This window comes from Phyllostomus discolor, chromosome 1 (genome assembly GCF_004126475.2).
Source record: "Phyllostomus discolor isolate MPI-MPIP mPhyDis1 chromosome 1, mPhyDis1.pri.v3, whole genome shotgun sequence".
In the NCBI taxonomy this organism is placed as follows: Eukaryota; Metazoa; Chordata; class Mammalia; order Chiroptera; family Phyllostomidae; genus Phyllostomus; species Phyllostomus discolor.
In genome coordinates this window covers 85370343-85514521 of record NC_040903.2, presented here as the reverse complement: position 1 = coordinate 85514521, position 144179 = coordinate 85370343, and the positions used below count along the sequence as shown (strand labels likewise).

At 38.2% G+C, this 144179-nt stretch overlaps 1 protein-coding gene across 2 annotated transcripts; it reads right to left on the bottom strand.

Annotated features, from left to right (window-relative positions):
* Positions 1–42102: 42102 nt before the first annotated feature.
* PPA2 (inorganic pyrophosphatase 2) lies at positions 42103–125209 on the bottom strand. Of its 2 annotated transcripts, XM_036025740.1 has the most exons (12): positions 124837–125209; positions 110638–110702; positions 106295–106339; positions 100974–101027; positions 98714–98833; positions 91571–91657; positions 83376–83502; positions 66407–66534; positions 63381–63466; positions 60695–60764; positions 43588–43624; positions 42103–42312 (listed from the first exon to the last, which is right to left on the bottom strand). In XM_036025740.1, the coding sequence occupies exons 1-12, from the start codon at positions 125192–125194 to the stop codon at positions 42242–42244; spliced, it is 1248 nt and encodes a 415-aa protein (XP_035881633.1). In that variant the 5' UTR covers positions 125195–125209; the 3' UTR covers positions 42103–42241. The 2 variants fall into 2 exon arrangements, with proteins under 2 accessions (XP_035881633.1, XP_028362413.2); XM_028506612.2 differs by lacking the exon at positions 106295–106339.
* Between the last annotated feature and the right edge of the window lie 18970 nt (positions 125210–144179).

Genomic DNA, 144179 nt, shown 5'->3' with positions numbered 1-144179 from the left:
TGGTGGGAATGTAAAATGGTGTAATCACTGTGGAAAGCAGTATATGTGGTTCCTCAAAAAAAAACAAACCCTCAAACACAGAATTACCATATGATCTAGCAATTCCACTTCTGGATACATACTCAAAACAACTGAAAGCAGAGACTCAGATATATGTATATCAAAGCTCAGAGCACAATACATAAAAGCAATCCACATATCCACTGATAGATGAGTAGTATTCTACATAGGATATTTGCATTGCCTACCCAATTCATATGTTGGCCTCCAACTGGACCATGGGAGCTGATTTGGTCAGGATGGTAGAGCCCTCAGAAGTGAAATTAGTGTCCTTACCGGAAGAGACCCCAGAGCTTGCCCCCTCTCTCTGCACTCCACACAATGAGACCAAGGCCATTTGCTGACACTTTGATACTTGACTCCACAGACTCATGAATTATGAGAAAAATGTTTACTGTTTAGCCCCCTAGTCTGTGGTGATTTATTACAGCAGTGCCAACTGACTAAAAAAATGGATAGACAAAATGTGGAACATATACATGCAATAGAATATTATTCAGACACAAAAAGGAATGAAATGCTGATTCATGCCACAGCATAGATGAACCTGGAGGACACTGTGCTAAGTGAAATAAGCCAGACACAAAAGAACAAATACTATATGATTTTACTTATGTGAGGCACCCAGAGAAGTCTGATTCACAGAGAAAGAAAGGACAGCCGTTGCCATGGTTGGGAGTAGGGGCAACAGGGAGCTAGTCTGGAAGGGCACACAATTTTAATTTGGGAAGGTGAAAAAATTTCTGGAGATGGATGGTGGAGAAGGTTACATGACAGTGTGAATTTAATTAATGCCCCCGAACCATACACCTAAAAGTTGTTAAAATGGCAAATTTTAATGTTATGCAACCACAGACTTTAAGTCAGTCCCTTTGTGCTTTTCCCAAACACATCATCTCCCAAATTCTTCCAATGTTTTTCTTTTAATATACCTTTACTAGATATTTATTGACCATCAACCATGGGCCAGGCACTGTCCCAGACACTGGAAATACAATAGTTAAAAAAAATCCCTGCGTCTTTGGGACACTTACAGAAGAGTAGACAGGAGCTGTGGAGCCACCAGTGCCCAAAGCCAGCCTCCACTGCGCTGTGGAGCAATCGCCTCTGCATAGCCAGGCAGGAGGAGCATTTCCACAGTAAACATTCAACATCATGGCCCTCAACGGCAATTCAAATGAACATCTACCACATGCCAGGCTTTATGGAAGAACCACAAAAAGGTACGAAAATAGGATAAATATGACTCTGTTCCGGCCCCTACAGGTTTCCTTTTAAGTATTACTGCAAGTAGAGAGCACCATATTGAAGAGTATGCAGGTGCTTCTGGATCGGATGACTCGGCATCAGTCATAGCATTTGCATGTCAAGGTACAGAACCATCGAAAACCTATGTTTTCATCTCCTAGGTAGGCTGTGATATCACTTATACAGGGTCGGGCAAAATAAAGCCTGCTTGAATGTGGTTGGCAGGGTAACAATATGGGTATAATTATTTATAGTTTTAATTTTCACATTTCACCTAAAATGTCATGTGGTGTGCTTGAGTCTGATATTGTTATGTTACGGAATTACACGCTGATGATTTTGTCATAAAAGACTTTGTAATAAAAAGGGGGTGTTATTTGTGCTGAACCATGTATATCTGCAGCTAAGGAAGTTCTCAAGCTGGGGGCTTAGTAAGGATATTAATAATCATTAATATGTTTTTAAAATTTTACCATGGGCTAAGCACTGATGTAAGTACCTTACATGGATTAATCCTCAGTCCTCGTTGACCACCATTTAAGAGAAGTTCTGCTATTATCTCCGTTTTATCATTGAAAAAAAAACTGAGATTCAGAATTGAAATAATTTTCTCAGCATCACAGAACTGGTAAGTGCCTCTAGGTCCTGGCAGAGAATAAGGCAGATGTGAAGAATTATGTTTTATCTGGGCATCAGGATCTTTGGCTGACCAATCAGGACAGTCAGAAGCTCCGCAGCTCAGCCCTCTGCCCAGCTGTCCAGTTTTTAATCCAGCTCCCAGGGGACCGCATGTCTGTGAGCCGGCTCGAGCCTGTCAGCAGAGCCCTGTGGATTGTGTCTGGCCCCGTTAAGGAACTGGCTAAGATGCACTGCTTGTTATTTCTTTGCTCCCCGGCAAAGCGGTCTGTGTCAGTGAGAAAGGGCGAGTGAAAGGAAAAGAGAACAACGACCTCAGATTTAACAACGTGGCTCTGGATGGTGAGTATACAGCACGCACTCGTTGCACCCCCCTAGCTGGGCCGCACAGTTCTCCCTCTGAAGAGCGTCAGTGGAAAACATTACAGCACAGCTGATGTGACAATACCTGGGATCCTGCTCCACTCGGGGCTTCCGGCTCGGAATGACAGCAGCAAAACGGGCGTGGGTGTGGGTGGGCGTGTGTCTGGTTCCGCGCAAGCACAGGCCAGCAGCCGACGTCACAGAGCCTCGCCTACTCCTTGGCCGTTACACAGTGGTGACTCATTCACTGTCAGGGTCACCATTCATAACGAGAACTGAGGAGGGAAAACCCCCAGGGCTGCACAGGCTGACACTCTGCAACCCAAGGACAGAAAGGCACCCAGAAACCACTCGCTAAATCTAACCATGAGATGTTTCAGAGAAAAGAGGCTGTTCCGCTTCTGAGTCAATGTTAATGTGAGCCATCTGGAAACAGAAAGAATGACTCAAGAGAGCACTACCTGTCCTGGAAATGGAGTCAGAGAGTGGAGGGGGGCGAGTTGGGGGGGTGGTGAGGCTGAGGGAGGGCAGAAGAGACTCAGAAGCATTTCCTCAGGGTTGATGCTCTTCTCAAGTTTTTCATGATGACATCTCGGAAGGCGGAGACTCACAAGTGGCCCAGTCCCTCTGCTTCAGCTTCAGAGAGACCGAGTCCACATACAAAAGAACTTGACCTCACAGCCCAGTGTGCACAGCATCGATGCTGGAAATCGCAGAGACAGGAAAGTTAACTCGGCTCTGCAGGAAAAATTATCCCCCTACTTTCTCTTCTACCTTATATACATGGACTCAAACATGCCAATTATGGCAACGGACTTCGTCAGGGGCCTGAGGGGGCGAGAAGTGGGGGAGGAGAGAAGATTAATGGCTTTCTTTCCCCAGTAGAAAGACAAGACGTTAAAGACTTCCTAATGGGGAAAGGGAGCTATTCCCAATTCTTCTTCCTCTCTCTCATACTTTTAGCAATATCTCACACTTGCTACTCTGTTGGAAAATTTTTCAAAGTCTGCCTGGGCTTGTAAAAAGTTGCTGGGGAAACAATCTCTCTGGCACTGATGAGGGCCCCTGAAAATGTGTCACGTATGGTCTTCTTGAGACCCAGGGCAGAGACTAGTCTGCTGCCTGAGGACAAGAACCTAGTCTCAAAAGAAAGACATTAGCTTTTCCTTTTCCATCTGGGCTCAAACTCTGCTTCTGTATGTTGGGTCTTGAACAGATTACTCAACCTTTCTGGGGCTTATTGTCCTCAGTTGTAGAAACAGGGATAATGACGGCTGTCTTGCAGAGTTACCAGAATTAAACAAGATGATGATGTGAAATGTAACACATAGGTAAAGCAATTCTTGTTCGAGAAGTTTTTTTTCCAAGGCCAGATAAAGCCCCCTTTGGCTTCCTTCCCCTACCCTGCATTACACCCCACCAAAGACCAATCAGAACCAAATAAAAGGCTTAGTCTAGACTAAATACGTTCACATTTTGTGTATTTCTGGTTTGTCTCTATTTTTCCCCCACAAGGGAGAAACAAGTTGTAAAGGGGAAAAGAGACAGGGAGTGTGAACACACACTGTTCCAATACACAGGTTCAGTTCTTCTGGGGTGTTCTGCATGCAGCCTCAGGTTTTGCCAGAGCTGTCCTCTCAGTAAGTGGGCAGGACAGATGGCATAGGAAGGGACATTCCTTTTCAGTTTGGTGTTACCCCTTCCCACTTTAACTTGACTTTTCCCAAATGGCATCTTCATGCTCACTTCCAAGGTGGGGGAGATCATGTGCCTGCTTCTCTGAAAGAGGAGCATGGAGTCCAGGGCCTGGCATGCACAGAGCCAGAAACCCACCAACCTGTTTCCTCCTGATGAGCCGATTGCATCTAGGGCCAGCTGCATGGGCATGCAACCAGCACAGTCACACGGGCCCCAATGTTCAGAGGGCCCCATCCTTAGGGTTTAGTGCTGTTGCTGTCATTTTCTTGAAATTCTTAAAATACTTTGAATATTTTGGGTGTGTGTGTGTGTATGTAAATGAAGGCTCATGGGACCATGGAACACTTACTGGGAACCTGCAGGCTGCCTCACACCACCTGCCAAGGATGATTCTGGTGCACTAGCCCTGACCAGCCTCCTCCTTGCCCTGCCCTGAGACCACAGCTGGCCTCCATCTCCTGCAGGCTGTGGCAGAGGGCTGAGGTCAGGCAAGGGCCGGGCAGACTCTCTGGGAAGGACATGGCGGCAGCTGGTTCCACCCCAGGCTGGCAGCACCGTGGCGTGCCATGTGAACAGCTAGCTGGAGTGGGCATCTTAGCAAGGAAGTCCCTCACCCATTCATCCCTGATATGGAGCCTGTTCAGGTGCAGAGGCGTAAAGAACCTTGGGGGTCCTCATAGGTGTTGTCAGTCGGGGTGCAGGTCCTTAGGAAGCAGTTGTTCCTGGCTTCACTTCCCGGACCCAGCCCCCGTCACCCCACCGCACAGATGGTCTGGCTGTCAGAGGGAAGTGGAGCTGGCCTGCATGGCAGCGTGCGGCCCTCCGCGCTAGAGAGGACCCACAATTGTCCCCTCAAATATCCCCGTGCCCAGTGGGGATCCTCTCTTCCTTTGTCGTGCTTACACGTTCTAGACAGTTTTAGGCAGTCTGATAGGAGATGAGCCACAAGGTTCAAATCGTATAATTTCAGTGATTCTTCATATTGAATTAGATGCTGTGATATTTGCATTTTAAACTAACTTTTCGCAATGTAAATGTAAATGGTAAAATTCATACTAATAATTCAAGATTTTAATTTTTCTGAGCTGAGACCAGCATTAAACAGCAAACAACTGTCAATTCATGGAAGTTCCTCTGTACATATAAATGAGCAATTTTTCCTGCTTTTTGAACCAAAGACCCCAAACTTCCATGTTCCACTGGGCCCTACAAAATTATGTAGCCACCAGGATCAGATCATACAATCAGCAGAGATGTACTAAAGTCCTTTGAAGTGTATCATTCATGCTAATATCTCATTAGCATGAATGATACATTTGCCCATGCCTCTAAGTACCTCACTCAATCTTTGTATTTACTTATATATTTAAAATGTTACTTGTCCTTACTAGGTTGTAAGTTACATAAGGACAAGACTGGACCATATTCACCTTTTATTTAATTTTTCTAAAATCTAGTATAATGTTTCAACCATTGAAGTCACTCAATTAAAATTTGCTGTATGGCTGAAAAACAGAGATACAAGGAAATATTTGAAGTGCCCTCAAGAAGCTTATCATCTTGTTATGAAAATAAGAACATAGAAAACAAAGGTCTTTGCAAACCTTCCATTACTGGCCCAGGTTTCTGTTCTGAGCTTCAACCCCACAGCTCCACCCGCTCCCTGGGTCAACATCGCCATACCAATGCTCTGTGCACATCTCAAATTCAACCTGTCCCGCTTATCATCTTTATCCACCTTCACCTCAACACCTGCTCTTTCTCCTCCTAGGGTTTACACCATAGAAAGTGGCTCCGCCACCCACAGTGTAGCTCAAGTCAGAGATGTGAGCAGCATGCTTTACTCTCTCCTCTCCCTACCCCCGTATCAATCAGTCTGTAAGTCCACTGACTTTACCTACTAACTATCTCTGGATATTTACTTCTTAAATCTCTTTATTTCCTTCACATTATGACTACCCATGCTCAGGACAGCGTCATCTACTGCTTGGACTACAACAATTGCCATTCAGTCCCCCACTTTTACTTTTTGCCCCTCCCATATTGATATCTTGACTGACAAGTTGATTTCAATATATTGGTTAGCTGATAAAAGAGTTTCATTCAAGAATTCTTTTTGCTAAGTAACATCCCTCAAAACTGCCATGAGATCTTACTTCATACCTACTAGGATGGCTATCAAAATACAAAAACAAATTTAGAAAACAAAAATAGTAAGTGTGGGGGTTTGGAGGAACTGAAACCTTTATGCATTCCTGGTAGGAATGTAAAATGGCACAGCCACTGTGGAAAACAATTTGGCTGTTCCTGGAAAAACTAAACATGGAATGCCCTGTCTGGTGTGGCTCAGTGGATAGAGTGCTGGCTTGTGAACCAAAGCGTTGCTGGTTCGAGGTTCGATTCCCAGTCAGGGTACATGCCTGGGTTGCAGGCCAGGTCCCCAGTAGGGGGCACACGAGACAGAACTACACATGGATGTTTTTCTCCCTCTCTTTCTCCCTCCCTTCCCCTCTGTCAAAAATAAATAAATAAATAAAACCTTAAAAAAACCTCATGGAATTATCATATGCCTTAGCAATTTTACTCTTAGGTATGTACCTAGAAGAAATGAAAATAGAAGCTCAAATATTAAGGCACCAGTATTCATCATGACATTACAGTAGCCAAAAGTTGTCCATCAACAAGATGAATGAGCCCTGGCTGGTGTAGCTCAGTGGATAGAGCACAGGCTGGGAACCAAAGTGTCCCAGGTTCTATTCCCAGCCAGGGTACATGCCTGGGTTGCAGGCCATAACCCCCAGCAACCGCACACTGATGTGTGTGTGTGTGTGTGTGTGTGTGTGTGTATGTCTCTCTCTCTATCTCTATCTCTATCTTCCTCCCTTCCCTCTCTAAAAATAAAATAAATAAAATATTTTTAAAAAAACAAGATGAATGGATAAACAAATGTGGCATATACATACAATGGAATATTCTTCAGCCTTACATGATACAAGGTATTATATGAACCTCTAAAACACTGCGCCATGTGAAAGTAACCAGACACGAAAGGACAAATCTTGTAGGATTCCACTTACATAAAACTACAGAACAGAGAAAGTGATATGTACAGAAAGTAGATGAGAGGGGACCAGGGGCGGAGACCAGGGGCGGAGGGGCTCTCGCTCTGGGTGTACAGTTTCTCTTTCAGCTGTCAAAATATTCTGTGTAAAGATAGTGGCTACAGTTACATAACATTGTTAATGTAATGAATGCCACTGTATTAATTACACTGTATTTTGACAACAGTTAAAATGGCAAATTTTGTTATTTTTTTACCACATTAAATAAAACTATTTCTAAAAATAACATTTTTCTGTATATATTAAAACAAAAAATAATCTATGTGGATTATCTGAAACTGAAAATCTCATTAGTAGAATTATTCTGGATACATATTTAAGTGTTATATTTCCTTCTCAGTCATATTACTTTAGCATTATATATATTTTCCAAATAAGTATTTTTTCATAAAAATATCTGAAATATTTAAAGTTGCATACAATGAAGTTTTCACACCTTTGACTAACTCTTTCCTGGAGTTCTTGTTTTTCTTATTGAGAGCACTGTTTATGGTTCCTGATAAGCCTGGGCCAAAATCAAATTTTACATATTGAAATTGGAAGTATTTCAGCTCACATATTTTTCACAGATACTGTATTTTTGCTACTCTTCAGAGTGTCTTTCTTTGATACAGATTTTTACAAAATAAATTTATCTAGAAACTTGCCTATATTTATGATCTTTTTGAATGTATCACTAAATTTAGATATTATAAGCTTTCTCTATTTCCATCTATTCTGGCATATGGAATAGAAATTTACCCAGTTAAAAACAGGGAGAATCTTAAAATATTCCTCCCACAAATATATAACTAATTTCTGGGGAAAACCCAGAGATTCCTGGGAAGTTGCGGCATACCATCTTGGTCTCAAAAACGCCCCCAGTGTTAGCTCTGTAGTGACTGGGAAGGGAATTCAAATCCTTTCACTGATGGAGAATCCACCTCACTTCGGCAGTGTTATTCAGGCCAGTTTCTCAGATACGAATTTGAAAACCCTTGTTATATAGGTGAGCACAAGATGTTCTTATCTATTTGCTCCTTACTCTTAAGGCTAACTTCCTCTGTCACAAGTTTTGCCAGTCTGTCTCTGTCTCTATCTCTCTGTCTCTCTCTCTCTGTCATACATACACACCCCCACACACACACTCAGGAGTCAAACAGTGTGACTCAGAAGGGAATTACTGACTCAGCACAAACCTGTCACCAGCCATGTTATTAAATATAGTGCTCTAGTAATGACTGCCCCTATCCCCCTGCCTTTGCCCCACCTCCCGCTGACCTAACTGCCTTTTATTTTGAATTGAAGCACCACTCAAGGAATCTGGAATGGCTCTTTCTCCATGAACACATGCATAGCATTTTATCTTATGCTGTCTGGTTGGTTTCCCATATGTGTCTATCTTTCCCGTCATAACACAAAAACACATGTGGCACATCTGTCCTTGCTAAGTACCAATGCACATGACAATTTGAGTGGAGTTCACTCTGTCGATTCAAATGGCAAAGGGGATAAAAATGGTAAATTTCACAGTTCAGCAGTAAAATAATAGTAACCTGTTATTTAACTGACATGGCCAATGAATCTGTCTCGAAAATATGCATCTGACAATTTTCTCTCACTCCCAAGGACATTACCTTCTTGAGATGCAGTCAATAATTTTGCTCATCCAGAAACATAGCTGACAATTTTGTCTTCCACAGTTTAGATTGACAATTTGTTCCTGAAGATACAAAACTCACGGTATTGTACGCAGTCACCACCAAAACTCATCAGAGTTGAGTTAATGTAGCTTAAATATTTTCCTACTTTTAAGGTAGCAGTCTTTCCCCCAAACTGTATATTTTGCTATATTTCAACAAAAGAAAAATGAGATCAGAAAAGTTTGCTTTTGACAACAGAAACCAACAATTCCTCATAGCTTGCTTGTGCATACCACCTTGCACTCAGCAGCTGTTCCTTTTTCCCACTGTAAGGAACTTACATGGATGGTGGTTTATTTTAATGCAAATTCCACGTTGATTGATCACATTATATGAATGATTCCCATATTCTCTGACATAATCACCAGGAAAGCCTAAACTATTTCTTTCCAGTGGGATAAAAACAGTTGAGGCTTAGGTATTGAGGCTATTTCTTTTGCTGTGAAAACTCAAAATCTAGAAGATTAGTTACAACTGGAAAAAATGTAATAGAAATCCAGTCATGTACACTACAGGCATACCTCATTTATTGTGCTTCACTGTATTGTGCTTCATAGGGGCATTTTTTCAAAAACAGATTGAAGGCAAGACTCTCCATCAGCAAAAAGATTACGACTCGCTTTATTGCAATACTTGCTTAACTGCAATAGTCTGGAAGCAAACCCACAATCCCTCTGAGGTATGCCTATATTAGATTTTGCCTATCAAATCTCCAAAGTCACAGACCAGCCAGTCCTCTCTAGTTCCGGACATTGGAACTCTGAGCTGCCCATATCTGACTCTGCATCTACAATCATCCCCACCTGAGCCCAATTCACTCCCAGACTAAGGGAGAAGACTGAGGGAACAGGAGGAGAATTAAATCTTTTTTTAATAGAAAGAATAACATGGTTCCCTTTGATCATACAGTCATGCTCTTTCTACCTCATTCTCTAAACATGAAGCTCTACAATGACACCAGAAGAATATTAGCAGATCAAAATAAGTTAATATACAATGGTTAAGACCTGGCTGCTGTGGCTCAGTGGACTGGGCTTGGGCTGCGAACCAAAGCATTTCCAGTTCAATTCCCAATCAGGGCATATGCCTGGGTTGCAGGCCAGGTCTCCAGTAGAGGGCTCACGATAGGCAACCACACATTGATATTTCTCTCCCTCTCTCTCTCCTTCCCTTCCCCTCTCTCTAAAAATAAATAAATTAAATCTTTTAAAAATACAATTGTTAAGACACATTAGAATCTGGTCAGATATTGTTTTCTTTTTTGGCATATGGGTTAAATTCTCTATAATAGCCGTGATACTTATGCCCTGTGTTCACTTTAAGAAACCTATTCGGTCCAAAGCACTTTATCAACCATTTCAGTTCTAGCACAAGGGAGCCAGACACCCATAAGGACGTAGCCTTCGTAGGAGGGCTTCTGACAAAGCTCCTCCACTGCACCCCTCCACCTCTCTGGCTCCCCCCTTAACCCAGTATTTTCCTGCTCTCCTCCTTTCTAGGGGGAAGTTTAGTTTTCAATGAACAAGTCTGCTTGCTACAAACAAAGGAAATGGAGGATTTCTAGCCCCTGCTTCTCTTTCCTGGAGCACCTTCAAAAAATGACAGCTGCTCAGCATCTGTGGGAAAGAGTTTCATTAAAGGAGCGGGGAAGCGCTGACTCAATCCAGTGGGCAGGGAAGTCAAAAGTACAGAGAGCTCCATCAGTGCTCTCGCTGTCCCAGGAAAGGAAAAGAACTGAACCACAAGGCTTCGCACTCCGAGGCCACATGAAGGCAATGAGGGAAAATTACTTCCAAAATTACTCCCCTGAAGATCCTCTCAGCAGGGCTGTAATTGGGCACCCATGGTAGTCACTGTTAGCCACAGTGGTGAACAGCCACCCTGCCATTACACGTACAGAAGGCAACCTGGAGTAAAGGTCTGGGTGACTTTTGAATTGATTTCTCATAATGTAATCAATAAATGCATTATTATGACCCACTAAATCCTGCAGACATTACTAGGAGCTATGAATTGTGCTATGCATTAGGGTCTTAAGTCTCCACAAAAGGACAAATGGAATTGATTGATTGCACCACTTATCAAAATTTACAGACAAAAAAAAGAAAAAAGAAAAGAATGGAAAAAAAAACCCATCCCACTGCCCAATCAGCATATCCTCACATTACAGTCCAATATTGCTTAATCTCTCAGATTGGCTTTTATTTTTGGAGGCATGTTGTCCCACCATGTCAAATATATATTTCTTTAGAAACCTACTCTGATTTTCTTCTAAATTTAGGCCCTTTGAGAGAATCAGGAACGTAAAGAAAATTACAGCTACTGACATTCACAGTTAAGGAGACAAGCAAAAGCCCACATTCTCCTGCTTTTAACCTTTTCTCTCCTTCTCCAATGAGATACCAAATACTAATTCTGAATTTCTTAAGTGTTCGTGAAGAAAACCCAAACTCCAGACCAAGACACCACTGGGAAATGCTTAATGAGTTGGAAAGTGTGATTTATTTGTTCCTTAAAACTAGCTTGAAAAAATAATTTAGATCATAGAGCCAAGCATATGGACTTCCTCTGGAAACAGCCAACCATATTCCCCTGGTGGGGAACGGGGCTTTCATCACCCCATCCTTCCTCTCCAACCACAGCGCAGCCGATCGCCTCGACGACCGCCGGCAGACACCTCTCCAGAGGGAGCCACAACGCGAGCCGAGCACAGTGAGCCGGGTTTCCTTTCCAGAACCTGAGCTGAGACACAAGAACTGAATCAATAATACGATCACATGTGCACGAATTATGAGAAGGATCACGTAGAATATGCTGAAGCCACCGTACTGGGCTGTGTGCCAATGAAGTCATTTGAGTCTGGGAAGCAAGGTTCGGAATCTGAAATGAAAAGGACAAGCGGACCTCAATGGCAGGAAGCACCTTGCGTCTTTCCCAGTTCTGGTTTCTGGTTTCTCACATGGCTGGCTCTACTTTGTTTTCTATTCTGAAACATTCATGTTCTACACTAGCGCTGTATTTTTATTTCTTAAAAGCAATAAGCCTTAAAAAATATGGTTATAACTGGCCCAGGTTGCCAGTTCACATGTTAGATCAAATTGTGTACCGAATGAGCATGAAAATACTGTACACAGAGAGGTAAAGGAAAAGTATTCCTGAGCATAGTGATTGCTCCTATGTTGAATGTAGCAGGGAACCAACGTCTTCAGCGGTATTGCCACCCTCTCGCTGTCACCACTTTCAAGCAGTCGGGCGTTGTGTAGCCTGCGGACCATGGGCATCATATATTGCATCATTGATTATGGTCCTTTGGTTAACACTCATGCTAATTTTTACTATACAGATCTATTTTGTTTACTCCAACGGTTCCAAGAAATCCTTTGAGAGAAAGAAGAGTGTTTCTTTTCTTTCACAATATTCACTTCATTTTCTCAACCCTTGGGAATCCCAGAAAGATGGCCTGATTTCTCAAAAATTTACCAGCTCTTACTCTCATGGCCCATATTAAGAAAAGTGACATCAGAGGAAATTTTAGGGGCAGTCAGTTTGAAAACAACAAGATGAAATGTTATCAAGCTTCAGGAAGTACTGGTTTTACATTTTATTCTCCTTTTCCCACCCACCAGTGCACGCACCTATGTTCATTTGCTCCGTATCACACCTCCGTGTGCGGGGGAGCTAATCCTGCCTGGAGGAGCCCCTCCGCCTCGTGGCTGGGCATATCCTCTTTCACTTTCTCTCATCATGAGGCTCTGCTTGTTCCATCTCTTCCAAGCTCCTGGGCACCTCCTACATCTCACCCCTGGGTGTTCCTTCATCACAGCTCACACGTGTATTCCCGCCCAATCGACTTCCTCCGTATTCCAAGAGGTCCAGAAAAAAGAACCAGACAAAGAGATTGAAGACACAGTCACCAGTTCAAGTTCCGCCACTGTCATTTGAACAATCTTATCCTTTCAGTTTTTTCATCTGTTTGATTATGGAGTTCAAACAGATGATTTCCAAGAGCCTTTCTAGTTGTAAACTTCTGTAACTTTGTAAGTTTTCTTTAATGGAAAAGGCTCTAAAAACATTTCATTATTACATCTTTGTATCCTCAGTGCTTAGCACAATTTGAGGTAGTTGGCTGGAGCCTAGTAAATGTCTATTGCATGGGGCTATCACCCCTCCCACTGAGTTGTGGCATGAGTGTCGGTAATGTTCCATTCCCATGTGTCAGTGCAGTGAAATGGGAACATGCATATTCTCCTGGTGTCAGAGGTAGGCAAAATAACCTGAAGAGAACATTCGTCACAAAAGGAGTCAAACTGATACAAACTGATACAACTAGACTGCAATTTTCAGGTATCTGCAAATCATGAGTAGGGTCTTTCGTCAAAGGCACAAGCATTAGAATGAGACAAGCAGGCTGGTGGGGGACAGTGGAATGTGATTGCTCCTTTCAGCCCTTCGAGTCTTCAATAATGACATTAATCCACAGAATCATGACTGGATTTTTTTTCATAGAAAATAAAGTGAACTGGCTAAATCCTTCATATTGCATGGTGTAGGTTGGGTTATAATGTCAGGGATATGCTAGGATGGATGATGAGCAGGAGTGACCAGTAGAAAATGAGTGTGGGTAGTCACAAAAATTCTGTGAAGAATTCTGTATGTGTAAAAACTGGGATATTGAGGATTTGAACCAAAGTCACGTGAACCTTCAAGAAACAGAAGCTGCAACTGACATCTGGGTCACACATTTATTTCTTTATCAATAACAGACCACCAATGCATTGCTGGTCTACTATAAAATAAATGTAATGAATTACAAGGAGTTAATGTTTTAAAATCACATACAAATGTCAGGATGTTATAATTAGGGCAGCACCAATCATAAGGAAAATATTTCCTTTGAATACATAGAATTCCTAATGACACAGCTCATGAAAACGAGCTTCTTCTATATATTGACTAACAAATAACCTTCCTTAGCTTAAGTGAGCCTGCATTTGCTTTTATATGTACCCAAAAATATTAAGTAAAATTAAAAAGAAATTATCTCTGGTCTCTGGTCTCTGCCTTGTAAATATTTACCATACCAATAATATCTAAACCAAAACTGTCAGTAAGAGGAAACCACCAACAACAGGTCAGCATTATATTGAGGAATAGAGAGACTGTAATAAAAGATGATCACCTATCTAACTAATTACTGGGCAGTTTTCACCCTGCTCAAGCTCACATTCAGAGCAAGATCTAATACATTACAAGTGGTATTAGTGCTGTCTTCTAAGTCTCCAACCATTCTTTCATCAGGAGCCACTTACCGTAACACCTAAGATTATTCATCTCAGGATATACTTGACTCATGAGTGAAATCATTCTTTGAAAGTGAAAAATCATGCGACCCACAATCATATATGAGTCTGGGATGTGACAAGAAAGAAAATTAAATAAAATGGAGTTATGCCAAGGTGAGCTTCAAAATGGACTCCTCCCCAAAGTGCAAAATGTACTATTTTAATGTAAAAGATAATACATGTTTACTGCAGGAAGTTAAGCAATGTAGAATAGAATAAGTAGGAAATGCCACCCAACATCTACCAGAGATAACCAGTGTTAGCATAATTGACAAACATCTTTATAGGCATCTTTTTTAATGTAAAAACATAATTGTAAAATTATATATAAATAAGTTCATAATATATGCTAGCTGCTGGTCCCCAGTGTTGATCTGCTTAAGCTGCTATAACTAAATGTCACATTCTAATGATTTCATTTAACCATAACTACCCCCTTAAAGGTCCAATCTCCAAATACAGGCACATTGAGAGTTGGGGTTTCAACATACAAATTTTGGGAAGTCACAACTCAGCCCATAACAACCCTCATAAAAATTTTAGAATGTTTAAGTTCAAGTCAATATATATGATAATTTTAATGGTTTCCTAGTGTTCCCTTATATGGATACACTATCATTTAAATCATCACACACTTGTGTTGTTTCAAATTTTTCTGATACTCAAAAAATGCAGCAACGAAAATGCTTGTAGGTGTATGTGTGTGTATGTTTGCACCCTTTTTAAAAAATCACCTTAGAATAAATTCCAGGTAAAAGGTCACCTTGTAGAAAGTGAGGCTATTGGATAATGGCATCAAAGGTGCTGCTATGCTTTTTGAGCTTTTATTTATTTACTTATTTTTAGAGAGAGGGGAAGGGGGTAGAGAAAGAGAGGGAGAGAAGAAAGTAACAAAGGTATTATAAGACAGCCAGAAAACAATGAACAAAATGGCAATAACTACATTCCTACTAATAATTACTTTAAATGTAAATTGACTAGATTCTACAATCAAAACCTAGAATTGCTGAATGGATTAAAAAACAAGAGTCAACTACACACTGCCTATGAGAGACTCAACTCAGCTTTAAGGACACCCACAAACTGGAAGAGGAGATATGGAAAAGATACTCCATGCAAATGAAAAGTCAAAAGAAAGCAGCAACACCTATGCTTATATCAGCCAAATGGACTTTAAGACAAACTGTTACAAGAGACAAAGAAAGTCATTACGCATAGGGTCATTTTTCACATGTGTGCATTCCAGTCCAGGCTACATGGAAACCATTCTTGTTACATTAACAATGGCTGACCTGGCTGGCATAGCTCAGTGGATTGAGCGTGGGCTGGGAACCAAAGTCTCCCAGGTTCGATTCCCAGCCAGGGTACATTCCTGGGTTGCAAGCCATAACCCCCAGCAACCGCACATTGATGTCTCTCTCTCTCTCTCTCTCTCTCTCTCTCTATCCCCCTCCCTTCCCTCCCTAAAAATAAATAAATAAAATCTTTAAAAAAAAACACCTGGAGCTCCTTTAAAAAAAAAAAAGCAATGGCTGGACTTTTTCCAGACAGACCATTTTATTTACATATGTAACTAGATAGCTACATGTATGTGATATATGTATATATGTAGCAGCTATGTATATATGTGTGTGTGTATTTATATAGAGAGAGAGAGATCTGTATATATAAATACTATTCAGGCATAAAAAAAGGAATCCTGCCATTTGTGACAACTCGGATGGATTTTGAAGACATTATGCTAAGTGAAAAAAGTCAGACAAGGCAGACAAATATTGTGTGATTTCACTTATATGTGGAATCTAAAAAAACACCAAACTCACAGATACAGAATGAATTGGTAGCTGCCAGAGGCAGAGGCTGGGGGTTGGGAGATGGGTGAAGATAGTCAAAAGGTACAAACTTCCAATTATAAGATTAAAAGTACTAGGCATATAATATGCCACATGGTGACTATAGCTAATAATACTGTATTGCCTATTTGAAAGTTACCAAGAGAATAGATGGTAACAGTTCTCATCACAAGGAAAAAATGGTAACTGCGATAATAGATGTTTATTAAAGTTATTGTGGTAATCATATCATTTATATGTCAAATCATTATTTTGTACACCTAAAACTAATACACTGTCAAGTCAATTCTATCTCAATTTTAAAATAAGTTTAATAAGTATTATTGTCCCCTATATTTTCTAATTATGGTTAGCATATGCAAAAGCCATTGATTTTTATATATTTTATACCCAGCCTTTTAATTGATCTTTTATTAGTATTACTAGTTTTTCAGTTGATTACTTATAAGTAATAGTCATAAATCTTTAGTTTTTCTATTTAGCAGCATTTAGAATAGACAGATAAAATAAGGGGTCAAAAATTATGTGTTCAGTTAAACATATAACACAAGTATTTCCTACATAATATTTTAGATATATTAATACTAAAAATATTTTTGTTTTTATGAAATTCACAGTTATTCAAGTGGGTGTTCTATGTTTTTATTTGCTAAATCTGGAGTGTCTACTTGCATTGCTAGCATTACAAGGATCATGCCAAAAATGGTGATTAGAGTATTACTGCACTATTCCTGATTTCACTTGGAACGACTACAGTGTTTCTCTAAGCACTTTAAAGACTGCTGATTTGAATATTATAAATTTAACAGGGATAGGAACCACTCATGGATTTGTGAGCTCGATTCCAGCACAGTGCCTGGCATGCAGCATGTGTTCAATAGATTCCAGCTAAATAAATAATAGATATCCTTTATTATGTTAGCATCCTTTAGTAAAGACAAAATTTTATAGCTGAAGCTTTATTATTTTGTAAAACTATGTTGGGATGTTTCACTCAAGTGGCAAATAAGATGCGAACGCCGAATCAGACGTGGAATCACTCGAGCCACAGCAGTTAAGAGTTCGGTCCTCGAGTTGTGCTGCCCAGGTTCGCACCTCACCTCTGCTTTTTACCGACTTCTGACTCTGGGCACATTCACTCTGAGTCTCAGTTTACACGTGTATAAAATGGGAGCAATGATAGCAGCTAACCTGCACAGTTAACATAAGGATAAACCAGGCAAAAATCATGGTAAATGATTAGCACGGTGCCAGTCACTGAGCACTTTAATAAGTACTATCTACTAATAGAAGTTAGTTTCATAGCAAGGGCCTAAGCACTCTTCTAAACAGTGTACATACATTATTTTATTTTAAGTAATAAAAGTAGTAAGCTTCACCTTGGTATCTATTTTCTTAAGTAAGAAAAACAAAGATAAAGGAATTTTCCAAAAGTCTGTAAATCAGTAATAACAGAAGACTTACAAGAGATGAGCCAGTGATTCTCCAATTGTGTTTTGGGACCAGCAGCGTCAGTATGATCGTGTATTAATTTGCTATTGCTGCTATAACAAATCACCACAAAATTAATGATTAAAATGACACAAATGTGTCACCTCACAGTTTCTGGAGGTCAGCGGGCTGTGCACAGTGGGGTTCGAGTTGTTCTCAGCTTAGAGAGTCTCACAGGCCAGAATCAATGTACTGTCAGGGCTGAACTTCCTTCTAGAAGCTCTGGAAGTGAATCCACCATCAAGCTCATTCAGGTTGTCAGAATTCATTTCCTGGGAGATTGAGGGCCCTGTTTCTTTGAGTTACGTAGGACTGTTCTCAGTTTCCAGAGGCCAAACACAACCTTGGATTGTACTCCCTACCTCCAACTTCAAAGCGAGCAAGGGTGGAATGAATGTTTCTCCAAGTTCAACTCTCTCTGACCTCTCCTGCTTTGCAGGGCTCAAGTGACTGCACTGGGCCCACTGAAATAATCCAGGGTCGTCTCCTGTTTTACAAGTCAGCTGATTAGTAACCTGAATTCTTAGACTGGTGTTTGACTGAATAACCTGAGGATGGGAATCCTGCTGGCATACCTTTAGAATTCTGCCTATGACACCTGGGAACTTTTAGAAGTTAAAATTCTCAGGCCCCATCCCAGATTTATAAGACTGTCAGGGCAGGGGTGTCCAGCAATCTGTGGTTTAACAAGCCCTTCAACTGATTGCAATTCAAGCACAGTAAGGTTTGAGAACAATGAAATCAGTGGAAGGGTTAAAACATAAGGTTTGATTTCAAAACTTAAAGTTAAGCCAAGAACATCTGTTCCCAATTTTAAAGTGATTTTCTGGAAGAAACTTACTTAAACAAATTCTTTTTTAATAATACATGACTATGTTACTTACATTATATCAATCTTATTGATGCCAGTATTATTCAATGGTGACAGTTCTCCATTTAAGTTTTAATGGATAAAAATGGAATTTTTGTTTCCCTAACCAAAAGAGTTCTTTGTATATAACTTTTTGAAAAGAGTCATGTTTAAGGGGAAAAATCCTTAATCAGGGAGGATAATGTGTAAGGACATACAAGGTACTCCATGCAGGAGACTAGAAACCCCTTTATCTGTTGGTAGTTAGGGGAATTGAGACAAACTTCCCAGGTGCCCCCTTGATTTGCAAATTTTTTCCTCATTTTTTTCTGACTGCTTCTGAAGTCTCAATTACAACTTTCAAATGAAATTGGATTGACGCAGAAGAAATTGGGTACAAGGGGAAAGAGAAGGAGGCAAGCCAAAAGCTGGCTCTAGAAAATGAGTCTTCCAGTTGGTTTCCCAACTGGCCAGATTGTGTGTACATGAAGTTTGCAAATGTAGGCCAGAAGGGAATTAGTTCCTTACCAAAACGTGCTAAAGAAATCATTTTATCCTATGTAACTACATTCAATTCTCTAAAGACATTTTTAAATGAAAGAATAACGTGACATAAAACCTCTCTGCAAATGAAATGGCAAAAGATTGACATAGTTGCCCTAGCCTAAAATATAATAATGCACTTACCTAAATTGTGATGACCCATCTTCACTTAAATTTGCCTATTGTCTGTAAAATTTGAAGGTGTGCAATCATAGCTAGATTAATCTTGACACATGAGTAATTATAGAATGCTTCCTGGAATCTCAATTTATACACATTGAAACCTCTGCCAAAACCTCAGGGGACTTCAGGCATATAATTGATTTCTTTTGTCGTATCTTACACTGGAGGATCCAGGTTCTGAATCATTCTAAAAGTAATGTGATCATGACTAGAGACTAGGCCCACAGATATAGTTGAATTAATCTATCATAATTGCTAGAGATTGGAGGTTTGTGCCCCCCCCCCAAAAGAAAACTGTATTAATCCCTAATGGTCAATGTGATTGTAGCAGGGTGAATCTGGCCAGATCGCTGGGGAGAAACCCCAAGGCAGCTGGAGAGCCTGGCCTCCTGGAGAAGGGAGGGGCTGCCGCAGGGAGCCGCAAGGCTGCCTAAGGCAACTCTAAACAAAGCCAACTGTGCTGCAGGAGGCAGCCCTGTGCTAAAGACTCTGACCCCTTCCAGAGAGCGGCAGCCAGAAGAGAGGCAAAGGCACTTGGGGGCTGACAGACATAACAGACGTTAGCACACATTAATTGAAAAGCCAATGCTCTGTGCCACAGAGGTTTGTGGGCCAAGACTTTAAAACAATTGCATGAAGAAGGGCTTCCTTTCTTCTTTGCCTCTTGCCCCCGATTGGAATGGGGCACAGGAGCAATCACGGGACCCACAGACGTTCAGCCCACTTGGGGCTGTTTGCCTCACATGGGCAGGAGCCAGCACGTGGATGTGGAGTCCCCTCTGGGACAAGTCTTGCCGTGTGCCTCTTGAGAGTCAGCTACTCTGCACTGCATGATATGGGCCCAAGCTGGGCCTCTTCTCACCACAGGGGTCTGGAACTGTGCCCCTGCTCTTGTGCTAAGGGTGGCACACAGAGGCATGGGCAGGGAACACTCACTGGCCCTGGAGAGAGTAACCTTGGACCCCAGAGCTCCACAGATGGAACTTCCCCTGCACCACTGGCTGGAGCAACCTAGCAACACACTCCAGACCCCAAGAGAAAGAGGAAGCTGCTTGAATCAATGGTGATGCTGGAACCCACAAATGTGCACCCCAGAGAGAGACAGCCTGAAAGCTGGAGAGATGGAGAACCATTTGTGTAGCCACCTTGGACTCCAAAAGGACCAGTAAGCATGACAGGAAACTTCTGGGCATGAGTTTAGGTTTCTGTTTTTCTGGGAACAAGGGAATTTCTGTGTTTTGCTGAAAGGGTTGGCTTGGAGCAGGGTACCCTGCTCCCCCTCCCCCCACATTGGGTACCCTGTTAATAAAGACCTTTTCCCTCCTCCACCAGTCCTCATGTTATGCTTGTGCACAGTGGCAGGTGGCCAGACCCCAAGCTGCTCCCAGACGTGATGAAAGCAGGAGGAGGAGCCTTTACGAAGTGATTAGGTCATGAGTGTGAAGGCCTCATCAATGGGATTAGTGTCCTATAAAAAAGACCCCAAATGTGAGGGCATTTAGAAGATAGTCACCCATGAACCAGAAATAGGGCTCTCATTAGACACTGAATCTGCTGGTGCCTTGATCTCCACCTTCCCAGGCTACAGAACTCTAAAATAAATGTCTTGTTTATAAGCCACCCAGTCGGAGGTATTCTGTTGTAGCAGCCCGGATGGACTGAAGTGGTGCAGGCACACCTGGACTATGCTGCAGGTTTGGTTCCAGACCACTGCAATAAAGCTTGTAATCTTTTTGTTAGTAGTGGATCTTGCCTTTAATTTGTAAAAAAGCAGCATCTGTGTAGTGCAATAAAGCACAGCACCATAAAACAAGGTATGCCTGTAATGTTTTGTTTTGTTGTTTGTTTAAGTTTCTAAAATGTCCAAACAACTCTCCACCACCAGTGCAAAAAGCTCAAGGAAGTGTTTGTGTCAAACTGCCAGCAGAATCGGCTCTCAGGGTGCGCACAGTGAAGACTATGGAGATGAAGGGCCAGATATGTTAGGGAAATTGCCGAAAGACCTGATGGAGTGGGGTCCCTTCAATATGTTTTTTTTTTTAAAGAAAATACTCCACTAAAGCAAACTTGCAGCTAAACTTGTCACTTTATAGGGGAGATGAGCAAAAAATTACATAAAATTGTCTTTCCTGTTAATCTTTTCTTCTCCCTGTGTGTTTCTGAAGCAGAAACAGTTACAATTCTATTTCAGGCTTAAAAAAAAAAAGCCTCAACCTCATCCCCCTGGCATTAGACCTGGTTTATCATTTCCTCCCACAGGCATTTACACAGGAGTATTGCGTTAATGTGGCATGTCAATAAATTGAGAATCTCAGAGTTAAGGTTAATCAAAATAATGTAGGTGATAGCAGTTAATTCTCGGGAGGATTGGAGTCCTCATCAGAAGCTGGCTGCATATGAGAGGGGAAGAAAAAAAATGTTCAAGCCAGAGCTCTTTCAGTAGAAATCTCCAGGTCTCAGCTGGCACACAGGCTCAATTATCGGCTTTTAGCTTAGTGGAAAGTCAAGCCTCCCCGAGCGCACTGGTGCTCCAGGCATTTTATTGGCTCATTAAATATAGGATTTTGCTTTTCAGCTGCAGCCAAATGTGATGTGCTATCCAAATAGAAAGTATGATGAGAACTGAAATAGCTGACACATGCGCTTCCTTTTCCCCTTCTCTGAGCTTCTCTCTTTCCACCCAGCTCCTATCCGCTTTATTACCATCACAGGATGCACACAGAAATAAACAGCAAGAGGCCCCACTGCAGGTTCTGCACATAAAGACTCAAACCTCAATCACTTACTCACAAACTACGTTTTAAGTGTGTGCGTGATGAAGTCACTCAGATGCATTTCCTTCCCCACATGGCTCACGAAGCACATGACAATGAGGAAAATAGACCCCGAGGACTAAAATATTACTAAATAAATATCAGCTAAGCAACCTAAAAGGTCTTCAGGTCAGAAATCATCCATGAACACGAGAAAACATTGGCCAACTCCTTGATGAGATCTGGAAAAGTCAAGAAGAATTTTTGCCTCTTTTACTCATCTTAGTAAAGAATAACTTATTCTCTAAGTTAATCTCAAACCTTCAACTCCTTTTGGAATAGTGACCTGTTCTATGCATGTGTAGGGCTTGACTGTTAACAGTTAAAATAAGTCAACACAATGGAGGTGGAGTGGACAGGATACTGGACACCATCCCAGAGGACCCAGGGGTTCCTGTCTCTGCACTTCCCCACATTCTTCCTTCTTCTCTTCAAAGTAAGCAGCGTAGAAAAGCTGAAGAGGTGTATCTAAAACCATCTGCTACACACATAATCCTACTGGATTCATTAAAAAATAATAGTAAATATTAAACCAAGATGAGTAAAGTTGTAGTAAACTTGAATGCATTCATATGGCTTTCTACAGCAGTGAAACAGTTAATTGATGAAACCCTAAGAGCAACCTGGTAAAATATATATTAAGAACCAAACCTTTGCATATACCTTTTGAATGAGGAACCCCCCATCAAGTAATTTATCTGAAAATAAATAAATAAATAAATATAATAAGTCATATACTGAAAATTATATAAAAAAAAATTACTGAGCCCTGTCAGGACCCATGCTGAATGCTTACCCCACAAAGATGAATAAGAAATTGTCTTGGGGCACAATACTCAACCCCTTCTCTGTGAAGCTGGGGAAGACAGGGACATAAATAATTGCAATATGATTAAAAAAAAACACATCACCTGAAATATATGCTAGGTACAGTAGTGGCAGAGGAGACACAGAAGAAATAAAGGGGCATTCATTCCACACCTTTCGTAAGTGTGCTAGGCTCTGAGAGGTAAGCAAGGCACGGTTCCTGTGCTCACGCTGCCAGGCTGTGGGGAACATGCACTCTGGGGCCTCACCCTGTGCTTGTGCCATCGCTGAGGATTTGCAGAGGAATGACAGACTCAGATCTGCATTCTGCAAATGGGGATTTGTCACCACTGTAAAGTGGGCTGGGGCAGGATGAGCAGCGAGATTGGAGACAGTGAGACCAGGTGGGAGTCCACAGCACTAGTCCAGCTAAAAAATCACAAAAGCCTGAATGAGGTTAGCGGCAGAGAGAAGACCAATTCAAAAGGCCTGGTGCAGCAGGCCTCTGCCGTTCACAGGGGGTTTGTCCTTGTGGTCCCCGATCTGATGAGTATGGCCGTGCTGACAGAGGTGCCTAGCTTTCTCCCACCTAACTTTTCATTTCCATTTACAGATTCCTATCTTGTGTCTGTCTAAAAACCATGAGTTAAATAACTCTTATTTTTTCATTAAGGCTTTCTCTTCCATTGGAGCAGTTTTTGCACTCAAACTGGAATGCCCATCAAAATCCCCTTCACAACGATCTAACTGGTTTCAGCGCTGGTCTGAACCGCTGACACATGTGACACTGCGCTCTTCAGCCAAATGATTTCCTTAGGCTGTTTTCTTTTCTGTCATCTCTGCCATTACCAAAGAATAGTAAGTATTCAGTTCTTTACAGAATCATATTTCATTAGATATAAAGTTTTATCTTTGTCACTGCAAATGCTAGGCCAGGTAAGGAACCACCAGGCTGAGTGTGAAGGCAGGATGGGTTTGGGAGGGAGCTGGCGTGGTGATTCACTTCTGCATTTCACTGTACAACACCCCACCTTAAATTTTGCCTCAGGACGTGATGAAGTTATGTTTGTAAAGCAATTGGTACAGTATCTGGTATAGAGGAAGCATTCAGAAAATGTTAGCAACGCAATATAATTGGAAATCAGGTAACTATTTTTTTTCCAGTAAATGAATACGAACCTTCTACCTCAGGCCAAAAGGATTTTAAATACACTTAGAATAGATACAAATGCACAAAAAAGGGGGCTACACAGGTATCAAAAGCATATGTCAAAAACTATATACACTAGTATGTAAGGATGCCCAAGGTCATTGTTAAGTGGAAATAGAGCAAGTTGGCGACATGTAGGTAGCATGATCTTATTTGTGTACAAAACATTAAAATTTTTGTCTCAGGAATATATCAACCTTTACAACTCAAAGTATCTCATATTTTTGAAATAAAGTGACAAAAAATTTCACCACTGTTTTAGGGAAGATATCCGTGTGCTATTTCTAGGATAACATGGTGTATGGGGCCTGGCAACACGTTTGGTATCCTTTGCTGGCCACAGAAGTTTTCGTGCTGAGACTGGCTAAGGATCCTGCAAAGTCATTTCTCAGTGATTGTTGAAATGCTTTAAAGTTCAGACTCTTATAAATATGGGTACTCCTAGAGCATTTTGTTTTAATTTTTAATCTTTGAAGAGTTCCCATGTCTGTAAAGTATCATTCAGTCCCACTGGGATTCATGCAAATTGACACTTGTACCTCTGGTATAAAAATACACCTATTTTTTCTATTGTATATTATCACCTACAATGAAAAATGTGAACAGGTCATCTCCCTGAGGTGCTGCCTCACCAGAGGAAAAACATCAGAAAAATGCTGCCAGTAATTAAGTCCCAGTTATGAAACCCCACCCCACCCAGTAAGACAGAGAGAATTTGGGCACAAGAATTCCTTGAGATATAACTGTACGTAACTGAGAGATATAAGGCTAAGGTCTTGCTGCTTAAGGTGTGGTTTTCTAATCACCAGCAGCAGCAGCAGCTCCTGACAGCTTGCTAGAAATACAGTCTCAGGCCTCATCCCATACCGACTGAACCAGAGTCTGCATTTTAACAAGATCACCAGGTGATCTGTAAGCACATTAAAGTTTGAGGAGGACTGAGCTGTAAATCAGTGACTTCTTTGGGCACTGTCATTACACATTTTTTCAGGAAAAAACACTGTATATATTTATTTTTCTATAAACCATTTTTTACTATTCACGGTACTATAATATGGCTATTCTATTTTTTGCTACTTAAATATATACCTTAAATGCTGCTGTTTTCTTTTGGAAAATCCATTTCTTTGTATTTTTTAAATGCTCCATTTTTAGGAAACTAACCATCACTTAAACTGAAAGAGAAAAATACTCTAAGTGAAGCACTTTAAGAGTAGCCCAAGAATAGTGCAAACCACAAAGGCATAGATTTACTAAGAGGCAGAACTGACATGACTGAGTGAAACTGGATACAGAGACAAATGGAAGAAGAATTAAGAGTTGCTCTTGGATTTCTGGCTTAGACAAGCGGATGGAGGCTGGAACCCACTCACCAGAGCAAGATGTGTGCTTTTGGAAGAAAGAACCAAGAGTTTAACATTTGGCCATGCTGATGCTTGTGGATTTTCTAGCTGGATATACAGGTCAGGCTCAGAGGGAGAGTTTGAGTTGATAAGATGGTGCTGGTCACTTATGCAAAGCTCCTGCAGCATGGGGGTCAAGGGCCAGTACCTTCACTCTATGTCTGCCTAACTGGAGCCATTGAACAGCCAGGGCAGCTCTGATATCCTCCACAATGTCTATGTGTGATCTTCAACGTGTCAGCTAGGTGTGTGCATCCACCATCAAACCATATTATTTTTTTAAAAAGATTTTATTTATTTATTTTTAGAGATGGAAGGGAGGGAGATAGAGAGAGAGAGAGAAACATCAATGTGCAGCTACTGGGGGTCATGGCCTGCAACCCAGGCATGTGCCCCGGCTGGGAATAAACCATATTATTTTTATTCCCCAGCCATGGAGGGCCCTCGAGGTCCACCTATCAAGGCCATCTGAGGCCATTTCAGAAAGTCTGCCCCACAGTGGCTGGACCCAGGTAGCACAAATATACATTCCTGCTGTTAACCGAAGCTAGGTAGAAGACTGAACTTCTTCTCCCCCAAATTCTCCAGCCTAAAACCAGAAGTTGCCATAGCCAATCTGCTGACATCTACAAAATGCATGTTGCTCCTCATAACTTGTGTGTCATGATTGTCTGTGAAGCATCTCCTGCACTGGCCGCCCGCAATGCCAACTGTGCCAGTACTTTTGCCTCTAAAATAAATATCGACCTGAGGCGAGAGTAGAACTCAGCCCTGAAGGGTAAAGTCTGGAAAGCTGCCAGGAAGAAAAGAAGGAAACGTATTAGGTAATGTCTCCCATGAGTATGAAATCATTAAAAAATCTTTCAAAGAGAAGTTAATGTTCTGCCTTTATTTATATACTTTTTTTTTGTTTTAAAATCTGACAGTTCAGAAAGTAAAGGCATTTCATTAATTTGGTACAATAAAAAATTCAAATCATTGCAAAGAGAAACTGTACAGTGTGTTTGGGGCTTTGAATTTTCAAAAACTTACCTGGTATACAATATTAATTATACAGCTCGAGTTTGGATATTTTTTTTCCTTTCTGGACAACAGCAGCTCTAGACCCCACAAGTGCTACAGGTGCAGAAGAAAAAGTGCCCTCATACCCATTCCATAATGTTTCTTTCATTAAAGGAACATTATGTTTCTTTCAATGTTTCATTGAATCCTAAAAATAGACAACCTGATTTAAGCAGGAATGAAACATCAGGTTGGGAAGTAGCTTGTGTTTTGGCTGAGCTTGGCTATTTGGGAGAATGACTGCTTCTTTCTGCTTCAGGGGTGCTTTCTGATAGCCAGAGGAGAGGTACCTCAGAAAAGTAATTATTACTTCAATGTTTAAACAAGGAGCATTCATTAGGGCCCAATGTCTGGACTCTGATACTCTATCATATCATTAAAATCAATGCAGGATGAGAAAACAATTTATTATTTTTTAAATATTTTATTTATTTACTTTTAGACAGGGGAAGGGAGGGAGAAAGAAAGGGAGAGAAACATCAATGTGTGGTTGCTGGGGGCTGTGGCCTGCAACCCAGGCATGTGCCCTGGCTGGGAATCGAACCAGCAGTCCTTCGGTTCACAGGCCCATACTCGATACACTGAGCCACACCAGCCAGGGCTTTTATTTTTTTAGTAATTTAGGAAAAAAAATGGTCAATAGTCACATGTCTTTTACATAAACTCAAGGAAAATATCTGAATAATTCAGTCTTTCTGCTACATAGCTTCTCAATAGTCATCTACTTATGTACCTTGAGTCAGTAGACGCATATGGGATGCCCAAATGAGACTGACCACAAAGGTTGGAATTGTGGTGTGAGCATTCACCAGATTGGAGGAACATGGTCCCAGTAAACATCAGTCGTTGAGGTGGCTCTTTCTCATAGTGACCACTTTGGTGAAGAAAGAAATCTGTCATAGATATCACATGACTAATATTTTTGTGAGCTTCCTCCCCTGATGACAGGTGCAGCAAAATATGATTTCAAAGATTGAGCTAATGAGATGCCTATGACCCTTGCCTATTGGCTGTGTTGTTTCTTAGATTCCATTTATTGAGTACATGTCGGGCGCTATTCTAGATACTTCACAGCCATTGTCTAATTTGATCCTCATATTGTCCCTGGGAAGTCAAGTTTCAGTTAAAGAGATGGTTATCACGTGCTCTTTACTCCCACATCCTTATTACATTTCAGGAAAGGATGACATTCCTATCACAGGTGCCTGACCCACCAGGTCACTGTTGACTAAACCAGAGATGGACACCTGACACCAGGTAAACTGTTCTAATCAATCTTAAATTTATAGGAATTTGCAGTTGGATATAGAGAAACCAAGTTGATCTCTGATGAAGATTAGAATAAATGTTCTAATGGAGAAACCACGTTGGATCCATTTGCAGGTCTTCAGAAAGGGTAAAGAATGGTACGTAGACCATTCGGCCTTAAGAGAAGGTGGACTGAACCACAAGTCACATTGGTACCCAACTATATTTCAGTTCCTCGATTCACTTGCTTAAGAGGCATTCCACACTTCTTGTCCTCAGGGAGTTCATAAGGCATCCTGTCTCTTTCTAAATATTTCCCTTTTCTTCTTAAATTACTTTGAGTACATTTTACTCAGTACAACACACTGGCCTCTAAAAAAGTATTCTTATCCCCATTTTGTTGATGAGGAAACAGACTCACAGAAGTTAAGTGCATTGCTCAATATCATGCAGACAGTAAAAAGTAGAATTCAAGCCCAAGTTTGTGTGACTCCAAGGTCTGTGCTTTCATCACTAGATTAATTTAGATCAAAAAATTTCAACACATCGCAAACTGCTAAAGACATCTAAATCTACTAAGCTACAGCCTTTGTGATTTGTAGAAGTTATTGCTGTGTCTTTTTCAAGTTTAACATGCAAAACAAGTGCTCATTGAAAACAGACAGGCATAGTGTCCATATTTTCATCCACATCATTAAGTCAAGGGAAGTGAAACTTCCTGCTTTCTAGCTGAGTTGGCCTTCTTTCGAGGAGCCAAGTCTAATTGCTTTTGCAGAACACGTATATCTCCAGGAAGTTAGACCCATCTCCTCCCAAGGAAAAATTACATTTTCTTCTGGTCAGTTTTCTATGTACAATTTATCATCACTAGACCATCCTTATTGTTTATCTTCATGGATGATTTCCCAGAAGAAATTGACATATATTTTCTCTCTTTCTAACTAGTCATGAACCTGGAGTTACTCATATAACTTCTGAACAGTCCAGCTTTAGAGTTTAACTATTATCCCCCCTCTGCAGAGAAAGCAGCTCGCTTGAGTGATCCTGTTGCCCTTCCTGCACTCTCTTGGCGCTGGTCCTGGGGTGTGAGGCCTCACCACTCTGTCACCCCATAGAACCGCTTGGATCTCTAGACCCTGGACTCGGGCCACTCTTTGATTTGGTGATTATGTGCATGGTTTAGGTTAAGATGTTTTTATTGAAGTTCAACCAAAAAACCATCATTCACTATAAATACATCAATTTTGGTTACTTTAAATTTGTTACACTCATAACATTATAACAGCAACAAGAATTTTAAAAAATCACCTGGATGCCTATGGCTCTAATAAACCACCTTCTTTAGTTTTTCCATGGTCTTTTATATTTTATATACATACATGCACACTTTTTGCCTAGTTTTAATCATAACAGATGCTGCTTTGTATTTAGCTTTCCTTCACCTAACTTTTCAGGAAGCACTTTTTCTGTGCTGCTAATATTTTAAATTATCACTTGGGTGGCCACATCCACCCACAGCAGATGTTACACTTTTAACTCTTTCGGTTACTTCTTTAAATGGTTCTGGGTTCTAAATCTGGTCACTAACTAGTCTTTTAGGGGAAAAGTTCACCATCATCCCCCTTACCCAGAATGCTGACAAGTATTGGCCACATGTGAACAAAAATCAAACTGGTTTTATCGGTTTTTCATTAGCCTGGTGGGGAGTAACATTATTTACTACCCAGTAATCTAGGCAGGAGGTTTTGGAATATTTCTTCACACTTACTTTAAAAGCAGCAGGAAAAGAAGCTGGGGATCATGGAGATGATACCTTTTGTCCCGAGGGCAGTATGGGTCAGTAGTGACAGACAGCACCGATCAAAACTTGTGTTTTCTGCAAGCACTTAAAGCTGTGTGCTTCTGTCTTCTGCCCAGATAGGTCCCAGATGTGTCACAGAGAAGTCTGGAATGGTGTTTTCTTCCTTCTCACCGCAGCAGAGCCTCAGCGGGACTTGAGATGCCTCGGTAGGTAGTTAGTAGACGTCTTTGATTTTTTTTCGTCTAGTCCCTCCATCAGTGCTTCTAGGAGACTTGTGTGCCTCTTTTGGCTAGTGACAGAGTCACAGTGACTTAGGCCGACAGAAGTGTGAATCTGGTCTAGCTAAAACTGCCCGTTTACCCTAACACACACACATTTCAAAAGCAATTGGTGCATTCCTTGTGAAACACAAATACACGAACCACACAGTAACAAGGAAAACCAAAGGAGGACAAATAAGAGGTATGAGGTATCTTAAGTCAATTCTCAGTGTTTAAAGCGCTAACAATTTCCTAGTTTTTTACTCAGTTGCCAAAAGATACAGTGTACTCAATTCACCTGTACTGAATCATTCTTGATTCTCAGAGAGACCTGCCTCTGATCCGCTCTGTTCTCCTGCATCGTCGCACTTCATCCTGCCCTGTGGCTGTTCCCCTCAGAGCGTCCCTTGTTCTCATCGTCCTGAAGCAACCTGGCATGCCCCTCTTCTCCTGTCTCTTATACTGGACACAGTGCCACTCTCTGCTGTTTCTGAGCTGGTTCCTAAACTCAAGACTAGCAAACTCAGCTCAAATAAGTAAACTTGACATTAATCAATGTAGATTTCATGCAGCCTATTTAACTAACAATTGGAAATGAAAACAGACATACTCAACATGAGTGCTAAGAAGATATATAAAGGAGGGAATACTATTTGCCAGGCTTAAAAATTTTTAGTTAAGAAATTTTATTATAGGTAGTCTGTTGAGAGTGGTAACGTTACAAATGATAACTCCAAAAAATGAAATTTTAATGAAATACTCTAGTTAAAATGAAAAACTACATTCAGGGAACTTTCCTCCAACCTCATTCTCCTTGACCATGGTGTGGCATTTGACACAGCTGTCCATCTGTCCCTCCGTGTCACCCACATTACTGGGTTAGTTTTGCTCTCATTCCTTCTACTGTACATTCAGTGTTTCTTTGATGGTTTCTTCATTTGCTTAGAGGGTTCATTCACTCCTAACACCTGCAGTTATCACCTACACGTGGATTTTGGGTATTAGTTGGGAGTTGCAAGTAATAAAAACATTGCTTGAATCAGTGTGAGAGTTGAAAAGATATTTACTTTAAAGGTTCAAGGCAACAATGAAACTGATCTTTAGGGACACCTGGGATCAGGAATGTAAAATTAGGGCCTTTTAATCTATTTTGTTTTCTCTTTTTAATCTTAATTGTATTTTTTTCCATTATCATTTAGTCCCCTTATATCCCCACCCCCAGCAATCATCACACTGTTGTTCATGTCCATGAGTCCTTTTTCCATTTTGCTCAATCACTCCACCCTCTAAAGAACCTCCCCCCCCCCGCCAATAGCCGTCAGCCTGCTCTCCAGCTATGAATCTGTCCCCATTTCCCTTGTTAGTTCAGTTAGTTCATTAGATTCCACATATGAGTGAAATCATAAGGCATTTGTCTTTCTCTGACTGGCTTATTTCACTTAGCATAATGTTCTCCAGGTACCCATGCTGTTGCAAAGTGTAAGATGAGTGGATCTTTTGTTTTATTTTTCTGTGTGTCCATCTAACTTCTCTTTTGTTACTGAGAGCAGGAAGACTGGGCTGTAGAGACTTGGTCTCCATTCCAGATCTCCAAGGATTTTGGTTGCCTGGGTTTAGGTCTAGGTCTTGAATAAATCAATTTTAACTAGGAGGTCCAGTTGAGGAAAAGGGCCAGGTGCTCACTGGGGTTTGAACAACTATGGGTAAGTGGTCACAGGAACATGGTATCTCTAATCATCAACTCTGGACTTAAACTTCCACCTGAGCGTATAAAGAATTGCTGGATATGATCACATGCTGCCACCCCAAATGTAACAAGCCTGAAACTGACCTCATCATGTCCCACCTAAACAATACGACCCCTTGCCCACATTTACTCTTTGTGAATGAATGATACCAGCATTCTCCCAGAATCCTTGGCCAAAATCTTGAATCAGCCTATTTCATCTCTTTCTGCTGTGTTCGCAGTTTGTATAACAGTAATAGTTAACATTTAGTGGACATTTACTGTATGGCACTAAATGGTATATACATTACTGTACTTGATTCTCAAAACAGACCGTTGAAGTAGATACTACTGACAAGTCATTTTACAGATAAAGGAGAGAGAAGCTCGAAAATATTAACTAACTTGCCCAACACATGCAGCTACTAAGTAGTGGCAAGCCTGTTTGATTTCAGAACTTGAGTGTGTCGAAACTTACAAAAATAAATGGTACTATTTTGGTTTTTAATCTTAAAAAAGAAATAAATAAAAATAAAATGGTGCCCAATGATCCTTGCTTCCCTGCACCCACTCCTGTGTTTAATCCCTTCCCTTGAGTAGAGGCTGAACCTGGTGACTTGCTTCTAAGCAGTAGGATATGCCACGGTGATATGGTGTTATTCCACATGACTGCTGTCTTTCTAAAAGACTTATTTCCTTCTTGGCTTGTACACTTTGGCGAAGTAAGCTGCCATGTTGGAGAGGCCCCCGTGGTGGGAAGGGCGGAGGTGGCCTCTAGCCAACAGCCAGCAAGAAACTTAACCCTTCTAACAACCATGCACACTTGGAAGCAAGTCCCTCCCTAGTGAAGCCTCGAATGACCCTAAGGAGAGGGCCCTGTGAAGCCCAGTCTAGATTCTTGACCCACAGAAACTAATAAATGATGTGTTAATCTGCTTAATTTGTGATAGTCTGTTATGCAGAAATAGATTAATAAAATAACTAATATCTAAAAATCAAATTTTCTCCTATCATACTAATATAATCATGCATTTGCTTTTTTGGAAGAAATTTTCTTAATAACTGTTTAACTTTTATGTGAGGTACACAATAGGCTATTTTTGTTCATATTTAGAGTGTTTCTTGTCAATAGCTTCCAGTATACTATGCTAGGAACAGAGAAAGAAACAAATGCAAATCTGAGGCTGTTTTTCCTTTAACACACTAACATTCCATGTTATGGTGTATGGCAAGGGAGAGCACATACATTCCCAATGTAATTACAGGACACCTCGATTTAACGATCACTTCATGGTTATTTTCTCATGTGACTTTCAATGTAACTTCTTGCCAAGGTCACTCAGTTAATGTTCTTTCTACCACCAATTTCTTTACATAATATCCTTTACTAAAATACTTCACAATAATAATTTAAACTTCAAAATGTAAAAATAAAGCACATTAGAAGATAATGAGAATAGTAGGGAAAATCTCTTTATGATCTAAAATGACTCCGACATTAATGCCAAAGTGAATGCAAATCAGGCCAGTAGATGATTATCAGTTGTAGTGAAGAAATTAAAATTATCAACCTCTTCTTATGATGTTGTCACAACTTTGGCATTAATGACCATGTTCTCTGTGACAGGGAAGAGCAGAAGGGGCACCCACTACCTGATATTGTGTTTCCTTATATGTGAACTTTTACTGCTATTTTCACAGGTTATAGGAAGATGATTATTTTTTGAGTTACTGCCTTGGGAACAACATTTTTACACGGATCCTGTCATCAGTGGTTTACATGCTACTAAAGCAAGTGCCAAACTTCTGTTGGTGGAGAACATGAAGACTCATTCTTTTTCTCTTTTCTTTCCAAGAGGCACCCATCACCTCAAACCAATACATATGGGTGTACGTGTTAAAATAGTCAAGTATAATTGCTACTGAGATGATCCTTCTCAGGGGACAGAATCGGGGTAAGAAGCCAAGTGCCATCTGCTTGTAAAAATAGTACCTCCTCTCTCTAAGAAATAAGTACCAACCTCAGTTGAAATTGCATTTTGTATACTGTTTTAGTGCATGTAGGTACCAGCAAGTAGTTCTTTGTCACAGTCCCTCAAGTGTCCAACCCTGAGGCCAACTCTTAATATTTCTCACATATGTTCCTTATAATAAATTGCAGAAAGCTTTCGTGGAACAGACAATTGGTTAAAGAGGATGAACTGTGCCATTGAGTATTTGGCCAAGGTCAATTCCAGCTCCCATGCCACCTGTTTTCTCTGGAATTCTGTCTCTCTTAAATCTTTCATTCAATGCACATTGGAAAAGAGCATGAAGGAGGAGCAAACCTGATTTGTTGCAGTTTTTGTCTTATACCATGGGAAAACATCCCCAAACAGATGCTAGATGAAGACAGTATTTTTAATAGCACAGTTGGTTTATGTTCCTCTCATGTGCTTAGAGTACTACTTCATGGAAAACCTAAGATTGATCCACACTTTCCTTGTTGGTAAGTGTCAGGGAAGGCAGCCACAGATCATATGCGGTGCCTTCCTGGTCCCAGCAAGGACACTGGGAACTGCTGACTGGAAACATGCTGGACATAAGCGAAGGGCTTATTGTTGGAATCATACACAAAAATGGAATGTAGTGTTGCAAATAAATGTTGCTGTAAGTCAAGCACAAATACTATTTTATGATTTAAAGTGTTAAGCCATACATTGTACTCCTGCACTTACATGTGATTGTTAATTCATTGTCACATATACAAGAGATATTATGAGGTTGGGTGGTGGTAAAAGTTTTTAGAGCACAACAAGTTCTTATTTAAAAAAAAGAAATCTCTATATAGAGAATACTGTCTTGTTGTAAAACCACAGACATTTTAAATACCTGTTAGTTGGGGAAACTGTGCAGCAAAGAATGGCAAAATGATGCACATCTTCATTCCCACAGTCATGACAGCACAGTTATTTTTAAATGCATACCCCACAAAGGGGCAAATGAACACCTCTCTGCATTAAGGTGTCAAACTACAAGGAAAGGCATGATTTTTTTTAAAAGCAGAAACAAAACAGCAGACCTGGATTCAGAAGACCTGGTCTGAGGTCAGTCTCCCCTCGTCGTTAGCTGGTGGCGTCAGGCATTCACCTCTCTAGAGTGCACTTGCTCCATCTCTAGCGCAAGATCCTTCATGGTTCAAAATGTTCCACATTCTAAATCCTTCTTCAGAATTGGAAAAACAGCCTATAGTCTGTGCTACTGTGTCTTCAGGAGTTCCCAAATTACATAAAATCTATTTGTAAGTAGGTGAGCATATTCTGGAGATAGTAGTACTACTACTATAAATTACATTTATAGTGTTTGTTTTGAGGGGCAGGAGAATAGAAGCTGAGGTGGATATTGGTGAAAATCAAATTATGGTTTGAGAGAGCCTACTAAGAACATCTAAAACTTTCATGAATAATTTAGTTTTAAATTATTCTTAAAAACTAAAGAAGAGACATTTGATATTGTGGGAAGAAAAGGAAAAAACTAGTATTTTTGTGAAAAAAAAAAAAAAAAAGGTTCCCACAAGTACAGTAGTTTAGAGAGTTTTAGGTACGACGGATGACCTTTAAAGCTATTTTGCATGAGAGTTTATTATCTGAACTATTTACATTAGATTCACATGGATTAAATTTACCTCAGTATAAGCATATTATTCTTATTTGTTCTACCACTCTCTTAAGATTATTCAGGTCTATCACAGTGCTTCTCATGATATTTCTAATATGGAAATCATAACATGTTATTTTACTTTCAAATTTGGGAGGTCAAATTTCAAATGTGAAAATTATTATCAATAATTACATCAAAATCCATGTAAAAAACAACTCTGGACACACACACCCCCTTGGAATGAGTGAGGTCTTAAGAGCTATATAATTGAAGTTCTCATTGAGGTTTCATACTCATTGTATTAGCACTACGTATAGTATTAAGTCAAATAAGTTATTCTGGTAATAGAAGACAAACTAATAGCTTTCATAAGTTTTAACAGACACTCCTGATGCTCAAGATCATCAAGGAAATGCAAATTAAAACTATGAGCTATCACCTCACACCTGCCAGAATGCCTATCATTAATAATTCTCAACAAACAGCAAGGGTTGGTGAGGGTGTGGGGAAGAGAAAAACCCTTGTGCACTATATTGGTGGGTGTGTATATTGGTGCAGCCACTCAGACAAACAGTATGGATATCTCTCAAAAAAGTAAAAATAGAGCTGCTATCTGATCCAGCAATTCCACTTCTGGGTATTTATCTGAAAAAAAACAAAGACACTCAAAAAGATATACGCACCCCATGTTCACTGCAACATTATTTACAATAGCCAAAATATGAAAGCAACCTACATGTCCATCAATAGATGAATAAGATGTGGTATTATATTATTCAGCAATAAAAAAATAACATCTTGCCATTTGTGACAACATGGATGGATGGACCTAGAGGGTATTAAGTCAGACAAAGACAACTACCATATGATTTCCCTAATACGTGGAATCTGAAAAAACAAAGTAAATGATTAAGCAAAATCAAACAAAAACAGATCCACAGACACAGAGAATGAGCTGGTGGTTCCCAAAGAAGAGTGGGGTGGGTAGGAGGTGGGAGTACAATTTTAAAAAATTAGAAAGACATAAAAAAATCAATACTAAGCTAAAACTACATAATGTTGATGGGTATCACATGTGAAGCTTTGTACTCTAAGACTATTTCCTTCAGAGCTCAACAATGTAAGATTTCATTGGATCCTCTTCATTTTCTGAGTATGTGTAGAAGACTCATTGCAACATGAAATGTTTAAAAACTATAGAAACAGCTCAGGGTGACATGCATTTTTTCACACAGAAACCCATTATCTAAATACTGCAGCTGTCACCGTTTTCAAGGAATACATTTCCTAAATATAGGACAGTATTAATCACATGGCGGGCACTCATACTGCAAATGTGTGGAAAAAGAAAATTAGACCAACATACATTTTTAAAAAATAATTTTGAGTTTTGAGTCCTGAGCCTATTTTTATGTTTAAGTATTCCATACTCATGTTTGCCTCCTATTTCACCAAAGAGCAGCAGTAAACATGTGTTGATTGGTCTTAGTATTTTCATAATTAGGTATTGTTTTTCCACAAATAAAACTTTTCTCTTGGGGCATCAGAAGATTCCTGTGTAAGAACTCTCAATATGTCTCAAATACTAGTAATAAATAAGATCATTTCCAGAGAATCTTACTTTCTGAGTAGCATTTATTAGCTTGGGATTGGTTAATACTAATTGTTTCAGAAGGCAAGAAAAATTCTAGGTGTATGGATGCATAACAAATGAAGTATTTTTTTCACTAGGCAAATGTTTATTCATCTGGGAACTTCACAGCAAAGAAGACAATTTAGAAAGGATTTTAGGAAAAATCTCAATGATGAGTACAATTTTAGGAGGCAAGAATTTATTAAACTTAGAAAAAATTCTTATATTTATATGAGTTCTTTGAGAATACATTAAAACAAAATAAAATAAATTAAAAAGTATCCAGTTTAGATACTAAACCTCCTCCCTTTTGGAGATCCCTAAAAGGAATAGATTCTTGTATTTCAAAGACCTTACCTGGCCTTTTGGAAGACTCGAGTGATGTCCCTCAAAGTGCATTCATTTGACGGCAGTAATAGAACTTCATATGGAGAAGGTCTGTGATTTCTGGACTCTACTCAACCTCTTTAAACCTAATAGACTAAGTAAAATAGAATATCTGTCTTCCTCATAGGATATTGTGTCAATTTCATACAACAAATTGTTAATGTGTAAAACAATACCAAACTTTCATGACACAGTCACTGAGCTCAGTGAGTTTCTAATCCAGTAGTAGAGACACTGAGCAGGTCTAAAGGAATATAAGCCAGGATGGCCTAAATACTATAAGAGTGCTAAAAACGAATAGTGCTATTCTCTCACACAGGAAAATGCTTGATTTCAACATGAACGACTGGGGAAGGTTTCACAGAAAAGGCAGCACTCGAGATGAGCTTTGAGGATAAGAAAGAGCTCAAGAAGCAGCATGTGAAAAGGGCAACAGGTGATTTTGGAGTCACCAGCCTGAGTTCTGTTCCACTTCCGTGTGCACCACCCACAGGCAGTTTGCAGGGATCTTCTGCATGCAGAGGGCCTGGGCTTCTGTCCTTGCCTGCGTTGCTGCTTGTTCAGACAGGAAGGAACAGCCAAGTCTACTAGCCCATTGCACTGCACACTCAGCTCTTTTTGTCTGGATTCTGGTCTGAATCCTAGGATCCATGTTCTACTCCCCAAGCTCGGAGAAGCTTTGGTTTAGGACACTAATCTCCGGCCCTGCCCACTGCCAAATTCTCCTGGTTGAGGAGCACAGATGCACATCTGCCCACAGTTTCAGCTGCTCTAATTAGATAAAAGTTGTTGTTTGACATTTTTTCCATGATTTTTTGAAAACTGTACTGGTTTTAGCATTTTACCCATTTTACATTTAGAGTATTAGCATTAAAAATTTATCCTTTTCTAATTATTAACAGAGAACAGGAAGCAGTAACATATTACTGTAGCTAATCCTGTGTAAAGGAAAGTTTGTAGATTTCACCCCAAATTCCAAGTTATCTTACTATAAATATTTCCAAGGCCCAGGTCTAAATTTTTTATTTGAATATGGGCAAAGAATCCAAATTTTGCACCTAAAACTAAGGACATAATGCAAATTAATAAAAACATTAAAATGCAGTAGAAAAATAGGCAAATAAATAGAACACTCATAAAAGACAATAAGTAAATATGTTGGAAAAATTGAAACCTATTAATAACAATAACAGTGACAACAATAAAATATCCTATCCCAGGAAGGGTAGGAAAGAAGAAACTAGAAATCTTACCTATTGCTGGTGACAATGTAACTTGGAATAACCCTTATAAAAATGTATTTGGTCATAGAATGTTCTTACTCTTTGACTCCACCTTAGGGAATTTATGTTTAGAAAATTACCTCAAAGAACGAAAAACATCAAATGTATTGAATTATTGTAGAGACCTCATAAGTAATCTTCCTGTTTCCACACTTGACTTACAGCCCCCCATCCCCCACTCCAGTAGAATCTATTTTTATTTTTTAAATCTTCACCTGAGGATATGTTAATTGATTTTAGAGAGGAGGGGGGTGAGGGAGCAGCTGGAGGGGTGGAGGAGAGAAAATGAATGAGAATGTAAGAAACTTCAATCCTTGACCTCTTGTATGTGTCCTGACTGGGGATTGAACTCACAACCTTCTTGTGTATGGTAGGATGCTCCAACCAATGGAGCCACCCAGCCTAGGCAGCACGAACTATTTTCACTAAAACAGATGGAGTGACCCACTTTTCTGCTCAGGACACTCTGATGACTCACTTATCAGGGTAAAAGGACTTCAAGTCCTTACACTGGCCTACAAGGCCCTTATGTGATCTCCCTGTCACCTCTGGGACCCTGTCTGACGCTCCTCACCCCACTCCTTTCCCTCTAGCCAGGGGCCTCCCCTAAAAAGTGGGTCACACTTCATCTTAGGGCCTTTGCTCCTTGGAGCTGCACCTGCCTTAGTTCTTTCCAAGACCCACCCGGGCCCACTCCTGCTTTTCTTCAACCTTTACTCGCTGTCATCTTCCCAGCTAGGCCTGCCCTGACCCAGTCAATTTGACTTTAACTCACACTCCTACCCCTGAGCACAAGCTGGATTGTTGATTCCCCTTATCCTGTTTTCTCTTCTATGTACTGTATGTAAATTACTTGTTATGTTTATGATTTGTCTTCACCACACAAAAAGCAAGGTCCATAGAGGCAGGGATTTTTGTTTTGCAGTGATGTATCCTAAACACTTGGAATGACACCTGGTACATACAGCAGGTCCTCATTAATGTTTCGTTCAGTGTTGTTTTGTTGCAGCATTGAAGAGATGCTGCAGGAACTCTGGTTTATATCAATTATAAACCTATTCGCCTATAGTGAAACTGGTTTTATTATCTTGGGTTGGCCAAAACGATCATTTGTTTTTTTCCATAATATGGCTCTAGTAGCACTCAGCTATCTTTAACTTCACTCAAAACAATTTTGTTAGACTGTATTGTGACAGCTGTCATATCAGAGTGCATTTAAAAAAAACATCAAAACTGATTTTTTTTGTGTAGTAATTTTAACACTAAAGATGGACCAAGCAATAGTTTTAGCATATTATGCATTATTACTTCAAGAAATGTAAAAACACAACTAAAATGCAAAAAAACTATTTGTGCTATTTTTGGAGAAGGTGCTGTGACTGACTGAATGTGTCAAAAGTGGTTTGCAAAGTTTTGTGCTGAGATTTCTTGCTGGATGATGCTCCACAGTCAGGTAGACCAGTAGAAGTTGATAGCGATCAAATTGAGACATTAACTAAGAACAATCAATGTTCTACCAAGTGAGAGGTAGCTGACATATTCAAATGTCCAAATCAATAGTTATTGGTGAAAATGAAAACTGTGTTTTATTTTATGAAAAAAACTAAACAGACTTTTTGATCAACCCAATACAGCATTTCACTTGAAGTTGCAGAACCTATTGGTGATGTTAAGTGAGGGCTAGTGTATATATAGACAGTCAATAAGTAATTGTTGGATGGACGCATTTAAAAATAGCATTAATAAGAAAGCATGTCTACACAAAGAGTTGGCTAATTAAAGTCATTACAATGAGATGTATTATAGACTAATGTTATCAAATTCCCCTGATATTTCTGTTATTCAATCCTTTGCAATGAGGCACTTAAAAAGGGGCATAGCACCTAAATAGGCTATAGAGAGCCCGATGCAGGCCACAGCCCTATTGTGCATTCTGAATAGAGAATAGCCAGCTTTCCTCTCAAGGAACCCCAGAACACCTTTAAGTTGTGCATTTGGGATGTGACTGACAGAGGCAGTGTTGCACCAGATACTAAGATGCCCACCAGACGTGGCTTCCCCCTTCCAACTCTCAGGAGACTGATACGCCTCAGGCCACAACTTCCCTTATATATCCTTTGGTAATTCAGCTTGCTCATAACTATTAAAATAACAGTTGGTCTCCATTTTCTATATTTCTATAGGTTTTGTTTTCATAATTAAAAAGTCAATATATCAATAAAATTAAAACCAATAAATTCTGCCCTTACAGTCTTCCATGTCCCTCAGAGAGGTTCACACATTCCCAGACATCTCGAGTGGACCTTGCTATTTCACTTGGGCTGATCACACCGTGTGCGTGCCTGTCTCCTGTTCTGTAAAACAGGAATGCTCTGACCTGCATCTACATCAAAAGGAGCTACACAGGGGAGCAGCATGCACAAGGAAGTGGAAAGACCAATGGATTTAGAGCCATATAGTCATAAGTTCTAATTTTGGTGCTTAAACTTACTAGCTACGTGATCTTGGGTAAGTTAGAGAATTTCTCAGTGTCAATGTGAAGTGGGTAGTATCTATTGTACCTTATATGGTATGTGCACATAAGACATCTAAAACAGTGCCTAACATAGAATACTTAATAAATGGTAACTATTTTCCTAACGGTGCTTTGTAAACCACAAAGCATCTTCTGTAAACATCATGTGTTGATGATGATAATAGAACAAAAAAGAAAGAAAAAGATTTGGCAAGGGAAGAGCAGTACAATGCTAGGAACATGAAAGTACAAAGTGTGTGAGGAGAGGAGTGAGCAGCATGGCATGGCTAGAGGATTTCCTGAGGAAATCCGAGTTTTTTTTCTTTTTTATCTCCTCAAGAATATGGAAAGCCATTGAAGGCATTCTGAAAAAAATACAAGGCAAGACCTGTGCTTTAGGAAAACAACTATTTAGAAATGTGGAAGATGGGATGGTGGGAGAAAAGCCAGAGGCAGGACTTAGGAGGCAAGAGGGTATGAAATGGCGCCAGAACAACTGGAGATGAGGAGGAGGGGCAGGGTCAGAAAGGCACACAGGGAGGCTGTTATAACAGTGCCAGTGAAACAAGCGGGGAAAGCAGCAAAGAATGGGGGTGTACGAATGGAGATGACAAACACTTAGATGGTCTTCATTAGTAAAGATCATAGAAGACATGTTCAAATGATTTTAAGGGTTTGAGTGGGGGACTAGGAGAATGTTAATGCCATTGTTCTTGAACAAAAGAATTAACAAGAACAAAGGAATTAACACAAGGTCAGTTTTGGATGAGAGGGGTTGAAGGCATTAAAAGAGGTGTTCAGTAGGCAGACCTCAGGAGAAGGACATGGGCTTCTTAGGTAGATTTGGGAGTCATCACCATAGAGAATTGAAACTAAGGAAACTGGATGACACTCAAACAGAGTTTAGGACCTCTAAAACAATAAATTATAGGGAATTATGTTAAAATGTAAACATATTTACATAGGACAAATAAGTGGACAGAGGTTGGCTAAATGAAGTCTACACTGGTGATTTGAAAAGACTTGAAAAGAGATAATAAGGTATGCAAATAAAAACAATAATATCTACAGAAATATTGTTGTACTAACTTTGTTATTTTACATTAATGGATAAAAATAAATGTCAATAAAATCTTTGGGCTCCTTCAGGCATAGAAATGTGAACCAGTCAAAACTCAATGCTCTTAAATTCCTGCTGTAAAATTAGATCTTTTTCATATCAATAAATATCTGGAAGAGACTAATTCAAACATTCCAGTGTTTATTTACATAGTGCATATCTTAGAAAGTTTGGGGAAAAAAATGGAGTTCCAACAGAAAGTCATCAAATTCTCACAGATCAGCCTATCTCTAGCACTTGAGGGAGACGGAGTCTGGAAGTCCTCAGAAACCGAAGTCTTGATGGCAGAACTTCAAATGCTCCCATCCCTTGCCAAGGAAGTGCCACACTTGCTCTGCATTTAAAATGGCGGGGGCGGGGGGAGGAGAAAGGTGTTAGGGAAGGGATGACAAGGGCGGGAACAAGGAAGAATAAGACACATTTAATTTAGACATTCAGGAAGTGTTCACGCAGATAAAAACAATCAAGAAACTTAGTATAACATATTTCTCTGGTTAAAGCTACTTCCATTTAAACTCAAGTTCTCTCATTAGGAACAAGCCTTATATAAAACTACACTAAAAATTCTAGGGCCTTCCCACTTTCTTTCCTATTTCCTTCTGGGTCCTTTTAGTCTCTATTGCATACTGCAGACGTTAGTGCCCTAGCTATAGCACGAAGTCTAGAAAAACCTTAAACTGTAAGACTTGACTACCCATGGAACACCCCGCACAGAACAGTATTACAAAGAAACAATGGGTTAGTTTCCCATGTAAGGAATGGGAATGATTTCATGCTTCCCCATGAAATCATGTCTATGAGGTTGCTCCTTTCTATACATCCTAGAACTGGATTCACAGTAAATAGTTCTCATTTCCCCTCCAAATTAACAAGTTCAATATTCTCCTAATGTTTTTTTATTAAAGCAAAAGAGCAAAGGTCTTGCCAAAATTGAAAGACAAATGATATGTGCATGTGCTTGTATTCTGAAATTTTTACCACAGAACATTTTTACTCGTTTTTCAAAACAGCTTCAAATAATGGTAATAAATAATATGGTGTTTTTAATCCTACTACAATTTTGATTTGTAAGATCTTCAGTTAAAATGAATGATTAAAATAACAAAAGATAATAAAGACAGTCTCCCAAATCAGGTATTTAGAGTGTTCTTAAGTTTATCAAAACTAGCTAGAATCTCCTTACTGCACCAAAAAGTCACTACATAATCAAACTATTTTCTAGCCTAAAAGTAATAAATGTACTCTTTCTCATTTTCTGAGATTAGGAAATAAGGTATTTCATGTGAAAATTTTAATGACTTTTTAAAAGTATAACTTTCAAAAAAATGTTTACTTATTGATTTGAGAAAGAGAGAGAGAGAAACATTGATTTGTTGTTCCACCTACCCATGCATTCTCTGGTTGATTCCTGTGTGTGCCCCAACCTCGAATCAAACCCACGACCTTGGCCTAGCAGGACGACACTCCAACCAATAAGCAGTCTGGTCAGGGTGTTAGTTTATATAACTTTTAAATTAATATCTATTTATTTCTTTTTTTGTTTGTTTCTACTAACTGTAAATGTATTCATTTACACATCTAGCTCCTCAAAGACCAAAACATACCATACCTTCTTCATTACTTTCTTTATTTGTTGAAGATGGTACCTGAAAGATAAGAACAGAGTCTCTGTTACAATGAATCTTTTGATGTATAGAAAATGTATCCGAAAGTTTTCTCTGTGAATCTATAAATCAAGTTCACACATAATGATTCTCTAACCTGAAAAAAGTAAATGTTCCTTTTGCTTATTATCATTGCTCATTCTTTCAGATAAACAAACTACAGACTTAGAGTCAAATAAAAAAAAGCATGCTTGAAAATATCTTTTCTCATGGGAACTACTGAGAATGAAGAGAGAGGTTTTCTTTCAGCTGCTGCTTTGGCTGAAGTCCTGAGAACAAAAATCAAACACTCACATTCGTCAGTACGTGCACGCATGTGCGTGTACACACACAGACACACATACAAATGACATAATGTATTTAGCTGCTTTCTAGAAATTTTAAGATAACTTTTGTTTATGTCAATGACTAGGCCAAGATTTTTAGAGTGTATGTAATATAATCTGTGGTAGACAAGTTTGAAAGAAAGGTTTTCTTGAGATACAAAATTTTTTCTAAGAATACATTTTTAAAAGATTTTAAAAAACCATTTTATTGGAAGATCCATTTTCCAGAGGTAGAAACACATAAAGCCCAAGGGCACTTAGAATAAACTTCTATGTAATCACTACTGAACTTGAGAAATGGAACATGGCATGTTCTTCCCCAAGCATAACCTTGTCTCCCCAAGGGATAACCACTACTTGGTTTTACAACACACTGTTCAGGTTTCCAAGTTAATAATCAACTTCCAATTCTCTGAATTTGCTCACTCTCAATAGGGAAGATCTGCCTTTAACATTTGAGATCTGGGGCAAAGGCAGGAATAAAAGACCATCTATTACACATCTGAATATTTAAAAGTTATAAATCAAGCTAATAAAGTGATGACTAAAATATAAAGCATGTTTCACCCTACTATCTTCTAAACATTCCTGTGTAATTACTAAAGCTCTTACTTAGCATTCCGGATGCCTCAGAGACTACCTGAGGATGACAGATCAAGAAGAGGCATACGGCCCTCACCCTGCCCCTTGTCACCTCCTACTCCAGGATCCATTCTACATTGGGGGAACCACATGCACAAAGGTGGAAATTTCAGCCCACACATCTATGCAGCCTCTGACTGCAAATGGCCACAGAAGTGACCCCTGCAGAAGTAACAGCATGCACACAGCCACATAGTGAGTGAGTGTGAATCTGGGCAGATGCCCAGGTAAACACTGAAAATGGGCCTACAGCTGTTGAGGCAAAGAATTCCAGGGTGTTGAGTAGCAAGAAAGTGGTCTAGAGTAAAGGGCTTGGCCTCCTGTTGAAGACACAGCTTTGGCCCCTTGGTCTTGCCCTGTGGGAAGGGCCATCACCAGATAAAGGCCAAAGCAGATCCTCTAAAAAGTAGACTCAAAGTAGGACCCTCTAGGTGTAAGGGCACAACTGAATGAAAACAACTCAGCAGGAAAATAACATTTAAATTTCAGAAATATTAAAATATTCCCTATACTTAATGTGTCACATAGGAGTATGTTTTTGGCTGAGATTAGCAATTAAATTGGTGAACTCTGGGTAAAGCAGATTGCCCTCCACTGGATGGGTGGGCCTCATCTAATCAATGGAAGGTCTGAATAGAACAAAAACACAAGCCTCCCCAAGCAAGAGAGAATTCGCCAGCAAAATGCCTTTGGACTTCATCTGCACCACTGGCTCTTCCAGGTTTCCAGCCTGCTAGCCCAGTGTGCAGATTTTGGACTAGCCAGGCCTCTACACTGTCTCTCCCCACACCCCCACACCCATCCGCCCCCTCCTGTCTGTCTGGAGAAGCCTAACTAACACATCTTCCTGAATCATAAATGATTTGAAGTTGTTTTTCCTTCAACTCTTTAACAAATACTAATCAAGATGTGTGGTCAAGATGAAGGCATAAGTAAACACGCTTCCCCTCCTCATGTAACCACAGAAAGAGTTACAACTTGACCTCAAAACAAATAACACTCAGAACCATATGAAAGTCTGACAACCAAGAATTTAAAGAAGCCACATTCATCCAGAGGGTAGGAATGGTGGAGATGAGACAGGTGGAGAGGCACGGAGATGTGGTGTGGAACAGAGAGGCGGCAGCGGAATTGGGCAGTCCCACATTCACTTGTGACAGATAAAAATCGGGAGGGACACCTTGGGAGTGAGTGATCCTAGCCTCAGGGCAGACTGCACAGACCAGGGTTCCAGTGCTAGGAAGATAAATCCCCATAACTTCTGTCTGTAAAAACCGGTGGGGGTTGGGGCAATAGAAGAAACTGCTGGATTTTCAGCAGACTCTGCTTAAAGGGCTTACACGGACTTCATACATACCAGACCCATGTCCTGTGGGATTCAGCACCAGGCCAAGAGCTGGAGGGCCCCAAGCTGCACAGGACAGTGCCAGGCAAACCTCCAGAAGCTAGACAGTGTCACTGTCTCTTCTCCAAACCCTCCCTGCACACAGAACCACAAGGTGGTGAAATGGGTTGCCCTGCCCTAGTAAGTACCTAAAGCTGTGCCCCACACAATTTACAAGTGCCTTTTAAAGATTATTTATTTATTTATTTATTTTTTAGGGAGGGAAGGGAGGGAGAGAGAGAGAGAGAGAGAAAGAGAGAGAGAGAAACATCAATGTGCGGTTGCTGGGGGTTATGGCCTGCAACGCAAGAATGTACCCTGGCTGGGAATCGAACCTGGGACACTTTGGTTCCCAGCCCGTGCTCAATCCACTGAGCTACGCCAGCCAGGGCTACAAGTGCCTTTTAAACAACAGGCCACACTACTAAGAGAGGGAGTCAAAGCAGCTCTACCTAATACACAGAAACAAACACAGAGAAGCTGCCAAATTGAGGAGACAAAGAAATATGGCCCAAATGAAAGAAGAGAACAAAACCCCAGAAAAAGAACTAAATGAAACACAGATAACTAACCTATCAGATGGAGAGTTCAAAATACTGGTGATCAGGATGCTCAAAGAACTCACTGAGTACGGCAACAAAATAAAAAAGACCCAGAAGGAAATGAAGGTTACACCAAGTGAAATAAAGAAAAAACTACAGGGAAGCAACAGTGGTGGGGATGAAGCCAGGATTCAAATCAACAATTTAGAACATAAGGAAGAAATAAGCATTCAATCAGAACAGCAAGAAGCAAAAAGAATTTTAAAAAATGAGGACTGTATAATGTGCCTTTGGGACATTTCCAAATGTACCAACCTCTGAATCATAGGGATGCCAGATGGAGAAGAGGAAGTGCAAGAAATTGGAAACTTATTTGAAAAAATAATGAAGGAAAACTTCTCTAATTTGGTGAAGGAAATAGACATGCAAGTCCAGGAAACACAGAGAGTCTTTTTGGGACCCAAAGAGGCTCACATCAAGAAACATCATTAATTAGAATGCCAAAGATTAAAGATAAAGAGAGAATCTTAAAATCAACAAGAGAAAAGCAGAGTTACCTATAAAGGACTTCCCATAAGATGGTCAGCTGAGTTCTTAACAGAAATTTTGCAGACAAGAAGGAACTGGCAAGAAGTGATGAAAAGCAAGGACCTACATCTAAGATGACTCTATCCAGCAAGGCTATCATTCTGAATGGAAGAGCAGATAAAGTGCTTCCCAGACAAGGTGAAGCTAAAGGGGTTCATCATCACCAAGCCATTATTACATGAAATGTTAGAGGGACTTATTTAAGAAAAAGAATAAGATCAAAATTATGAACACTAAATGGAAATAAATTCACAAATATCAACTGAATCTAAAACAAACAAACAAACAAACAAAAGGCAAACAGAACAGGAACACAATCATAGCTATGGAGATGATTTGGAGGATTATCAGCTGGGAGGGAACAGGGGGAGAATGGGGGTAAGGTACAGGGATTAAGAAGCATGATTGGTAGGAACAAATAGGCAGGGGGAGGTTAAGAACAGTATGGGAAATGGAGAAGCCAAAGAACTTATATGCATGACCCATGGACATGAACTAAGAGGGGGGACTGCTGGAGGAAATGGGGGTACTGGGCAGAGAGGGTCAAAGGGGGAAAAATTGGAACTGTAATGGCATAATTCATAAATATTTTTTAAAAAGAAAATATGCTAATGAAATATGTTTTGTTTTGTTTGTCACAGAAAAGGATGATGCAACAATGTAAATAAAGACCTTCACACATTTTATGTGAAAGATCCTTGACATTTTCCAAGTACTTCAAAAAATAAGAAAAGTTTTATTCAGCTTCCTAGCACAGAGAAAATACTTAATTATAGTTTTGAGGATGGCAGAATTTACTCTTTGAAATTTTTAAGCTCTTTAAATTGTGCAGGACAGAGACTACAAAGTTTGTTGGAAAGTTAGCTGTTTAGGTTTCCCACTTAAAATCAGCAGTTGCTTCTTGCAACTGACAAACATTGGAGCTGACAAACATTTTGGAGAAAGAAAATGTATGGTATAAAACGGAATAACTGAGCAGCTTCTCATAAACCTAAAATGTATTACAGAAAAGTAATGAACAAACTACTCTAGCTGAAACATTTATCATTAAGCTTTATTTAAAAAATAATTTCCAGGTCCTGGTTGGGTAGCTCGGTTGGTTAGAGCATCACACCAATAGGCCAGGGTTGTGGGTCTGATTCCTGGTCAGGGCACATACAAGAAGAATTAATCAATGAGTGCACAAACAAGTAGAACAACAAATGGATGTCTGTCTGGCTGTTTCTCCCTTGCTCCCATCTTCTCTCTCTAAAATCAGTAATAAATTAGTCTTTTAATTTTTTCATTCTGCAAATGTTTATTTCTTGGTTGGCAGAATATATTCAGAATGTACAAAGCCTTATATAAAAGAAAAGCATCATTGGTAATTTAACACTCATAATAAACTATTAAATTTTGAGGTAACTTGTTTTTTAGACATTTTCCATACTATCATACACCAAAGAGAGCAGCAGTTCTATTTAGAAACAACAACATGGGTTCATGATGTGCATCAGCTATTCAACTGTAATGACTTCCTGACTTTTAAACCTAATAACAAACATAACACTCGCTCGGGGAAACGGGAAGAACAAAGAACTGTGCAGAGCAGCACTTAAAAGGGCCTGAACCCCAACTCCCAATCTCAGCCAACAAGAGTCACCACTGTTGTATTTTCCTAGTAAGAAACAAACAAACAAAAGAAGATTTTTAGTTACTTCTATTTCTCAGTAGGGAAAAATGTGGGCACTCTCTAATCATTGAAGATAAATTCTTCACAAAGTAATAGTATTTTATACCCCAATTCTAAAAATGCTATCTCCTCCCTTTATCCCACTCCAAAAATACTTCTCACAAATATTCGTATCTTAATTTCTTTCAGATAAATCTAGTGTTCTTGTTACCAAAGTATCCCTCTTTCTTTTTCAACCAAAGAAGGCTTATTCTGGCCTCAGTCCCTATCAAACACAAACTTTTAAAAAATTAACACAAAGTATTAATACAACTGCTCTGTACTTAGTATCTCCTTCAAATAACCCCACTAGCTTCCTACAAGCATTTTCTTAGTTATTCATAAACAAAATGTTAAAGAGTATTTTAAGGTCACGCAAGTTTAATCTACTTCTTCAAGAATGCATATAATTGGCTAGTAGCCAACCCAATGACTGATTTAATTTTCATTTCTTTTGCCCATCTTTGAGTGCTAATGCACAGTGAAGCTTTTAAGGGGCAAAAAGGGAAAGGAGGAGGAAGATAGAAGTTCACTAAAGTCAGATCCTGGTTCATCAAGACATTACTTTTTTATAATGAATATTTTATAATGAGTTGCCATAAAGATGTCCATGCTCAATCACACATAAAACACATCTGTATGGTATAAATGTCATAGTATGACATCATCAGAAAATTACATCCACAGAACGGCTCTGCCCTAAAGGGAAACAGCCAGCCCTCTTTGATGGAGATGTAGCTTTGACTGGAGTGAGTGCCCACAGAGGAAGAGTCTAGTGCCAAGCATTCCAAGGGGTCCAAGTAACCCTGGTGATAAAAGGGTGTTTCAGCCAGACTGACTTCAGAGCTCAGTTCTGAGTTGGCTTGACTTCAATTACCAGAAGCCAAGAATTGTCATCGCTTTCTGGGATATGCAAGAAACCCATTACTGTCATGTCACCAATAGCTTTCAGTAGAGATAAAGTATACGCTCACAGGAAAACCATTTGAGAAGCATGCTGTTAAAATTCCTATCCAACAACTATAATGAACTGTAACACTGTTCTTCTGGTCATCACTTTCTGAATTTGAAACTACTTTTTAACACTGATTAGTTGGTATTTTCCTACTAGAGCACAGGACCCCTAAGTGTGCACATCCAAGCTAGCTGCTTTATTGATTCATCTTTGTTGTGAGCCTCTCCAATGCCTCCAGTGGGGACCCAGTCCACAACCCAGGCATCTGCCCTGACTGGGAATTGAACCACCAGCCTTTCGGTTTGCAGGCTGGCTCTCCATTCACTGAGCCATACTGGCCAGGGTTTTGGTGTGAATTTTTAAAAGTGCTATTGTTCTTAAATGATAACAATGCCTCAGACTCATATGAGAAGCTTATGTTGATGAATTCACCTAAAGTCCCTCACACAGATTCATCTTTGAGACTCCATGTAAACACCAATGTGCATTTATAAGACTGCTGGTCCAGTTTAAGGATAAAATAGATGGCTACACTATATACTGATATTAACTGCCACTAACTGCGTACTCTATGCCCTGGCCTCCTGAATGCAATGCTCTTCAAACTTCAGCTCAAAAGTCCTGACATCAAATATAAAATGACCATCCAAATATCAGATTATACTACATATCTTATTACTGAAAAAATGCTGTCAGAATGAGACACCTGTAATTCAAGTCGTCATTTCCTTCTTCCTTACTGCGCATTTGTGCACCAGTGTCACTGTCATCTCCTGGCTCTGGCTACTCCAGTTTTGGCTGGGATGCTTTTAATAGAGATCTGGCCATGACAAGGCAAGAACAAAGCCAGACTGAGGCTGCTGAGAGCTCTCTGGAAGGCATTCTATCTTTCCAGTTGTAGGTGTCTCTACCTTTCTGGAACCTTCTCTGTGACTAACGTAAGCTAAAAGGTTTATGGTATCATGGGACCAAGTCCCTGCAACTGGGTCGGAGTGTGGTGACTTACTACTCTCCTTGGCCTGGCCCCAGATTCTAAGGTTTTTAAATCCCTGGGGCCACCAGGCTGTGCAGGGTCAGAAGCAGGTCTGGAAATTCCTTTAGCAACAAATGTGGTTCTCTTTCTCAGTCCTACATGCACTGAGTTTGTGTGCGGACCCTCAAAAAATTATATACATTATATTTATAAAAGACTATGGTCACTAAATATTAAAGAACCTTACAAATTTCCTAATTTAAACTTTTCCCAACTTCACATGCTACTTAGAGGTTTTCTAATTCCTCAGAAGGCAGCGTACAAGGAAAATGCTTAAACAGTATCATGTGGGAGAATTTTGAGGAAAAAATTCCCAGATGGGAAAAGTGGTTAAGAATTAAAATAAGTTACATTGTGGAAACTAATATATTCTCTCCCCCTTCCTTCTTCCTGTTTAGTTCTCTGAAAATAGGACTCATTCTCATAGAATAATTTAGATTAGGTTGACTTTTTCATTATCCAACAATGGAACGGGCCATCTCATGAAGGAGTGACAACCTCATCACTGAAGATTTCAAAAAGAGGCTGGAACTGATAGGGCTTCTCTCAGTGGTCAATGGAACTAACAACACGAAAAATAATAGTAACATAAACCCCAACTTTTATTGGACACCTTCTTGCTAGTCCACATTTTACCTGGAATATTTCATTCAATTCTCCACAACATCCTTGATGAGGAAGACATTTTTATTATTTTAGTTCCATTTTATAAATAAGAAAAATCAAAGCATAAATGAGTCAAATAATTTGTTTCAAATTAAGAATAAAAGAGCTGAGATTTGGACCTAAAGTTTGACTCCAGAACAAACCTTTCTTTTTTCTTTCAATAAAGGACTAACACTGACATGAAATAAACTGCACATAAGTTTTGCTATATATACACTTGTGAAACCATTATCAAGATATATCAAGACAATAAACATATTTGAATGTTTCCTAAGTCCCTGTAATAATGGTTGTAAATCCCTCTTTCCGGGCTCTCCCACAAACCCTCCGACCAACGATCTGTTTTATGTTGGTATACATAGACATTTGCATAGCCTAAAATTTTATATAGCACATGGTGTGATACAATATGTGTATCTTTTTCCACTCAACATAATTTTTAAAAAAAATCGGCCATGTGTAGCATGTACCAAATTCATTTCTTTCTGTCTTATATGATAGGTAGATGTTTAACTTTTCACAAAAATGCCAAATTGTTTTCCCAAGTGGTTGTAGCATTTTGCATTCCAGCCAGCAGGGTACAGGAGTACCAGCTCCTCCACATCCTTGCCAACAACTGGTATGGCCAATCTTTAAATTTTTAGCTATTTTAAAAAGTGTGCATAGTATGTCATTGTGGTTTTCAATCTGCATTTCTTAAATGACTAGTAAATTGAGCTTCATTTCATGTGTTTCCAGTATATCTTCTTTGGCAAAGCGACCATTCAAGTATTTTGCATTTTGGGGAGAGGGGAGATGATTTATTTTCTTATTCAATTGTGAGGGTTTTTTTAATTAATTCTGGATATAAATCACTTTATCAGGTATATGCCTTTCAAATATTTTCTTCTAGTATGTGGCTTCTTTCTAGTTTTTTAAAAGTGTACTGTACAGAACAGAAATTTTTAATTTTAATGATGTCCAATTTATCATCTTAAAAACTAGACTGTGCTTTTAATAATATATCTTAGAAATCCTGCTTAACTAACCCAAGGTCAAAATAGGCTTACAGTTTTATGTTTTAAACTTTGGTCTAAGATACTCTTTAGATAATTATCACATGTAGTGCAAGGTGTGAAATAAAGAGTTTTTCCCCACGTGGAATAACCAATTCTTCAAGCACTATTTGTTAAACAGATTATAATTTCAAATATCAGTTGTTAACATATATGTAGGTCTATTTATGGATTTTGTTTCATTGATCTCTTTGTTTAGTTTTATACCATTACTATACTCTCTTGATTATTGTAGCTTTATAAACTATGTTGAAATCAGGAATAGTTACTATTCCAATTTTGTTTTCTACAAAGTTGCTTAATACATTGCAGGACCTTAGCATTTACATGCATGAGTTTGTTAATTTCCAAAAAAAAAGTGCATTAAAATTTGATTGACACTGCAATGAATCAAACGTCAGCTTGAGGAGAACTGACATAACAAAACCGAGTCGTCCAGCCCATGAACACATTACATCTTCCAATGTATTTATTTCTCTGATTTCCATTGGCAATGTTTTATTGTTCTCAGGGTACAGGTTCTTTACTTATTTTTTTTCCAGATGTATCTCTAAGTGTTTCATACTTATAATGTCATTATAAATAATGTATTTATTTTTAGTTTCCAACTGTTTGCTGTTAGTATACAACAATACCCTTGTTGTATATTGATCTTGCATCCTGCAAGCTTGCTGACATCACTTACTCTAGTAACTTTTTGGTAGATTTCTTTCTTTTTTCTTAAATTATTTATATTTTATTTATGATGCTATTACAGTTTTCCCAATTTGTCCTCGTTTATTCCCCTCCACCCTGCACACCCCCAACCCTCCAGCATTCCCCATCCCTTAGTTCCTGTCCATGGGTTGTACATATACGTTCTTTGAATCCTCTGTTTCTTATATCATTTTTGACCTCTCCCCGTCTATGCAATGCCTACCAATTATGCTTCTTCTTCCCTGTGCCTTTTCCCCCATTTCTCCCCTCCCCCTTCCTACTGAAAACCCTCCATGTGATGTCCATTTCTCTGATTCTGTTCCTGTTCTAGATGTTTGCTTACTTTTTGTTTTCACTGTTTGTTTTTTTCTTTTAGGTTCATTTGCTGATAGTTATGAGTTTGTTGTCATTTTACTGTTCAGCGTTTTTTATTTTCTTCAATTTCTTAGGTAAGTCCCTTTAACATTTCATACAATGAGGGCCCGGTGATGAACTCCTTTAACTTGACCGTATCTGGGAAGCACTTATCTGCCCCTGCATTCTAAATTAAAGCTTTGCTGGATAGAGTAATCTTGGATGTAGGTCCCTGCCTTTCATAACTTCAACTACTTCTTTCCAGCCTCTTCTTGCCTGTAAGGTTTCTTTTGAGAAATCAGCTGATGGTCTTACGGGCACTGCTTTGTAGGTAATTGTCTCCTTTCCTCTTGCTTTTAAGATTCTCTCTGTATCTTTACAGAGAGAATTACACATCTTAATGATGTGTCTTGGTGTGTTCCTCTTTGGGTCCAACTTCTTTGGGACTCTCTGGGCTTCCTGGAAGTCTATTTCCTTCGCCAGATTGGGTAAGTTTTCCTTCATTTTTTGTTCAAATAAGTTTTTAATTTCTTGCTGTTGTTCTTTTCCTTCTGACACTCCTATAATTCGGATATTGGAATGTTTAAAGTTGTCCCAGAAGTTCCTAAGCTTCTCTTCAATTATTTGAATTCTCATTTCTTCATTCTGTTCCAATTGAATGTTTATTTCTTCCTTTTGTACCAAATCATTGACTTGCATCCTGGCTTCCTTCCTGTCACTATTTGCTGTTTGTCCCTGAATACTTTGCTTTATTTCACTTTGGGTATCTTCCATTTTTTCTTTCATTTTTTGATCACGTTCAATCAGTTCTGTGAGCATTTTGATTACCAGGACTTTAAATTCTCCATCAGGTAGGTTGGCTATCTCCTCATCACTTAGCTCCCTTTCTGGAGTTTTTCTCAGTTCTTTCCTTTAGGCTATTTCTTTGTCTTGGCACACCTGTTAAGTTGTAAGGGGGTGGGGCCTTAGATATTCACCAGGGCAGGGCAACCCTCCTGGCTATGCTGCACTGCTGCCAGTTTGGTTGATTGTTTAATTCCTTGGTTGTCGGAGTTCCATGCAGTTTGATTTTCTGGCACTTCTGGTTGCTTACTGATTTTAGCTTGGTGGTTATCCTCCTTTTGGTTGTGGGAGGAAGCGAAGGGTTTCTAGCTACTCCTCCATCTTGGCTGGAATTCACATTTATCAGTAGATTTCATTAGATATTCTACACAGACATTCATGCTGTTCTTTTTCACAATTTGGACGTCCTTTCCTTCATTTTAATGCTTTAGTGCCCTGGTTAGAACTTTCAGTAAAAACACTGAGTAAGAGTAGTAGGAGCCAACTAGGCTTAGAACTGTATTCATGGAAAGGTTTTGAAGTGCAAGTTTAACGTGTGTAAGCCTATTTCTTCTTCAGTGAGATTTGGCAGTTTATATCTTTCAAGGAATGTGTCCATTTTACCCAAGTTGTCAGATTTATTGGTATAAAGTTTTCCACAATATTTCTCAATTCTCCTACTATCTGTAGAATCAGCAGTGGTGTCATTTATTTTCATTCCTGACACTGAAGATTTGTCTTCTTTCTTTTCTTTCCTGCTCTTTCTGAATAAAGGTCTATCAATTTTATTGGTCTTCTCAAAGAACTAGGTTTGGCTTCATTAATTTTCTGTATTGATTTTCTGGGCATACAAGTTTTTAGAACTATGAGATACTTCAAACATACAGAAAATGCTGAGACTACTATAGTATATACCTACTCCCTAGATTTTTAAATGTTAATATTGTTATTTCAGAAACTTCACAACTGAAGTCTTTTTTTCTGGCTACTCATCAAGATTAAAATCTTATTTCCCTTTGCTGTCCGAGGTTACTTCCCCTGACTACTATGCTAACACCAGCGTTTATTGCTATTTGTTTCTGAATTGTGAACACCATAGCTCTTTGTGTTCATTAGAAATACATGGTACTACTGCTTTGGGAGTTTTAAAATTTAGCAACATGGAGAGTCATGCAGTTCTAATTCACATATTTCACCTATGTCATCATATTCTACTGCATAATATACTACAGTTTACTTATCCAGGTTGTTTTTAATTGATACATATTTATTTGGTTTTCAATTTTCCCATGTCTGATCATATAAACACATATTAAAAACTCTATAGAATCTGAAAAAGTAATTTCTTAGTGGGTTATAAGCATCTTCAACTTTATTGGAAATTACTTAATTGTTCTTCAAAGTGGTTGTACCAATTTATACTGGCATCAAATATATCCGCACATATGAGAGGGCTCCTTTTGCCACTCAGTATGTCTGACTTCTAAATGTCTGCCTATTGATAGCTATGAAATTGTGTCTTAGATTGATCTCATTGATTACTAATGACACAGAGCAAATGTTCACATGTTTACCGGCCATTTAAGTATTCTCTCGGGTGAGTTGTCTATTTATCTTGTTTTCCCATTTCTTCTCATACTGGGTTATCGTTTTCTTGCAGATTTGAATAAGTTTTTAATCATTTCTAAGTCTTGCTGTTTATATGCACATATCTTCTCCCAATCAATAGCTTATCTTTTAATTTAAGGTATCTTTAGTGTTTGACAGCTTTTTTAAAAGCTTTATATTTATCAATCCTTCCTAGGCTGTTCCTGGCCCTTTACTATTCTGAATAAACTTTAGGATCATCCTGTCAAGTTCAGTGAAAACTCCACTGGGATTCTGACTAAAAACAGGTTGACTTTGTGAATTCATATGGGGGAAATCGCCATCTTCATGAGTAGCTATCCTTTTAAAATGTTGTAAGTCTATTGTGTTTTCTATTTATTCTTGACTGAGATATAAATTGGTTCATTTATATCTCAAACAAAATTGTTAATTCATCTGTGTTTAGAAAGGTATTTTCCCCCAAAATCTCATCATATTTCCCTCTGATTGTGTCTGTAATTATGTTTTCATTTGAATTCTTGATATTTTTATTTGTGCCTTCTCTATTTCATTTCATCATCCTTCCTTTAATAGGTTTGTCTATTTCCTGTCTTAAAAAAGAAACCTAGCTTTTGCTTTAATTGATCCTTGCCATTATTTCTTTGCTTTCTATTTCATCAAATATTTGCTCTGCTCTTTGTAATTTTCTTTTGTATAATGTAAAGAGATAGGAAAAAATAACTGTTGAGTTTAATGTTTGGCCTCTATATTTTCTTTCTTCATTTCTGTTGTGTACATTTAATTTCTCTCAAAAACTATTTTTGCTGCACTGCACAAGTTTTGACATACAGTGAGTTAGTTGTCATTCAATTTAAATACTTTACAACTTGTTATAATTCTCTTTTTGATGCATGACTTAATTGAAGTTTGTTTAGTTCCTGAACACACAGATTTGGGGTTTTCTCTTTTAATCGCTCCATAACCCATCAGCAACTTGATCACGTTACTTATGTGGTCCCCACGATGACAACTCGGGCATTTTTTTGCAACTCTCTTTGTGGCCTAACATGTCCTCAATTTCTGGATGTGTCCAAGTGTACCAGAACACAACTATGTATTTGTTCTCTAATTATATCCATCTAATCTATTAGATTAGCTTATAAATTTTCTTCCAATTTCATCAACACACTTTAGAGTAACATTTACATACAGTAAAGAATCCTGAAAGTGGTATGTTAAACCCCACTAGTCAAATCAATTGTCATTTAAATATCAACTGATACTAGATCTGCAAGGCAAATCAAATACTGTGTATGTGCACATGCACACTCACATGTGCATATACATATACAAACACATACTCTGTTTTCTATAAACACTCTGAACCTTACTCCCTGAAATAAATCTCCAATTACCAGACACATAGTCCTGAAAAACTAAGAAAGAGTCCCATATTTTTGGCTATCAACTTAGGTAAAGGTTAAGAAAAGGACACAATATCCACAAAATGTAATCGGGTGGTCCTCTGATTGAACCATCAGAGACGAACTCCTGCTGACAGCGGCCACAGGCTGCAGCGCAGACGCCCGGAGTAACCAGGAGTGCAGTCCTCTGCCCCTTTAGGGATCCCTGGTGCGTTGAGATCTATGTAGCCAACTCTGTTTTTGTCACAGCCATGCCCTTCATAACTGTATATAAAGTCAAGTATCTATACTCATAAAATCTAAAACCCTTTTTAATCATTTCAATTCTCCTCATCTTCTTCAGATCTACAATCCTTCTTATGTTCTCTGCCCCAAGTATGACAAATTATTTCTGTAGATATTTTCTATTTTGTTTCCAAAATGCTTTCAAAGAATACTCAGCAGAATGTTGGCATTTATTTCTTTTTCTTTGTTAAAGTAACAATATCTTTCCTAATTGATCTGTACACATTGTTGAGTAACTACTTAAATTATTTTTGGTCTCAATGCCAAACTTAATTTTGTTCTGATCAAGATATGTTTAGCAATACATGCTTCCTGCAATATTGCTGTTAATCATTCAGAAGTTTAGTCCATTTCTTTTGTTTAAATGTATCTTTAAAGTATCTGTTCCCCAGAGCAGTTACTTTGTCTGAAAAACTCTCACCTAATCAACTCATCATGAGTATCCTGCCAATATACACCTAGAAAGTGAAAACTCCTATTACTTTCTGGCCTTGTTTTAACCATACTTCAGACTCACTTAACAATACAGCTGTCTCAAGATGATACTGCCTGTTGATTCACTTGTTAGAATGAATTTACTCCTTCTGAGCCTATGAATAAACCCTGGGGTTATAGCTGGTTTCTATACACGCTCAGGACTGATATGGTCTGAATATGATCAAGTTTGATGGATGACTTTAACATCTGAAGTTTATTCTGAGTGACCAAAGAACAAATTGACAGTGCTTTGGCACTAGTGCATTGCTCAGTATACAGAAAAACAGAGGGATCTGGGGACATATACTTAAATAATTCAGATTCAAACATTTCAATGTGGTTTAAAGAGATAAAATGTCAAGTCAAAAAAATGCTTTCATTATTAAGAATTTCATTATGACAAGCTGATACAGTCTTCAGGAGAAAATGTTAGCTAATCTGGCCTGAATCAGAAGGCTGCTGAAGTGCAATTGGTTGACTTACAAATTTTTAGTGGTGAAACCCCACCTATGTTAAGTTCCATCAGAACTGGTGAAGGAGGACTGCTTTTGCTACATTTTGTTTTCCTCCTGTAGTATTCCCAGTGAAAAATCAGTATAGTACTTTCTTCGTTATTATGGGAAGCACAACAAAGTTACCACACCACATAATTACACCTGGATGTTAATATTTCTGAATTCTAATCTTGTTCCCCAAATCTATCTACCTAGATCATATCCATGTGCTCCATTTTTTTTCCAAATAGGACTATTTCCCTAGTAATATGACAGGAAACAATTAAAAAAAAAAAAACAGAATGTAAGATAGAAACTTTAATCTTGAAGCTAATTTTAAGACAAATATCTATTATGCCTATTATTTATAAACCCAAAACTAAAATAAATGAAATAGTCTTAATCTGAGTTGGTGAGACCACTTGGGCAAAGATAAAAATTTTTGGTTTTTCTGTTTTTCCTTAAAGAACTAATAGTAGGTATTGATGAGAACTAAATTCAGAATGTAATCTGCACAGATACAAAATTGAAAACTTGAAGAAAATAAATGATATGGTGGTCTACCTTACTAAAATGCCTTCTCTGCATCTTCCCTGACCTCCCTATAGCCTCTTCTCAGCAACGCAGCTGGAGTGTCTTGTTAAAATCTAAGTCATATCATATCACTCACTTTGCTCAAAACCCTCCAATGGTTCCTGATCTCATTCAGAATGAGAAACAAAATGCTTAAAAGAGTCTTTACAGGCTATATTACAGGGTCTTTCATAACACTGTACTTTGCCTCCATGTCCAACCCCCAGAGCCAAACAATTCTGGTCGCACCTCCTCCTTCGTCCCTTAGACTTTCTCGACACTACCAGGCACTGTGGTTCCTCGAATGTTTCTAGAAAATCTCAGGCATCCTCTTGCCTCATGGCCTTTGGGACTGTGGCCTGGAATGCTCTTCCTTCCGATAGACACTTGGCTCACTCTCTCACCTTCTAAGAATCGTGACTCATGGCAGTCTTCTCCCCAGTGCGGCTGTCCCTGACTGCGTCTTCTCTATTTTTTTAATAACTACAAAGCCCTTCCCACTCCTGGCGCTTTATCCCCTCCTCCCTGCTCAATTTTCATCACAGCATTTATCACCTTCCAAGACACTGTGTATTTCACTGTGTATTTAATTATTATCCATCTCCCCAATTAGCTATACCAGGGCAGAGGATTTTATATCTTTTCTTTAACACTACATCCCCAGCACCTAGAGTCTGTCCACACATAGCAGGCACTAATTACATAGTTGATAAATCAGTGGGAAAAAATTCAAAGCAGCTATAGTGAGGAAACATGTTTGTTGTTCCTAAAATAAACATCTGAGTTTGTTAGTTCCCTACCCAATAATTAATTTTTTAAAAAAACTTAATTTACAAACAGTACTTCTTACCTAAGCTCATTCCTGAAAACACTTTATATAGAAATAATACTTGATTATCTGAATATGAATTTTCTTATTTAGTGGTATCAAATAAAGCACTATTTTACTAATAAATTCATTTGTTTCTAGGCAGCAAGTCAGTAGGACATGTAAAAATCCTAGAATATCTTCTTAGTCAGGAGACGGACCTTGAAGACAGCTGAACTAAATGGAAGAACAGGGAGTCTTGTTTGTTTGACTCCCCTTCAGCCAAACGCACCTATGCCAGCAGTCGGCTGCCCAGTAGCCACCGAATGGCGGGAACTCATGAGAACACAACAGCACGGAGGAGAATGAATGCATAAACAACACATCGGTCATGTGAGGAAAACCAGCATCATGTGGAGCTAATTAAGTGATTAATGTCCTTAGAAAATTAAATTTAAGTATTCGACTAAAAGCTTTTTGGTTTAAATTCCCTGGATTAAAAAAATAGATTTTAATGTTATTTCTTAACTGCTTCCCAAAAGACTTGATACATGTTGCTGCTAGATTTTTCAGAAATTCTGATAGATTTCCTTGTGATATTTATAACATTAAAAGATAGTTCCCCCTTACCGACTGAACTAATGCTCTCGCTTCCTCCGGAGTGCAATGGAAAGGACTATCGCACACCTGCACATTCGTGCTGCAAATGAACAGACAATGTTATTATTACACAGGATAAATACGGAGCAATTATCAGAAACAAAGTCAACTCCAAATGTTCCACACCGACAGTGTATGATTTCAGCTAGTGAAAAGGACCTGAATGAATATAAATTAGAAAAACTGAGATTTTTGTATTTTCTTTCAGGCAAGGTTATGAATATGTAAGTGTTTAATAGCACTGCACTCTCCAGAATTTAAAAAAAAATAGTAAGCGAATCTATAATATCCTGGTGTATATAAAAGACTAAACTAAAACTATACTTCACCTGCACTAAAGAAAAAAAAAAGATAAATTTGACCCACAGAATGACAACTCTAAGGAAAAATTTTCCTCTCAGTGAGATGATAAACATTGTTGGCTACTGAAAGACATTGTGGAATCTCTTTCTCAGACAGGTATGGAAGATAAAGCTAAGAGTGGTGAAAGAAAACCATGTGAATATGAAAACTCAGTTTCCTGACAAGTAAGAAAGTTCAGTAAGGCAGCAGACAGCAGCTCCTTCCACGATCAACAGAGGCTCTCTAAAGTCGAAAGCTCTCCGCCCAGTGGGGAACAGCCGCTATCTGCACAAGTTTGCTGCCTACCACCTGTTTCCTACTTCCTAGGTAGGAAAGGTACTGTTCCTCCAAATATAAATTTCATCAAAGAAAACAGTAGATTAAAATAGATACAGAAAGAGGTGGTAAGAAGAGGGTTAAAGTACAATTAACTTTTAAAATAGAAGGGAATAGCCCTAGGTGTTGTTGCTCAGTGGACTAAGTGATGGCCTGCTAACCACAGAGTTGCTGCTTGGATTCCCAGTCAGGGCACATGCCCAGGTTTCTTCTAGCCAGGTCCCCAGTAGGGAGCATGTGAGAGGTTACCACACACTGATGTTTCTCTCCCTCTCTTTCTCCCTCCTTTCCCCTCTGCCTAAAAATAAAATAAATAAAACCTTTAAAAAAAAGAAAATAGAAAGGAAAAGTGATTAGCAGATTCCTAAAGGAAATAAATGATAAATGAAACACACACAAACATAGACACGCTCACCCTCAAGTGGGTCTATGGGATATACATTAGCATATTAAGTTTTTCAATGGTTTGTGAAATATGTTGGGATATATATGATAAGAAGATCTGTTAATTATCTTTGTAACTACATCTGTCTATAATTAGACATTGGGTATTTAACAATTATAGTAACTGGTCAGTTTGCTTTCTACCCAGACTCAAAAGGTGGAACTGATTTCCGCTTTTGACATGAATAAAATTGATGAAAGTTGGCATCATCATTTTTAAGACTGAGGCATTTTTTATTCTCTTCTGTATATCCTATGTTGAACTAAAAATTGAAAAAAGTAAAGGCTTATAAATCAGATGTTTCCCTAAAGATGGTCAAAACAAAATTTAAAAAGAACAAGACAAAAAAGAAAGCTCAGTGTAGGGCAATATATATAGTATAATATACTATATACAGTATATACTATATACGACATAGTATAATATACTATATACAATGTTTTTAACATTAAAACCAAAACATATCCAGACGCTGGGGCTACGATGCTGAACCACAGAGCCCCCACAGAGCATACAATGTTTAGGGTTCATTTTAGCTGCATACTTGATCATGCCTACAAGAGAAGAAGCAGAACAATTTAAAGGAAAGATCACTAAACTCACAGTGTCTACTTCAAATGAGATTAAATATGACTAAGGAGAAGGTGCTGCTTTCCTTTTTGTAAGATACTAAATATTCTGTTGTAAATTTATAAACATTACATAGTCCATACACAATCTTGTGCACCAAAATAAGCAGACATGGCATTAAAGCAATACATGAACAACACCAAAAATGCTGTGCACAACTGTAATTGCATTTAAAAATAATAAAGCATATTAATAGAAACATAATAGCACAAAAATAATTGGTTAAATAAAAAGAAACAGAAATAGAAAATTAGTTGCACATAATAAACAGACACATAAAAGATGAAATTGATGGCCAGCAATACAGAACTTTAATAAAGATAAATTATTTTTTTCAAGATAATTTCAAATCAGACAAATGCTCAGGGTCATGAGAATTCCAAAGACAGGGTCCAGGATACAGATTGCCCAGGCTTTTTATTCTACGTCAAAGTAGTCAAGAAAAAAGGAGAGAGAGAGAGATAGGAGTGATAATAATTTTAGACTGTAACTCCCAGAGTTTGTAGAAGTGACACTGAAGAAAATCTTCACAAAGGTAAAAGAATTAGAGCTATCTATACACAATCAAATCTATCTTCTTCCAAAGTTTAAGACCTAAATAATTTGGAGAGATATATATGTATGTGTATGAATATATATATTTGTGTATGAATATATTTTATATACATAAATATATATATACTTTATATATAATATATAAATCCTCTGAGAAATGATACCATGTCAATTACTAGTTTCATGGTGCCCTGCACTTAGTAATGTCTTACAAACAGGTACTCTATATGTATTTTTAAATGAAAAAAATTGCAATTTCTCTTTTTAAAAAATCAGATCTACATATTATTATATTGCTGTTATGTTACAATTAATAAAAAATACTATGTAGAAAATACAAATTCTTACCAATTTATAGCTCCTCCATCACACTTCTTCATAAGCAATGCTTTCCAACATTCATGAGCCGATTTTACAACTTCAAGAGCAAAAGCCTAGTCCAAACAAACAAATGGGCAGACATACCAATCATTATACTAACACGGTATACAATAACATTATACTCACTATAAGAACATGAACTGTGGAGTCAAGCAAATCTGAGTATAAATCCTGGCTTCCTTGTTTAGCAGCTGTCTGACCTTAGGCAATTTACTTGCTCTCACTAAACCCTAACCTCTTCCTCTACAGACTGGAGGCAGTGGGGACGCTCGGAGTGGGGGGAAGGGGCTTGCAAACGAGGGCCTGTTGGCCCAATCGAGCCAGCCACCTGGTTTTGTAAATAAATTTTATTGAACACAATTTCATACTTATACTTAATAATGTTATTCAAAGTCCTTAAAACCTTAAAGATTCTTTTAATATGCCTTTTAAAAACTACTGGGTCCAGTAATACATTCTTGCATATCAAAATACTGACTGTAAATTTCAGTTTTCATTAATATGGCTTACTTCCAAATCATAGTTTACTTATTAGCACCCACTTAAATGTTGGTTTATAATGCATAATTCATATACTGGTAATAACTTTTAAAAACTACCCCATGTTTCATACTTTAACTCTTCGGCCTATTTTCTCCACTTATGTCATTTTAGGGACCCTTGAAGGCATTCTAATAGAAAATCCTATGCCAGCAAGGTAATTCAAGTGCTTTCTTAAATTAGCAGCTTAATTCAGTCATGGTAGATGAATACAATGGAGATAAGCTCCATTGTAAGTAACTGTCTCCTCTCCAGAATAGTAAATAGAAGGTTTCCTTTCATAGAGATTTTGACAAATTAGACTCATCATGAAAATCATTCATTTTCTGAAATGAAAGAGATGACAGATAAGTAGATGGGCACAGCACTGCTGGCCAAGATGGAGGCATAGGTAGATTCACTGTGCCTCCCTGCACAACCAAAAGAAGGATAACAACAAATTTAAAAACAAAAAACAACCAGAACAGAAAATTGAACTGTATGGAAGTCCAACAACCAAGAAGTTAAAGAAGAAACGTTCATCCAGACCAGTAGGAGGGGCGGAGATGGACACCCGGGGGCGGGGGGGGTCGGACTTGAGGCAAAGCGGTGGCTGGAGGACCCAGTGGTCTCACATCTGTGTGCAGATAAACTGGGAGGAAGAACTGGGGAACCAGAGACAGCACAACCTAGGGTTCTAGTGCAGGGAAATAAAGCCTCAAATCTCTGACTGAAAACACCTGTGGGGGTGAGGCAGCAGTGGGAGAAATTCCCAGACTCACAAGAGAGTTCATTGGAGAGACCCACAGGGTCCCAGAACGTACACAAACCCACTCACCCAGGAATTAGCACCAGAAGGGCCCAGTTTGCTTGTGGGTAGCGGAGGAAGTAACTGAAAACCAGCAGAGAGCAGAGCAAATTGCATTGTTCCCTCTCCGACCCCTCCCCCACATACAGTGTTACAACACAGCCTCTGGCTTGCCCTGCCCTGGTGAACACCTAAGGATCTTACTATGTAACAGGCACACTGAGACAAAAAAAAAAAAAAAAAAAAAAGACTCAAATAAAAGAACAGATCAAAGTTCCAGAAACAAATACAACTAAGTGACAATGAGATAGCCAACCTATCAGACACACAGTTCAAAGCACTGGTAATCAGGATGCTCAGAGAATTGGTTGAATATGGTCACAAATTAGATAATAAAATGAAGGTTATGCTAAGTGAAATAAAGGAAAAATACAGGGAACCAACAGTGATGGGAAGGAAACCAGGACTCAAATCAACGGTGTGGACCAGAAGGAAGAAAGAAACATTCAACCAGAACAGAAGAAACAAGAATTCAAAAAAATTAGAGGATAAGGAACCCCCAGGACATCTTTAAACATTCCAACATCTGAATCATAGGGGTACCAGAAGGAGAAGAGGAAGAGCAAGAAATTGAAAACTTATTTGAAAAAATAATGGAGAACTTCCCCAATCTGGCAAAGGAAATAGACTTCCAGGAAGTCCAGGAAGGCCAGAGAGTCCCAAAGAAGTTGGACCCAAGGAAGAACACACCAAGATACATCATAATTATATTACTCAAGACTAAAGAGAATCTTAAAAGCAGCAATAGAAAAGGAGACAGTTGCCTACAAAGAAGTTCCCATAAAACTGTTCACTGATTTCTCAAAAGAAACCTTGCAGGCAAGAGGGGCTGGAAAAAAGTATTCCAAGTCATGAAAGGCAAGGACCTACATCCAATATTACTCTAGCCAGCAAAGCTTTAATTTAGAATGCGGGGGCAGATAAAGTGCTTCCCAGATAAGGTCAAGTTAAAGGAGTTCTTCATCACCAAGCCCTCATTATATGAAATGTTAAAGGGACTTATCTAAGAAATTGAAGAAGATCAAAAGCTCTGAACAGTAAAATGACAACAAACTCAAAGTTATTAACAACCACACCTAAAACAAAAACAAACCAAGCAAACAACTAGAACAGGAGCAGAACCACAGAAATGAAGATTACAGGGAGGGTTATCAGTAGGGGAGTGGGAGGGGAAGGGAGGGGGAAAAGGTACAGGGAATAAGAAGCATAAATGGTAGGTACAAAATAGACAGGGGAAGGTTAAAAATAGTATAGGAAATGTAGAAGCCAAAGAACTTATATGTATGACCCATGGACATGAACTAAAGGGGGGAAATTGGGTGGGAGGGGGTGTGCAGGTGGAGGCGAATAAAGAGGAGAAATGGGACAGCTGTAATAACATAATCAATAAAATATATTATAAAAATAAAAAAATAGATGGATATATTGATCAGCCTAAAAATTTTTTAATAAAAATGATGAAATAATGGAGTCCATAAGTTTTAAAGTCAGAAAAATGTTTGTTTTCATGGTATATACAAATTACTCATATAAGAAACCCCAAAAGTGAAAAAGTATTGCACAGGTATCATGAGGTACATTGGAAAATAAAGATTACCATCTTCACCTTGTTTTTGAATTCTCCATTAAAAGCAAACTGGTTTTCTGGTTTTCCCTCTGGCACCTTATAAAATCTAAACCAATTAAAGGTAGCTTCCAAATAACCTGGTTTGTACTTCTTAACATCATCAATATCTGTAAGTGAAAAAACAAGAAGATTTTTTATTTAAAATCAAAATTCATTCCTATTTGTGGTAGAGTATTGGCCTGAGGGAGTCAGAAAACATGGGGTCTAGTCTCTGCTAACCAGCAGCATAATCCTCAACGCACATCCCATCTCTCCTGGACTTCAGTTTGTAATGTAAATATTATGATTTTGTTCTACAAACACTTCTTGAGCACGTTCAGACACTGTGTTAGGTACAGTAGATGAGAACAACAAAGTTCTCCTCCTCAAGGAGCTCAGGGTTCTAATTAAAGGAAACAAACAACAAAATTCAATGAAGTCAGAAGATTGAGATGTGCTTCAAGCGGACATCACCCTGTGGGCAAAGGAGGGCTTCAAGTAGGGAGAGTTACACCACCAGGATCAGGGTTTTAGAAATGTTAAGTTAAGGGGACACTGAAGATAGAAAGGAGAGGGTGGCACCCAGGGGGAAACATGCTCAAGTTGGGTGAGAAAGGTTTTAGAACATATATACTAAACATTTAGTAGGTTTCTCATTCATTGTGTCAGACACTGTTCTAAGCACTGAAAGAGAAGAGTAATGGAAATGAGTCCCTGCTCTCAGGGCTTACCCAGTAATGAGAGACAGATGACAAAGAAGGAAACAAATACCTAACACGTGTATGTGAGCGGCAAAAAGTCCAATGAAGGAAACTAACAGAGTTAAGAAAGAATGCAGACAGAGTGATTTTAAACAGGGTGGTATGTAGGCGGTTCATAGAGTTTTTCATTTCAAAATCTGTAATGATTTATAGGATTTATTTTTAAGTTTTCTTAGCATGTAAATAGCTTATAACCATTACATTTTGAGGACATTCGTTTTAAAATAATTGGATATTACTGTATTAGTAATAGAACCTCCCCATAAAAGGTTCCCAAAGAATGTATCCATTCCAATAAATATCAATTCAAAAAGTATGAGACATAACTAGGTAAAACTAGAAGTCTTTACTCTCCACCAGACTGTGGCTATGCTTAATTTAGCATAATCCTTTATGCATAATATATTATAACAAATGACAAACAACTTGGGAACACTGAAAAATTAGAAAGTTATAACTAAAATCAGGAACAGACAAATGCACAGGGATAATTAAAAGAGCACATGGTTTCTGGCTTGCTCATCTAAGCCTTGTGGGAATCCCTCTTGCACTAGGCATGTCAGGGAAAGGTAAGCATTTTGCAGGCATGGGTTAAACAAACAGAAATTATCTTTTTTGATTTTTATGCTTGCCTTTTGCTTGTTATGGAAAGGGTTAGCAAGAGTTACACATGCCTTCTAGAGGCCAGATGTTCCACATAAGTGAAATGGCAAGGTAGACACCTTACGAATGGCAGAGGCCATGGCAAACAGTGTGCTGTCTAAAGGCTCTGAAATTTAAAATTTTACAGTGTCAATGGGCCTGTTTTTATTTATGAATGAAACTTTTTGTTTTTTCATTTTACTTATTTATAGAGAGGAGAAGGAAGGGAGAGAACCATTGATGTGTGAGAGAAACATTGATTGGTTGCCTTTCATATACCCCCTGACCAGGGACCAAACCTACAGCTGAGGCATGTGCCCTGACCAGGAATTGAACCCACTGCCTTTTGGTTTGCAGGATGACACTCAACCAACAAAGCCACACCAGCCAGGGCACAAATGAAATACTTTTAATTAAGAGCAACTTCCTGGACAATTAACAAAGGCTTCTTTAAAATATTCTGAGTGATGGCCACAGTAGTCTGTATGCTGAGTCCGGGACACAACTCAAAAATAAAACGCACACTTTGCTCCCTCCAGGTAAGTTTCAGCTTTAGCGAGCATCAGTTGTGTTTACTCCCAAAACAGTTATGCCAACAATGTCTTAGCTATGTTATGATTTAATAAAATGTTAGATAAGGCAGTGACTTTTATCAGTACAAAATAGAGATTTTGATTCTACAAAGTAATTTGAATGTTTTGAAAGAATTCAACAAAACAGGGCGCTAAAAACAACTGCCATCAAATTAGGCCTGGGTAAGAAAATAGTTAAAGATGAGAAAAAGACACAGAAATCTATAATTATGCATACAGATGGCTTTGCAAGTGAGGTGGGAACATCTTAAATATGAGAGGTCAGGAATAGCCTCTGATAAAATGTATTGTAGCAAATTCCTGAATGAAATGTGGGAACAACTCATTCAAATATCTAGAAGAGTCGTCTTGGGAGGAAGGTGGTGAGCACCAGTATTCCGAGGTCTGAGTGTGCTAAAACCTTTGAGAAAGACAGTAAGAAGGCCCTATGTTTAGAGCCCAGTGAAGAAAAAGCAGGTTAGGGGATGAGATTCGAGAAGCAGCCATCAGCCAGTCACACAGGATTCTAAGGGCCACACAAACGACTTTGGTTTTTACTTTGAAATTGGAAACCAGAGGGTTCTGGGCTGAGGAGCAAACGTTTTTTGGAACATCTGTCAGCTGGGTAGGGGAAGACTGTGCAGGAAGAAGTGGAAGGAGGAAATCCAGTAAGAGTCTACTGAGAGTATCCATGCGCTTGTACGGAGCGGTGACAAATGGTCAATTTTGGGTTATCTATAAGAAGCACAGCTGAGAGGACCTACCAACAGCAAAAAAAGTGAAAACAACAAAAAACGGTAAAGATCAAATTCACATAGAACAAAGTATTAAAGAGCTAGTTTGTAAAATTAGTAAAACAGTCACCTAAATATGTATCACCCTAATTTTTTTAAAAAAGGCTTCATAAAAGGTATCATAACTTCTGACAAATAATGTGTAACTATGAGGTACTTTACTACAGGGCTTTTCATTTTTCAATTTGAAAATCTAATCACAAAAATTATGTGGAGTTCCCTTAAGAGAATATTTATATTAAAATTAAAGATATGGTTTATGAAAATAATCAGTTCTAAATAAATCCATTCAAGTTTTATACAGTTTTGTTAAATGCTAGATAAGAAAAGCAAAACAGAAAATAATGATGAAATAAAATAAAAAGTTTAATTTGGTTTTACAAAGTCCAGAGCTCTCCACCTTAATTTAGTTTTTATTAACTGTTTTGGATTTAGGAATTTATAAAAACAAAGAAATTGATCTAAACTATCTTAAGTCTAAACCTACAATTCCATCTCTGTATACATGAGAGGATCATAGATAGCACTTTCTCTTTTTTAAGAGCAATCTTTATGACTTATCTTTTTCCTTCACCAGGGATACTGAATTCCTTGTATGTAATGAAGTTTGTTTTCAATATAAACCAATTCACTCATTTCTAAAGCCCAACAGAATGTCACAAATTGCACTAAGAAAAAAAAAGGTGACTTGTGAATTAAAAATTTGTTTCTATTCTTTTTTTTTCCCATCAAAAATATACTCTCTCACACAGTGTGTGTGTGTGGGGGGGGTGGTTTCTAGTCGTATGTGTTTGCCAAAACTTCAATTTCACCCAAATTTCATAATTAAAAGTACTTTAAGACAATACTCTCTTTAAGCCAGATAAGCAAATCGTAATTATGTAAATAAGGTGAAAATCAAGTTGATAAGTTTTATTTTACACATATAGCCTATGAATAATATGAGAGAAATATCTAAATCATGAGCTCTTTTAAATCTAGAGCTATATTAAAGTACTAATGAACTTTAAAAATGCTTATGTACTAAAAACAAAGAAAACGCTAAGAAATTAGAAGCATGAGAAAATGATGACAACATACTTGGTTAGCATAATACAGTAAATGTAAAGATCAACAATGAAAATTTTAAATAACTCTCTTAATCACCAAAAAAAGGACCACACCGAGTTCCTGTAAGTACAGATATAACTTAAAATGTTTTTAACAAATAAAAAAGAAAAACTTACTCTGGCTTAATAAATCAACTTTGTGGCCCAAAAGAAAATAAAAACTCTAAGAATACTCTGGAAATGATGACAATAAGAACAGTCAAAAAGCTCATAAAGAAATAAGGTAAACTAGGAGAAACATCCTGTTTGGAATTAGACAACATAAGTTCAAATTCCAGTTCTGGCATTCGTATACTAGAGTCATCTTGGAAAAATAAGTTACTTTGTCTGATTCTTAAAATACAAAATGAAGAAAATGGAGGTTATTGTGAGAATTAAGTAAGGTAATACATGAACACCATCTAACAATAAGTAAGGGATAATTCTTAACAAATACTAATTATCAGTGCTCCCATCCATGGGATGCAGCCAAAGTTATACTCAGAGGAAAGCTTTACCTCTCAAAAATAAATCAACAAATGAATTAATGATTTAGTAAACATGAAGATAGTTTCATTAATATTGAGTTATTTTTAATGTGTATCACTACTAAAAAGTCAAAGTAGATAGATGCAGATATAAACAATGCAAACAAGCGATGAACATATAAAAGGCATCTGGCCATACACACACATGCACATACACATGTACACTTATTCATACCTTTTTCTATATATTTTTTCTTATGGTAAAGATAAAGCCTCAAATGAACTTGTTATTAGTTTCTCACTTTGTGACAGGTGCATTTTCCTTAATTTCTAAATTATTACAATTTAGTTCTTATAAAGTTTTTTTTTTTGTTTCTAAGGTGTTTAAGTTAAACTTATTCATTTATTTATTTTGGGGAGATTTTAAATTTTATTTTGATTTAATCAAGTTAAATTATAAAACATTTGGAATAGAGAGGAAATATATAAATAAAGTTACTTTTATTTCTGAAATAAAACTTTCACTCAGTTCAAGTATTTAACCAAATTACCAGTCATTAAAAACAATGCTCAATTTTCTTTTTTTTTATTTTAATCATTGTTCAAGTACAGTTTTCTCCCTTTTACTCCCATTCCAGCCCACCCACCCAACCCTCCCCACTTCCCTCCCATTACCACCCTCCCCCTAGTTTTTGTCCATGTGTCCTTTAAATTTGTTCCTGTAAACCCTTCCCATTCTCCCCTGAAATTCCCTCTTCTCTCTCCTCTGGTCACTGTCACAATGCTCAATTTTCCAAATCATTTTGCTTTACAGAAAACAGAAATCTCAGAGAAAGATGAGGCACTGAATTCATGTTTCAACAAACTCCCTCCAATTGACCCACTGGAAAACAAGTAAGTTAGGGGAAAAAAAAGACAAAGCCAAAAAATACCCAAAAAGATAAGTACCTGGCAGACTCAATATAGAACAGTAATACCTGTCAGGTAAAAAGCAGAATGATGAATTATACATATTGGAATATCTCTGAGACTCCTAATCAAAAGAAAAAGCAGCCAGCAAAAATCAATCCTGAGATGACCCATGCTAACAAGAATTTTAAAGTAGTTATGAATATGTTCATGGACTTTCAGGAAAATACAGTACAGTGTACTAACATGGAAATCTCAGTCAAGGAATAGAAACTAAAATACTATCAAAAAGAACCAAATGAGCTCTGGCTGGTGTAGCTCAGTGGACTGAGTGAGGGCTTGCAAACTAAAGCGTTGCTGGTTCAATTCCCGGTGAGGGAACATGCCTGGGTTGTGGGCCAGGTCCCCGTCAGGGGGTGGGGGCATGAGAGGCAATCACACATTGATGTTTCTCTCCTCCTCTTTCTTCTTACCTTCACCTCTCTAAAATACATAAATAAAATCTTTAAAGAAAAAGAACCAAATGAGGGAGTATCTGAAATAAAAAAATAAGATAGGTTAAATCAGAACTTGGATATAGCAGAAAAAAATCAAGGAAGTAGAAGACAGATCAACAGAAATTATGAAGTCTCCAGAACAGGAGGGAAGACTGAAAAAGACATAGAGTTCAGTGACCTCTGAACTCTTGTGAGACAATAACAAGTAATCTAAAATATTTGTATTATGAGTCTCAGAATGAAGGCAAGAGGAGAAGGTGGAAAAAATGTAAGAAAATAATGGCAAACAATTTATGTTGTAAAAACATGAACTTACAGATCCACAAAAAATCCAGTCAATGGGTTACTTGGGGTAAGTAGGATAAATATAAAGGAGAGGACACTTTAGCAATTCACACCAAAAAGTTGCTGAAATCCAAAGATAAATAGAAAATCTTTAAAAACAGTATGAGAAAAACAACATATTATATATTGGGTAACAATACATTGACCTTCGACTTGTCATCAGAAACAATGTAGGCCAAAAGTAAATAGAATGTCTTTACAAACTTCCCTCTAACTCATAATTCTATATCTGGTAAAACTATACTTCTAAAACAAAGGCAAGAAAAAACAATTTCAGACCAATCAAAATGGAGAAAATTCATCAACAGAACTGCACTACAAAAAATGCTTAAATCTTCAAGTTGAAGAGAAATGACATCAGGTGGAAACTATGGATCTTTGGAATGTAATAAAATGTATGGTATAGCCACTTTGGTAAATAGTTTGACAGTTTCTTATGATGTTAAACATAATTACCATGTGACCCAGTAACCCATTTTCTAGGTATTGCCCCAAGGGAAATGAAAACATGTTCACATTAAGACCTGTATTTGAATATTCATAGCAGTTCTATTCACATTAGCCCCAAATTGAAAATCCAAACTTCCATCCACAACTGGATTAATAAACTGTGGTATGTCTATACAATGGAACTCTACTCAGCAATAAAATGAAAAATACTACATGAACCACACATAATGATATGCAAGAACCTCTCTAAAGCATTATGCAAGAGAAAGAAGTCATATACCAAAGAGTGTCTTTGGCACTGCACAGCTGACTAATTAATTGCAACTGTGATAGTTAAAAATGCTAAAATTGAAAGTACATGTTTTCTCCCTTTAAAATAAGTGAAAATGCACCCATTTTGAAGATACTTTCACACTTTGCTCACAACATTCATGTTTTGCCTATCAATAATACATATACATATACATTCATGTATTGATCAATTTAAAAATATATTCAGTGCCTATAATATGCCAGGAACCGTACAAAGCTTTTGTAATGGAAAAATTCATATTAAGTACCTAGAAAGAAAGCTAACATAAAATGTAGTAAGACCTTCATTATTAAATCAATCACTTTACTAAAAAAATACAAGAAAGTGTGAAAGATGTAGAAATATATACCTATCATATTCATTGACATGAACATTTAATATTTTAGAGACCATAAATCTTTGACAACTGGATTAAAAATTTGCAGAGAAGAATACAGGCATAAAAAATAAAACAACTTTGAAAAAGAGCAGAAGAGGAAGTCAGTCTTGTATGTTTCACTATGAGGTCAGAGCAATGAAATGGCACCGCACCGGCACAGGAGCCGGGCACCGACAGCAAACAGAACCCAGACACAACTGCTTGCATAAGGCAGGGCGCAGCACAGGATAAAGGAGACATTTCCAAACAATGGGAAGAGAACAGATTTTCCCGTTAAGTGGTAATGGAAAAATTGTATATATGAAGAAAATAAAATAAATTTCACATGGATTAAAGACCCAATTATTAAACAAATAAAACATGTAAAAAAGGAAATAAAGAAAAACATCTTTCTGACCAGGGTGTAAAAAATCTTTAAATAAGAATCAAAATGCTACTATACAGACTAAATAATCTTTGGCTATGCAGAAAGAATGTTTTAATAGTTCTATTAAGTAGCATAATGAATGCTAAAATAATCAAAATGCTAAAGTCATGTACAGAAATGATGGATAAAATGGAAGATGTCAAAAATAAAAATATCTTGCCTTGACTGGCATGGCTCAGAGAGTTGGGCACTGTTCTGCAAAGCGAAAGCTGGCCCTGGCCATTTCAATTCCCAGTCAAAAGCGCATGCTGGTGTGCGGGCTAGGTCCCCAGGGGGGGCACACAAGGAGCAGCCAATCAATGTTTCTTTTGCACACAGATGCTTCTCTCCCTCCCTTCACCTCTCTCTAAACATAAATACATAAAATCTAAAAAAATAAAAATAGCTATAAACCAAAAGGCAACAGTTTTTCTGCAAATGAAGAGAAAATATTGCAATTTGGGTTAATACCCCTGTAATTACCATATATCAAAAGAATGTGTCAACTTAATAGGAAAATGGGAATGATACATCTAGGCAATTCACAGAAGGGAAAATACAAATAGACAATAGATATACCAAAAAGATACTCCATCTCAGCATTAAGCAGAAAAATGCAAAATTAAAACAAAATATCATTTTTCATCAGATTGGCAAATAAAAATGTTTTAAATGCTCAGTAACTATATGTCATTGAAGTTTAAGCCCTGTAAACTAGATATTATTTACTTCTTTTACGTAAATTAGGGAATTGGGGCTCCATCAGGTGTTTTCTCAAGGTATTAAAGGGAACAGAATAAACTCAATATGTTAACTTTAAATATGAGACAAGCAGGTGCATGTGGGGAGACATCATCAAATTTGATTAGGTGATTACATCTCATAACTGAATGTATATCAGAATTGTTCTCAATTATTCTTGATTTAAAATTAAAAATCCAACCAACAAAGAAAGGTAGATTCATGGAATGATTCTCAAGTTGGAGTTTTGTCAAACTATATACATTCTCATCTCCACTTCCCACACGCACCCCCAAATTGAGAACCACCTGTACTTCCATGAAAAAGTTCTGAAAAAATTAAAATTTCATTTTTATCTGAATAATTTCCACCAACCCATAACATGAAATGAGGAAAACATATAATGAACTGACTTTTTGTTTTTATGTTTAGATAAAAACCAGTAACAACAAATGTAGTGTTTTATCTCTTTCCCATTATTATTTAAAAGACAGAAGACAAGACACGAGGAAATGGCTTCATGCTTGAAATTTTGTCCAAAGAGTGTAAATACGTAAATATTTGAATGGTCACTGATTCTAAGGGTCTTACCAAAGGAAGCGACGCAGATGCACAGTGACCCTGTTCCAACACACAGACGCTGCTCTCACGGAACTGATCAGGGCACACTGGCCTCCACACCAAATAGTGGGAGGCGAGCACATGTGTTGTTAATGACATTTCATAAACATTCACAAGAAACAACAGTTCCTTTCCAGAACACACTGTATTTTCTCCATCACAACGAGGTTCCAACTCAGAGATTTATTTTAATAGTTTGTGCTTACTCGGGATCTTTCAAAGATTTTCATGTTTCCCACCCTGTTCAGCATATCTGAGTTTAAGCATACAGGCTAATGGACAGCATCACCATTTCATTGGCCCTTTCCTTCTCCATTCTTCTTTCCCAAAATCCTACTCTTATCAACACCTGTACTGAAAATATGGATTAACATCATGAAAAATAATGGAAATTAACATACTTCAAAAGACAAATAAGGTAATTCTACATTAAGGCCTATTTGTACTGTATCAGAAAAACCTCTCAGATAAGAGTAATTTTTTTTCCAAAAATATACATACATGTTCACTGCCACTTCATGAGAAATTTGACATGACCAATAAAATGAAAACTATCCAGATGTTCTATGAATAGAAACTCAAATATTCTTCTAATCTAATTTTAACATGAACCACGTAACAAAGTGGCTAAAGCTCAGGCTCTGGGTCAGAGAGAACCACACTCAAGTTCCGGCCATATCCCTGAACAGCTGTGCTGAAGAACTCAAAAATGTGCCAGTGTCCTCAAGAAGTCTATTTCTTGATCCTTTAATTTAAACTTTTGCTTTCATCATTAACTTTGAAAATAATTTTGGTCCTTCTGTTCCAGAAGAAGACAGGCTAAAAATAATGGATTATAAATATTTCCTAGAACTAAAATTCAGAGATGGGAAAAACCCTTGGGAACACTTATTGATTAGAGAATCAACTTCAGAGAAGAAACTGAAGCTTTGAGAGGTCATATGACTTTTCCAAGGTCAGATAACTAATAAACACATGAGAGAACTTTAGAATCTAGGTTTCCCCTGCTCTTTACCACATCATAAAAATAGGACTGAAACCTAAAAAAACACTGAAAGATATCAAGGTTTAGAACAGAGGGAAAAGATTCCCAGAAATTTAATTCTGTTCTTAATTATAGTACATTTTTCTCAATTTGTTCCTGTTCCTCAACTGCCTCCTCCCACATCCTGTCCCTACACACCCACACCAACTAAGGTACAACCATTAATGAAATCAAAAGAATAGAGATCAAAAGAGTCTTCTTTTTACTCGGACCTAAAACCAAAATTATCCCACTGATGCCTAAATTATTTAAGAGCAAATGGCCAGCATTCCCAGAAAGCAACACTGTCCCAGGCCACAAATCTATCCGACTGCCCCAACTGGATTCCAATGGCTCTCTGCATGACTTTACACAAGTTATTAACCAATTCTCCCCCTGTCCCCCACCAGATCCTCAGTTTCTCAACCTGAAAGAAAAAGGGAAATAAACAATTCAAAAGTTTTAAATTGTGCACCGTTCTGAGTAGCGTGATGTAATCTTTCTTGAGCTTATGCACACGTTAAACAGCTACTGCAAAAGCAGCATTCAGCAGAGTTCCTTGGCTGGCGGTAATTCTTCCAGAATCGTTAAAGCTTTTAGAATGACCACGATGACATATTGGCCCCTTACTGGGCCAAAGAGTGCATGCATAGGAAAGCAAACTTAGCTCCATTCTTTCTGGTTTCAAAGTTAACACATATATGAGTATGTTTCCTTAGGATTACTATGCTATTCCTTATTTTTCCTTTAAATGGCAGTATTAAATTGTGTCTTAGGAAGTAAGGGAATCATCAAATGCCTGTTAATTTCCGTATCTTTTAAAAATAATAATTGCAGGGACACAACAATTGTTAATTTAGCAAATGAAAATTTAAGCCAAAGAGATGGTTTCCACATGCATATTCCTGCCTTGAAAAACAATGTAGCAGTAGGCCCTCTTATACATGGCTTCACCTTCTGGGGTTTCAGTTACCCACAATCTACCATTTTCCAAAAATGTTCAATGGAAAATCTCAGAAATAAACAGTTCATAAGCTTTAAGTTGCACACCATTCTGAGTTGTGTGATAAAATCTCATGCCATCTCATGCTACCCCACCTGGATGGAAACCATACGTGGGTCCAGCACATCCACGCTGTTCATGTTCCCCGCTTGGTAGCCACCGAGTCACCAACTCAGTTATCAGGTTGACTGCTGTGGTACTGCAGTGCTTGTGTTCAAGTTGCCCTTATTTCACTTAATCATGGCTCCAAAGCACACAGGTAGTGATGCTGGCAATTCAGATATGCCAAGAGAAGCTGTAAAGTGCTTTCTTTGAGGGAAAGAGTAAAAACTCTTGACTTAATAAGAAAAAAATGCATGCTACTGTTGAAACATCTATGGTAACAATGAACCTTCCATCTATGAAACTATGAAGAAGGAAAATACAAGTTGTGCCACTTTTGCTACTACACATCAAACTGCAAAAGTTACAATCACCATGTTTGATATGTACTTACCTGGTAGAAATGGAAAAGGCATTTTCCACCTTGGCAGAGGTGGAAAACAGGAACAGAAAATGTGTTCAAACTGAGGGCAATGTGTTAAGACGGAAAGTATTGAGCCTTTATGAAGACTTGAGCAAGCATCCTCTGAAACAGGTGTCCACGTTCACAGAATTTTTATTATAGTATATTGTTATAATGGTTCTACTCTTATTGTTGTTAATCTTACTGAGTTTAATTTATAAATTAAAGTTTATTGTAGGTATATTTGTACAGGAAAAAAAACAGGATACATAGAATTCGCTACTACCTGTGATATCAGGCATCCACTGGGGGTCCTGGAGTAGCCAGCATAGGGTGAGCTACTGTATATAAAATATATATAAACTCTGATAATTTTAGAATAAATGCAATGTCAGCCTTTGAAAAGTCCCAACAACCTCATCTACAATATTTTCCTTATTATTAATGCAATTTATTCATTCCAGAATGTATCTACATCAATATAACTCTTTCTGATTTCAGGTTTTGTTTTTTAAATTTTTTAAACTGTAAAACCACTGCAAAAGCAATAGTTGTTATAGAACAGACAATAGTTTTCATTTATTTAGTGACAAAACAAAAGGAATCTTCATTGCTCTGCCAAGTTGAAGAAGCTTCTAGGCCAAAATTACCTCTCCTGACACTGCTTCCCCGAACATGAGATCCGTTGGCATCACCAGCAATTCTGAAGAGGCTGAAACATCTATTTGATGAATATCTGAAGCTCTACATTATAGAAGGTGGTTAATTTAACCAAGAGAGAAATTATACAACCCCAGCATTTCGATCTTCTCAAAAAGCTCTGAACTTGGTTATTTCATAACTATGTGCTATTATTCCTAATGGCCTAAGCATTCTCTAGTAACAATTCAGGTGTCCTGGGAGTCTCACTAACTGGTTTGGGCCATTACGGCACCATTAAGAACATTAGAGCCTAGAACCTAATCACAGTGCATTAAACCGTCTTAGTGCTTTCTGAGTGTTAAGCCAGGCAAGGTAAATGATTTCCTATCAGGGAGTACAAAGAATTTGTTTTTAGATGTGAATTGGACTTCTTTTAGATTTTCGCATTGGCTACTCGTTTCAGAAGGTAAAACCTGAAGATTTAAGTAATAATGTAGAAATTACAGAAATACAGCTAGCAACCAGTTTCTTCCTAACTAAAACACATTCTCTAATGCAATTGCTAATATTGATTCAGTCATGTCAGTTAAAAACTGTCACTATTGTAATAGGATATTACAGTTTCCCAAAGTTTACACATATGTTCATTAGGATCAAAGAAGTTATTTCATAACAAATAAAACAACTTTAAAACTTCTTAGCAGAATCATACCTTGAATGTGTGTGGATTAACATAGCAAATACACATACCCGTGACATTCTAATATGTACTGATCGACTCAGAAAATCAATCTCCCATGCATTTCCTGTAAAAATTTTTGGAAAATGTACCAGCTAACAATAAAAATGAAAAACAAAAAAAGAAGACATGAAGAATCTCAGAAACAGTAGAACTAATCAGCTGGGGGGAGGGGCAGTGAAAAGAAACATAATGGCAGCTCTGCAGAGGGCTCAAGAGAACAGCCTGTCAACACAGGTCCTTCTATAAACGGTAGATAAACTACGTGAATAACATTCACATAAGTACTATAAATGCTATTCATTAGTTTCCAAGTTTCAGATTGAGTCAAACATGAAAAACAGTTACAGGTAAAGAGCAGAACTTAAAACATTACGCAGTCTGACACTGTAGAACTAATGGTGTAGCCGAGAGAAGCTGGGCGGCAAGGAGCAGAGGAGAGAAGCACAGGAAAATGGCCTTGTTCCATCCCCAGCAGCCACCCATTATCGTTTAAAATTAATGAAGCAACAAATACGGCTCAAAGTGTAAGACTTAAAGTTAGTAAGATAACAGAAGAAATATGGTAACAAAATTGAGAAATGTATAAAAAGTTGATTTCCTAATCTTTCAAAATAGCAGCTTGAGTCATGAATTAAGAAATAGAGGTGCAAGCACATGGCTTACAGAAGAGAAGCGACCACTCAAGAGAACTAAAAACGCAAGGAGAAGTTCTGAGAAGTCTGAGGGTGAGAGGTGGGAAGGGAACTTTAGTTTTTATTTTATTCACATTTTTTATACTTCTGAGTTTCTATATCCAAGTACTATGATTATGCTTATGATTTTTAAAAAATGCCATCCAAAATCCCATGTTTGTGATTTTTAGAATGTGAATATGGACAGGACACAAAAGACAATTTTTTAAAGTTGCTTAACTTACTATTAAATATAGTTGATTAATTTTCAAAAAGATATAGTAGAGAATAACACCAAACTTTTACTATCCATTAGCTAATATTTATTTAATCATATGGCTCCAATACACATTTTTCTTTTATAATAAAATCATAAGCTGTTGTAAGAGGCATAATCACAAAACAGGTTCTGAGGTCTTGTCACCAAGATTCCATTTCAAACCTGTAACATCATGTAAAATAAGCCATGTGCTTAAAATACTTGACCTCCTCTTGAATTATAAGATAGGTACCCCTAGAAGATTAATTATTATGACACAAAAAAGCTATCAAATATTGTAATCTAATCATAACTTTTTTCTTAAATAAGCTTTTAAAAATTCCTTGACAATTTAGGAAGCTTTCCACCCCTGTAATTACTGAGCATCACTCAGTTCTCATCTTCTCCAGTTCCCCTTTTTGGCAGTTGCTAATGAAAACACAGACAACACAGCAGGCTAAGGGTAAAAAAAAGGAAGGTTAGAAATAATTTCTGTCCATTAATACTTCCTTAAGCAGCAGGTCAACAGAAACACTATTGTCTAAAACAGGGCAAAAGCTATATGACATTTGAGATGTGATAAATTCAAATCAAAATGGGTTTAAATTCAAAATAAAAGCTGCTACATAGGATCGCCTAGTATTCCATGATTTATGATTTCAAAAATAAAATTTACACTGCAGTTTCCTGCACAGCCTTTCACTTTGTGCCCACATCTGTATCTTCCTTGGGTCACTAAAATAAGATGATAGAAGAAAATCCAATAAAGATATGTGGAATGTATGATACTAATTTGAAGCTAAAAAATGAGAAGTAAAAGAAAACATTTACAACTCAAAACTACATAATTTATTTTATAATATTTATGTTAAGAGTATGTAAGGTATTATGCAGTGCAAATAACATGCGCATATCCTTAAAGGAAATAATATCTTACTCGTCCCATATCTTACACATTCTGGAAATACACACTAAGCATAATGTCAGCATACCATTCTAGAGCAAAATATGCCAATAATACTTGTCTTTTAATTTTATGATTTTAAAAACTTACGAAGAATTGCATTTTTCATGATGATGTTTGTCGCCTTTTAGTAGAATGAAAAAAGTCTTTTCCTTTCAAAAACATTGTTTTACTATTCGAGTTTTCACCTCAACCTAAATAAGCTTCAGTATTTCTGCCATGTCAGGGTTTCAGTATTTCTGCATGCTTTTCATACATGCATACACAAAACAAATTTAGAAGATAACTAAATACAAAGTCATCTCCATCTGGGTACAAACAGAAGTAAAGTGAAAGAGAACTAAAATTTTCCATTCTAAGCCTTCAGACACTTAGGGAGTAAAGTACTTTAGCTTTGTAATCTGATTTCAGTATCACTAGTTACAAATACTACGAGTGACTACAATCAAGTATGAATTGCTCTGTATAGTACTGTAAATGGACAATGGGCTTTATAAGCAAACAGAAATGAGTTCAATCCATGGTTCTACTATTTACTAGATGTACAACTTGGACAAGTTATTTAAACCCCTTGAGCCCAAAGGGCAAAAAGGTCAAATACATGGTGACAGAAGACCTGACTTTGGATGGTGAACACACAATGCAATTAGAGATGATGTAGCATAGAATTGTACAATTGAAACCTATACAATCTTATTTATGAATATCACCCCAATAGATTCAATATAAAATAATAATAATAATAATAATAATAATAATAATATGTATTAGAACAGGCACCAGTACTTTGACATCTGCTAGGGGAGTTTAAAATGTTAAATCACATCTCCAACTGTACTAAGCTAATGACTAGTTCATTCCACCTAAACACTAGTTTTATTCCGGCCCTCAGAGCCCCAGGCAAAGGGGGCATCCTTTAGTAGACTTTCAGGATTTCAGTGTGCCACCCACAAATCATTCATTTTAGGGGAATGTTGCATTTTATCATCAGTGCTCATCTGACAAGTAGTTAATGTATTATAATTTTTTAACTAGATATTTTTCTATTCTTTTTATATATGTATGTATAAGAAATATGGTACTAAACCTAGGGTAAAATAATGATACAGATAAGGTATATATGGTTTACATACTGAAGTCTCCTATTTTAATTGGAGCTTCATGTTTTAGATTTGGCCCTGAGGTTGTATGGAATCACCCTCTCAGACCCCTTCCTTTCTCAAGTACATGCAAGAATAACATAAAACCCCTCTCTGCTATCCCATGTGCAAATGAACATAAATTAAGAAAGATTAACACAAAAGTGTTAAAGAATTTCAGTCAATTCAGTAATGATATAAGTTCTAGCTGTGATAACAGCTGAAGTCTAGAAGAAACCATGATCTTGGATAAAGATGAAACTAAAAGGAAGAAGGCTAGAAAAATAAGGGTAAACAAAGCAGTCAAAGAATGCTCATGGTGGTCACGTACTCAACACTTGTACATGACAGCCAGATGCTTTAAGTAAATCATCTCTTACTCTGTTAAAAACCTTGTAAATAGGTATAATTATCTCCATTTGCAGATGAGCAAATTGAAGTTCAGCAAGGTTAAATGACCGGTCCAAGTCACTCAGGTAGACAGCAGCACAGCAGGAACTTAAACGGGAGTCTGTCTGACTCCAAAGAAAGTCAGTTCTGCATCACATCAAGAAATTTCTGGAACTGACATTTCATATTTTGTCAGAGGGCAGTCATCTTTCCCTTCATCTGTACAGGACAGAACAAAAACTAGGTGTAGAAACAGCTTATGTCCTTGATAAGCACTCCTTCCTTAGTTTTTCTCTGTTATTCAAATGACTACGAGAGAGTTTTAAGAAAGAAAAGAAGGGAGGGAAGGAGGAAGGAAAGGAATCCACAGAAGGTACTTTTAGGTTGAAGTATCATTTGTCTGTCTACATCCTTTTTTCCCTCTTGTTCCTCCTGGCAATATAACACAACTCAGACACAGTCACAGTACAATGCCCTTTAAATTCCATAGAGAATAAATAAAAAACAAAACATATAAATGTAACTCCAAATATATAAAGTGTGTTTTACATAACCCCTTTTTAAATTCTAGGAATACCAGTGATACACTGATTTATTTCTGTTTCTGGGCAGTTACAGACTTACCGTGAAACTTTGAGGCTTCAGGATCATTTACATTGATAGCAATTAATTTCCAATCTGTTTCCCCCTGATCAATAAGAGCCAAAATTCCAAGGATCTTCACACGAATAACATCCCCACAAGAAAGAACCTTTAGAGAAAAGAAATTCAGCATTTGCAAAGTTTTGAAGAAGTTTACTCATATCTCATAAAAATCCACGAGAGATGAAAAGAACTATATACTGAAATTTAATAAAGGTTTAATAATTTAAAATGTAAAAACAATCATAAAGGCTTTTATAAAATGTCTTTTGAAATTAAGTATCTTGATCCTTTTTTAGAAATTTATAGGTCTGGAAATTTAACATACTAGGCCTAGAAACTCACATTACACAGAAAATAAACTCACGCATATCACTACATAATATAACCCTGGCTTCCGCTGCTTGGATTTAAAAAGAGGCCTGAGAATCTTTTTATATTGTTTCATACTACCATTTTTGCAAAACATATTTTTTGGTTATAGTAAAAAGTCAATTTTTAACATATTAGAATATAGCCTTAAGAAGCTAATAAATGACAATTAAAGAATTATTAGTGTGTTAAAGACACAGACAAAATAGTCTTCATAAAATGTTTTTAAGACAAAAAAAAACAAGAAATAACATGATGTTCAAGCAGATATTTCATCAGCTAAAATAATTTCAGAGGTTCCTTCAAGCTGTCTGTGCCAAGTTTCTATGCATGCATTCTTTCTACAACCTTTTATTTTTTAAAAATTTAGTCAGCTATAGAATTTCACTGGAAGCTGGAATTTGAACACATGCTTCAGAATAAATTCCTTCATGATTCAAAATGCAGCTTTAGCCATGACCAGCATGGCTCCGTTGGTTGAGTGATGTCCTGCAAAGCAAAAGGTCGATGGTTCAATTTCCAGTCAGGGTACACGCCTGTGCTGCAGGCCAGGGCCCTGGTCGGGAAGCCTGTGGGAGGTGGCCAACTGATGTTTCTCTCACACATGGATGCGATGTTTCTCTCCCTTTCTTTCTCCTTCCCTTCCCTCTCTCTAAAAGTAAATACATACAATTGTTTTTAAAAATGTAGCTTTACAGTTGGAAAGCAAAGTATGCAGAAAAAGTCACCTTTGTGTCTTGAAATTATTTGAAAGAAAAATACCAAACCTTAAACCATAAAGTCAAAATAAATCCTTTTAGAACACTTGTAAAATAAATCTACAATTTTAATATAAATCTGTATGAAGCTGTAATTAGTTTATACAATAGTTTAGTAAAATTGCATAAACTAAACTGAAATCTCATTTTTAGGGGAATATACACAAATATACTAACCAGACTCTTCCATGTTTAGACTCTATTATGTAGCCAGCACCATATCATACACTATGTATATAAAAAGAAAGCATCCCTGTTCTCAAAGGTTTACAGTCTCACTGGGAGACCTATACACCTCATCTCAGAAGATCCCTTACAAAAGAGCAATGTTCCAAGTTATCACATCACATAATCACCAATGAAAGGCTGGTTACTTTGTTTAGTGTAGTGATAAGCTAGGTCGGTAGTTCTCAACCATAGGCAACTTTGCCCTCTAGAGGACATCTGGCAATGTCTGGAGTTATTTTTTTTGGTTGTCATACTAGAACCCAGTGGGAGACCAGGGATGCTACTTAGGACTGTTCCCTATAACAGAATTAATTATCCATCTAGAATGCCAACGGTGCCAAAGCTAAGGAGCCTGAGGTAGAATCTGGTGGCAAGGGTGTCTATCATAATTACTGGGAATCATATGTATATAGTTTTAAAAAGCACATTCAAACTTGTTTTATTATTATTCACAACAATAAATTTACTTTGAAAATATCAGACATCATAAGAGCAAGAGAAGCTTTCGGACTGTTATGGTTACCAGGGCAAGCAGGAAGTATGTCTGGAGATTATCAAGTTTCATCAGAATGACCCATGTTCTTTGATCTCATAAACAACAGAAAGGGATTAGACAAACCATGGCTTTGTTTTATTGCCTTAACAGACTGGAAAGGGAACTCTCAGTGAAACCAAAAACTCAGTAGAAGATGCTTAGGAACAAATAGTAAAATTCTTAATGAACCCCCCATAATTCAATTCATTCTAAATCAATTCAACAAATTTATAGCAAAAGTATATATAATGTAGACACCAAATGAATGCTATATATTCCCTCAAGGAACTTAACAATGTTAAAAATGTCTATTTAATCTGTGGTTTTAAGTCTACTGTCAACTTCCAGGTCTCTGCTCCTTCCCCTTGGCCCATTTACAATGTGGTGTTAAAGACGCTTTCTACCATCATGTTCCTTACAAATGACTTAAGGACTCTGCATGCCCAAGGACAAAAGGAGCACAGTTCCAACAAAAACCTTTTATTTATATAGCAATTAAGTGCTCACTTAATGTTATTTCATTAATGCTATGAATGTTATTTCAGATCTCTAACTAAAGGAATAAACTGATCTGGCTGTAACATGAAACTTCTTTCCCCACTTCTATTATAAAACTTTCAGCCTACCCTTCTAAGAAACCTGATGTATATAGCAGGTCTTATTACTAAATCTTTGGGAATCATATAGCTCATCATGTTTGAAAAAGGAGCTAAGATTCTGAAAGAAGAACACAGATATGCCACAAAGGTTTTAGGGAGAATCAGAAAAGGGTCATTGTTGACTTTTTCTAGCTATTAGGAAAAGATTTCAAAAGATAGGATTTTTAAGTCACAAATACATGGGGCTGAATTCTTCTTCCACCACCTCCTGTGTGACCTTAGACGAATTACTTCACTCAATATTTTAGGACTTGGCTTCTCAATAGTAAAAGGGAAATCATGGCATCTTTTCCTGGAAGTACAGAGCAAAGGAAAAGACACACTTGAACGAGGACAGGAGAGGTCTTCCACAGATATGTTAGCATTTTTCCTCTCTGGGTTCTGTATGAACTTAGCTCACACTTGTCAACTACTAAGTGGCCTACAACAAAAGTTCTATGCTGATTAGCACTTGAAGAATGGGGTAAAATTTCAACTGGGCCGATCAATACAAAAAAACCATAGAAAGCAAAACTGTTTAAGGCCTGTTATCCTGTGTATAAGGTTTCTACTGCAGTGTAACAAACTATATATTACAAACCTGCTCTTAAAATAGTACACATTTATTATCTTAACAGTTTCCATGGGCCAGGTGTCCAGGTACAACATGGCTAGATTCTCTGCTTACAGCCTGACAAGGCCAAAATCAGGGGGTTGTTGGCCAGGCTGGGCTTTGATCTGAAGGTTCAAAGGAAGAATCCCCTTAAATTCAGTTCTTTGCAGGTGTGGGACTGAGGTCCCCATTAACTTGCTAGATGTCAAGAAGGGACCAGGAACCACTCTCTACAACCAGAAGCCAATGCACTCCTTTTCATGCCACCCCTCCTTCCTCCGCCTTCAAACGCAATGTTGCGTTGCTGTTCCTCATGATCGTAACCTCTTACTTGCTCTTCTACTACCGCTCCTTACTGTTAGGGCTCATGTAACTACACTGGGCCTGCATAGGACACCCAGGATAACCCTCCTGCTTTAAAGTAAACTGTGCTATACTGGAGGATTCATGTATTCACAGATTCCAGAGATAACAGTGGCCGTCTTGGAGGGGCCATTTCAGAACTCTGCTACCATATCCAGTTATCCCTAAAGAAACTAAAATGTAAAAGCTATGTCCAGGGAAACCTTTACAACTCTGTAACAGAAAATAAACTGGAAAATGCCCAACAAAATAAAAATGCTTATATATTTACCCAAGGAGGAAGAAAACATAGATAAAAAACAATATGACTTAATTGGGATAGCAGGATTGTGAGGGAAGGTTGATGCTTGATTTTGTTTTCATTAATAAAACTAAAATTTTCTTGAAAAATAAATATTGTTGAAGGAAAAAAACTAAAAATAGAAAGAATTTGGGTCAAACATCAAAATAAAACCAGGTACAAATAAGAAATCTGAAAAAAAATTTAGTGATTATTTCATTTATATAGTAGCCAGACCTACAAAATAGTACATTCTAAAATAATCACTATTTTACTTACTAAAAACTGTAACACCTAAATATTCATTTTTTTCTTTTAAGTTATTTATTATTTCATTATTCTAGAGTGTCTTCCCTTCTCTTGGTAGATGTTAGTCCACAGGATTTTCTCCTATACCTTACATTATATGATCAACACTAAACCAGAAGTATATTCATTTGACCATTTATAATCAATACTACAATTCCACAAAGATAACAATGATGAGAAAACATGTTTTTTAGTAATACTGTACCAAACAGCTATTATTTACCAAGTTTCTATGTAAAATATTAAAGTATACTTTCAAGATTAATTACATATGCCTTAATAAAAATCATTAATATTTGAAACCTTTAATTTTATTCTGCATATTTAGTGACTTTGACAGGGTTATTTAGAAACCTCTATATCAATTTTTCTTAGAGTGAGTCTTTGTTCTGTCAATAACAAAGTGTTACTAAGCCAAATCAATTTATGGGGTACATACATTTTCACATGAGTTTCTTCTAGTTACCAATCTCATTAATTATATATTCACTGACAAATTTTTACATAAAATTTAAAGACTTTAAATGAAAATAAAATACTTATATTTAATATTTTCATTCACACTTAACATCTGCGTAAGAATTTAAGTTCATCTGCACTCGATATGAACTGAATGGCCCCAGAGATTGTGTCTTCAGAATAAGAAGTTTTCTAAAACAGAAACTTTTTCATCAATGTAATGTTATTTAATTCAGTGACTTTTACTTATGAAATAGTACATGTAAAAGTGAGTAAAGTATGTACCATAGGGTCTGAAACACACGATGTACTCATTAAAATATATATATTCTTCCTTCCTTCTCATCTATTCACTTTAGACACACTACCCCTCTGGGGAGAAAATGTCTGAAAGATTAAATTCTTAAACTATAGTTTACATCTGAAAGAATGCTAATGATGTGATATATTTCTGCTGGAGAGACACAGGAAATACAGCCTCACACACACAGAAACTTAGCCCCTGTTTATCCCTATCTGTATGTAACTCCAGAAATGTAAGCCGGATGGGAATACCCCCTGTATGAAAGGAATAAGAGAGAGGGAGAAGGAAAAGGGGAGGGGAAAACAGGATGGGGAGAAGAGTAGAAGGACAGAGAAAAAAAAGTAGAATAGGAGAAGAAGCAAAAAAAGAAAATCTAAGAGGATAATGAAGAGGAGGAAAAAGAGGAGGAATAAGAAAGGAAAATGAGGAAGAAAAGAAAGAAAAAGAAGAGAGCAAATAGTTATGATAAATAAAATGACAAAGAATCCAAGTAAACTGTTTCCTAAACAATTTAGCAGCCTAAAATTGCTTTAATCTTAACTAGAAGAATATGACTCAAGTAATAATCTGATGTGTTATTTCTTCAATTAAGCACATGCCATGTATCAGGCACTGAGCTACATACATACTACAATGGTGAGTCCTACCCTCACCGAGCTAACTTACATCTCACAGAGGGGACAATGGAACAAACAGCAGACTACAGTTAGTAACAAGAAAGCACATAACAAAAAGCAAGTATTTTAGTTGGGGGTGGGGCATAAAGAAGGACTCCAAGAGGAAGTAGTATTTTAACTGAGGTCTGAAGGATGAGCAGGGGGAGGTGAAGAGAAAGAAAAAAAGGGGGAAGTAACAATATGAAGGAGGAAGCTTCCATTCTTCTACATAGCGGGACTTGCTGGTGCAAAGGCCTGGACTTGAGCAGATGCATTATAGGAAGTGAAAGATTAGTGCAGCTGGAGGGAGGTGTGCAAATAAGGAATGCTAAGAGAGGAAGCCAGAAACAGAAGCAGGGACCTGGCACTTTTTAAATGAGTGAAGCAGGAAAAGAGTCTGGAATACATGATGGCAGTGAAAGTAAGACTCAACAAGCAAACTGATCAGTGGCAGGAATAATTCAAGTGAAGTAAAAATAAGGGGCTAGACAAAGCTAGCTGCACTGAGGAAAAAATAAATAGATTTAAAGGCTATTAAGAATATAGAATTGCTTGAGTGTGGGCTGGGAACCAAAGTGTCCCAGGTTCGATTCCCAGCCAGGGTACATTCCTGGGTTGCAGGCCATAACCCCCAGCAACCGCACATTGATGTCTGTCTCTCTGTCTCTCTCTCTCTCTCTCTCTCTCTCTCTCTCTCCCCCCCTCCCTCCCTTCCCTCCCTAAAAATAAATAAATAAAATATTAAAAAAAAAAAAAAGAATATAGAATTGCCCTGGCTGGTGTAGCTCAATGGACTGAGCATGGGCTGCGAACCAAAGAGTCACAGGTTCGATTCCCAGTCAGGACACATGCCCTGGTTGTGGGCCTAGTCCCTAGTGAGGGCCACATGAGAGGCAACCACACATTGATGTTTCTCTCCCTCTCCTTCTCTCTCCCTTCCTCTCTCTCTAAAAATAAATATATAAAATATTTTAAAAAAGAATATAGAATCAATATTTCACGACTAATGGGATGAAGAAAAGCACAGAATGATCAGGGGTGACATCTCAGTTTCTGGGATTGAAAATACTGAGAGGAGTTACTGGTATTGGAGAGGAAAAGAATGAACTCAGTTTTGAACACAACGAGTTTGAGATGTGTAGAAAAACCAACCACTGAAGTAGGCAGATGAGTATACAGGTCTGAGCTGGAGATATTAATTCAATAGCAAAACTAGGAGTGCTTGGGATTGGATTACCCAGAGAGTGACTAAATGAGAGGAAGGAGTCAGACAAGGGACAGTCCTCAAGCAAACCAATCCTTAAGGAACAGGTGGAAGGAAGAAAAGGAGCTTGCATGTTGTTAACCGTTAACTGTCTTATGCCCACTAATGTCAAAGAAGTGTGTCTCTTCATTTTACTTTTTATCCACCTTCAGAGATATTCCTTCTTTGCTTTCTCCTGCCTCCCTGATCTACCACCAAAAGATTTCATGTAACCCCCCCATCCGTCTCCTCCTTTGATTCTAATGTATAAAGTAGGTACAAAACTGCCATTCTCTGCAGCATTTTCTTAATCCGTTGAGATTTGGCTTCCTGGCAATTGTCATCAGTTTGACTCATAATCATAAAAATTCTTAACAGGTTTGGGCGTTTGTTATGTTGACAGACAAAACTTATGAAACAGGCTTGTTGGATTTGGCTAAAAAAAAGTTACCAAAGACCTTCGTGGGACAGTTTTATTGAAATAATGGCAGGATGATAACTATTTTGAGATAGGGTAAAGATTAAGTGGGAAACTGTTTACATGCCTTCATGTGAAGGAGGAGGAGAGAGGAGACATACGGGAGAAAGAAAAGTTATAAATATAGGACAGAATAAAGATAAGAAAATACTGTCACTCAGAAGCAGGAAGGGACAGGATTATAGCACAGGTAGAAGCACCGGTCTCATACAAAAAAGACAACTCTCACAGTAACAGAAGGAAAGGGAGGAGCGATGTTTGCAAGCACAGGTGGCTGGGCAGTGTGAGGGGGAAAGGTGAGGGAGTTCTCATCTGTTGGTTTCTCTGAGCTCAACAGAATGAAAGGCAAGACGCTCTGCTGAGGAGTGAGAAAAAAGTGCAAAGAGTTGAATGTCTATAGAAAATAACATATATTAGCAATAAATGCAGGAAAAAAAAAAGATTGACCAACCCCAGAATTCTATGTGTTGCAGCAACCTATGAAAACTGTGGGTTTTGCTTTCCCTAAGTAGGACTTGGCAACCTGGAAGCAGGCACACACAAAAAAAGACACCCGTTTGCATTTCCTGTCTGGATAATGGGTAAGACACTAAAGAGAGAACTCAGTAAATTTTTTCTGTAAAACCTCAGGCAGGAAATACCTCAGTCTTTGCAGGCTGTATGGTCTCTGCTACAACTCCTCAGACAATACGTAAATGAATGGGTGTAGCTGGGTTATTTATAAAAACAGGCGGGGAGCCAGATTTGACCTGCCATTGGGCTATAGTTTACCAACCCCTACTTTAAGAGAAGGAAGTAAAGATACAAAAAGGGACCGATACCTGAGGGATCTACAGGTTAGAACTTTGAAGAGTTGAAGAACTGGTACCTTCTAAAGAGAACTGAAATTTTATGGCATGAATAAACTAGAACACGTTAGAGTAACAGTCCATAAAACAAACCTTTGAGCCTATTTCACAAACATCAATAGGATCGTCATCTCCACAGCAGTCTGTGCTCTTATCTTTCTGATGGGGATCTTCCCAAGTCTAAAAAGGGGGAGGGGAGCAGAAATATGGGTTAATGCTCACTATAATGTACTTTAATCTTTGTACATGAAGTTTTATAGATAGCCATAATCCAAACAAAAATTCTCAGATATTATATAGGCTCTAGGCCAACACACCAATACATCCTTAAGCATAATAATAATTAAAGGATATTTATAGTATTTCCTCCCTTCTGTCTCATTTGTTTGTATAACCACATCTGAGAGTGGGCGGCAGTTCCAAACATACTCTTCTTCCAAGTTTAGTCAGAGTCTAAATTCATGTTTACGTTTGGCCTCTCGGTTTGGATGCTCCCACCGTGTACGCCCTGTTTCCAGGGATCGCCTCAACTGCCGCTTCCTTGGCTCACTGCTTCCTCACAGGGAACAGCACTGGGCCTGGCTTTCCGTGTTTGAAAACAAACTTCCTATTTTTTAAGTGACTTCTACCAAAAGGAACATAGTTTTCCCTCCATAAACTAGAGAACAAGATAGTGATTACCAAAGAAAATAAAAATCTGTTTTTGTCCCATTTCATTCCATTTAAAAAAGCCTCTACCTTGTCCATCAAATCTCAAGACTCTGACAGAACCATGAAGATGTCAAGTCTTTAGTTTACTGAAAAGATTATATCTTGTTGGCTACAAAATGCAAGTACACACAGGCACTTTCATAAATGAATAGGTCATATAAAAGAAATTTGTTGTCCAGTTTAAAATATGCTCCAGGTGCTGCCCTTCCCCAAAAGCTTCAAAATTACCTGAATCTAAATGGAACTGTAGAAATTCCCTAAAATTATTTTCCTCGGATTCATGTTGTAAGATGTACAGAGACTGTGTCACCTCAAGGTTATTATCTAGAATTTCAGAATATCTAAGCTTGGTTCCTCTAATTTTATATAAATAATAAAAATGAACTTTTATTTAAAACTGAACCCTAGATAAAGTCCAACAAAGGGTGTGGACGAAGTAGGTTTATAGTTGTGAGTATGCAAAACACAGTCTAATCTTGTGTTAGTATTAATTATTATATTTTTTTCCATATGAACAACTGTAAACATTTTTGCCCCACCCTATATTTTTCTTCTAGTCCTAATTATAGCATATTCAGCAAAGAACTGACCCACTCACAATGGAAAAAAAAAATCAGTAAACCAAATCTAACATTTCACTACTACAAGTACTAATATTACTAATAAAATATAAGAAGAATAAAACTAATTGTTTACCTTACATACTGGTTATAGGTGAGAAACACTTTCTAAGTGATATATACACACACACACTCTCATATACTCACATACACACATCCACCCCATGAGAAATGTACCATTATTAAGCCCATTTTACAGGTAAGTAAACTGAAACACAGTTTAAACTTGACCAGGTTCACAGTTTCTGAATGGTAGCTAGGGTATCAGAACTCGTGCTATTAACCATTAGGTCATGATGCCCAAATTTTGGTAACAGTTGAAGGGCAATATTTTCAGATACAACCTCACTCTATTTCATGGTCTCTTCTTTTAAACACCTTTTTTTCCTCTTGGAAACTCTTAAGTATATTTCCTTTGGAGTTGTCTTCTCCCCTACTGTTCCGCTTACTGCTTCTTATTCTCTGTTACCTGTCACCAGGCATCCATTCATGCAATAAATATTCACTGAGTGCCTACTCTGGGCCAGGAGTTTAGAACAGAAATAAATAGGACATAGGCAATACCCGGATGAATGCCATGTGAATAAATTGTATAACATTTGCTACAAATGCTATAAAATTAATCTTAATGTGCTAGGGAAACCTAGGTGGGATTGAAGATAATTGGAATCAGAAAACCTAGAAGTAGAACCCCAAAATATCAGAGAAGTTCCTCCTTCCTAAAGCAGGTAGGAGTATATATTATTACAACTTCTTATGTAAACAATTTGGGAATACCTAATAAAGTAAAATAGGTATGTAACTCATAATTTAGCAATTTGACTCACAGGTACAGGCCAAGGAGTATATATCTATATATATTATGTACATGGGAAAAGTTTAGAATGGACCCAAGAAACACACATAAAAAAAAAAGGAAAAGCAACCCATCAACAGGAATATGAATGTTAAAAATCATACAAAGGATAGCTATAAAGCTACAAAAATAAATAAATCAGCTCGCAGATTATTGATCAAGCCTAAAACAAATCTCACTCGTTCTCATGCAGGTGTTTGAGAACATTACCTTGCGATCTATAAATATGAACACATGTTTGTAATCACTGTGCTTTGGTCCTTAGGGCTCTTTAAAACATCACTGACCTGTACAGAAAGGTACACATTGGTGCTTCTTGAAAACTACTTGCTGATTAATCAGGATTCCTGTTACCCAGTCAAAGGAAGTAAGACCTCTTCAGACACTACCTGTACTTTACCAGCTTCAATTTGGAGCAAAAGCCCCTACCAGTGGTCTCACTGTTAGCAGCTAATATCAGAAGTGACTGTGTCATCATCGTTGAGATACTATGACTGAGAACTCACTATGGAGCTAAACACTTGGCTTTGATCATCTCATTCAATATTCACAATAACCTTGGCGGGCAGGTGGTATAATGACACAGGTGAACAAACAGAGCTAGAGAGCTTTAGTCACTGGTCCCCACAGGTTACACATATAGCTATTATACTAAGTGGTACTAAGTGGTACTAAATGATACGTAGGGTCAAGGAACCAAATTTATAATAAAATTCAAAATAATTAAACACAACAACTACATTAAGAATTAAGAAATCTTGAATTTAGTGATTCTAGTCCTTTAACATTATCCAGATGTTTCCTAACCTAAATATTCACTCAGAAGGATCGGGGGAAGAAAAAGATGATTTTCGCCCAGGCCAAACTCAAACTCTGAAGAAGGCACGACTGCTAGTGTGGGAGAAGTTATTAACGTTAAACAGTCTAGACAGCTGAAGGTCTGAAATAATGATGGCACAGTGATGAATCACAAGCTAAGTGGGGAGACTGCTCCTTAAACAGTATTCTGCTGCTTAAATGTTGTTGCAAGCATGGTTGGCTTGGTAACTGCTCTGAACAAATTCATGCTGTTACAAGACAAATCCTAAGAGAACAGCAAAACCCAAACACATCTATAAAATAAATGCAATTCACACAATGCATTAATTAATTTATTCATTCCACAAATATTTAATGACTACCTACTCTGTGCCAGGCACTAAGCCAAGCAGCTGGAACACATCACTGAACAAAACAGACAGAATCCCTGTCTTTGTGAAGTCTGCATTCTGACTGGAAGAATGAACAATAAATATAAATAACTAAATTACATAGCATGTTAGAAGTTGGTAGGAGTTATGAAAAAGGGGAAAAATAAAGTATGGCAGGTGGAATGGGAGTATAGGAGGCAGGGTTAAAACTGTAAAGGATGTTCAGTGCAGACTTAATGAAGCAGGTGACTCCTGAGCAACTGTATAGAGGCCACATGCGTACCGGGGAAAGAGCATTCCACGCTGGAGGACACAGTGAATGCAGAGGCCCATGGCCAGAGCGTGCCTGGAGTATCAGATGAATCTTGGGATGGCCACTGTTGGCAGTGAGAGTGAGGGAGGGGGAGGGGGAGGAGAAGTTGGAGATACGATGGAAAACGTAAATGGGACCTGGGTCTTACTTCCATATTAATAGGCTCACTCTGTCCTAATATGGACAATGAAGTGAATATCCTTTCACATAAACAACTAGCCTAATTTCTACTTTTTATAAACACTAATCAATTTAGGTTGGTTGGGTTTTTTTGGTAAATAACTTTGATGCAATCTGTAATATATTCAGTTGCTGAAAACACACATTCACACACACACTACAATATCAGTTTGGGTTTAAAATAGTAAGATATCTGGTTAAAAATGGCAGAGGGTTTTTGTTTTGTTTGTTTGGTTATTTTTTTCTTCCATTATATTCTACATGAGTGACATCACACAGGTTTTGTCCATTTCGGTCTGAGATATACCTTCATTTGGCATACCTTCAAGATTTTGTTGCAAATGGCACTATTTCATCCTTTTATGACTAAGTAGTATTCAACTGTGTGGGTATATATATATATACTACTTCTTAATATCCATTCATACATCAATGAACACTTAGGTTGCTTTCATATCTTGGCTACCGTAAATAATGTTGCAATGAACAGAGGGGTGCATGTATCTTTCCAAATTAGCATTTTCATATTCTTGGGATATTACCCAGAAGAGGAATGACTGGATCATGGGGTAGTCTTAATATTTTTGAGGAACCTCCAACAGTGTTTCCCATAGAGGCTGCACCAATTTATACTCCCACCAACAGTGTACGACAGTTCCCTTTCTCCACACCCTTTCCCGCATTTGTTACTTCTTGGCATTTTGATAATAGCCAATCCAGTAGGTGTGCAGTAAAGGGAGGGTGAAATGAGTAAAGGGGGTCAAATGTATGTCCACAAATGGGAACTTAGACTTTTGGAAGTAAGCACACTATAGTGCAGATAGATACTGAATTACAATGTTGTATACCTGAAACTTTTATGTTACTAACCAATGTTACCCCAATAAAAAATAAAATAAAATCATCAGTATAAAAAGAGAGAGAATACAGGTCTATTTCTTCTTCCTCACTTCCATTCTAGCCATGCTGGCCTCCTTTCTGCTTTTCAAACAAGCTCAGCCCACTTCCATCCTGGGGCCTTTGTACTCCCTGTTTCTTGCCAAATGCCCCTACCCGTCCAACTATTTGTTCCCTCACTTCCTTTAGGTCTTCATTCAAGTAAAACCTTCTCCCTGAGGCTTCTCTCTACCTAAATTGCAACAATCCCAAAACAACCTAGCCCCATTTCCTACTTTATTTTTCTCCAACACTCCACCATTAGATGTAGTATATTTTTTTAAATTATTTTTTGTCTGTCTCGGCCCAGGATGAAAGTCTTAAAGACTTTTTGTCTCTTTTTCACTACTTTACCTCCACTACTAAGAACACTGCCTGGCAAACATCAGACACTTAACATATACGTACTGAATGAACGAACAGCTCTGTGAGGGTGTGGTGGGGAAATGACAAGGGAAATGAGAATCACTGAAGAAGCCATAGTGGTGGAATGGAAGTGAGGAAGGGCAAATGTTGGGGAATGAGGCTGGAGGAGGCCAGAGGCTAGATTATGCAGGGTTGGGGGTCCATGTTAAGAATGTTTTATTCTACCCTTTTAGCAACAGGAAACCATTACAATGTTCTCATACAAGCATAACATTAGCAAATTTATGTTTTTAGAATGTGATGGTGGACTCTGCGTGAAGTGTGAAGTTTTGGTAGGCAACAGTGAATACAGGGTGCAGTGAAAGACTACTGCAGTTTGATTCTGTTGTAATTAAGTAGGAACTACTGTACCTAACAGACTAATGTAAGAGCAAATAAAAGCATCTTGAACCTTCAAACACATCCAAAGAAGTAAAAAATTCATCAGCTCTTTAAGTAGATAAACTACAAAAGCTTAGAATTAGTAGATGAGTATCACGTATTATGCTCCACTGTAACCACTGGTTTAGCTGTTAATCACCCTCATGAGACTATAAGTCCCTTTAGAAAAAAGATCATATAATAATAAGAGTATCAGTAGCAATAATAATGTGGTTACCACCCAGTAGGCACTATTCTAAGATAAAGCTGCAGTAACTCATTGAACCTCAGTACAACCATATGCAGTAGGTACTTTATCATCTCTATTCTACAGATGAAGAAAGTGAGGCAAAGAAAGGCAAAGTAACTTGCCCAAGGTTACTTTACTAGTAAGTGGTGATTTGACTCCAAAACCTATATTCTTAGTCACTTAATATGCAGACGGTTTCCCTTAAACAATTTTATTTTACCCTTTCACCAGGTCAAACAGAATGTCTCCTTAGGCACCTGGGATGCAGAAAACCTGCCTTCATAGTTTAAACAGACACTCTCATTCTTAGCAAGTCACTTTAAAAGTGCTTATTTAACAAAGAACGTATCCATGTGGGTGGTCTAACTGCATCAAAGGCAGTCTGACTCTTTAGAAAACAATTTTCTTTTCCTGTGAATGTTTATTCTACGTGGGCAGCTGTGTCTCTGAGATGGAAAAAGCAAGGCCCCTTTCCTCAGACATTTCCCCCAAAGTATCCTGGAACTTCAAGCCGAAGATTTGACTTAGGGTGGTGGGCACACAGTGCAACACACAGATCGCGCACCACAGAAATGCACACTTAGAATGAAATCTATGTCACCCTACTCACCAATGCCTCCCCAATAATTTAATTAATTAAATAAATAAAATTAAAATACAACAATTAAATCTCCAGATAGACGGATGGTCTAATGGCTTTTATAACTATAAAGGAAAATGCTTCTCCATGTTCCCAAAACCTAGCCATTCAATTCTGCATATTCTGAATTTTACTTACTAAATAATCTGGAAATAGTTACCACTTCCCAGAAGTGAGAAATAGAAGAAGAAAACAAGAAAGAAGGAAAAGTAAATCATGTCATTTTCTAATAGGAATGCTGCTTCATCATCCTTCAGTCCTTGCTTTCACTGGTTCCCACTGAAAATTACAAATTTATAACAGTGAATAATTGTCACCTAACTCAATTTATGATGAGTTTGGAAAAAAGTTAATAATTAAAAAATTAATCTGTTAGAATTTAAAAAACAAAATTCATGCTACTTTATATGAATATATAAAAGCATTACTTGTCACATTCAAAGAAATGACTGCAGAGAAAGAAGAAAAAACACTTCTCACTGAACGTCAATAGCCAAGGCAGGAAAAAGAAATGTGTTCAAAGTGCCAAATGTGAGTGTTCTATATGCCTAACTCCAAGAACCAGAGTACAGATATAAATACAGTTAAAAAAAATTTATTGATACAATAAAATTCCACATTAGAAGAATTTAAATGTACAAATCTCTCAAATTGAAGTCTTCAGTACCAATTTAAATTCAAGTAGTTCACAGGATTTACAAGGCAGTTTTTTTCAGGAGACAGAAAAGTTTTACCATTACAACAAAAACGTTACCTGAGGGAGGGCACCATAATTCCATATATAACCCTTGTGGGGAAAGATATTCGCCACGTAGCGCAGCTTGCCATCCTTTATGTCTTGTTTAATGGGATTCAATGGCTCCTGCGTGGCAATCTAAGCAGGTCATGGAGAAGAAGGAGTAGGAGGATGAGAAATCATTAATCCTGTCTTTAGGTAGTATTTTTAAGATCTGCTATTATCAGACTAAAAAGTCATATTCCACCTTACTGATCAAAGAAACTTTAAAATAAATTAAGGCAGTTCTTACTTCTAATTCAGAGTACTGTGTAAGAATAACCATCTAGGAAGGAAGTATCAGATTATATGTTTAGGTACTTTTATTATTTATGTATTCATTATTTCTAACACAAATAAAATAATTGAAATGGCAAGAGAATAAAGATGATTCAACTTGCTTTGTTACTAATGTCAGACTTTTCACCATCAATCTTACAAGAAAATTAATGCAAAGATTTTCATCAAGTGATTTCATATCCAAGTTACCTTTTTATCAAAAATATCCAAATTGCAAGCCCTGGCTGGCGTAGCTCAGTGGATTGAGCGTGGGCTGCAAACCAAAGTGTCACAGGTTCGATTCCCTGTCAGGGTACATGCTTGGGTTGCAGGCCATGACCCCCAGCAACCGCACATTGATGTTTCTCTCTCTCTATCTCCCTCCCTTCCCTCTCTAAAAATAAATAAATGAAATCTTTTTAAAAAATATCCAAATTGCCATGCAAAAAGGAAAAAAAAACTATTGTATGAAGCGAACAAAAATAACTGATACCATGTTTGAATAAACACTGCTTAAATTAGGCTAAGGTGGAGAGTAGCCAGAATGATGAAACAACACAAATGAAGCAGAATCAACTTTTTTCTATGAAAATATTAACCCCCAAAAATGTTACCAGGACCTGGTGAAATTAATAACAATTCTCAAATAGAAATTCTGAAAAATATACATGTATATAATAGTTTTTAACTTAAATACTTGAAATTATACTTGCCATCAATTCCAAAGTTGTAGAACAAGGCTTAAATAACTGAACAAATAAGTGCCATAAATTAAATTTCACTCAGAACTATATGGGATCTCACCTAACTAAAGATGGAACAATAAAATTCTGAAAAGCAAAAGAGAAGTTCTTTATAGGTTCTTGTCTCACGTAAAAGATTTTTCAAAAAAGCTAACCAGGGGAACAGCAGAGGCTCTCAGTGCTCATAAATCAAGAGTCAGCCAAGAAGCTGCTTCCACTCCTGGCAGAACCAAATCTAAAGAATTAAGTCCTTAGATACTGAAATTGCCATAAGCCCCAAGTAAATGTTTCAGTGGTGTCTATGAACAAAATATAAGGAGGGACCCAAAAAATTCCAAAATTTATTTATAAAAAAATTGTGTGTTTATTCTTACATGTTTAAACTTCAGTCCCCTTCAAAGTACTCTCCATCTGATGCAATATACCTACCGAGACATTTTTTTCCCACTGCTCAAAACAGTGTTTGAACTCCTCGATTTTGATGACTTTTAGTGCTTCCTCTGCCATTTTTTGTTTCACCTCTTCGACATCAGCAAAACATCTCCCTTTGAGGACAATTTTTGTCAGGGGGAACAAAAACAAGTCTCTCCAGCAAGACTGGGTAAATAGGGAGGGTGTGGCATGGAGGCCATAACCTTTTGGTCAAAAACTGCTGACTACCCAGTGTAGTGTAGACAGGTGAGCTGGTAAATCCCCTGTCATGAAATGGGCAAACACACTGAAAGTCTTCAAAAAGAATTACCTGAAGCTGAACACAGCCTCTCACAACAATGCCAGCTGGTACACTGATAGTGACAGGTTCCTAGAACACTCACCTAGTGCTGAAAGCCTGTACTACAAGGGGCCCGCCCTCCAGAAGATAATTGTGGGTTTTTTTGGTGTCCCTCTTTGTATATCTCAGAATCTATTTAAGTAAACTTTGAAAATATCTGTCACTTTCAAAGACAGAGGAGTCAAGAAAAATTAAATATATGTATAACAAACTAGAGAGGCAAAAATGGAAAACATTCTCTTTAAAGTACAATTTCAGCTTTAAGTAATATTTTGCTTTTGGAAATTAAATTCAAAATTAGTGTACAAGAATGTTTTCAATTTCTCTCATTATAAATAAGTTTGTCAACCATCCCAAATTCAAAATATTATGGTGCACAACTTGAAACAAAGTTTCTACATCATGATTATCATTTCCATTTGATATTAATTAAATATATCCATACCTCCATTTTAGCATTTGTCCACCGAGGTACTTCGACAACCATATTAAACAAATTCTGCAGTAAAAAAAAAGAGAGAAAATTTATTTTTTTTACCTATTCTTTATTTTTTTACTTATCTCCTGAAGAATGCTTTAGTTTCTTCCCACACAAAAAAATGTTAAGAGTCTGCACGAAATATCTGCCTATGCCTAAAATTTCTCCCAAACAATTAGAGAAGTTGTCTATAAAAGCACAGCAGAATTTAAGCCATGGTGTCACACGACCACTACTGCACAATGAAAGTTGCTAAATTTTTTGAAATACCTTGCAGTATAGTGACAGAAATAGAGTACAATCAGAAAACTTGTTCCAATTTTGTATTTTCAAACTAAAACAGGAGAGATGAGGTCCACCATGTAAGCTGCATATCTCATTTTCCAATTTGTAAAGTATGTGTAATAATCACTGACCTACTTACCATACAAGGTTGTTACATAGATCAATCATATAATTTAAATAAAAATATACAGTAAGTTATAAAGTAAAATATTATAAAAATTATAAAACAATATTGAAATCTAAATTATGTTCAAAATGTAAAATTAAGGATATTGGTATAGGTAGTTAGATATAAAGCTTACAAAGGGTTAGATGCAGCTTTCTATCTTGTTATCTCTGGTTCCCTAAAGTTACAAAAGGACCATTGCTTTTTTATCATTTCTGAACTTTGCAAAGTGCTTAAAATAAAGTAGATTCTGGGTCAATGGTGAGTAAAAATAATTTCCTATAGTGTATATTTTCCTACGGTTTGGGACTTACAAAGAGAAAGTCTTAAGGTTAAAGCTGACTAGCATGCCATTTTGATATCAGTAACTAACAGCTTATCATGGCAAAGCAACGGTTTAAAACAGCACTACCCAAGTGTGGTCATGGAGCAGGACTAATCTGCCAGGTGTCGGTTCATTTAGAAACAGTTACAGCAATTTTACTGAGTAATTTTTATTTCTGCTGAACCTAATAATATCAATTTGGAACGTAAATTATGCTTTCCTAATAATTCACTTTGATTGTATTTTTTAAAGTTATCAGTTCACAGGAGATTAGAATTAACCCCCTCCCCTCAAAATCTAGTCCTTCAAGATGATTTGAGAAGCTGTAATTAAATATACCTATCCCTAATTATGCCACACATGAAAATTACCTGGGGAGCTTTGACCAATTACAAAGAAAGAAAGGATTCCTAGAGCCCCACCTTTCACATATTTTAATTCAATTGGTTTTTTGATAGGAGGGCAGAGGGAGAGCCAGGGCACTGTTTTTTTTTTAAGATTTTATTTATTTATTCTTAGAGAGAGAAGGGAGGGAGAGAGAGAGAGAGAGAGAGAGAGAGAGAGAGAGAGAGAGAGAGAGAGAGAGAGAGAGAGAGAGAGAGAGAGGGAGAATCATCAATGTGCGGTTGCTGGGGGTTATGGCCTGCAACCCAGGCATGCACCCTGGCTGGGAATCGAACCTGCGACTCTTTGGTTTGCAGCCCGCACTCAATCCACTGAGCTACACCAGCCAGGGGCACTGTTTATTTTTAAAAGCTCTCCAGGAAATTTTCATATGCCAACCAGAGTTGAGACCCCCTGGTTTAAAGCACTGGTAAACAATAATCTGGGGCTTTCTTAGTGAAACACAACTGTAGACTAATTCAAAGAATGCCATTTACACAATTAAATATAGGTATTAATTGAGCCACTGTACTCAATTAACTCAAAGCACTGATGGTTTTTTAAGTTTTTCTAGATAAGACTAATGTTGACCTATGACTCACATTTAGCTCTTTAATGAGCTAAAGAACAAAGCCAAAACGAGTTCTTAACTGCTCCTGAGGAGCCCGTCTCTTACCTATCCTAGCAACCTTATGCACAGTCCTGCTGTGATGTGTCATTTCCTATGCTCTTTTATGAGGTGCCCCAGCACCTGTTTAAATATGTCTGAAGTAGCAGTTAAAAAAATGGCAGATGTCCCCATAATGTATTCATCCCTGAGAGCCAGGCTCTAAGAGAACAAATGCATGCAGATGCATAGTCAGAGGTGACAGGAAGACCAAACTAGCAACAATTATTTTACACAGTGACACCTACCGAAACCACTCACAGAGACTTGAATTAGGCCAAAAGAACAACAGATGAGGTTTTAATTTTTAGCCTGCAAGCCACACTCGTCCTCCCCATTTTGATCCTGATCACTAAGAGCATATTACCAAGCCTTCATTTCTTGCTTCAGCTAAAATGTGTATGACCTGTAATTTTGTAAAGCCCATGTTACTCCAGTTATCCTAACATTAGTGTTAATTATAAAGCAATAATGGTCTGCTGAATTTTATCAATCACAAAGATGTAAGGTGGCAGACACGTTTCAATTCAGAAAGTTGGGTGTGAGCCAGGGACATTTTCTTTCTCCTTCAGTTCTTTACTATCTCTCCATTTTCCCTTCTATTTTTATTGTAGAAATCAGAAATGAAAACTAGTAAGATATGAAAAAGCAGTCAGTAAATTTGGGAGAAAAATGAGAGGAAGTCACTTTTTTCCTTTTACTAACTTAAAATATCAAATAAACTTTGTATCTGACACTAAAAACAAAGGCAACAAAAGCAAAAATAATGGCACTACACCAAACTAAAAAAACTTCTGCAAAGAAACAATAAACAAAATGAAAACACGGTCTGTAGGATGTGAGAAGGTATTTGCAAATCATAAATCTGATAAGGGGTTAATATCCAAAAGACACAGAAAATTGATACAACAGACAAAAAAAAGCTAAGAATCCTGATTAACACATGGACAGAATAGACAGTTTCTGAAGCAGACACACAGAGACCTAACAGGGCACATGAAAAGGTGCTCACCATCACTAATCATCAAGGAAATGCAAATCAAAACCACAGTGAAGTGGAGAAAAGGGAACCCCCTTGTGCACTGTTGATGGGAAGAATGTAAACTGGTGCAGCTGCTATGGAAATCAGTATGGAGGTTCCTCAATAAATTAAAAACAGAATTATGATTAAGCAATTCCACTTCTGGGTATTTATTCAAAGAAAATAAAAACACCACTTGGAAAGATATATGCACCTACATGTTCACTGCAGCATTAATCACCATAGCCAAGATACGGAAACAACCTAAATGTCCGCCAATGAATGAATGGATAAAGAAGGTGTGGTATGATACACAATGAATATTACTCAATGAGAAGAAAAAAAGAAATCCTGCCATTTGCAACAACATCGATGGACCTTTAGGGCACCATGCTCACTGAAATAAGTCAGACAGAGAAAGGCAAATTCTGCATGGTAACTGCATGGTATCATTTGTACGTGGAAACTTTTTTTTAAAGAACCAAACTCATACAGACAGAGAGTAGAATAGTGGTTGCCTGGGGCAGAGGTGGGAGAAATGGAAGAGAACCTTAAAAAATCAAAAACTCAAGTCACACCATCTTTGACACATAAACTATGTTCTAAAAATTAAATTTTAAGTTAGCTGTGTAAACTCAGAATAATACATTTTTCCCACAGAAACAACTGTTTCCAGGTTAACACACAAAGTCTCTAAGAACCTGTAAAATCCTAAGCCCTTAAGTGACTACTCACCCAACATCTAGGGCAGTGGTTCTCACACTTCTATGCATGCATGTGCCCAGGGACTCTAGTGTAAACGTACAGACTCTAGTGTAACCAGCACTCACCAAGCAGAGATTTTAATTTAGCAGATATGGAATGGCAGAGAATCTAAAATTTCTACAGTTTCCCTCAGCAGTTCCACCATAGATGGTTTAAGGACCATTTTCCAGTTTAGGAAAATATTATGTAAAATGGACAGCAGGCAAAGATGGAAGGAATTAAACAGCTCCCACAGCTATGCTTGGAAGTGGATGGAAAGGCTGAGGTTGTAAGTTTCAGGTGGAGAAGAGAATGAATGGAAGTAAGGTTGGGATGGGGAAACAAGGCCGAGGAAGGCGGCACAGAAGCTGCCTCGAATGGGCAAGATAAAAAGGCAGTGATCAACAGCAAGAGGTGGCATGACAAATGTCAATCAAATATTCTGGTCCTAAGTGAAGAAACATTAAAGGTTTGACAGTCACATGTTTAAAAGATCTATTTAGAACATATGTATTTTAGGATGTAGTTGGTATATTTTTTTAAATCTCCAAGACTTGCTCCTAAATTCTAAAACAGCCTTCAAAACATCTTTTCCTATGCAATAAAAAGATGACAAACTGACCAATTTTCATAAATACCTTTACTTTAGACTATCTAGCATGATAAATAACTTGCTACTAAAATCTGGGTTCATTTCCTGATCCACTCTGGTTTTTCACTTAAATTGGATAGGCCAAAAAGTTCATTTAGTTTTTTTTGTATGCTGGCTCTAGTAGTGCTTAGTTGTCTTCAACTTCATTCAAAACAATTTTGTTAGATTGTATTGTGACAGCTGTCATATCAGTATACATTAAAAAAAACTTACCAAAATTAGTAAATTTTTGTGCAGCCATTTTAATATTGAAGATGGAAGAAAATCAACATTTTTGGTGTTTTATGCTTTATTTTTTCAAGAAAAAAGGTAAAATGCAACTGAAATGCAAAAAAACCCCATTTGTTCAGTGTTTGGAGAAGGTGCTGTGACTGATCGAGTATGTCAAAAGTGATTTGCGAATTTTCTTGTTACTATAGATACCTTGGGCACATAATTCTTTGCTGTGGGGCTGTCTTATGCATTGGAAGATGTTTAGCAGCACCCCTGGCCTCTACCCACTAGAAGCCAGTAGCAGGAGATAGCTAACATATTCAAAATATCCAATAAAGTTATTGGTGAAAATGAAAAATGTGTCTGTTATTTTACTTTTTGGCCAACCCAATAAAATGAAATGGCACCTAGAACAGTCAAACTAGCAACAAAAAGTAGAAACCAGCAGCTAGGTAGAGGTGGAGATGGAGATGTGCTGCTTCCTGTGTGAGTTTCAGTTTAGGAAGATAAAGTTCTGGAGACAGATGGTGGTGATGCTTGCACAACATGTGAAAGTACTTAATGTCAATGAACTGTACACTTAAAAAAGTGGGCAAGGAATAAAATGGTCAATTTTATTACACCTATTTTACCACAAGAAAAAACAGTGAAATAACAGTGAAATGGTAACATCATCACTACTAGCACCTTAAAGTGATACTGGAAGAACACCAGACTGCACAGAAAAGTCTCGCAGGGGAAAATTTGGCAGCACTTCACAAATGCAAACTATCATCAAGGTCTTTAGTAGACAATATAAGTGATCGCAAAAACAAAAACCTTTCGATATACCTTAGATCCATCATTTTGTGCTCTCTTTGTGGGAATGCCATTTTCCTATAGAAGAAAAGATGGCATTCATGATTGTAATATTTCATGAAAACACAGCTGCACTGGAAAGCCATGAGAACAAGCCTGTTGCATGAACACCCACTGCAGGGGCTGTCAGAAACCTGACGCAACAGAGAACGTAGCAAAGGCCCCGTCTGTTTCCTCCCAGTATGTGTACCCATAAGTGCATGGGCATCAAAGTGATTCATAAAATAAATGCCCAGGAAAGCTGTCTCTTGCCAGTATATTTTCCTAGTTTTTATAAAATAAGCAAAGGCTCTGTTCACTCTTTAAAAAACGACTGGCAGTTTCCAGTGATTGCACTTAAAACAGTCATTTCATTATTGAAATGAAACCCCAGGGAGCATGACTAACAAGCCATGAAGGTACTCGGCTGCACCTCCTGCCTGTGGATCCCACTAAGGTGTGATTACTTGTCTCCATCACGCACTTTTAAATTAAAACAGAGAGTATGTGCTGGGTTGGGAAGAAAAACCATGCCATTCAGAAGTGCACACACATTATGTGTAACTTTTACACACCAAAATGACTAATGAAGAAAACAAAACAAACAGAAAAATGATTATTACAAGTTTGCTGTGAAATATTATTACTGTTCCCAAAATACCACAGCCCAAAGTACAAGATGCACTAGTTCTAACTAATCATTACCGCCGAGAGCCAGGAAAGCCTACTGACACCACCACTGTGTGTACCAATCTCCGCATGTCTGCCGGCATGTTCTACTGCATTCTTGCTTTACCCTGTCCTCAATATCCCCAACCCTAAATTTCATATTCCCCCAAACTCATCCTCCTTAGGCAGAATATTATGCCTGCTAATTTCTAGCCCATTCTTTGTTCCACACCTTCACCCCTACCTATGTTTCCCAATATTACTATTTTTATTATTTTTGTTAGTAGGTGCACAGATGTCATGGGACACCCCATGTGAAGCAGGACCCCACCAATCACCTCTTCCTTCATTATCCTGTTCCAGCTGTACAACACTTAACATCACCTGATTGACTTGTTCATTTTCTGGTTCTCTGTCTCCCCCAGCCAAGTGATAACTACATCTACCTTATTTGCCACTGCAATCCTAGTGCCAAGAATACTGTACATAGTAGGTATGCAAAGATTACTGAATTATTAAATTAATGAATAAGTGAAGGTATGCATTTTTGTCCAAAAGCAAGGGGAGGCACTGATAAACATGAAGTATTTAGGTTGGAGAGTTCAGTGCCCTAAACAAAACACAACACTTGGACACAAGGACATGTGGGTAGACACACAGACATATATACACTCATACACTACAAAGACCCACACAGTAATGAAATTCTTTCTGCCCTCTCTTTGGTTCCTTTCTCCAGATTATATGGCCCTTTATTCTATAGCTGAACACTTCTTAGAAGTAATGAGCTGCAAGGATTACAGAAGAGCAGTTAGGAGTACAAGCTATGGAGTTAGGGGTCCTAAGTTCAAATCCCACCTCAGCATCAGACTAGATTTGTGACCACAGGCAAGGCACTTAACCTCATTAACAATATAAGGGTAATAGTAGCCCTTGCCTTATTGAGATAATGCAAGGCAAGCACTGAGCACAGTGCTTTGCTAAGCACTATGAACACTCAATAAATCTTTGCCATTATTCTCCTTATTGCCATCACTGACAGTCCAGTCCTCTAAAGGGCTAAAACACAGCACAAATTGCACTCAGCATTCCACAACCTTAGCATGATACCTTATATTCGGCCTCCAAGCTAACACCAAGGTTAAGCCACTCTTGCAACTGAAAGAGCTTCTCACTTCTTCATCAGCCTCTGCCGTACACTGATGTAGAAAACCCAGCCCCATAGGATCTCAACCTGGAATGTGGTCCTATTTATTAACTTAAGAGCTGTGCCCCTTAGTAAATTTGGTAATGAAATAAACCAATTATCTACTTGAATTTTAAGGAAAGAATTTCCAACTTAGTGAGGATAACTAACATCCACTGCCAGTCATGCCACCTCGCCAGCCAGACAGATGCTCCCAGGATTCAGAGCTCCTCTCCCGTCCACTTTCAGCAGCAGGTCTCCCACTCCTACCTGACTTACATGCTTCCCTCGCTCTTACCTGCAAAGCAATTTTAGGTTCTCAGACAACTACTCAAAGACTACCACTTTTCCAACTTTACTTTCCAGCATCTGCTTCATACAGTGGTTAAAAACCATGAGTTCTGTGATCAGACATGCCAGTTTAAAATCTGGCTCTGGGAGTTACCGGCTGTTTGATCTTAGACGAGTCTCTAAAATGCCTTCAGCTTCGATGTCCTTGCAGGTAATGATAGTAACACATGAGGATTAAATAAAATATCATATGTTCACATGGCAGCTAGCAACAGGAAAAAAATCCACAAATGTTAACTATCTTATTATTATTATTAAAAATAAGCCTGTTGTTAACCTCTTAAATTATTAAGATTTTATTTATTTATTTTTAGAGAGGGAAGGGAGGGAGAAAGAGAGAGAGAAAGAGAGAGACATCAATGTGCAGTTGCTGAGGGTCATGGCCTGCAACCCAGGCATGTACCCTGACTGGGAATCGAACCTGCGACACTTTGGTTCGCAGCCCGTGCTCAATCAACTGAGCTACACCAGCCAGAGCTCTAAATTCTTAACCTTAAATCTTTATCTCCAACCAGGTTCTCAGTTTTATGGTCCACTAACACCCATTTTCCCCAAGTCTTCCAGACAGAATCCTATTCTCATACAAATTCTAATTCGTGAAGGAGGTTTACAATCCTGTTATAGTAACTCATCCTTCCTTTTTTAAATATTATTTTAATTATTGTTCAAGTACAATTTTCTATGTTTTATTCCCATCCCAGCCCTCCCCCCCCCCATTTCCACCTGTCCCTAGTTTTTGTCCATGTGTCCTTTATACTTGTTCCTGTAAACCCTTCCTATTCTCCCCTAAAATTCCCCTGAAATTCCCTCCCTTCTCCCCTCTGAACACTATCAGCCTGTTCTCTATTTCAGTGTCTTTGGTTATATTTTGCTTATTTCTTTGTTTTGTTGATTAGGTTCCTGTTAAAGATGAGATCATATGGTATTTGTCTGTCACTGCCTGACTTATTTCACTTAGCATAATGCTTTCCAGTTCCACCCATGCTGCCGCAAAGGGTAGGAGCTCTTTCTTTCTTTCTGCTGCATAGAATTCCATTGTGTAAATGTACCATAGTTTTCTGATCCATTCATTTACTGATGAGCACCTAAGCTGCTTCCACAACTTGGCTATTGTAAATTGTGCTGCTACAAACATTGGGGTGCATAGGTTCTTTTGTATTGGAGAACAGAACAAAGAGCCCAGAAATAAACCCAAGTCTCTATGGTCAATCAATATTTGACAAAGGGGGCAGCAACATAAAATAGGGTAACAATAGCCTCTTCAACAAATGGTGTTGGGAGAACTGGACAGCTACGTGCAAAAAAATGAAACTCGAGTACCAACTTACACCATACACAAAAATAAATTCAAGGTGGATAAAAGATTTAAATATAAGCCATGACACTACTAAAGTCCTAGAGGAGAGCACAGGCAGGAATATCTCAGATATTTCACACGGCAACATTTTTATTGATATATTCCACAGAGCAAGGGACATAAAAGAAAGAATAAACAAATGGGATCTCATCAAAATAAAAAGCTTCTGTACAGCTAAAGGAAACAGTATTAAAATAAAAAGAGAACCAACTGTATGGGAAAACATATTTGCCAATGATACCTCAGACAAGGGTTTAATCTCCAAAATATATAAAGAACTTACACGACTGCACTCTAAGAAGACAAGCAGCCCAATTAAAAAATGGGCAAAGGACTTGAACAGACACTTCTCCAAGGAGGACATACAGAGGATCCAGAAACACATGGAAAGATGCTCAATATCACTACCTATCAGAGCGATGCAAATTAAAACTACAATGAGATACTACTTCACACCAGACAGAATGGCCATCATAAACAAAGCAACAAACAACAAGTGTTGGAGAGGTTGTGGAGAAAAGGGGACCCTAGTGCACTGTTGGTGGGATTGCAGACTGGTACAACCACTATGGAAAACAGTATGGAGTTTCCTCAGAAAACTAAAAATGGATCTGCCTTTTGACCCAGTAATTCCACTGCTAGGATTATATCCTAAGAATCATTATCCTTCTTGACTTGTGACCACATTCTTTCCTTTTAAAATGCTACCAAAAAGCATTTTATGGTGATACTAGAAGTGCACATTTTCCTCCCCAAAACAAGTTAAAACAATACCTGTGTAGAGTCCACCTTCAGAGGAATATCATGAAAGGGGGAAATATAGTGACCAGCTTCATTCTCTGGAAAGGAAAAGAAAACAATTAGAGCAATGAGCTATCCCATTCTTTAGAGCAAAAATATCTTTATCCACTTTGAACTTTAAAAAGGTTTTAAAAGTATTTTCAAAATTAACTTTAACTCCCAATATAAAGTTTAATTCATCATTTAAAATATGTTCCAATATAATCACACAAAAAAATACATACCAAATAAACCATATTTAGGTTGCTGAAATCATTACTTATACCTGTGGCTTAAACATCCAAAGCAGAAAATGTCTGAAATAGACTGAACCCCCAAATATGAAACATCTCATTTTGAAAAGTCTTTACTAAGCGAATTGGATTAAAATTGATGTCAACATCCCTCTGAGAAACTGAACAACAAAACTCCCAATTTCCACCTACAATCCATATGAATGAAGGTCTAAAGGTCCTACACAAATAAAAACCAAATAATTCATATCCCAAAGTGATAATGATGCTAATATTAAGTTTAAGGGGAAAAAAAGCTTTAATACCAGAAACCATCTTCATTGCATACTGAAATGTATATTTTAAATACTTTTAGAAGTATATATTATTTAAATAAAATACAATAACACAACAGGCATTTTTATTGAAATGTATTTGTTTCAAAAAGCTGGGATTAATATAGCCATAGAAATTTTTCACTTTATAATTCCCGGCTACCTCTGTGGCATAATTTTCAAATTTAGACTTTAAAAAAGATTTTAAAATAATAGAAAAAGGACTGGCTGACTTCCCAATATCAATGAGTATACTCAGTAACCAACTCTTGGTTTCTAAGTATTATTCTCCAATAAAAAAGAACTAGGGCTTCCTGAAAAGGGGGCTGGTTCTGAGGCTGGGGCAAAGAGCACACAAGATAAGCCTGAAGCATCCTGTTCTACCAGAAATCAACCAAGTGCTCAAAATACAAAAGGTTGGAGGCATGCCAAAAATAAATGGAAGCCCACCTGAAAGAGCTCCCCAAGGCCAAAGTTGAACAATCTGAGCAACAAAATAAAATAATGGAGCATTGGACTAGAAACCAATGCAGAAAAGAAATCTACATACATCCACACTAATGCAAATACATTTACCTAAATAAATCAGAAGAGACAAATGTTCCTTATAGAAAAACTCCAAACAATATATGCAGATGTCCCCCTCTCCAAAGAGTAAAGCTAGCCCTGCTCCTCCCCCCTGGCCACAGTGTGACTGGTCTCAATGACTGGCTTCCAAAGAATACAGCACAGGTGGCAAACACAAGGCCCTCCACCTTGTTTTATCTGGCCTGGCACCTTGGTTCTACCTGGCGGCAGTGCTGAGCTCTCGCTTAACTGTTAAGGATTTGTTATATTTATACAGTCCTCAAATTACACTCAGCCCTTTTGAAGGCAACCACAAGGCTGATGTGGCCCCCAGTGAGTTTGACAACCCTGGAATAGAATATGGAAAAGGAAAAAAACGTTACAGTAGAGAAACCTGACAAACAGTGATCATAACCAAGTGACCAAGGTTAACATCACCAGTGATCAGTCATGTTGACAGCATGCGCCTCCTGAAATGCTGGGTTGAGAAGTGTACTTCACCTCTGTTGTAATCTTCCCAAAAACCCGCACCACCAGTTATCATAAGAAATTCATCAGACAAATGCAAACTGAGGGAAATTCGACAACATACCTAACCAGCACTATTTTATAAATCTCAAGGTCATTAAAAAAAAAGGAAACACTGACAAATTATCAGACTGGAGAAGACTAAAGAAATATGATGAGTATATGCAATGTGGAATCCGGAACTGGATCCTGGAGCAGAAAAATGTCATTAGTACAAAAACTAGTGACATCAAATAAACCTAGACGTCAGTTAATAGTATGCACCGATATTCTTAGTTTTAACAAATGCACAGTGGTAATGAATGATGCTACATTAGGGGGAAGTTGTAAGAGATATGCTGGAGTTCTGTACTATTTTTGCAACTTTGCCAAACCTAAAATTATTCAAAAATAATAGCTGTTTAAAAAAACAAACAAGCCCTGGCTTCAGTCCAATAAAATCAAAGCATATAATAACTTAATGGCCTTTGCTTCGCCAAAATTTTATTTCCTCCTCTCTGCTGTATCATTTGCCTTAGCATTTACCACTTGACTAGGTTCCTAAAAGCAGGAGGTTTTGTTGTTTAGTTAGCTCTCTGCGGATCCCCACCATCCAGAAAAGTAGCCAGCAATTTGTAGGCATTCAATAAATACAGGGTGGGCAAAAGTAGGTTTACAATCATTTGTATGGAAAAATGCAAGAATAAATAATAATACAAAAATAAACTCTGTGTTTCATAATCACAACTTCACTGTTACTATTTTATCTTCCCCTCCAAACTGTTAGTATGATGCTTCTTTTTACACCCTAGCAACAAGGTAACCCCCAAAGGAGGACGTAAGCACAAAGCAGAGAAATGATGAGAAGAGCACAGGTGTCAAACTCTGTGAAACTCTTGCTATAAAGCTCTTCATCAGTTAAAAGGCTGCATCTAAAAAACAAAAAAAAAACCCAAAAAACCTATTTTTCAAACATCATCATATTTCCAATTCTTCTTGCCTAATTTTAAAGTCACCTATGAGCAACACAAGAACACAAGAAACAAAAATTATCAGTTTGTGGCATGACCATTTACTTTTCTACAAATAAGCAAGATACTTAAGTGGGTCACCTTTACATACTTTCCATTAAAAGAAAATGGTGGGAACTGAAAATGGTATAGCCGCTTTGGAAAACAGTTTGGCAATTCCTTATAAAGTTAAGCATATGACCCAGAAATCCTACTATTAAGAACTTAACCAAGAGAAATAAAAACTGTTTTTACCCCCAAATCTCTGAGTCTTTACAGCAGCTTTATTTAAAATCACCAAAAACTGAAAACGACCCAAATACCCAACTGGCAAATAAATAAACAAACTCAGTTATACCCATACAATGGTGTTCTACTCAATAATATATGTCCTCAATAAAAAGGAATGAAATACTGATACATGCAACAAACTGGATGAATCTGAAATGCATTTCACCAAGTGTCAGAAGCTAGACTCAATTACACGTAGATGACATCCTAGAAAATGCAAACCTGTAGGGATAAAGAGCATATCAGTGGCTGTGAGATGTTAAGGCCACAGGGTGGAGCTGACTATTTAAACCACAGGTGGCAAACACAAGGCCCGAGGGGCAACCCCTCCACCTTGTTTTATCCAGCCTGACACCTTGTTTCTACCCAGCTCTCGCTTAACTGCTAAAGAGTAGTTACATTGATCCAGTCCTAAATTTACATTCAGCCCTTTGAAGGCAACTGCCAGGCTGATGTGGGTCCAGGTGAAAAGTTTGACACCCCTGCTTTAGAGGGACCACAAGGAAATTGTTTGGAGTGATGGACTTTTCTGTATGTTGACTGTGATGGTGTTTAAATGAACATATTTCTATCAAAACTCAGAGCTGTTCACAGAAATTAATAACTTTTACTGTATGTAATTTTAAAATAAATATGGAGCAAAAAAATAAAGGGGAGCCAAGAAAATATAAATGGCAGAAGCTCTTGTTCCAAAGGACAATCATTTATCTGTAATTCTTTTCTCTGCTCTAAGTCTCAAAGGTAAGGTAGAATTCTGAGTAAAAAATTCAATCCTTTAGCACAGCCAGTGTGCTGCAATAATTTTTAAAACATGCAATAGCTGACAATTTAGTCAGGGGCATTGACCTCCTTTCCCTTAATTTAAGACTGTCAAATTAAGACATGACAATAGCCAACACAACAATTGCTGTCAGGTGTGAGTGCATCAAAGTTATACTTATGGGGGGGGGGGTCAGATCGGCAAAATAATATATTTTTTGGTGCACTGCAGAATTTTAATAATGAGTTTACAGGTGCCCTGAGATGAAAAAGGTTGAAAATAATTGCTTTAGCAGATTACTTTAGTTGTTATACTTGGGACCTACACTGTGATGGAAATTAACAGGAATCTCGGCTCTAAGAATTCAGGAAGCTGCACAAACCAGGTAAATTCACTATTAAAAGTAAGGCAGTATAGGAAACCTGACAAAATCGCTGAGCTGCCCTTGTACTAGAGAGTAAATGATACCACTAGTACATGAATTTGGTGTTATATTTCCCTAAAGTTCCAATGTCCCTGTTAACCGGGGACAAGCCCCAACAAACTTTTAGGGTGCAAGTTGAGTGCACCTTACTCAAGGCTGAGGAAAACAGGACTAGACTAAACTGTGATCAGTAAAAGTTAAAGGTCTGTGAGAACTGCTCTTTAAATTGTGATCTAAATTATATTCCATTTAAACATCAAGGTAATGGCAATAGATGTTTAAATTGTTTTCTAACTGCCATTTTGGAAGGTAAAAAGAGTATAAATGAGTGAATGGTCTCACTCAGGTAACCATATATTTAGGGGCACCAAATAGTATAAATAAAAATGTAATAATAAAAAATATTTCTGGATAAATAAAATTAAAATGTGGCCTTAGATCTCAGGAGCAATGAATACAGAGGCCAAGAGCCTGAGTTTTAGTTCCTGAGCTCATTAGAGTCAATCAATTTCTTGGAAACTTAATTTTTTTCTATGTTCTTCAAATAAGTAATGTACAATTTAGTCAAGTGAAAGGAAATGTCCTAGGTGCTGGGATAGAAAAGTGCTGAAACAGAGCTGTACTCATAGCAAAGACAGGGCATGGACTCTATCAGAGGGAGCACATCATCCAGCAAACTTAAAGAAAAAGGAGTCCTTCCCTTGGCTGGTGTGGCTCAGTTAGTTGGAGCACCGTCCTATAAACCAAAAGGTCACCAGTTCAATTCCCAGTCAGGGCACATAGCTAGATGCAGGTTCGATTCCTGGTTAGGGCACATGCCAAGGTTATGGGTTCATTCCCAGTCCCGGAATGTATGAGAACGGTCCCCAGTACAGGCACTTAGAAGAGGCAACCAATGGATGCTTCTCTTTCACATCGATGTTTCTCTTTCTCTGTCTCTCCCTCCCTCCCCCTCACTCTAAAATCAATAAGCAAGTCCTCAGATGAAGATTTTAAAAAAAAGAAAAGAATCCTCTTGGCACAATTAGAGAGCTAATCACTGACCTAATGCACAAAAGAAGAATGAGAGTCTTCCAGTAAACATTTTCTGGGGTCAGTGCTATTAGTATGCTATTATGCTCCATTTAAAGTATTAAGATTCTCTAAAGGTGGATTTAAAGATATGCACTATCCATCCTGATCCTCTATCGAATGAAAGGGTAATCCATATTACACACGTGAGCCATGGAGACAGAAACAGACTGCGCAGCAACGCACGTCCCTCTGTGACGGTAACAGAACTGCAGCTCACATCGGACACAGCCTGCTTTAGAGACTCCCAGTAAATCAGTGACAAATCTCAGGTTAGAACTTCATTATCTAAAGCTCTGACGAGTTGTGTCTTCAGAGTTGAAACCAAGCTGTGGCCAATTTAGTTTTCCAAATATCTATTTTGTTGTTACTTAAACAAAAGAATGCATGTATGTGGTTAAAAAAAAGGAAAGTACCCACCTCTCTCCAATACCATTCTACCGGAGCACCCCACTTCACCTCTTTAATTTATTTAGGTCTGGTGCTCATCTTCATCTCTCTAACTAATGTATTTAGAAATTATCTACTGATTCCAATTCTGGGAGGTAAGTTTAGTTCACTTGATCCCAACTATTCCTCCTAAATTCTCTATTGATTCACCTGGATACTTTATAGCTCCATGTTCTCTGTTCTACCAAACACATACAATATTTGACTCTACTGATCAGTTTTTTACCCCTTTCCTCATTCTTCTCATTCCTAATTTTTGACTCCTGCACTTTTATACTTTCATTTCAAGGCTGACAAAATGTTCTATAACCTAACATTGAATGTTCTATGCTTTTCCTGTTAGTACAAAGTTAACTCTTGAAAAACATGACTTTGAACTGAGCAGGTCCACTTATATACAGGTCTTTTTTTTTTTTCAATAAATAACTGTAGATGTATTTTCCTTATGATTTTCTTAGTGGCATTTTGTTTTCTCTAGCTTATTTAATTATAAGGATACAGTATTTAATAGATATAACATACATATATGTGTTAGTCTATGGCTTATGTTATTTGTAAGGCTATCAGTAGAGTTTTGGGGGAGTTGATAGTTACAGATGGATTTCTGATTATGCAGAGGGTTGGCCCCCCTGACCCCAGTGTTGTTCAAGGGTCAACTGTATTTCCAAAATTTTTCTAAGGATAAGAAAAATCTGAAGTGTTTGTGGAACAGATCTCTGGACCCTGATTTCATTCATCCTAGTGAATCCGAAACTTAGGGAGAAAAATCTGAATGCCTCTATTTTTTAGCACCCCAAATAACTCTTCTGCTCAGGAAAGTTTGAAAGCAAGCACCGCTGATGTGTTGATTTTTAGCCGAGTAGAATGTTAAAATTAAATGTCCTTTCTTGTTCAGCTTCTGTTTTGACTTGTGCTTCTAATTATCTTTCTCCCATTGTGAGTCATAATCATATATATAAATTGTTTTAATGCCTCACAGCCACCATTAAAACTGTGGAATTCTCTCTTTGCCGTTTAGCTCCCTTTGGAAACCTGCCCTCCCGCTGCAGTCTGGACTGAATGCTTGCTTGGCATCCTAAGACTTTTCTTCTTTGGTCTCCAGCTAAGACCTACTGTTTCTGGATCCTATGCATTCATCTTCTTTGATTTGCTAACTTGTTTTACAGAAGCACGTCCCTAACTTGTGTTCTGTAAGAAAGGCTGCATGTCAGGTAAATGTCCAAAGTCTTCATTCAATCTTCACTCTCAGTCAATGGTTGTCTGGGTAGAGAATTCTAGGTGGAACATTATTTTCTCTCAGAACCTTGAAGGCATTACCCCGTCATCAAGCATTTAGTGCCGCTGCTAAGTCAGATACCAACTTAGAGTTCACTCCTTTCAAGGGTCCTGTTCTCCCTCCCTCCCTGCCCCCTACCCAGGACTTTCAGGACCCTCCTATAGTCTCAGGTTTCTGAGATTTCCCAATTATGTGTCTGGGACTTAGAATACTTGGGTTCTTAAATTCTTAGATATCTTTCATTGTTTCTTTGATAATTTCTTCTGCATTCTTTTTGTTCCTTCTTTCTGGAATTCTTATCAGCCAAATATTGGGCTTCCTAGATTGAGTGTCTGTTCTTCTTCTGTCTACCTCTTTTTCTTCCCTGACACTTTGTTTGAACTTTCTGGTAGGCTTCTTTACTTTGTATTCTATCTTTTCTGTATTAATTTTCTTAGGTTTCCATAACAAATTACTACAAACTTTGTGGCTTCAAACAACAGAACACCATTCAACCCACTACAACTTCTACGAAGTTCTCTGTCTTAACAGCCATACTTTAATTTCCAAGTGTTCCTGTTCTTTGACTGCCTTCTCTGCATAGTCTCCTCTTACTTTTCAATGGATGCAATAGCTTCTAAAATCTTAGAGAACACCCATTTGACTTTTTCAAATTCAAGTTCTCTTCTTTTTACTTTCTTTTTTCCCATTTGATTTATAAGGTCTCCATAAATTTGTTCATGCAGTAAATATCCACAGAACATAAATACTACACCAAACACTGTCTTAAGTACAAACTATTCAAACCCCTTGCTCTTAAGAGCACAAACCCCCTTGCTTTTATGTTCATGGGGGAAGGATACACAGAAGCAATGAAATGAATCTGTTTTTACCACACGAGGTACAATAAACAGCATAAAGGAAAACTAATCAGGGCAAGAAAAGAGTGAATAATGGAAGGGGATACTATTTTATATTGAAAGGCCTCGAAAGATCTCTCTGGTGGGTAACACTCAGCACAGAGCTGGATGAAGTGGGAAGTGGGTCAAGCGGACATCTAGGGAGGGCCGCTGCAGGCACATACCAAGCACAGAGGTGCTGAGGCACAGCATGTCTGAGAACCAGCAAGGAGGCCAGCCAGGGCAACTGGAAGACAGGATCAAAGGGAAGAGCAGTGAGGGACGAACGCAGAGAGGAAGCCCAATATTAGGTCACAGGACCTTGTATACTACAAGTGAAATGAGTGAAATGGAAAGGCACTGGGGTTTTGAGCTGAGTCTGGACACGACCTGACTTACATGTTAAAAGGATCAAGGTGACTTCTGTGTAGAAAGCAGACTACAGGGAGGAAGGGAGGAAGCAGGAGGCCACCAGCCAAGTGAAGGATGATGATGATATGGATAAAGTGGCAGGGCAGAAGTGGAGGGACGTGACTGTCTTCTGCTGGATACATTAAAAGCAGAGCTAAAGGAAGAGACTAGTGAACTGGATGTGGGGTCAAAGTAAGAGGCAGTAAAAAGGTCTCCTAGGTTTTCAGTTGTAGAAGTGAGAACAGTTTGACGGGGGGGGGGGGGGGGGGGGGTGTCAGGATTTCTGGATTGTACATGTTAACCTTGAGATGCTTTGTAAATGTTTAAGTGGGAATACCAAGTGGAAAGCTGGAAGCGTAAATTTTGTGTTCAAGAAGAGATTGGGGCTTAATGTCTGGGAATCATAGATGGCATTTAAAGCTATGAGACTGAATGGGGCCACCGGGAGTAATGACAAAAGTCAGTGACTGTAGGACAAACACAGCCCACGGCCTGTTTTATATCTGTAAGTAAAGTTTTGTCGAACCACAGCCAGGCCCCTGCTTTTACCACCTCTGGTTGCTTTGCGCTACAATAGCAGGGTTCACTGGCTGCAATGGAGACTGTAGGGCCGCTCACAGTCTACCTCCTGTCTGACTCTTCAGGGAAGAGCTCTGCCAACCCCTGACCAAGAGAACAGAGAGAGGAGTGTGCTAAGGACTGAGCCTTCAATTTCAAAGGTCCAAGTGTGAAAGCACAGAAGGATGCATCAGGAGACACTGCTAAAGGAAGCCATCAAAATACAGTAACTAAGAAAGTCTTGTCCCAGAGGCAAACATGAGGATGAGAAATTGATCAACTGTGAAAAGTACTGTTGAGGTCACATAAGGTTTTAAAAGTGATCATTACATTTGTCGCAAGGAGGTAACATGTGGCCTTGATGAGAGCAGTCTGGAAGAGAGCATCAGTGACGAAGGCCTGGCTGAAGGTGATGCTTGACTCTTTGGTTTATATATAAGAGTAACAGATTAAAAACCTGGTTAGAAGAACGGGAGTACACATACATGGGAGAGGCCTTTTGCAGGGCCAGCGTCCCGTGGGCGTGGACAGGCAGGAAGTGGCTGTGTCTGGGGGATCTCCTAGGTGACAGAATGCAGAGGGCCCTGCTGGGCAATGACGTCCTCATGTCTAGGTGTCTGACTTCCCCCCAAACACTTCCCTCACTTTCTGTGGGAGGAACTAGCCTTTTCCCTCGGCCTGGGGCTGACATGGTAAATATCTGCCTGCTATTCCACATCGCTCTCGCCTTCTCTCCTGTGACATCAACATATCCAGAGTCTGATGTCCTGCACATCGGTCCGGCTCCTTCCTGCACTACAGCACCTCAGCACAGATGCTTCAGCTGGGCCTTCTGCCGCGCCGCTTCATCAATAACCAAACCTCCATCTGTTTTTCATCTGATGGTTCCTTCTTATTTGCTGTTCTAGGGGTATGTTTTTTATCACTTACTATCACTTTGATAGGGTATTTATTAGAAGGGAGATAAGATAGACAATTACAGCACCCTGGCATCTGGTCTAGGCATTCACTCTTGTCGAAAACCAGGCTGCATCCCTAGGCCTAACCTAATTAATTCTTTTTTTTTACTTTTATTTTTGTTGTTGTTTTTCAAGTACAGTTTTCTCCATAACCTAATGAATTCTATCAGGCCAATCAACATACAACTCTACTATTGTAGCGCAAAGCAACTGGAGGTAGTAAAAACACGTGTGTGGCTGTGTTCCAACAAACTTCATTTATAAATGTAAAAGTGTCAAAACTCTCTCTTCAACTGGACTGAAATAAAATCTTATTCTATCATTTTTAAGTCACCTATATATTTTCTTTCATAAAAGCAAGTCGATGAAAAGTTTATTATTTGTATTAGCAAGTGAGAAAATTAAACAAAATGAGAAACCTGTATCTGATTTTATTTATACATACAACAGCCTTATGTATGCCAAGTACCAACACACTGTAGCATATTATTATTGAAACCACTTATAGAGATTTTTACTGGAAACTTTAATGACAAAAACCAAATAAATATAATTTTCTATATTCACATAATAACAATTTTGTTCTATTGTGTCAATTCAACTTCTATAATATGGGCCAACATTTTTTTTTAAAATAACGTTACAGGAACTCATCTATTTAAGATGAAACACATGTTTTATAGATTATTCACAGGAAAATTTATTAGGTCCAAATATATGGTACATTCAATGGCAGATTTCACCTACTGCTCGAATGATGTACCTAAAAAAGAAAACCTATTGTAATTTCAACATAAGCATACACTTACTATAAATGATAAAACAAATTCACTCTTAAAGAACTACATGACTCATCTCCACACTAATAAATGCAATCATCCATGGCACTGATTTAGTGAGTGAACCGCTGCCTTCCCCACAGTAACAAAAATCCGAATTATGAAAAGCATAGCATCTCCCCATCCTTTGAGAAAAGTTCAAAATAGTAAATTTTCAAGATATCAATGAAAAATACAAACAAAAATACACAAGCTATCGAAGGGGAATACTGACATGCAATCTCACATCTCACGTAAACATGTACAAATGCATTATGATTTCACAATTAATTCAAGGCTGCCGGGCAGTACAAACCAAAAACTCTGAGACCTATGAATTAATAAATTGGAATAGATTCCAAATATTCAATTTTATCTGCATTCCATTGTTTTCACCTTTGACAGACTGTAACAATAAGAACTTTGGTCTTATGTCTTAAAGTCAATGGGGAAAGAAAGATCGCATATTAAGTACCTACCATGTGTGAGATACTGATAATCTTCATACCCAGTCTCACTCAGGTGCCACGTCAATTCTGTACACCCATTAGTGCTATCCCACTCTTCAGATAACGAAGATAGTCAAACCAGGCTGAACCCTAAGTGTTTTGACTTTTAGTCTAGAATTGTGTTTCCACAACATGCTTGCTTCTGAAAATTTCAAAAATTATCTCATTTAGCACTTTCCAAACTGAAGTCCATGAAACTCAAAAGAGTCACTAAGATGCTAACAAATGTTCTGAGAAACAGGGGCTCTAAGGTTCAAAAGTTTGGGACAATTTACATCAGAATTTCCCAGAACTTTATTAGACACATTATGACCCTCCAAGAAGGCAATAAAATGGGAAGTGTTCCGCTAATTTATTACACCATGAAGACCTTTTTTAAAGAAAACCTAATAACATCCCTTGGGATGCTTGTGCTCCACTAAGAACAGTTTGGAAAATGATCATTTCCAGTCCAATCTCTTCTTTCCATGGTTTAATAAAATGGAGTACAGGAAGGTTCAGTGACTCACTGAGGCCACACAGAAAGTTACCAACAGGGCCAGGGCTGGCCCCAAGAAGGCCTGATGACTCCAGCAGGATGCTCTTCCTCCTATGCCATCTTGTCTTCTTACTTCAGTATTGTTTCTATAAAGTCCAACACCAATTAAAAGGTGGGAAACGTATTGCATCCATCATTCTGATTCTTCTGAATGGCAGCAGAGAAACCATTCACAGACATTATGCACAAAAACGGTTTAATTCCCACTGCACTAATATTCAGATATATTTGGAAATGTGGAAAACGATTCCACTTTAATAACACTGAACAACACTTTTCAGCCAAGTACTGCTATGCTCATGTTTTTCATTGAAGTTAGATAGAACTGCACCCTAGTGCTGCACACAGACATTGCCAAAATGAAAAATATCCCACTTGTGACCATCTTTATAAAGAGCAATTTGTTTATTGCTTTCCCCCTTGCCCCTTACCCTAATGGGGCTTCCTTTCACTTTGTCCTACCCCTTCCAGAGAGTAGTAGACAGTCCTGGGCCAAGGATGCCATCTGGCGTTTAGTTCAGGAATTGTATAACCCAACCTACCTTCCAATTACTCTCTCACCACCTGGCCCCATTCCAAAAAAACCACACTCCCCTTCTTCCAATTCTCGCTCATTTACCTCAGTGAAACTATTTTTCTTCTTTTCTGCTGTCCCAACTGAATGAAAAATAATATTTGTGGCATTCTAGTTACAGAAAAATCATGAGGCTGAATTACACTTTTAGCTAAAGGAGAAGCCACAGTGAGGGGCCAATGTACAATACAGTCTGAGAAATGCCCTGTAGAGGCCTGTCTCAATAGAGGTTGTTAGAATATCGATTATTCATCCAGTGCCTTCCAAGATTATCAGTGCTGAGAAGGACCTTGAAGATCAAACTTCTTCATTTTACAGCTAAAGAAACTGGCCCTGTGAGATTAGAAATGAAGCAACCACCTGCCCAGCAGCACACAGTGAGAGGTTATGGCAGAGCCGGGATTAAGGCCTGGGACGCCCCATTCCAAAGCCAGTGGTTGACACTTATGCCATATGCTCCAGGCTCCTCAGGACAGTTTTTCCTCAACTAACACTCAAACAAAATATTATATCCTCCTTAACTAATTATACTGAAGTTATGAAACTTAAGAACAGGGCTCATAATTAAATCTCCTCAATGCCACCCCTAACGGTGCTGAGCATACTTCCTAAATATTAACTATTTTTGTCTATTACTAATTACTGTACTTATTGCAAAGCTAGAATACCTTCACGGGTATCATGCATTGCAGATGCTTTTATCTGTTTACAAATCTAACTGCCATTTTATAACATTGTTTCTATGAAAAACAGTTCCCAGTAATCATCACATTGTAACCTTTTGGAACACAACCCATTCAGAATTTGGGACTTCTTCTTAGGGGGTCCTGTCCACCTGATCAGTCTTGACCAAACAAGGATGAAAAAGAGTATGTATGTAGCATGGAGGGAAAACGCAACCAATTTTGAAGACAATGGGAATTCTAGTACCAGTTGCATTACAATCACAAAACTTTAGGCAAGCTTAATTTTGTCTGCCATAAAGTAGTCCTCAATCCTAAACTCGGATAGGGTATGTGCAAATATTTTATAAATTACAGATATCAATAATGATTACAGGGATTAAATAGTATCTTATATTCTAGACCCTGTGACTCATCACTTTACATACAGTGTGCCAAGTAATTCTTACAGCTCTAGTTTATGGATGAGAAAAACCAAGGTTTAACAAGTTAAGAAACTTGTCCGGGGTCAAAGGTAAGAGGAACTCAGGATTAGAGTTTAGGTCTGAAACTCCAGAGCTGGTAATCCTAACAGATGGAGGATACAAGCAAGACCAACTTCACGGAAATAAACTACTCCACACCCGCAATAGCCGGGGCTCTGGAGTCAGTGAAGCACGAAGGCAACTCAACCAACCTCGCTATTCTCGAGTTACAGCTAACTCCACAATGAAGTACCTAGGTGCTGTGAAAAAACGGAGACCTGGGTCCTACCCCGCTTAGTCGGCTAGTTCAGTGCCCTGAGCGTCCTTCGCCCTCTGGGCTTGGGTCTGTTCAATGTGCGGAGGGGAGAGGGGCTACCCTGCAGTCAAAGAGGCTCTTGATCGTGGATTTCATTGAAGGCATAAACTTCTGAGTGTAAATTCAGGATTCTGGGAGAATATCCTGAGAGTTCCCCCAGCAAAGAGCCGTGGGACTAGACCTCTCCGAAGTTCTGCCAGCCTCTCCAATTGCCAGCATCCCTCCCGAGGAGGAGCTTCGTTACGCGCAGCGAGAGGGCGGGCTCCGCGCCTTTCCTTTCTGTACTCAGTTGCGTGAACCAGAGACAGCCACCGGGGCTGAGCTAATGGCTGCGGGGCGGCCCAGGGGCCTCGGGAAGGGCGGTTGGCCTTAACACCCCGCGTCTTTGCACTCCGCCTTTGGGAACTCAGGCCGCTGCTCACCTCACAGGCGGCCGCAGTGGCTTGGCGCGGGCACTCCCTTGCAGGCAGGTGGTCACCGCAGAGGGGCCAAAAGGGGGAGGAAGGCGGCGCGGGTAGCCCCTGTTAGACCTTCCTCCACCGAGCCGCGCGAGCTACTTACTGAAGAAGAGGCGGTAACCGGGCGACGGGGGCTGGCCGCGCTCCTCCGTGCGGTACGTGGTCATGGCGCGGCACGGCACGAGGCCTGCGCTCGCGACCCTCCACAGGCGGGTGGCGACGGGGGCACCCGCGTGACAGCCCAAGCCGGTGCGCAGCAGAAGCTGCAGCGCTTGCATGGCGTCGCGGGCGGTACGGCTCCTGGAGGGGAGGTAGCCAGGCGGCACAGGGCCTCGCCTGGCCGCGCGCCGGCGCCCCCTACCGCCCGGAGTCGTCATTCCCTGCCGGGGGCTAGGGTCTAAGTCCCCAGCCAGGGCCACGCTGGCCCTGGAGACTCGGATCTGAGAAATCAGAGCGCTCATCGAATTGCCCAAGTAATGCACACTGCACCCCCAAGAGAGCTGGGGGTTCAAAGATGAGCAAGACAGTATCCACCGCTCTGAATAGCTCACCGCTATGTATTAATGCATACATGCATCCCTTCACTCAACCAGTCAATATTTACTATCATATTATTTTTATTTTAATATAATATCGAGGGACTACTCTGCGCCAGGCACTGTTCTAGATCCTGCCCAGTGTGGGCCACAAGCATACAACGCCCACAAAAACATTATTATTAACACAGTGATTAGGCCTCTTTTGAAGACTCAATCTTGACACTGATTTATTTGTAGAGCAAAAACGATGAACTCACATCCCCTCCGTGAAGTTCTCATTTAACCCAAGTAAAGGTGATACGTCCTTCCTTTTCTTACATTTTCACTTCCTATTGGCACTTGGTACTATACCTATGTTTGTGAACCTATCATGTTCCCTATTTCACTTTGGATTCTTAACGTGCCAAACCTTTAGGACTCAAGATTTAGTACACTTTCAGCATCTGGCTCCATGCCTTGCATCTAATAATGGTACCATTGTTGAGTTAAATTGCTCCTGGAACTCATTCTCACCAAATCTTTCTTATTAGCATATGAAATTCTAGTTATCAGTTTTTTGGAAATACTTGTGGAACGATTGTGCATAGGCAAGACCTCCACTTCCTCATATTCTTCTCTGGTCCAGTCCAAACGGCTTCCTCCTTCTCAAGGTCATCACATGACCTTGTTGTCAGACATGAAGATCAATTTTCAATAAATTGGAGTGAGAGAATCTTGAAGAAAGCAGTAAGATTTTTTAAAATTAGAAATTAAAACTTTTAAAGAAAATTAAATATTTGAGTTACTACTTTACAAAAGTAAAAACAGGAAGAGTAGCAATTCTACAGAAAGCCCAAAAAAGCACACTTGTGATCTTTGCAAAACCTAAGTGAAATGGTTTTAATTAAAAGAAGGCATTTTGGCCATGGCCAGGTGGCTTAATTGGTTGGAGTGTTGTTCTGTACACCAAAAGGTGGTTGGTTCAATTCCCAGTCAGGGCACATGCCTAGGTTGTGGGGGTCTATCCCCAGTCTGGGTGAATATGGGAGTCAACTGATTGATGCCTCTCTCTGTCTCTAAAGTCAATAAATACATGTCCTCGGGTGAGGGTTTAAAAAAGAAAAAAATAAAAATAATGCATTTTGCCCTGGCTAGGTGACTTGGTTGGGGTGGTTGGTCGTCCCCTACATGCAAAGGCTGTGGGGGGTTCATCCTCAGGCAGCACACATACCTAAGTTGCAGGATTGATCCCCCCGGGTAGGGATGCATATAGGAGATAGCCAATCTATGTTTCTCACATTGATGTTTCTCTCTGAAATCAATTAACATATCCTCGGATTAAAAAGAGAGAAGGCATTTTTAAAATAATTTCTTAAAATACTGTAATAAAAATGTTATTAAGCACAGGGAATACATAAATTCATGAGAAATATGATTCTTACTTAAAATCCTGGCTCTTGCAAGATAAAACAAACATGTTATATAGATTATATTAACTAATTTATAGTAATTAAACCAAAGTTACACATCTGATCCCCGTCTCAACTAGTTAACTTCTCTCTGTTCCATGGCTACAAACTAGACTCTCTGGTTATTAATGTTAACAAAATGGACAATTTTTAAAAATTAGTTTAAAGCTTTATTCACAACAATATGAAAGCAAAAAATCTTGCTAAAATGACTCTATAGCCATCATATAACTTTATATAGGGAAAATAGTACTTTTATCTAGGCAATGGTCAGAATTTTGATCAACAAATTCTGGAAGTAGGTGATACAGGGCTCTATCCTATGAGGGGGTCAAGTTATTTCTGTCCTGTTGCTCTGATGTGTTTGATCACCACTGCTAAAGTAATCCTTATAATTCCAATTAACTGCCACAACTCCAACCATCACATCTTCATTTAATCTGGCAGGAAGGAAGAATTAAAAAAATGGGAGGTGGGTGCGGGCAGTGCTCCTTCCCTTAAGAACACATCCTAGTAATTGAGTATACCACTTTTACTTTCATCCCAATAAACAGAACTTAGTCTATTGGCCATGATTTACAGCCTTTTTTCTGGGTGGCCATGGGCCTAAATAAAAATTAGGAGCCATACGACTACAGAGGAAAGGGGAAGTGAATATTAGAGAATAGTCAGCAGTTTGCCACGAGTGTCTATTTCTTTCCTTATAGAACAACTTCCATGGAGAGGTCTGTGAGAACTATACATTTCTACTTCAGTTGTGAAAGGGATTCACATTCGTCTGTACTGGGCACCTGGGTTCTTTCAGCATCTCCACTTATTATTTAAATCTCCAGTTAAAATTAGAGGACTGGTCCTACCCAAGTTCCAGAAAACATCTCTAGGAAATATTGTCACTACCCACTTTGATTCTGCTTAGACTATAGATCTAGAATGTTTTTGTCAACAGGGGCGGCTTTGTAATGTATCCACTTGACTAGGCTAAACTATAAGGCAGACTAAGGCAAACCTTCCCATAACAAAAGGGAGAAATTTCTTTTGTGCATAAATCACAATGGCTGTGTAATTTTATTGTTTTCTTATGAAACAAAAAAAAAGCTTAATTCTATTAACCTTTGAAGTTCAGATGTCTCAACAAGACAAAATCCTGATAAGACAAAGTTGTGGGTTAATTCTAATGATCTTAGATCTCAGAGTCTTAGGATAAAATAAAATATTCCAGGTATCTGATTTTTAGACATGTTATTGCTTCATGATATTAAAAACAATAGCTTAAAAATAGCTTCTTTAGGAAATGGCGAAGAGAATTTCCCCCAGAGTATTCTTCAAATTAACACCATTCTCTGTTTCCTAACACTCGCACAGTTACCTGTTGGGAGAATCTAACAGATAGTTCTGAGGGCCCTCTTGCCGAGAGCTTTCGCAATTCTGGCAAAACGTCTTACTGGTAACTGCCACCAAGAGATGTGCATCCTGATTTGAAGAAACCAGTAATAATAACATTAAACATTTTTAGAATATGAAATGTTTACTTAAAAAATATTGACATTTGTTACTTTATAAATTACATCTTGAAAATGTTACTAAGGTTATTAGGCATTCAGCAAAGGAAACAATGAATTTTATTAAGTTTTCATTTATTGTTAATCACTTATATTCCCATCTTTCATTCCCTTCAATTTACTGAAGTATTTGGGAATCAGAATTGAGAGTGTATAATATCAATGATAAGAAGTAATAGTAGTACTGCTAGGACAATAGTACTAGCAGTAAAAATAGAAAGGAATATTGGATTTGAAAAAAATTATGAAATAGGGTGCCTGATTGGATAGTGAAATGACTATGGAAGATATAAGGAAATAAAAATGGGAGAGGAACTTGGGAGACAGGTGATAAATTTGCCTTGGAACGTGTTGAGCTGAAAACAAGGCAGAGAGCTCCCAATGAAGATAAAAGTACATCTGCTGGATTCTCTGAGAAGCCAGGTCTGAGGTCAAGTTTAGTATGTGCTGTGAGGTTGTTCCCTTGGGACCTGTGTGTGGAAGGAAAAGTGAAAAGCAAAATTGGGTAACAGCTACAGCCTCAGCTGACCCTGCAGAACACTCTGGAATGTGAGTGGGCTGTAGAATTGCCTGGTGTGAGGCCAAAATCACTGGGTCTTCTTCACCCAGCAACTGGATGCGGGTGACTCTTCCCTGAAGAGAACTATGAGGCCTACAAAACAGCTAAGGCCATCCCTGAAGAGGCTAACAGCAAACTCAAAAAGTCCTTTATTAAAGTGCCATTTCCAGTGACCCCCACAACTATGAGACTGCAGTGGGGATTGTAGTTGTAGCTAATAAAAATCAGATAGCGAATCTAATTGGTAAGCCTAACACAAAGTCTACCATGGTTATAGTTGTCCTTTTCTGAAACGCTGGATGCTCCTAATGAGAAATAAAAGAATTTTAGTCATTTATGTGTTAATTTTTATAAAAACAGCATGTGTTTCTAAAACGAATTATTACTTTTATATCATGATAAGTGAGCAAATTTAAATTTTTTCTAATGGTCATTGCTCATGTTTGCTAGCCAATAGTTAGCCTTGGGAGCTGGGCCATGAAATATAGCAGTATTTAGTAAAAGTAATGAGAATTTTAAAACAATTTTGAACATTGTCTAATTTACCTGTTAGGGACACACAGAATGAAATATTTCACTGGCCTTTTGAATACTTTATCAAAAAGGGGAATTTTAAAAATACTTTCATGTTACCAAACATTTAAAATATTTATTATATTATCAAATAAATGTTCTGAAAATACTTCTGAATGTTACCTCGGTGCCATGGTTATCCATTTTTATCAGCCACATTTTTTCTTCTAAACACATGTCAAAGTTCTGTATCACTTCTTATTTAAATACTAACTATTGTTTTATTGAGAAACAAAGTTATCATCATGAGAAACAAAAGAAGCTTTGTCTGCTAACTTTAGATCTTGAAATATTATATTACATTATACTGTAATGAATTTATGTTTATTAATAAAAGCAATAAAACCTCAAGAAAATAAGCCATAAACTAGGAGAGAATAATTGCAAAAGACATTGTAGTATAAGCCCTGACAACTTTTTTCTCCTCTATAATGCAAGTGCCTAACAAGCTTTAATTGCCAAGCAAGGCATCCACTTCAAAGAGGCACTTGCCTCAAACCCGGCTGGCTGCCGAGGATCAGCGCATTGCCCGCCACACCACTGGATAAAGAGCCAGGCCACCTCCTGGCACTGAGGCTCCTTTGCTTTAGACATCTTCACTAATTTCAATAACTGACCATTTGAGCCCCTTGTTTTGTCTCCCCAGGCTTTAAATTCCCATTCTGATGTTTTAGATTAACCAACAGTGAGCCCAAGAAGTTCTAGGACCCCATTCTCCAACCTAATGAAAGCAGAACTCCAGGACCGTGCTCATGTTCTCTCTCTGTCCTCCTTTCCTCTCTGTCTCCACAACCTCTCTGCGTGGCCCCGGATGTGCTGTGTAATCTAGGTCTTGTAAGTGAGAAACCTCTGTCATTCAAGGTTGCCTGATGGTATTGCTAAAGGGCCTGCAACCATAATAAGAACTACAAGGACTGGTCCAATCACAAAATTGGTTATCCACCGGCTGACACCAGCAAAATAAAGACAGATCTCATGAAGGACTGTCATCAAAATATACAAAAACCTCTTTAAAGTGAAAAATAAAAATCAAGCAACCCTATTTAAAAACAGGTAAATGAAAGAAAGAACAAAATAGTGAGAAAGATTGGAAAGAGGCAGAATGTTTGCTGTCCCCCAGTATCAGTACTCCCCTTCGGGTATAGCAAACGAATTTTTGAAATGGGGAGATCCTACCCAGAGGGTACAAATTTTCCATTACAGTGACCAGAATTAACAATCCATATTGCATTCTTGAAAACTGCTAAGAGAATAGTTCATAAAAATCCTTAACATGCACACACACACACACACACACACACACAGAACAGTTGTTATGTCAGGTGATGGAGGTGTTAACAAACCTCGTGGCATAATTTTGCAGTATGTAGATATATGCATCAAAGTGTCACATTGTATACCTTAAACTTATACAATGTTGCATGACAATTCTACTTCAATAAAGCTGGGGTCAGGGCAGATGTTAACTTACCCTTTACCTCTTCTTCTTCATCCTCTCCTGCATTCTGCTTCCTGCAGCTTGGATTCTGCCTTGTCCATGAAGATGAGGGCTGCCCCCGGGTGAATGGAGCTCTGAGCTGAAAGAGGCTTGGATCCCAGAGGACTTTGTGGAGCAGAGCTGCCATTCACATCTGGAATACTTACCTTTGGACTTTTTCATAAAAGAGAAAAAACATCTGTTTTATATAAGCCATAAAAAGTATTTGTTGTTTTTGCTTTCTGGTTCTCCCACTTGAACTTAATTCTGATTTTTTTTCTTTTTTGCATAAGAAAATATCTTAGGAGAAATTCTAATTAAAGACTCCATTTTTGATGTCTATGTACTTTTATTCAAAAATGCTGTAAAAATTATGCATGAATTGTTAACTTACAAAGTTTTTAAAGTAAGAAAGTACTTGCAGTAATAAGGAAAAATATGTATTAAGTTAACTTTAAAAGCTAATTAAGAAGGTATTGAAAGAGAAATTTTAGTTGAAATATTAAGCCAAAGGCAGAAAAATCTTTGCAAAATACATATCTAATAAAGAATTGGTTTCCAAAGAACCTCAACAATAAGAAAAAAACCCAATTAAAAATGGAGAAAAAATCTTAACAGGCACCTGACAAAACAAAATATATAGATGGCAAATAAACATATGAAAGGATGCTCCACATCATATGTCATTAGGGAATGACAAATTGGAACAATCAGCTACCACAGCACCTCCTAGAATAGCCCAAGTCCAAAGCACTGACAACACAAATGCTCCCAGGATGTGAAGCAACAGGAACTCTCATTAATTGCTAATGGGTATGAGAAATGCTACAGCCACTTTGGAAGTAAGTTTTGCATTTTTTGCAAAACTAAACATACTGTTAACCATATGATCCAACAGTTATGCTTCTTAGTATGTACCAAAAGGTCAGGAAAAATTATGTCCACAAAAACCTGCACATGGATATTTATAGCAGCTTTATTCATAAGTGTCAAAACTAGGAAGCAACCAAAATGTCCTTCAGTAGGTTATTGGCTAAATAAACTGTGGTTTATCCAGATAATGGAATATTACTCAGTGCTAAAAAAGAAATGAGCTATCAAGCTATGAAAAGGCATGCAGAGACTTCAAATGCACATTACAAAGTAAAAGAAAACAGACAAAGCTATGTAATGCATGATTCCAACAATATGAATTCTGGAGAAAATATAACTATGGAGACAGCAAAAATTTCACTGATTATCAAGGATTGAAGTGAGGGAGGCAAATAGGCAGAACACAGATTTTTAGGGCAGTGAAAGCACTGCAGTGATAGGCACATGCCATACATTTATGCAGACCCATACAATGTACAACACCAAGAGTGAGCTGTAATGTAAACTAAGGAATTTAAGTAGCAACATTGTATCAATGAAAGTTTTTTTGTCACAAGTGCACCACTCTGGTGAGGGATATTGCAGTGGGAGAGGCTGCATGTGTGTCTTGGCGGGGTGGAGCATGTAAAGGAAGCCCATGTGCCTTCTGCTCAGTTTGTCTGTGAACCTAAAACTGCTCTGAAAAATAAAACCAGTAAAACAAAAGTGATTACAAGAGACTTAACACCCCAAGAACTTTTGAAACAATATCTAGTATTATAATTTACATTTAGGAAACATTTCATTTATTTTCTCTTGTATTAACTGATTTTCCTTTATCATCTAATAAGAACCATGTTTTTTTTAATTTTCTAATTGTGCCTATAAGAGTGTCATTGGTGCCTTTAGATGCTGCATTCATAACACACATTCGCTCTTAACCGGCATTGCTGTTGCTTTGGCATAGGTGCACTGCGCTACTTCTGCAAAGTCATTCATCATGTTATGTTCAGTGGGAGCAGGTTCCCCAGTGGGCATGCCATGCTCAGTTTCACTCTTTCGTACATTCTAGCATAATATTTTTTACAATTAATGAGAAATTTTTGTATCATTTTATTTTAAGCAAATATCCTAATTTTTATTTTATAAAATTTCACTCACCTACTTCATCACTTCAAGTCCACTAAACTTGAAGAAAAGCTTAAATTCTGAGAGGTCCTTTTTACCCAGTTATTGAATGAATAATTTGAAATATATATTAAAAAGTTCCTGCCCTGACTGGGTTGCTCAGTGGGTTGGGCATCATCCTGCAAAGTAAAGTTTGCCAGTTCAGTTCTCGGGTAGGTAGGGCACATGTGTGCGTTACGAGTTCATTCCTCAGTCAGGGTGAGTACGAGAGGAAATCAATTGATGTTTCTCTCCCTGCCTTCCTCCCTTCCTCTCTCTCTAAAAATAAATGATAAATAAAATGTCTTTAAACATTTCCCACACACACTGCTATTAAACAGCAACTAATCTGGGCTCTCACTTTAAAGTCTTCTTCATATAATATAGGATAAGTTTCTAAATGAGGCGATAGTTCACCTGTAATCATTGTTCATTCTACATTTCATAGATCTGATATGTATCTTGTCAGATACATATCTGCATGATAATTCAGCAGGATGTTTTGTGAAAATTCTTGAAAAGATCTGTCAACTCAAATACAAGGACATAACTCTGGGTATTTTGAATGAGAAAGTATGTTACCGATTCGGCCCAAGTGAAAAAGGCATTTCCAGTGCGTCTGACTCCTGCAGCCTGACGCACAGCCAGGGGTGGGTCTCTGCAGCCTCCGTCTCCGCTGCACAGCCTTTGGGATGCCTATCAGCAAACTGTGGCTTTTGCTTTACGTTTTAAAATGACATTGTTTCCAAGTTCCTTCCCTAAATTTTCACTATCAGAAGAGTCCCTGAGAACAAATCGATTTGTTTTAAAGCAGGTTCTCAGCAGCAGCTTAGAGGAAGGCACTGTGGGGCGTCGACCCGCAGCCACTCAAGTCCGTGTGTTTCAGTAAGTCTGTTCCTAAAGCTCGGAGGCCTTAAGTATGAAATCCCAGGTGTAAAACACCCTGTTCTGCCATAAAGTGACAAAAAACAGATGCCAGGAAAACTCTTCAAGGGTCCGTGTGTGTCTGGGAGTTGCAGAGGATGGGCATTCAGAAAACTTGGTCACCAGATTTTATTGCATCCTCATTGTTTTGTTTGGTGGAACAAGTTGAGGTAAAAGATTTAGAAGAGTTGTGCAAGCCTCTGACGCTGCCTGACTGGAAAAGCTGAAAGAGATAATTGGGGAAAAAGAAGGACTTTGTAAAAAGAATAGAGAGAATTAAAATGGATTTTAAAGAAGTCTTATTGTATGTGTTAAAATGTAACTTTTTTCCTAAGACTTCCTTTGAAGTGTACAAGGACATCTGTATTACTTACTGGCATTTTTGGAGTTAGACTTGCGTTTTCAGGAAGATGCTGTTTGCTGAGGCTGCCTTCAGCAGTGCAGATACAGAAGAGTTATACATATATTTAGACACTGTATCATAGAATATGCACATGCATTTTGTTGGGAACCGCCCTGCCTGGTTTCAGAAGCTGTAACCCCCCCACACCCCTCACCATGGCTAAGGCTGAGTGAGCAACTTTCGGACCATAAGCCACTAAGGAGATGAGGCTTATTTCCCTGGCAGGAGTGGGGCTTCTGCTCCTTTTTCCATAACTGGCCCCCAATGCTTGATCAGTTAGCCAATGACGGGTAAGATTTCCCAAGGGGGGAATGACCTAAGACAGGCACAATGATGGGGAGGCCCCAGGGAAGGACTTGGGGGCTATGGAGAAAGGGGGTGAGGGACCCTTGCCCATCGGCTTTGACAAAGCCTGAGTCCTTATTCTGCCTGGGAGGAGTCTCCTAATTTCTTGGCTATCTTGCCTCCTCCGCCTGACTTAAGCCTGAAACAATGACAGAGGGTGGTGCAGCCCTGTGCTGGAAAGGGCGGGATCCCCAGGTGATCAGGCCTGAGAAAGAATATGTAAACTCCTATGAAACCTGCTTTGCTAAGAATGCTCTTAATTAAATGATAAGGGTCCGAGCAGGAAATGAGTTTGTTTCTCGAAGTTTTATAGCCCTTTAGCTAACAGACCCTGACTCAGAATAAGCCCTCATAGTTCTTTGTATGCTACTGTTTGATCCTTACTGCTTGACATTGATTAATGAACTTACCTGTATTCCTGTGCAATTTAAAAAGCCAATAAAAACCTGTGAAAGGACAGATCCGGGTGCTCTCCTCTTGAGAGAGGTGCCGGGCTGCTCTGAGGTACCCTCCCACTGAGAGCGCAGCTGTGCTGCCCCTTTTCCCCCACAGGACTTGGTAGTCCATGTGAATATATCATTTCATCCATAACACCACAGACACTGTGGGCCGGTATCCATGTCACATTTAATTTTAAGGATAATTAAACCTGAAAATTCAAAGAAATTTAAAGATTCCGGGAGTATAAACTTCAGGTCACATGTTCTCAAAGGGACAGTACCACGCCCAAGGAGGCACTCGTGAAATCATCTGGGTGTTTTCCCACGTCACAGCGATGGAGGGGTGTCACTGCCAGTTAGTGGGTAGAGGTCAGGGAGGTTGTGCGCCTCACAACACACGCAACACGAGAGTGTTGTCTCATGTACTGCATTGATCTCAAACGTCACACCAGACATTTGAGAATGTCTGAAGAATCTGTGTTTTAAAAGCAATCTCGGCCTAAATGCTGGTATCTTTTTGCACATGATACAAAGTGCTTTTGGCATTGTTTTAATATGCTCACAGATTTGAGTCTCTAACAGGCGTCAGCCAGCACTGAGAGCTCTGAGGTCGTGCTTACTCTGAATAAGAAGGCAAACAGGTGACTACTTCATATATCTCAAGTTCTGGTGCCTAAGCATTTGCCTATGGAAATACAGACAATTTTAATTATTTAATTATAAATCACTTTTGTTTTATGGCTTCTTTATATGATAGTTAATACATTATATTGATTTGGTTTTAAATTACCTATATAGTAGCTTTTGTGATCAGTTCCATTTCAGAAAAGTAAAGATGCTGTTACAGAAAATTTCTTACTAAAAGGGAAGTTTTTTTATATTCATTCACCCACTGATAAACATTTGGATGTTTTCTGTGTTTTGGCTACTATAAATAATACTGCTATAAACATAGCTATGTAAGTTTCTGTGTGGATATGTTTTAATTTCTCCTGGATCATATGGCAATTAGCTCCTAGAAACCATGAAATTGTAGCTCCTAGAAACCATGAAACTGTCTTCCACAGCAACTGTACCATTTTACATACCCATCAGCAACATTCAAGGGTTCCTAGATCTTCATACCTTTGTTAATACTTTTTTAAAAAAAATATTACAGTCATCCTTGTGGGTGTGTAGCAGTGTCTTGTGGATTTTGTTTGTATTTCCTTAATGACCAATACATTTGAACATCTTTTCCTCTGATTTTTGGTCATTCGTATATCTTCTTTGGGAAAAAAATCTATTCTAGTTCATTGACCATTGTGTAATTGGGTTGTTGGCCTTTTTCTTGTCAAGTAGGGTAAACAAGTTTTAGTATATACAAACAATGGAATATTATTTAGCCATAAAAAATGAAGTTTGTATACATTCTACAGTTTGGATGGACATCAAAAGCATTATGCTAAGTGAAAGACTCCAGACACAGAAGGTCACATGTCATATGATTTTTTTATATGGTCTACCCAGAACAGGCAAACCCACAGAGACAGAGGAAGGATTAGTGATTGTCATGGGAAGGGGAGGGGAGTAGGGGAGCGATCACTTAAAGGGTATGGGGTGTTCTTCTGGGATGATGGAATGCTTTGAAACTATAGAGATGGTGATTCCATGTTATTGTGATTGCACAGATGACACTGAATTGCGCACTCTGAAATGGTTAATTGTATGTTATGGGAATTCCACCTCAATTTTTTTTAAAGGGAAAAGTTAGGTCTAATGATGTTGAAAATAACTGCTTAGGGGTTCCAGACAATTTTTATTCCATTAACCCCATTATCAGTCATATGAGGCCTGTGAGCTACTCTCAAAATAATATTTGTAAATGCATAAAATAGAATGCAGAATTAAAGAGTAAGCCAATTCTATTCACTTATAAGTGCAAAAAACATTGGGTTGACCAAAAAGTCTATTACATTTTTCCTGTAAAATAAAAAACACATTTTTCATTTTCACCCAAAATTTTATTTGTTTAGATATTTTTACTGTGTCAGATATCTCTTGCTATTGGCTTCTAGTGGGTAAAGGCCAGGGGTGCTGCTAAACATCTTCCAATGATAGCCTCACAGCAAAGAATTATTTAACCAAAATGTCAATAGTACCAAGAAACTTTGCAAGCCACTCTTGACACGTTTAATCAGTCACAGCACCTTCTCCATACACTGCACTAATCTTTTTGTGTTTGCATTTCAGTTACATTTTCACATTCTTGAAGTAATAAAGCATAATACACTGAAATGCTACATATCTTCTTCCATCTTCAATATTAAAATGGCTGGCTGCACAAAAATTCACCAATTTTGATGTTTTTATAACACACACTGATATGACAGCTCTCACAATACAATCTAACAAAATTATTTCTAGTGGTGTTCAAGATAATTAAGCACTACCAGAGCCATTGTATGGAAAAAAACATAATGGACTTTTTGGCCAACCCAATATTTTTTAAAAAGATATTGTGACCTAAAACATACTTGCTTCTTCACTGAGGCATTAAGGGACTATATCTAGCAGCAGATCTAATAACTGCCATAATTTTGAAGTAGTGATGGGTGTAAAAACTATTTAAAGGCATCTGTTACATTGGGAAAATGATATAACAATAATATACCTTTTATACTGGAGACAAAAATCATAGAAACTATGAACACTACTGTCGAGTTTGTTGCTTACATTAAAAAATGCTACATTTTAATTAGAAGTAAATAAAAATAAAGATGTAATCTTTTTAAAAATCCAAGTTCAATGACCCCCTAAATTCTACCTCAGAACCCTTGGTGGCGATCTCCTAGTAAAGGGAGAGGCATATAATCTTTCTCCTTTGCCCTTAGAGTCTTCAGTAAGACAACTATGATTGAAGAGCAGATAAGAGATCAGTCTGTCCTCTATTTATTTTTTAAAATGTCTTTCTTCCCCATTTTAAAAGATATTGATCCAAGTTTAAAGAAACAAATCATCCAAAAAGCAAACTCACCCAGCACACAGAGACATAATTGCTTAAGAGATGAGAAGTTAGTTTTATTCCCCCTTTGCCTGGGGAAAAAAGTTGTCATTAACATGTAGCAGCTCTTTTCTGAACGACTATCTATGTAAAACAAGCCCCCGTCCTGAGGCCCACGAGCCTCTTAAAAATAGAAGACAATCAAGTTGTGTTTAACCAAGCTCCAATGATGTGCATTATACATTTGGTATTAGGCTTTTCATCTTTCTGTTACTAAATTGGATGTAATAAAATTTATCCATCATACAAGAATCACATGTGATTTAACTACACATTGTTAAATGGCATGAACAAAATAGAAGTTTTGCTTGATTAAGTATTATTACTGCTTGCAGGCTAAAATAATCATGAGAAATTTCAGCTCCAAATGACATATTATAAATCCCTTGTGATATTATAAATATAGTGATCATGGTAATACTCTAATCCAATTCAAGGGTGAGCTATAAATTGGTAATAATAGGTCCTGAACAAAAGTTAATGAGACAACCCATTTTTTTCTGCTCACTTTCTAGATTCTTCCTTTTAGGCCTTGAGCAATGGAAATTAATTTTGTCTTTAAATGGTTTAACTATAGAATTTCTGGTTTTTTCCTCTTTTATACCTTGCTAATTTTATGGAATTATGATTTTTCAAATTGTATTCAAAAGAACTTTTGGTTCCAAAAACAATTCCTTGAAATAAATTTTGAGTAATCCATTGAAAGAAATAAGGGACAGGATTAATTCACATCAATCCTCATATCCCCAACACAAAAGAATTTCAGGGCACCAAAAAAGAATGCAGGATGGTTTTATAGTTTTATAATTTCTGTTGATGATGCTTGTGTTACAAACTCAATAGCTGAGGAGTTTCCCTTGTTTGGAAATCATGTTTTTAGAAAGAGAACTGGTCCTTTCCCTCCCTCCCTTACTTATTCCTTCATTTAACTAATATTTACTAGAGATATATTATGTACCAGGAACTATGTATCAGAAACTGGGTATAGAATGATAAAAACTTGGAAAATTATTTGTCCTCATGGTGTTTACTGTCTGGTGGAGAACTCAGGTGTTAAATAAGCATTTAGGTTTATTGATAGGAGTAAAAACAGATTAAGTGCTGTGATGAAAAATATAGGAAGCTGTGACAGAAAATAACAGGGATACTTGGTTTAGACTGAAGATCAGGGAAGGACTCAGTAAGGATATGGCATTTTAGCTCATACATAAAGGAGAAGTAGGAGATAGCCAATGGAAAATGGCATATGAAGAGAATGTGCAAAGGTCCTGAGGCAATAGTTACCTAAAACATATTTTCTGAAAAATATTTGCCACAGTGTATAAAATAAACATTTTCCACAGAATGGATTCTCCAGGAAGCAGAACCTGACACAGAATACTTATAAAGAATTTTCCATAGGATCAATCCCTGTGGAAGGCAGAGAAGGCTTCAGGATTTGGTGAGGGAGAAATTCAACTGCAGTGCAGACCCAAATAATAGCCTTTGCTGACCACACGGGGAGCTCTAGAGGTAAAATGGCCTGTTGGAACTGTCCTCTAATGGGCCAGAAAGGCCGGACCTTTATAACCTTCCATCACATTGGTCACTGATGTAAGCCACTAGGGCAAGGGTGTGGCCTTGGGCAAGGTAGTTCTGCTGCTGACGCCATCCCTGAAGGCACAGACAGTTGAGGGCTCTATGCTCTCCGCACTCCCTGTAGAGCAGGCACAAAGCCCCGCCTTGAAGGGGATGGGCGTGGCGTAGCTCTGCATCCATCACACCATTCGATTTCCATAAAAACTTTAACAAATTCATAAAAAGAACAATAACCCATTAATAAAATGAGTAGAAGACAAAAATAGGCAATTCACAGAAGAATTACATATTATCAATATATAAAAATATGCTCAAGCATTAGCAATAAGGAAAATGCGAACTAGAATAAGACACCTTTTGTTTTATTGTGCATTGGCAAAAATCGAACAACTCATAACACCCATAGTACGTGAAAGTGCAGTTACACGGCTGCTCCTCCTGGGATTCCTTGGCAGTGGTCCCTCGCAATGTGGGGCAGCTTCCTCGGGGCAGGAACAGCCCTGTAAGATGGCGTATCCGAGTTTGCAGTAACAAAGCTGACTGCATACTGGGTGGAGGCAGGTAGGGGCAAAATTAAACTATTAAATGGAGTGATTCAAGGGAATGTCTTCAAAGTCCACAGGAAAAGCAAACAGAAATTTCTACAGAGGTTCATCATAAATACATCTCAATGTCTAGTCCTCTATCTCAGGCTCAGCTGTTTCTGGGAGAAGAATTACAATTTTTGTTTGTACAAAAAAGAACATACCTGTGTTTACATATTTGCTAATAAATGTAGAGGAAAATCTGGAAGGACATCTGTGAAGCTTAATTCTGTTTTTTAATTGTTGTAACAGTAAGCATTGTATTATTTTAGTATTTAAAAAAGGCCTTCGATGATTTCCCAAGCAAAAATGATGCCTTCTGGTTTGGTTAAGCATTTTCTGAGCCCTCCAATCACTCACCATTTCAGAGCTTCATCTAAACCCCATAGGGATGGTGTCTTTTTATATGAGCCTAAGAGGCTCATTAAAAATAACACCCTGGCTGGTGTGGCTCAGTAGATTGAGTGCCACCCTTCAAACCAAAGGGTCGCTGGTGTAAGGTTTTCTTAGACCCTGCTGAGGAAATAAACAGCCAATTAGCCATGGAAACAGGCAGATGAGCTTTATTTTGGAAGTTTGTGCTCCCGGGTGACGTTTTCCCCTCCCGAAGACCTCGCAGGAGAAGGGAAAGGCTGGGAGTTTCATACGGCTTGACTTTTCTCGGGAGCCAAGGATTGGTTCTTGGTGAACAAAGAAGCAACTTAGCATTGGTGGCTCCTGGTCTGATGTCAGTCACCTCTTCTGGGTCAGAGTTCAGTTGCCATATTACTTGTAGTCCAAACTACATATTTGTAGTCCAAAATCCTAATTGTAACTAGATTCCCACTTGTCCTACCCTGCCCATCCTGACAGTTGGTTCGATTCCCAGTCAGGGCACATGCCTGGGTTATGGACCAGTTCAGTTCCCCAGTAGGGGAAACATGAGAGGCAACCACACATTGATGTTTTTCTCCCTCTCTTTTGCCTTCCCTTTCCCTCTCTCTACAAATAGATTTAAAAAATCTTTAAAAAATCACCACAACTCTGATCCCTTCCCTCTCCAGAAAGAAAGCAAGGGAGGGAGATAGGACATAAAGCAGTCCACACTGAGTGGACCACAGTGAGTGACAGGAGGCAGGAAATGCAGAGCCTTATGAGACATTTTGAGAATTTTAGAATTTATCCTATATACAATGGGGAGCCAACAGGGGGGTTTTAAGCAGAGAATGCTATGATTCAAATTCTGTTTTATAACTATCACCTTGGTTTGTATGTGGTCAATAAACCAGAGGGGTGCAAGTATAGCATTAAGGGGTCTGATTAGGAGGCCACTGGAAGAATCCAAATGATGCAGACACCAGCCCGCAGTGTCCGAGTCATTATGGATGAAATGAGACATTCACATAGACTACTGAGTCTGATGGAGGAAAAGGGACAGCATGGCTTTTCTCTCAAGGGGAGCAAAGCCTTGGCCTTTGCCCTGATCAGCCCTTACAGGTTTTCTCGGAACACTACAAAATGGTCCTCATTTACTATGCACAGGTTAGCTTTGGGTGGGGTTACCTTTTATAGAAAACAAAAGAGCGAATGCCACTAATCTCATCACAGAGGAGGGATATTTGCAAATGAATAGGCAAAAGTGGTTGAACTGGTTACACTCATCCTTGGAAGGTTTAGCATGGATTTTAGGAAGTTATTTTGCAGTAAATGTCCTCAATTCAGGGTGAGGGAGATTTTTAGCAAGAGCAAGACTCAAAGCGGCCTAGGCATATTGCAGGCCTGATTCCCCACAGGAGAACCTATCCATGGATGTGGCTCCTGTGCATCTCCGAGTGGGAGCTGGGCCCACGCCATGAAGAATGGTCTCCTACATCTAAACAAGGTACAGTGGCATCTGGAATGGCAGCAAATTGGTGGAAAAATAGAAATGGCAGAGAAGCTGGGATAGAAAAAGATTTTCAGGGTGGAGGAAAGAAAAAATCTAGCACACAGGCAGATAGGAGAGTCTAGGAGGAAAAACAAAGAAAACTGGATTTGGAGAAGAAAAGCAATTAAGCAGAACTGTGAAGCTGAGGAGGAATGAGTTGAAGATAAAATGGAAGGCAGTTAGAAAGGTGGGCAGGGCTGTAATTTGAGGCTATAAAACCACAGTGGTCTATGTCTTTGGGCACCAATTAAGGAAAAATTAAAATGTTTGTGTACTTTCAGAAAACTAAATATTATATTAATTTAAAAATTTTTATTAGGAATATCAATATCTGCCACTTTGTTGAAGCATGTTTGTTATTTCCCTGTTATTGAAGAGTTTGTTTTAAATAAAATAAAATAAAGTATCAAAATTACATGACTCATGCTCTTTGGTGCCTGGTGTGATGCAGCACATATGAACAAACTTTAGTTGAGGATAACATTTGTGACACTAGCTTATTGTGTCTTTTTTGCCTTACCTTCTAACCTACTGAATATAAAATATAATTTTTCAGAGACACTATTGTATTCTTTAAAATAAAGAACTTTTCTAACACAAATGAAATAAATAGCAACACCTGTAACACAAAGAAGTATACCTTAATTAACATACTTTGAATCAAGACTTTTGTGGTGGTAGCCCTAATTGGAGTTATCAATTTTGTGTAATAAATGACTCTTCAGAGACCCATCTGGGTCTCAGATTAGAAGCTCGCTAGGAGAAGTCTGGAGTTTAGAGTCTGTACTAAGGACCTGGAACGAGGAGTGGCAATTGTACAACTTACCCATGCCATGGAAACCAGCTTCACTTATCAGAGTGATTCCTGGGTCCTGAGTTCATCAGACATTATATAAGTCCAATCGGCTTCATAACTGCCTACAGGCTAATGCCAACAACAGATCCTCCTTGTCTGGAGGATGAGTCAGGAGCTCAATCGGCAATGACTTGTGGGCTCTCTGAGTCATCTAGGACTGAGTTTGGCCTCATCTGAAGAGGGGCAAAGGGGAGAGGAAGAGGGTAATGAAAAAGAGACAGAGGCCACAAAATGAAGCAAATTATGAACCACCAGATTATAAAACTGAAACTGCCTTTCAGGTTTGAGAAGAAATGGAGAGATATGCAACAGTCTTTAATGATCTTTTTAGGTCAGTAAACAATCAGCTAGAATGTATAATTCTAGTATATATACTTATAAAAGCTCTGACCTAATTTTAGTATGTATACTAATAAAATATATCTATCCTATTATGACATATATAATTTACGTGGAATATTATTTATAATATATCATTTTATTTTTTTGATCTTTTATATGGTCTCTCTTTTAAAACATTTTTTCCCCTCAAGCTGTCCTGTAAGTGAAAATAATATCAAAATTACCTAACTGGTCTGCTTAGACTCTTGCTGGCTGGTTTTGAGGTCACTGTGCCATCTACTTTATCACAGATACATGAATGTCCTTAGAGAAACCCAACTGCTATCACACATCTTTATGAAAGAAAATGCTAGCAAATGATTAGCCTCATTTGCTGAAATCACTTTCCTTCTTTTTTTTTGCTTCAGTGACTAAGAAATCATCTATTTTTGTAAGTAAAACCTCCGAAATAATACCTCAAAAAACTTCATACTCATAATCTGAAAGGTCACAAAAAGAAAAAAATATATATATAAGTAAAAATTATGTCAAATAACTCAGCCTTAGGAAGATGAATACAGAGGTAAATGAATCAAAGTGCTTTTCTTATAACTTTTGGAAATCTACAGTTGATCCTTAGCTGTAAATATAATATTTTGCTTAATTTCTGTTAGCTTTTCTTTTATCTGATTGCCAGTAAAATTCAAATTTTCCCCATCCCGGAAATGAAGATTGGGTCTTTTCTTAGACATTGGCCAAGAGAAATAGTGATAAAGTATTTAATCTTATTTTTTAACAAATATTTAAATGAGTATTTTCTTCTCATTTGTACCTATCATGCAGTTATTTAGATTTCCCTGCATTCACTCAAA

Coding starts and splice junctions, on each gene's coding strand:
- PPA2 (XM_036025740.1), bottom strand. CDS start 125,194: ATGAGCGCTCTGATTTCTCAGATCCGAGTCTCCAGGGCCAGCGTGGCC. Junction 106,340..110,637: donor TGAAGGTGGACTCTACACAG/GTATTGTTTTAA, acceptor TTTCTTCTATAG/GAAAATGGCATTCCCACAAA. Junction 83,503..91,570: donor TTTGTGAAATAGGCTCAAAG/GTTTGTTTTATG, acceptor TTTTCTCTAAAG/GTTCTTTCTTGTGGGGATGT.